The sequence below is a fragment of the Mesoplodon mirus genome, assembly GCF_964341445.2.
Source record: "Mesoplodon mirus genome assembly, chromosome: 5".
In the NCBI taxonomy this organism is placed as follows: Eukaryota; Metazoa; Chordata; class Mammalia; order Artiodactyla; family Ziphiidae; genus Mesoplodon; species Mesoplodon mirus.
The window spans coordinates 74,057,735-74,188,206 of NC_138980.1; the positions used below are offsets into that span (position 1 = coordinate 74,057,735).

The following is a 130,472-nucleotide window of genomic DNA, read 5'->3' on the forward strand; positions in this document are numbered from 1 at the left end:
CAAAAGTATGTTGATAGAAGCTACCTGGTTTTTTTATTTAATGGAAAATATTTCATCTTTTGCTATTCAGATGACTATTAATTTTTAATTCATGACAAATAACACTCAGAAAATATTCTTTTATTCTTTGCAAAAGTATGAGTTTACTAAAGCTAGATGTTGAATTTTATCAAATAATGGTCAGTGTTAGGTGTCTATCAGAATTTTTCCCCTTTGGCTTTATTATGGTGATGATTTGTAAACAGTTATCTTCTGAAATATTCTAGCATTCTTGGGATAAAGACACCTTGGTTATTATGTATGTTTATTTTAATAGATGACTGGAATTGATTTGTTCTTAATTTATGAATTCCTGGATGTGTCCTCTGAGATTGGTCTGCTGTTTTTTTCTCATGGTACCTTTGTTGATATCATGCTAGTTTGGCTAATAATGGTGATTTTAGTTTTTCAAAGCTAATTAGGATGACTGAATATTGTCAGTCAGTGGACAAGAAGCAGGTGGCTGGAGTGGTGGCTCTGCTGCTTGGCCCTTTCATCCATGGACTGGGTGAGGGTCTGGACCAGACTTTCTCAACCAGCATTCTTTCTGTGAACCACAGAACATAAAAAATGGTAAGTAACCTTTTTTCAATTGTCTCAAGGATAGTAGTAACTAGTATCATATTAGATATACAGAAATTGATTATATATACAGTGGATAGTGTATTAGTTTTCTATTGCTGCTGTAACAAGCACAAACTCAGCAGCTTAAAACAAGTATTATTCGCTTATGTAATTCTGAAGGCTAAAAGTCTGAAAATCAGTATAAAAGTCAAGGTGTCAGCAGGGCTGGTTCCTTTTGGAGGCTCTGAGGGACGAGTCTGTTTCTTTGCCTTTTTCAGCTTCTAGTGGTTGCCAAGTGGTTCTCGGCTCCTGGTGATTGTGCCACATGACTGACAGACTGACTCTGAAAGTCTAATTCAAAAGTGCATCACTTGGTAGCATTCTGTGTGGAATGCTTGTGAAAGGCTTCAAGTTGTCAGCTGGCAATTCCAGGGAAAGGGTATGATTAGGCTCTTATTAGAAACAACATCTGGAATGAAAATGAGGCCTGCTTTTCCAGGTCTGCTTGGATCCCACAGGGAGCCAGTCTTGACACTGAGCGAGCTCCGCTTCCCTTCCACACCAGAGTTGCATACTTGGAGAGCAATGGGGATTCATGGTAAGGCCAAACTGATAAATAGCACAGACAGATGGGAAAGTTACAGACTCCTTCATGAATGCAGGTCAGGTCCCAAGTGAAGAGAGGCCTTGCTCTTGGGCAGAGCTTTCCAAACGTGGATGTGCACAGTGGGGAACTTCCTGCCTCTAGAAAGAGCCCAGGTTTGGATGACTACCTAGTAGGGATATGTGGGGAGGGAAGACAGTGGGTATTGAATTAGATAATTAAGGTTCTTTTCAAACCCTGAAGCCCCCATTCGACTACTTCAAATTTTAGTTGGGGAAACTGAGGCCCTGAGAGGGAGAGGTCACTTGCCCAGATTTATAAAGTTAAGATAAGAGCAGAGCCAAATATTAATATTCAGTCATTTCTGTCATCTTCAGATATTAATACTGATAACGCAGTTTTTTAAACCATATCCAAAGAAATAAATTTACAGGTAACACTTAACACTGACTTTTTAAATGCCCAAGCCATAAAGTATCCAGGCAGGGAACTGCTTCTCACCAATGCTTTGAGAAGTGAAAGGTGAGTAAGAAGCTTCAGATCCCATAGACTCCTTCATCAGTGCTAGGAAGGGAAGCAGGGAAGCTGAGTCCAACTGTGCTGCTGTTGAGCCCCACAGGCCTGTCAGAGGCTGCCTGGAGGGGGATGAAGTTCAGGGAATCAGTCCAAATTCCATGTGAAACAATTTTAATGATTTTCAAACCTCTCAGACATTAAAAACCCTAGACACAAGGCTCATTTGAAAGAACATATTTTCATATTGACTCAATACCAGAAATAAGCAGTTGGCTGAGGACCCATGTTTCTAAGGCATATACATCTTGAATGTTTTTAATGAACATTAGATCCTAGGGAACTAATATTGCATTTCACGATCTCTGAGCACTGATCAATGTTCTTCTTAATCCTGTAGAATTTCTCCACATATTCAGAACGCCCTAAGAGCTCCACAAAATCTTCATCATGAGTGATCACCAGAAGCTGGAAGTTACGCTGCTGTGAGCGACTTTTTATTATCCTGAAACAATATATTTATAACATTTTATTACTAAAGAACATACATAACCCTTTCTTTTATTTGAAAAAAGCACTGAGAACCTTGCCAGACACATAAATGTATGCTGTGTGTGATGACCAGGTTTTTCCTGTGCTGTGTGAGTATCAGGGAGGACCTCTGATAGCCCTGCAGGAAGTGGCGGTGGGGAGGGTGGTGGTGGTGGATCCAGGCCTTCAGCCCAGCCAGGTAGCAGTCCCATCTCCTCTCCAGACAGTGGGGATGCATGACTCTTCACTCAGGTCTGGCTTAGAGACTGGTGAGAATACATGATCTAGTTTATTCTTAAAGCAGGTGGAAATGTTTAATTGAGTTTTCCTTAATATCTGTGCTGCTCCACTTTAGGGGTCTGATTCTTCCTTTGCCTGGGGTTTTCTTGACCTGATACTAGTTTTCTCTGGAAGAAAATTACATTAAAAAAAAAAAAAAAAGACAAGACAGACTACAGGCAAGGGGAATAACACTGTGAGCCCCACTGCCTTCTTAGGAGCTGGGTCTACTTAGAATTCTGCCACCACCAGTCACTGGATGCATCACTGGTATGACACACAGGGGGCCTGAGTGGGTGTACCGAGAACATTTTTGCTCGTTATCTATGTGCTGAGGTAATTAGTTACACATCTGGGACTGGAAAGACTTTTTCTTTTACCTAACCACTTATTTATCCCTTGCCTGGAGCTGGATGCACTTAGGTTTCAAAAGCACCAGCCCTTACTTGTTGGTCACACGGGACTACTGAGAGATGGCTGGAGAAAGGTGGCTCTGTGGCTGCTCAAGTCTCCTTCTGGCTCCATCCCGGTTATCACACAGGAAATGTTTTCTCTGCTAGGAGGAGTCTGTCTGGAGCAAGAAGTACCCAAAATAGCTTCTCTACCTCGCGGAAAGTGCCTTTCCTCTGCCAGCACAGCCCATAAGCAAGGGCTGCCTATCCCTAGAGCGTGCACCCACCACAGGTGAACTATGGTAAAAAGTGTATGCAGTTTTACCCTCTGGATTCTACTTCACCACTAATACACTTTTTGAGTAAGCACTGTCATTCCTCATAGATGCTGACACATGTGAGAAGCTGGGGAAATAGTCTAAAACCCACTGTCACTACCGTTACCACCTAGAAAGGCTTTAGCAGGGAATGCTAACTCCTGTACAGGACATGTGGGCCCCTCTGGTGGGTTTACAGGAAAACCAAACAAAGCCAGGAGACCCTCACCATGGGTTTCCCTATGAACACTCTTAGGGAGATGCAGGATGTGTCTGGGGTGGCTGTTCACCATGTAGTTCTTTTTTTAAGCATCTGAAGAATTACGATCCAGGTAAAGCCTAAGGTCTGGCAAAACCAGTTTCCTCAAGGAAGACACATCTGCAGAGGATTTTCATCATAGAATTCTCTTAACCTTACTTTAAAAACTATCATAACTTGGCCCCAAATTTGAGATACTTACTCAACCAGAGCATGTGCAAGAGATTCAATGTTTTCTCGGTCAAGATTTGTCGTTGGCTCATCCAAAGCAAGGATGCCACAGTTTAAGCAGAATGTTTCAGCCAGGGCTAGGCGAATGATGAGTGAGGCTAATACCTGGAACAAAAGCACCAGAGCTTAGCTGCACTGCACATTTTTCTCATTCACCTTAGAAAAGCAGGCAGACCTGGCATAATGTCTTTAGAAGGGAAAGGTGGGGCAATGTCACAGGATCACTGACCTTAGGTAAATCACTGCTCTTTTGTTTGGGAGAGCCTGGCACTGTGACCAAACGCTCATGCCATTCCAGAAGGTGAACTATCATTTGCATTATCTCATCCTGTCATTTGCAATGAAATACAATGCTAAAAGCAGTGCTGACCCTGCACAAACACCTCCCATCAGCTACAACAAAACTTCAAATTACAGACTTGAATCAGAAATGCATTAACATTTATCTGTAACTAGTAATTTTAATAATGCTATAAGATTAACAACCTTAAAAATTCATGACCTGGCTATTTTCCTGATAATGAGATTTGTTAGAAAACTTAGACATAACACATTTTCCAGACACCTTTTCTCTCAGAGACATCTTTAAATCTCTATGTTCTGTGAGATCTATGGCTCCCAAAGAGGCACCACTGCTCTAACCCACACTTAACTGTTTATGTGTATGATTCTGAGGGGGAGAGGGAAAGGAAGGGAGGGGAAAAAGTACCAGGAGTACAGAAGTATGGTTTTATTTAAGCTTGACTGTAGGAAATCCAAGCAACCCAAACTATGAGGCACTTTTGTGGTTAATAGAAGCCTAATACTAAACTAGGCCACCGCTGAAGCCATTTGAGGGTACAAGGGACAAAGAATTAAGAGTGAAGAACTAGTTTAGGAAGTATACACTACTTTCTGTGTGAGCTGTAATGCGCCCCCCTCCACCACCCACCCCGATCTGTGAGTGAAGGAGCATCAGTGAGTGAGTTAGTGATTTCAGAGCAGTTTACAGCTTTGCTCTGACGCTGGCCCTCTGCGGATGGGCACTTCTCTCCTGCTGCCACCTGCACCATGACCGGCTCAGAGTGGGGTATGACTGGAGCTCCTGGCCCACCTCTACCAAACCATTTGTCTATTCTGTCACCCAACACCAGGGAAGCAATTACTGCTAATTAATTTTTATAATTTGGAGTAGCTATAAGAAATCTGCTTTTGTTCAGAAAGTATGTTTAATCCAAACGGACATGTTTCAAACTATTTTCTCATTCATAATTACCACAAAAAATCATCAATGCAAGTAGGGGATACTGACTGTAGATCACAAATTTGTCATTTTTGCAGACTATGATTAAGATAATAATCTGCAGATGCCTTATTAATTGGTATCAGCTGTCCGGGTTGATGACAAAATGCATACATGCATAGAGTGTCTTTAAGCAAAAATTGCAAACCTTTTATGCAAGTAACTCTGATAATGTGAGCATCCGTTTCTGGAACTATAAAATTTTGTTAAGAAAATCAGGGGTCCAGAGATGTTATCAAGTATAATGTTCTGCTTCTAATCTGAAAGGAGGAAGCTCAAAAACCTTTTGAACATCTTTTACAAGCCAGTGCAGTGAAAGAACCCAGCCTCGTACCCCAAGGATGCAGGTCCCACTTTCCCAACTCTTTGAAACTTTATTTCTCTGTGCTCTGTATATCCAACCCAGGCTATCCTCCCAGAGCTTCCCATAGAGCTAGATGGTCTGGCCCAGCACTGAGTCCCTGTGTGTGTGGTGGTGGGGACAGAGGCACCTGTGGGTATCAAAGCCTTTGACCCTGGCAGACCCTTCTTTTAGATGGTCCTCAGGCCCAAAGGCTAGGCTGGGAGTGGTGGTGAGGACTCAGTCCTATGATGAGGCTACCTTCTCAATTAGACTCTTACTTACTGTAATGCCTCATCTGGCTCAATCTAGGATCTGGTTTGCTAATACTGTATGTCACTGATTCTAAAACATACCCTTCCCCCACCCTTTGACTTCTCTGAGGATGCATCTTACAATTACAATTGAATTTTTTCTTTCTTGGTGTCACATAAAATAGTGGTGTGTCTATAACTGATAACCCAGTAACCTTATTCTCATAAGGAGTGCTGTGGAACAATGAATGGTCCTCAACTTCTTGGTTTACATTTAGGCTATCCTGAGAGACTGTTTCAGGCCCCTCTTCTAAAAGCCTACTTTACATAATGTTGCAGGAAATGCTGGTTAGGATTGAGAGAGTGTAATGAGAGTGACTGAGCCTGATTCACTTTACATGGCAGCAAGGACTGCTATAAGGAGCTTCCTACCGTTCAAGGGCAACTTTGGGTGCTTCCACTGCACTGACAATGATTCCTCTTTGTCAATTCTCTGTGTACAGGTGGTTCCCTAGGCTCTTGAGATACCTGCCTTTTGTCCGGCACTGCATCGTCCTCGCATATCCAAGGGCGTGTCTCCCTTTAGCATCACCACTCGGTAGTTGTAATTCCGCCTTTTATCAGAAGCTGATACATTTTCATCGGCATCAGATCGAATTTCTATGTATTCAATATCTGACACAGAAAGAAGAAGATTTTAGGGGAACCTACACTCTGCAGCCTTTTGTCACTTGCAAACCTTATCAAAGTGAGTTACAAGCAACGTGTGAGGCTGACATTACCAGAGGAAAACACTGGCTGGTTTGGAAACTCTTTCTCTGGTGATAAAGATTCCTGGCCAGAAGCAACCAGATACCCCAACCCTCAGTCTCAGAGGTGCCTTTTTCTTAGTTCCCCTATTAAGAGTTTCCTCCTAATGGTTTTCTTCTTATCACATTTTTGGCTTATCCCTATCTGCACTTCGACAGAACCTATTACATCATCAACTAAATATAATGTGCACCATGGCCAAACCTGTAAGTCCTGTCAGGCTTTGGAATAGAAAACTTTGCATTTTTTTCTTGCTAAGAATTCTAAGATAAGAATTCTTAGAAAATCGGAAAGAGATGTTCAGAGAGAGGCCCAGAGGTAATACTGGCATGATGAGCAGTCTTATGAGGCAAGAGTTGGATATAGGGCTTTAGAAAGAGCATTCATGATACACCATGTTAATTACCTTGTCCACGATAGGTACTTCGCCAAAGGTCACGAATAATTTTGTTGATTTCTTCCATTTTCATACTGTGAAATTTCATTATTGCTCTGGAAAAAGCCATTGATACTTTAAAGATAACATTATAACAATAAATTTAACAGTATATATTTAAAAATATGCAATGTATTAATAATGTATATAATAAGTAATATCATGAGATAAAATCCCCAATATTCTCAATGATAAAAGTAGAATATAGTAAGAGCTAGAAAAAATAAACAGAACCAAAACCTTGCTATTGGCTAGTATGGCAAACTCTCAGGCATATATAATTCTAGCACTCTGGAGTCCTTATCCTTCTCTATTTTCACTCTCTATGATATGACAAACACTCCCTTAAATGCTCAAATACTGTGAAAACTTCTGAAACAATTTTTTAGGAGACATTTCTTAGGCTTAATGGAAGGACTGTTTCTACTGATACCAACTGGTTATAGGAAGCCCTGCTGAACAGATGACAGTGAGTTAAAGAGGGGACAGGAGGTGTACAGGGTCCCTTAGTCTATGGGAAAATAGGTGAATCTCTGGAATTGCTGCCCTTTTTCTCTTCTATTATTATTAAGGTTGACCAAAGCCAACCTCTTAAGCTGCTTTTATTTCTCAGATCTGTAAGCTTTTTACCAACCAGAAGTGTTGGTTCAGAGAGGGTGATAAAGAGGCTTAAGCTGAGCTGAGCCTCAAAACTTTTATTTTCCCTTCCTAGTTGAAGATTCAGAAACCCTAACTCCAAATATGTGCATTAACTTTCTTTGACCATGGCACCCCTCTGCCCCCACAACACTCTTAAAATACTAGTAGTTTCGAAACACTAAAAAGAAGAAAAGAAATGTCTGTAAAAACAAAAGTAGCCTGTCAAAATCTAACACTGTTCTTACTAGAGTCACCTTTCGTCAAAAAGCCCTTAGGTTATTTGGAATTGGGTTTATGAATTAATAAATGTTGCACCAGTCACAAAAAGGCAAACATCACTGCCATTACCATACAAAGGATGTGAGGTGGACATACTTCCATTTACAAGTCTCTTAACTGATATATACAAAAAAAGAAACTGAATGTAATGCTACTGCCTCTGCAGAATCATTTCATGACCTTCCGGTTTACCAGCAAAAGAGAAAGAAATGACTCAACATAAATACATTTTAAATATCAGATGAAGGATTGTGAAGTAATAAAAACCAGAAAAAACCATATTCTGCTTGTTGATGAGAATGCAACAAGTCTCCATTTTCTATTTTATGCATCTATCTCAGTCTCAGATTTTATACTTCTGTCAAAAAGACAGACACAACTTCTAAGTATTTGTTTAAAAAAAACAAACCTCAGAGAATGTTCTTGAGACCAATCATGTAATGCTTAGCTTTATACATTACGATCTTGATTTTTCAAATGACTTTTCAAAAATGTCATCTTTCCATTCAAGTTAAAAATCTTCCATAATCAACATAAATAAGCACTCTCAATGTGGAGAACAAGCTCCAGGTGGGGCACAGATGTCCCAGGTGCACACACATAGCCTACACCACAGCTCCCTGGTACAACAGAGGTGGTATGTCCTCGCCCATGGGTAGGTCTGCTGAGAGACAACAATGCAGGAAAAAGCTCTAGTCCTTAGAGGGATCCAGACTCACCAACGATCATGGCAGACAGAGTGGATGCCCACTACTTTTGGCTGGACCATTCACTTATCTTTGTATCTTATCTCTCTGCTAATATGGAGCTTACAACCCCACTGTGCAATGATTACAGTAACTGCATTAATCTACTTGAAGGAATAACAATGATAAGTGGCTACTAGTGATGAGCATTTACCTTATGTAAGGTACAATTATGCTAAATAATCATATTTTATCTCATTTAATCCTTACTACAATACTGAGAGTTAGATTTGGTTATCTCCATTTTACCATTAAGAAAACTGAGATTCTCTAACAGTGAATTTTCTAAAAAAGAAATAAATCAATCCTGTTTACAATAGCATCAAAAACAATAAAGTACTTAGGAATAAATTTAACTAAGGAGGTGAAAGATCTCTACTATGAAAACTACAAGACCCTGATGAAAGAAAATGAAGGCAGAAATAAACAGAAAGGCGGGAATTCCCTGGCACTCCAGTGGTTAGGACTCTGTGCTTTCACTGCTGAGGGCATGGGTTCGATCCCTGGTCAGGGAACTAAGATCCCACAAGACACACAGCAGGGCCAAAAAATAAAAAAAAAATTAAAAAAGGAAATGTATCTCATGTTCATGGATTATAAGAATTAATATTGTTAAAATGTCAATACTACCCAAAGCCATCGATAGATACAATGCAATCCATATCAAGATTCCAAGGCATTTTTTACAGAAATAGAAAAAAAAAAACTCCTAAAACTCATATGGAACCATGAAAGACCCCAAATAGCCAAACAAACACTGAGAAAGAACAACAAAGCAGGAGGTATCACACTTCCTGATTCCAAGCTATACCATAAAGCTATAGTAATTAAAACAGTACGGTACTCCCACACACCTATGGACAATCTATGACAAAGGAGGCAAGAACATACAATGGAGAAAAGACAGTCTCTTCAATAAGTGGTGCTGGGAAAACTGGACAGCTACATGTGAAAGAATGAAATTAGAACATTCTCTAACACCATATACAAAAATAAGCTCAAAATGGATCAAAGGCCTAAATGCAAGACCAGATACTATAAAACTTCTAGAGGAAAAACACAGGCAGAACACTCTCTGAAATAAATCACAGGGCTTCCCTGGTGGCGCAGTTGTTAAGAATCCGCCTGCCAGTGCAGGGGACGTGGGTTCAATCCCTGATCCAGGAAGATCCTACATGCCACAGAGCAACTCCTGTGCACCACAACTACTGAGCCTGTGCTCTAGAGCCCACGTGCCACAACTACTGAACCTGCATGCCACAACTACTGAAGCCCATGCACCTACAGCCCATGCTGCGCAACAAGAGAAGCCACCGCAATGAAGAGTAGCCCCCGCTCACCGCAACTAGAGAAAGCCCGCATGCAGCAATGAAGACCCAACGTAGCCAAAATTAAAATAAATTAAAAAAAATAAAACAAAACACCAAACTCATAGAAAAAGAGACTGATCTGTGATTACCAGAGGTGGGGGCATGGGGAGATGGGGAAATTGGATGAAGGTGGTCAAAAGGTACAAACTTCCACTTATAAGATAAATATGTACTAGGAATGTAATGTACAACATGATGACTGTACTTAACACTGCTGTATGACATGTAAGAAAGTTGTGAAGAAAGTAGATCCTAAGAGTTCTCATCACAAGGAAAAAAATTGTTTTTCCTTTCTTTTTATTTTTTCTATAGATGATGGATTTTAACTAAACCTACTATAGTAATCATTTCATAATATGTGTATATCAAACCATCACTCTGTATACCTTAAACTTATACTGTGATGTATGTTAATTATTTCTCAGTAAAATAAAACAAGGAGGGGGGAGAAAACTGAGATTTAATCAAGTTAGTAATGTGCTCAAGATCAGAGAAAAATAGGATATTAACAGCCCTTGAATATAATTAAAATTAAAAAGGCAGTCAAAATGCCATCTTTAAAGTCATCAGGCTCAGACGGTTTTATAAGTGAATGTTATCAATTCTTCAAGGTGCAGCTAGCTCCCAAGTATATAAAGTATTACACAGCAAGGAGAAACATAAGTAAAAAGAGAGAAAAAAAAAGTATAGGCCTATTTTGCTTATGAATATAGATAAAAACATTCTAAATAAAATCAAATTTAGGACTGAAGGTGTTAAAAACAATGTATCATGACCAAATAGTGTTTATCCCAAGAAACCAAGAACAGTACAACAGGAAAAAAAAATAATTTACTGCATTAAGAGATTAAAAGAAAAAAATTATCTCAATAGGTGTCAAAAAGTATGTTATAATACTGAGTTTTGATAAAACTCCTCAATAAGAGAAAAACAGAAAATTTTCTTAATTAGACAAAATGACTATTAGATAGCCACATCAAGCATCAAAATTTAATGTTAAAATATACAAAAGTGTTCCTCCTAAAGCTAAGAACAAAAGATACCTCTTATTATTGCTACTCTAAAATAATGTCCTGGAGATGCCTAACAATTGAGCAAGACAATAAAAAGAAATGAAGACTAAATGAGGGGAACAAAAACAGCAACTTGTCATTGTTTCTGCAGATGATATAACTGTACACTCAGAAAACCTAAGAAATCAACTGAAAAACTATTAAGACTAATAAGGTGGTCAGAAATAAAATAAACATACATTACCTAGTAGCAAAATCCAATAGGAAACATAATAGAAAATAGGATCCTATTCATGGTGGCAGTAAAAACTATGAAATACCAAGGAATAAATCTAACAAAAAGGTACAGGCTCTAGATGAAAAGCTATAAAACTTTACAATAGGACAACAAACAAACAAACAACACCCTGAATAAATATGAGAGACATACTATAGCGGTCCAAAATGGGAGATTCAATATTGAAAAGGTGTCCATTTCCCCCCAAGTAATCCATAAATTAAATGCAATCCAAACAAAACTCCCAACAAGATTAAATAATATTTTTAAATGAAACCCACAAGGTGACTCTAAAGTTCATATTTGAGAGATAATGCAAATGAATAAAATCATAGTACTGGGACAGGAATAAAAACTAAATAAATACACACAGAACTTTAGTGTTTATAACTGACATTTCAAATCAATGGGACAGGTTTTAATAGTGTTGGAAAGAGGAAAAAATTAAAATTATATCACTATCCTTTATCAAACTTCAAATAAAATTCATATAAATTAAAAGATTAAAAATAAATGAGACTATTAAAAGAAAACATTTTTGTAACCGTAGGATTGGGAAGGCCCTTGTAATTGAGAAGTCATAAATAAAAAGACTAAAGATCTGTCTACCTAAAAATTAAGTCACAAATAACATCATAAAGTTAATGGACAAATAACAAACTGGGAATAACTCCTTGATATGTATGTGAAAAGGATTAATATCTAGAATCTATTTTTAAAAATGATACAAATCACTTAGGAAAAGACAACCTAATAGAAAAATTGGCAAAGAGATGTGAATAGGCAATTCTTGGAGAAGAAATACAAACAGCCAACATATGAAAAGACATTTAAATTTAAGCTCACTATTAAACAGGGAAATATAAATTAAAGTGAGAGCATTTTTGGTGTAACAGACTGTGAAAAATTAAAAAGGTTGATAGTATGAAAAGCAGACAAAGAAATGGGTACTTTCATACATTACTGGTAGAAACATAAACTTTGTGCTTTTGGAAGGCAATGTGGCACTAACAAGTAAAAAATATACATACCCTCTGACCCAGTAATTCTATTTCTAGGAAGCTATCTTTCTGATATATCTGCACAAGTGTGCAAAGACATACATTGTAGCATTATCTGTAGTAGCAAGCATTTAAAGGCTTCCTAATATGTCTATCAGTGGTTAAATAAAGTAGGTAATATCCATTTTATAGAATATTATGCAGCCATTAAAGATAATGAGTTATTTACATATATGAACATGATTTTCATCACATGGTAAAGTGGAAAAAAAACAACAAAAAACACCTACAGTGTGATACTATTCACACAAAAGATTTGTGTGTACATTCATGCAAAAGCACTGTGAAGGAAATGAAAATATGTCACCAATGTAATACTACTTAAGTGCTGATAAATGTTAGGCATTGTCAAGGAAATGAACTGAAGTCCCAGCTTGAACCATGTTCTGTGATTTGAAGAATAATGGAGTGGAGGAAGCATAAATATCTGTAATACAAGGCTGAATGGGTTAAGTGGCACAAAATATTATGGCATACAAAGGAAGGAAAAAGTTACATGTTTGGGAAGGGCTCTATCAAGGTAACATTCAAAGAACGAGAAACAGCATAGTAAAATGCAAGGTGTCTTAAAGAAACAAAATTATTCAGTTTGGTTAGAATATAGTGAGTAGTGAGAGATGAAATGGGAAAGGCCAGGTGTGGAAGTCTTTCCTAAAATTAGAAGAGAATAGCTACCACCAGCTTTAAAAAAATTAACCTGGTAGAAGTTTAACAGGGGTGGGAGGGATAATGAGATGGGGGAAGTTACCACAGTAATACAGGTAAGAGTTAAGGAGGGCTTGACTTAGGCATGGGCTGTGGAAGAAAAGCAGCTCTGAAACAGAACTGTGCAGGAACCCTGTGGGAGCTGACTGCTGACTGAACTATACAGACCCAAAGATTAACCTAACACACTTTTTAGCACTTGGACTTTACAAGTAACTAACATTTAAGAATGACCTTGAAGGTCCATGACCTCTAGTAAACTATCATTCTGCTGAGGCAAAGATATAAATTTCATGGGCTGGAAACTATTGTGGGTAAGTGGTCATCTGGCTGGTTGCATCAGCACCACCATGTGTCTGGAGTGTGCATGTCATTCAGTTAAATGCATATAGTACTAACTCATATTAAGTGTATGTTTTGTGAAAACTGATTCCCAAAATAAAATGAAAAGGTCTAAGATCTAAGAAAATAGTGATTTATAAATCAATCTTATATTTAAATATTCTTAAGAATCTGAAAGATTTCCTTGAAAATTTCAGTAACAATCTGTTGCATTTTATGAGGACAAATGATGGTTTTAGTGGTATTTATAATTTTGGTGATCCATGAAAGTCTTAGGATGTGATCCTCACAAATGACAAAGGCCTAATATATTTACTGTTTTAAGGGAGGCACAATGAGGCCAAAAGACAGAAAGACAAATACCAGTGAAACTATTCTATATGATACTATAATGGTAGTCACATGTCATTAGATATTTGTCTAAACCCACAGAACGTACAACACCATGAGTGAACTCTAATGTGAACTACAGATTTTGGTGAGTATGATGTGTGAATGTAGGTTCTTCAAATGTACCACTCTGGTAAGGGATGTTGATAGTGGGGTAGGCTATGGTTGGGGTGGGGGGAGGCAGAGATATATGGGAAATCTCTGTACTTTCTGCTCAATTTTGCTGTGAATCTAACACTGCTCCAAAAAATAGTCTATTTAAAAAGGAGAGAAAGGGGTATGCGCTAGTGTAGTATGTAGAGCTGTTTTCATCCATGCCCCTCCTTCCTTCTTCACACAGACACCTCCTTTGAATGCCAAGCTAACTATACTGTCCTTCAGCACCTCTTTGCACTATGGCTTCTGCCCCAGCAATTTCTAGATGATTTTCCTTTGTGTTCTAAGCTAACTGCCTCCACACTTGGACCTGTAATGAAAAGCTTCTGCAAGCCTCGGAGTAATCTACTTTCTAAGTACACATGGGTTCTAGCTTGATGTCACAAATGAAGCACATTAGGCATCCCCAGGACAGTAGTTCAGGGTTTTTGCTGCTGCCCTGCTCTGAGGCCACTTTTAAAATCATCTCAGGACTTAGTCATTAGCAGAGAATTGAATGCCTGAAATAGAGTCATTAGACCAAATGTCATTAGGTCATTAGTCATTAGGTAGACCAAAATCTCACCTGCCAGGAAAAGACCCTTCCAGCTCTTACATCTTTCGTATTTTAGCCATCTCCAGGACTCAAACTACTGAGGAAGCTTAGTTACCATTTTGCAAAATTTGAACTGGATTTCCTCATGTCTCAAGCTATTTCAGTAAATAAAATAATAATTAAAAGGGCCAAATACATGTGTGCCTTCCTAATAAAAAAATTCGTTCAGAAGTAGGATAAAAACAAATTCATGAAGATTACCTAAGCTGGACAAAAGCAGTAGAAAAGATTATACTTACAAAAGACATTTGCCAACAGTATTATCCTCATCTTTGTATATAAAATTGTTCCAAACTATGAGATACACAGGTTGCCAAAAAATTGGCTAAGATCAATTTTGATTGAATACTCTTCTCTACTGTAGTTACCACTGTGAGAATTTCCTGTCTTCCTACATTTAGGTCAGTGGAAGCCCTCTAATATAAAGGAAGTGATATGATGAGTATCACATTCTACTATCACGTTCCAAACTAATAGTGGTTTTTATTACTTAGCACAATTTAAAATCCCTAACTTGCCAAACTTAAGTTGCACATTTAAAAGAAAAATGCCCTCTTTTTCTGGATAAAACCTTTAAGACTATTAAACGAATTTCCTGAAACACTTAAAACTGTTGAATTGCTGTACTTCCTTTAGCCAAACTCTCAAATATCAGCTTTTAAAATTCAGGCAATGGGCCACCCACTATTAACACAGTGCTTGATAAATATTTGGTTAAGAAAACCTGCGAGTGTGAAATGCCACCAGCTATCATTTGGTTTTGTAATCTACTTATTTGATGCTACAGGGGCTGCTGATGTGAAACTGTACCGTATCCAAGACAAGAATGAGAATGGTGGCCATGAGGTGAGTCCTGGTTAAAGCCCTCACCCCCAAGCTCTCCTTGAGTGTAAGAAGCCAGGCTCTGAAAAGACTCAAAGAGAGTTGGCTGCCTTGGATGCAAAACTTACATGTTTCCACTGAGTCTCAGAAGAAATATGACTTAATGTGCAACATTCCACATTTGGGGGAAAATGACAGTGGAACACTTTGGGGATAGGGTAGAACAGTGTACTTTCATATATTCAAAAATCACTTCATTTTAATTGATGTCTTCTTTTAAGGGAGTGGATAAGGGATAATAAATTCTAAATAATGGATGTTTTCCCCCTTCTTATCTAGTGTGTCTCTGACCATTGGCAATGCTTACAATCAGTGATTGTTTTAGATGATTACTAATAACAGATGGTAATCAGCTTTTCTTGAAAATGCACTGCTAATTTCCTGTGTTACCTTAAATAGACAGATGAAGGCAACAATTACAATGACTACGTGCTTCTAAGAGGTGAAACAATATGGGAAATTTTGGACCTTACTTTCTTCTAGGTGAGAAGGCTCACAGTATAAACCTTAAGAAGATTTGCAAGCATAAGCCCATAAACACTCAGTTTTGGAGAAATCGGTACCACTTCTTTTCTTCTCAGTTAGAAGAACCCATCTGATAACCAGATAACAGAACTCAGTAAACAGCCTGACTTTGTTCCTTAGGCAAGCCTAAATTGCTGGAAAGCACCACTGTACCTCCCCACCCCCACAAGCTCCTGGCTGGCCCCATCAAGCTCCCTCACATGCCCTCACTCTGCTCAGTGTGATGCCTCCATGATTAAGGCACTTTTCTCTACTGAAATGCCCTTCCTTCATTATTCATGGCCCAGGTCAAGTATAGGCTATGCAGCACCTACCATGGTCTCCCCTATTGAACAGTTACCACTTTGCAGGAGGGACAGGGTATGATATTTCTGTCTTCCCAGAGTCTGCCAAGAGAAGACAGAACAGGGGTTTTTGAATGAACAGGTGCCTTATTGAGGGAATTCCTCTTGTTCCTGCTGCCAATGGCTCTCAGGGTCTGTAGGGATAGCAGGAGGGCTCCTAGGTATAGTTTTCTATTTAGTTAACACATGAAACCCCAGGTCTGCAGGTCAGTGTACTAAGAGGAAGAGCTACCTTGTAGCAGAATATGTGCACATAAAATTTAAGACAAAACCAACCTACATAATACCTAACTTGGCCCCTCTGTCCCCTCTAGTTAGCACTCCATTTTTCTGCTCCTCTTCACAGCAGAATTTTTTAAAGAATTATCTATACTCACTGTCTCCATTTCTTACCACCCATTCTCTCCTCATCCAACTCTAAGGCTTCAGTTCCAACCATGCCACTGAGACTGCTCCCCAAAGTGATGAACACCCTCCATTTTATCAATTTCAAGGGTCACTTCTTAGTCCTTCATCTCATTTGACCTCTCAATAGCATTAGACTCCGGAAATACTTTCTGTACTTGGTTTTCAAGCTACCACTCCTTTAGAATTTTTCTTCTACTTCATCAGCTACTTTTTCACTGTATTTGTAAACATCGTGAGTTTTGGGACCCTTCCCATTTCTATCCACAGTTATTCCATATGTAATCTCATTCCATGGCTTTAAATACTACAGATATGATGATAATTCCTAAATTTATACATTTCCCCTGAACTCTAGACTCCAGATTATACATCCAACTGCCTGCTTGACATCTCTACTTAGAAGTCTACAGGCACCTCAAACTTAAAGTGTCCGAAACAGAACTCTAGATTTTCCCCTCCCCAATCTTGCCCATTTTAGGGAATGGGAAGTTGCTTTCCCAACATCCTACTGCTCAAGAAAACACATGTAGGATCAATCCTTCTTTCTTTTGCTTTTCCTCCCCTACATTCAATTCAGAAGCAAGGCCTGTCAACTCTATCTCCAAAACAAAAATGGAGTCCATCTACTTTTCTCCATTTCCACTGCTACCATCCTACACCAGTCCACCACTCTCTCCTGGGTGCCCCTATAATCCATTCTCCACATGGCAACAAGTGTGATTTCTTCAAACTATGAATCAGATTACGTTACCTCCCTGCTTCAAACCATCCAGTGACTTCCTATCACACTTAGAATAAAATCAAACTGTTAACCAAGGCTGCAAGGCATGGCATACTCTGGGAACCATCTTCCTCTGACCTTATTCCCCTGCTCACTATATTCCAGCCACGCTTGCCTTCTTCCTATTCCTTGAACACCTCACGTTTGTACTGGTCTTAGGGCCTCTACATCAGCTACTCTCTCCATCTGGAATGCGTGCATCTCAGCTTTGTGCATATCTTGCTTCCTCTCATCAATCAGGTCCTAGCTTAAATGTCACATTCTCAGAAAGATTCTGCCTTAGAAAAGGCCTAAAGTAGCCCCTCAGTTATTCCCATCACCATAGTTAATTTTCATTGTTTATGGATTTATTTCTTAATTTTCTGTTTCTTCATCCCTGTATACTTAGTATACAGTATCTAGAACAGTAGCAAACATGTAAGCACTCAAATCTTAATTGAACAAAATCCTAGTACAAATGACAATATATATTATGCACATACATACATACACACTTTGCTAAGGAGGTATAAAATATATAAAAATAAGTTGACTATTGTGGCTCTAAACCAGGAAGTATGAGTTAATTAACAGTTAGTTAAACTTTCTATATAAATATTGGTATTAGTTTTTTAAAGGTTAAAAAAGGGTGGTGGGGGGGACCATGGTAGCAACACAGCAGAGTGGGAATATAAAGGCCTTAGTTCTGAGATCTAATTTATCTCAACCATTTAGCTGGGTAATCTTGGACAGTCTTCTTAATCTCTCTGATGAATACCTGCCCTTTACAGGTAGATGCCCGATTCAATTAGATTATGGCTAACACATATTAAGTATTGAATTAACATAAGTATCTCCTCTGCAGAGCCCCCACCCTTGAGAAATTTAGTCTTAAAGCATGTTTAAATAGAAACAACAGAAACCTACGTTTTCTTGGTCAAGTTCCTTAGTGCTCTTAAGAAATAGAGAATTTAACAATATACATTAAAGAATGTAACACTGGGACTTCCCCGGTGGCACAGTGGTTAAAACTCTGCGCTCCCAATGCAGGGACCCTGGGTTCGATCCCTGGTCAGGGAACTAGATCCCACATGCATGCCGTAACTAAGAGTCTGCATGCCACAACTAAGGAGCCTGCCTGCCGCAACTAAGACCCAGCACAACCAAATAAATAAATAAAAAATAAAGAATGTAACATGACAAAGAAAGCTGGACTAAATGGCCTGTAAATTTCCCTTTTAATTCTGACTCTATACTGAATGCTATAATGGAATTTAAAAAAAGGTTTCCATTTCATAGATAAGGAAACTGAAGCTCAGGGTATTCAAATAATTTGCTAAAGGTCAACAGTCAGATTCAGATTCAGGTAGTCTCTAGAGGCAATACTTTTAACCATGGATTATGGATTTTTCAGGATTCAAGAAGATGAAATTTATCAACTTTTACACAAACATTTCTTGCTGTTTAAAACTCAGTTCAATTTTTTCATCAAAAACAACTTAAGTGGGCTTCCCTGGTGGTGCAGTGGTTGAGAGTCCGCCTGCCGATGCAGGGGACACGGGTTCATGCCCCAGTCCGGGAAGATCCCACATGCCATGGAGCGGCTGGGCCCGTGAGCCATGGCCGCTGAGCCTGCGCGTCCGGAGCCTGTGCTCCACAACGGGAGAGGCCACAACAGTGAGAGGCCCACATACCGCAAAAAAAAATTAAAAAACAAAACAAAACAAAAAGAAAACAACTTAAGTCATCCTATTCTGTACAGGAGATTTTTACTGATAAAAATTGGTTTTGGGGCCTCCCTGGTGGCGCAGTGGTTGAGAGTCCGCCTGCCGATGCAGGGGATACGGGTTCGTGCCCCAGTCTGGGAGGATCCCATATGCCGCGGAGCGGCTGGGCCCGTGAGCCATGGCCGCTGAGCCTGTGCGTCCGGAGCCTGTGCTCCGCAGGGGGAGAGGCCACAACAGTGAGAGGCCCGCGTACAGCAAAAAAAAAAAAAAAAAAAAAAATTGGTTTTGATTTTTGTCTCTTCAAATAAACTTGCCAGTAAGGACTGGGTTTCCTATTCCTTAGTGCTCAACAAATGTTTGATAAGTTTACCGCACACATAGCATCAGTTGGTAAAGAACTCAAGAAGTAAAAAGGCTTCTAAAGGCATATATGCCTATAGCTGGAAAGACTAAAAGGAATTATGGATTTTTTTTAAAAAAGACAAATGTTATGTATGCATAGTCTACCAGGCAAGGAATTTTTTTGGCTGTGGCACAGCATGTGGGATCTTCATTCCCCAACCAGCGATCGAACCCAAGCCACCTGCAGTGGAAGCGCCAAGTCTTAACCACTGGACCACCAGGGAAGTCCCCGAGGATTCTTTAGTAATGTCTTGCCTATGCTCTTATTTCAAAATATTAAATTTCAACAATTTAAACTGTTGGATCTAAAAATCTAGGAGAGATTTCAATATTTGAAGAGGTTTAAAAAAAAAAAGTTTCCACTTGGTACAGACATACATATCTATGAGCCTTTCTGGACCCAAGGAGCATTGTAATGTTAACTTATTCACTCACAGTGAAAGAGGACAAAAGATGTGTCCCTCCAGAAGTCATTGTAGAAGTCGAACTTAATCCAACAAAAATCTTATTAGTATTTATTTTTGAAAATAATATAATTGGCTCAGTTCCAATGTTCACTTATCTTAAAAGACTATGTACTTTCCAAAATTTGTACATGCCAGAGTTATAGCTAGGTGATTCTGGGGACACCTTTGCTATCATCATTAACTAAAAGAATCCTCATACTGAAAAGGGGGTCTTCCTGTCCTCCTGAGCCTTGTGGTCTGAATGCCACTGCTGAGGCTGGTCTGTTCACTATGCTATTTCCAGAGGAAGCCTTAAAAGAGAAGAGACCCTGTCTGTGTACTTCTCTTAGCACTGAGGAGGATATTTTCCTTTTTAGAAAACAACAGATAAAATCTAAGGTGACTGATAATTGATAATTCTTCTGCTACAAATACCTAGAAATGCTAGACAGATTTATAACAAAAATTGTTTTACATTATAGCTGAGTTTACAAGAAAGAAAGGCAAATCCCTACATGGTAGAAACAAAGATGGAACTAAAAACCAGAACGGTCAATGTGTGATATAATACTGCAGCTGAATTTAGTTATTATTTTCATAACCCAGAGTTTCAGTATTATAACCCAGGACAGAAGATGAGGCATAGGACCCAGTGAGGCAGAAAGAAGTGACTCCCAACATAAAGGCTGAGACTCTTGAACAGCAACCTTCAATAAAAGAGTGGAAAATTAATAATTTGTGAGTTCAAAGTACTGAGCAAATGCCTTACATGGGTTTAAGGTCCTTTGTTATACCACCAGTGTAGTTCAGGAACTCCCAAACTGAAAAATTAACATAAAAACTACACTTAGGCCAGTGTTATCCCAGAGTGCCCAGCAGATACAAAACAAATCTCTGTGTGGAAGGACATCCACACAAAAAGGTCACAGGGCACTTCATAGGAAAAAAAAAAAAAAGCACTACTAAAGATGAGCTTACAATTAAACACTACATGAAACCCAAGAAATACCTCACTAGGGCTAGAATCAGCACACAAAATAGTAGAAAGAGACTTCTAAAAATGTGAAATAAAAAAATGAAAACATGGGGACTTCCCTGGTGGTTAAGAATCCACCTGCCACTGCAAGGGAAATGGTTTCTACCCCTGGTCCGGGAAGATCCCACATGCCGCAGAGCAACTAAGCCTGTGCACCACAACTACTGAGCCTGCACTCTAGAGCCAGCATGCTGTAACTACTGAAGCCCACATGTCTAGAGCCTGTGCTCTGCAACAAGAGAAGCCACTGGCATGAGAAGCCCGCGCACCACAACAAAGAGCAGCCCCCGCTCGCTGCAACTAGAGAAAGCCCTCATGCAGCAACAAAGACCCAACACACCCCCCCCAAAATTAAATAATTAAAAAATATGACAATGTGAAAGAGAATATGAAATATGTATACTTAAAATGAGTAAAGACATACAAGAAGGAATCAAAACACTAAGGAAAAAATACAATATGAAAAAAAGAAAAATTTCTGAAAATGAATAAAATAGAACTTGTAGAATTGAATATACCTTGAAATACTGAAATGAAAAGTAAATTTAAAAAGGACAACTCGGGCTTCCCTTGTGGTGCAGTGGTTGAGAGTCCGCCTGCCGATGCAGGGGACACGGGTTCGTGCCCCGGTCTGGGAAGATCCCACATGCAGTGGAGCAGCTGGGCCCGTAAGCCATGGCCGCTGAGCCTGCGCGTCTGGAGCCTGTGGTCCGCAACGGGAGAGGCCACAACAGTGAGAGGCCCGCATACCGCAAAAAAAAAAAAAAAAAAAAAAAAAAGGACAACTCAATAGGCAGTATAAGCAGCAGCTAAAGAATCTGTGCACTGGAAGGTATTTATGAGGAAGTTACCCAGTGTATTACCAGTATATTCAAGAGGGGTTAAGCAATATGGAAGGAAGAGAATGAGAAGGTTTATTTATGTCTAATGAGAAATGAAGGACAGGATAATAGTAAGAAATGGGGGAAGGATAATCCTTGAAGAGATAATATATGAGAATTTTCTAAAATTAGTGAAAGGTATCAACCCTCAGATCAATAGGCATAATTCCTGAATAGAACTAAAACTAAACCTACATCTAGACACATTCTAAAAAAAAGGCAGAATACTGGAGACAAGGGAAAAATCTTAAAATAACCAGAGAAAAAAGGCAGATTACCTCCAAAGGAATAATTAGAATGATTTCTCAACAGCAACCATGGAGGTCAGGAAAAAATGGAATATTTCCAAAGTACTAAAAGAAAAAAAAACCTTTCAATCTAGAACCTATGCTCAGGTAAACTATCAAGACTGAGAGCAAAGACTTTTCAAAGACTGGAAGAGAATTTACTAATAACAATCCTTCACTGAAAAAAATTATTAAAGGATGTACTTCAAAAAAATAAAAGAGAGAGAGTAACTGAAGCTAAAGAAGGAAGGAGTGGGATTCATAAGAAATTGGTAAACAGGGGCCTCCCTGGTGGCGCAGTGGTTGAGAGTCCGCCTGCCGATGCAGGGGATACGGGTTCGTGCCCCGGTCTGGGAGGATCCCATATGCCGCGGAGCGGCTGGGCCCGTGAGCCATGGCCGCTGGGCCTGCGCATCCGGAGCCTGTGCTCCGCAACGGGAGAGGCCACAACAGTGAGAGGCCCGCATACCGCAAAAAGAAAAAAAAAAAAAAAAAAAAAAAAAAAAGAAATTGGTAAACATATGTGGACTTATCCAAATAAGCACTGACTATGAAACCATAACATTAATTATTACTAATTTGAGATGATATAAAAACAAGGTAAAATGAAAATACCAGACAATAAAAACACAGCAGATAGGAGAAATTAATTAACATTCAAGAAGAAGATAAAGCAAGTCATATTAGAGACATGGTTCTTAAACTCTGATGTGCATCATAATCACCTGGAAGGCCTGTTAAAACACAGCCTGCTGAGCCTTGTCCCTAACATTTCTGAACTAACAGGTCTGGAGTAGAAAGTGAGAATTTTCATTTCTAACAAGTTCCAAGGTGATGCTGGTAATGTTGCTCCAGGACCCCTTTGGGAATCAATACATTTGATTTTTTTAGGTCGAATATGCATGTTAAAAAATTAAAGGTAAATACCCAAATAACTAAAGTATAATATATCATTTACAACCCAAAGAAGGGAAAAAGGAGGAATAAAGAAAAATCATTCAATCAATCCCATAGAAGTCAGGAAAGTAGAAAAAAAAATAGAAATAAATATAACTAAGTAATCAATCACAATGAAATGAACGGACTAAATTCACTAGTTAAAAGACAAAAGATGGGGGCTTCCCTGGTGGCGCAGTGGTTGAGAGTCCGCCTGCCAATGCAGGGGACACGGGTTCGAGCCCCAGCCCGGGAAGATCCCACATACCGCGGAGTGGCTAGGCCCGTGAGCCATGGCCGCTGAGCCTGCGCATCCGGAGCCTGTGCTCCGCAACGGGAGAGGCCACAGCAGTGAGAGGCCTGCGTACCGCAAAAAAAAAAAAAAAAAAAAGACAAAAGAGGGACAGACTGAATAAAAAACAAAATTTTGCTACATGCTGAATATACTGTAAAGTTGTAGCAATTACAACAGTCTTGGTAATGGCACAGAGACAGACAAAGTGACCAATGAAACAATATAAAACCCAGAACCGACCCATGCACACATGGAATTCTGACATGACAGAAGTGACACTGCAGATCATTAGAAAAGGATAGATTTCTCAATAAACAGCCAGGACAACTGGTATCCATAAGAAAAAATGAGATTGGATTCCTACCTCATACTGTACATAAAATTCAATTTAGAATTAAATACTTAAATGTATTTGAATGTGAAAAGCAAAACTTTAAAACTTTTAGCAGAAAATATAGGAATAGGGAAGGATTTCTTAAGACACAAAAGAGCTAACCATAAAAGATTGGTAAATATAACTATCTTACAATCAAATCTGTTTATTAAAAGACACTATAAGAAAGTGAAAAGATAAACAAAAACTTGAGAAGATATTTATAACACATATAACTGAAAAAGAATTAAAATTCAGAAGAGCTAAAAGAACACATGCAAATCAGTAAGACTACCAATAATACATTAAAGATGGGTACAGGGACTTCCCTGGTGGTGCAATGGTTAAGAATCTGCCTGCCAATGCAGGGAACACGGATTTGATCCCTGGTCCGGCTCCCACATGCTGTGGAGCAACTAACCCCGTGCGCCACAACTACTGAGCCTGCACTCTAGAGCCCGCGAGCCACAACTAATGAGCTCGCGCACCACAACTACTGAAGCCCGCACACCCTACAGCCTGCGTGCCACAAGTACTGAAGCCCATGTGCTTAGAGTCCGTGCTCTGAAATAAGAAAAACCACCACAATGAGAAGCCCGCGCACCGCAACGAAGAGTAGCCCCCGCTCTCCACAACTAGAGAAAGCCCGCAGGCAGCAACATAGCCAAAAATAAAACTAAATTTAAAAAAATGGGTACAAAATACAAACATTCCAAAGAAGAAACATGATCAAACAAAAAGAGATGCTCAGCATCATTAGAAATCGGGACTGCAAATGAAGACCACAATGATTTACCATTTAAAACCCATTGGATTGGGGGAGCTTCAAGATGGTGGAAGAGTAAGACGTGGAGATCACCTTCCTCCCCACAAATACATCAGAAATATGTCTACATGTGGAACAACTCCTACAGAACGCTGGGAGAATACCTCAGACCTCCCAAAAGCCAAGAAACTCCCCACGTACCTGGGTAGGGCAAAAAAAAAAAAAAGAAAAAACAGAGACAAAAGAAGAGGGACGGGACCTGCACCAGTGGGAGGGAGCTGTGAAGGAGGAAAGGTTTCCACACACTAGGAAGCCCCTTCGCGGGTGGAGACTGCGGGTGGCAGAGGGGAGAGGCTTCAGAGCCATGGAGGAGAGCGCAGCAACAGGGGTGCAGAGGGCAAAGTGGAGAGATTTCCTCACAGAGGATCGGTGCCAACCAGCACTCACCAGCCCCAAGAGGCTTGTCTGCTCACCTGCCGGGATAGGCAGGGGCTGGGAGCTGAGGCTCGGCTTCAGAGGTCAGATCCCAGGGAGAGGACTGGGGCTGGCGGTGTGAACACAGCCTGAAGGGGGGCTAGTGTGCCACAGCTAGCCGGGAGGGAGTCCGGGAAAAAGTCTGGACCTGCCGAAGAGGCAAGAGACATTTTCTTGCCTCTTTGTTTCCTGGTGAACGAGAAGAGGGGATTAAGAGCTCCGCTTAAAGGAGCTCCAGAGACAGGCGCGAGCCACGGCTACAAGCGCAGACCCCAGAGACGGGCATGAGACACTAAGGCTGCTGCTGCAGCCACCAAGAAGCCTGTGTGCAAGCACAGGTCACTATCCACACCTCCCCTCCCGGAAGCCTGTGCAGCCCGCCACTGCCAAGGTCCTGAGATCAGGGACAACTTCCCCGGGAGAACACACATCGCCTCAGATTGTTGTAACGTCATGCTGGACTCTGCCGCGACAGGCTTGCCCCGCATTCCATACCCCTCCCTCCCCACGGCCTGAGTGAGCCAGAGCCCCCGAATCAGCTGCTCCTTTAACCCTGTCCTGTCTGAGTGAAGAACAGACGCCCTCAGGGGACCTACACGCAGAGGCCGGTCCAAATCCGAAGCTGAACCCCGGGAGCTGTGCGAACAAAGAAGAGAAAGGGAAATTTCTCCCAGCAGCTTCAGGAACAGCAGATTAAATCTCCACAATCAACTTGATGTACCCTGCATCTGTGGAATACCTGAATAGACAATGAATCATCCCAAATTGAGGAGGTGGACTTTGGGAGCACCGATATATATTTTTTTTCCCTTTTTCTCTTTTTGTGAGTGTGTATATGTCTGCTTCTGTGTGTGATTTTGTCTGTATAGCTTTGTTTTTACCATTTGTCCTAGGGTTCTGTCTGTCCTTTTTTTTTTTTTTTTTAAGCACTTGTTATCATTGGTGGATTTGTTTTTTGGTTTGGTTGCTCTCTTCTTTCTTTCTTTTTTTCTCTCTTTTATTCTGAGCCGTGTGGATGACAGGCTCTTGGTGCTCCAGCCAGGCATCAGGGCTGTGCCTCTGAGGTGCAAGAGCCAAGTACAGGACACTGGTCCACAAGAGATCTCCCAGCTCCACATAATATCAAACGGCGAAAATCTCCCAGAGATCTCCATCTCAACGCCAAGACCCAGCTCCACTCAATGACCAGCAAGCTACAGTGCTGGACACCCTATGCCAAACAACTAGCAAGACAGGAACACAACCCCATCCATTAGCAGAGAGGCTGCCTAAAATCATAAAAAGTCAACAGACACCCCAAAACACACCACCAGACATGGACCTGCCCACCAGCAAGACAACATCCAGCCTCATCCACCAGAACACAGGCACTAGTCCCCTCCACCAGGAAGCCTACACAACCCACTGAACCAACCTTAGCCACTGGGGACAGATACCCAAAACAATGGGAACTACGAACCTGCAGCCTGTGAAAAGGAGACCCCAAACACAGTAACTTAAGCAAAATGAGAAGACAGAGAAACACACAGCAGATGAAGGAGCAAGGCAGAAACCCACCAGACCTAACAAATGAATAGGAAATGGGCAGTCTACCTGAAAAAGAACTCAGAGTAATGATAGTAAAGATGATCCAAAATCTTGGTAACAGAATGGAGAAAATACAAGAAACATTTAACAAGGACCTACAAAAACTAAAGAGCAAACAAACAGGGATGAACAACACAATAAATCAAATTTAAAATTCTCTAGAAGGAATCAATAGCAGAATAACTGAGGCAGAAGAACGGATAAGTAACTTGGAAGATAAAATAGTGGAAATAACTACTGCAGAGCAGAATAAAGAAAAAAGAATGAAAAGAATTGAGGACAGTTTCAGAGACCTCTAGGACAACATTAAATGCACCAACATTCGAATTACAGGGGTCCCAGAAGAAGAAGAGCAAAAGAAAGGGACTGAGAAATTATTTGAAGAGATTATAGTTGAAAACTTCCCTAACATGGGAAAGGAAATAGTCAAGTCCAGGAAGTGCACAGTCCCATACAGGATAAATCCAAGGAGAAACACACCAAGACACATATTAATCAAACTATCAAAAATTAAATACAAAGAAAAAATATTAAAAGCAGCAAGGGAAAAACAACTAACACACAAGGGAATCCCCATAAGGTTAAAAGCTGATCTTTCAGCAGAAACTCTGCAAGCCAGAAGGGAGTGGCGGGACATATTTACAGTGATAAAGGAGAAAAACCTACAACCAAGATTACTCTACCCAGCAAGGATCTCATTCAGATTTGACAGAGAAATTAAAACGTTTACAGACAAGTAAAAGCTAAGAGAATTCAGCACCACCAAACCAGCTTTACAACAAACGCTAAAGGAACTTCTCTAGCCAGGAAACATAAGAGAAGGAAAAGACCTACAATAACAAACCCCAAACAATTAAGAAAATGGTAATAGGAACATACATATCGATAATTACCTTAAATGTAAATGGATTAAAGGCTCCAACCAAAAGACATAGACTGGCTGAATGGATACAAAAACAAGACCCGGATATATGCTGTCTACAAGAGACCCACCTTGGACCTAGGGACATATACAGACTGAAAGTGAGGGGATGGAAAAAGATATTCTATGCAAATGGAAATCAAAAGAAAGTTGGAGTAGCAATTCTAATATCAGACAAAATAGACTTTAAAACAAAGACTATTACAAGAGACAAAGAAGGACACTACATAATGATCAAGGGATCAATCCAAGAAGAAGATATAACAATTGTAAATATTTATGCACCCAACATAGGAGCACCTCAAATCAAAAGGGAAACACTAACAGCCATAAAACGGGAAATCCACAGTAAGACAATCATAGTAGGAGATGTTAACACCCCACTTTCACCAATGGACAGATCATCCAAAATGAAAATAAATAAGGAAACACAAGGTTTAAATGATACATTAAACAAGATGGACTTAATTGATATTAATAGGACATTCCATCCAAAAACAACAGAATACACATTCTTCTCAAGTGCTCATGGAACATTCTCCAGGATAGATCATATCTTGGGTCACAAATCAAGCCTTGGTAAATTTAAGAAAATTGAAATCGTATCAAGTATCTTTTCCGACCACAACGCTATGAGACTAGATATCAATTACAAGAAAAAATCTGTAAAAAATACAAACACATGGAGGCTGAACAGTACACTACTTAATAACCAAGAGATCACTGAGGAAATCAAAGAGAAAATCAAAAAATACCTAGAGACAAATGACAATGAACACACGACGACCCAAAACCGATGGGATTGGGGCCTCCCTGGTGGCACAGTGGTTGAGAGTCCGCCTGCCGATGCAGGGGATACGGGTTCGTGCCCCGGTCTGGGAGGATCCCATGTGCCGCGGAGCGGCTGGGCCCGTGAGCCATGGCCGCTGGGCCTGCGCATCCGGAGCCTGTGCTCCGCAACGGGAGAGGCCACGACAGTGAGAGGCCCGCATACCGCAAAAAGAAAAAAAAAAAAACAAAAAAAAACCCGATGGGATGCAGCAAAAGCAGTTCTAAGAGGGAAGTTTAGAGCAGTACAATCCTACCTTAAGAAACAAGAAACATCTCAAATAAACAACCTAACCTTACACCTAAAGCAATTAGAGAAACAAGAACAAAAAACCCCAAAGTTAGCAGAAGGAAAGAAATCATAAAGATCAGATCAGAAATAAATGAAAAAGAAATGAAGGAAACGATAGCAAAGATCAATAAAACTAAAAGCTGGTTCTTTGAGAAGATAAACAAAATTGATAAACCATTAGCCAGACTCATCAAGAAAAAAAGGGAGAAGGCTCAAATCAATAGAATTAGAAATTAAAAAGGAGAAGTAACAACTGACACTGCAGAAAAAGATCATGAGAGATTACTGCAAGCAACACTATGCCAATAAAATGAACAACCTGGGGCTTCCCTGGTGGCGCAGTGGTTGAGAGTCTGCCTGCTGATGCAGGGGATATGGGTTCGTGCTCCGGTCTGGAAAGATCCCACATGCCGCGGAGCGGTTGGGCCCATGAGCCATGGCCGCTGAGCCTGCGCGTCCGGAGCCTGTGCTCCGCAACAGGAGAGGCCACAACAGAGAGAGGCCCATGTACTGCAAAAAAAAAAAAAGGAAAATCTGGAAGAAATGGACAATTTCTTAGAAATGCCCAACCTGCCAAGATGAATCATAGAAAGAAATAGAAAATATGAACACACCAATCACAAGCACTGAAATGGAAACTGTGATTAAAAATCTTCCAACAAACAAAACCCCAGGACCAGATGGCTTCACAGGCCAATTCTATCAAACATTTAGAGAAGAGCTAACACCTATCCTTCTCAAACTCTTCCAAAATATAGCAGAGAACACTACTCCCAAGCTCATTCTACGAGGCCACCATCACCCTGATACCAAAACCAGAGAAGGATGTCACAAAGAAAGAAAACTACAGGCTGCTATCACTGATGAACATAGATGCAAAAATCCTCAACAAAATACTAGCAAACAGAATCCAACAGCACATTAAAAGGATCATACACCATGATCAAGTGGGGTTTATTCCAGGAATGCAAGGATTCTTCAATATATGCAAATCAATCAACGTGATACACCATATTAACCAATTGAAGGAGAAAAACCATATGATCATCTCAATAGATGCAGACAAAGCTTTCGACAAAATTCAACACCCATTTATGATAAAAATCCTGCAGAAAGTAGGCATGGAGGGAACTTTCCTCAACAGAATAAAGGCCAAATATGACAAACCCACAGCCAACGTCGTCCTCAATGGTGAAAAACTGAAAGCATTTCCACTAAGATCAGGAACAAGACAAGGTTGCCCACTCTCACCAGTATTATTCAACATAGTTTTGGAAGTTTTAGCCACAGCAGTCAGAGAAGAATAGGAAATAAAAGGAATCCAAATCGGAAAAGAAGAAGTAAAACTGTCACTGTTTGCAGATGACATGATACTATACATAGAGAATCCTAAAGATGCTACCAGAAAACTACTAGAGCTAATCAATGAATTTGGTAAAGTAGCAGGATACAAAATTAATGCCCAGAAATCTCTGGCATTCCTATAAACTAATGATGAAAAATCTGAAAGTGAAATTAAGAAAACACTCCCATTTACCACTGCAACAAAAAGAATAAATTATCTAGGAATAAACCTACCTAAGGAGACAAAAGACCTGTATGCAGAAAATTATAAGACACTGATGAAAGAAATTAAAGATGATTCAAATAGATGGAGAGATATATACCATGTTCTTGGATTGGAAGAATCAACATTGTGAAAATGACTCTACTACCCAAAGCAATCTACAGATTCAATGCAATCCCTATCAAACTACCACTGGCATTTTTCACAGAACTAGAACAAAAAATTTCACAATCTGCATGGAAACACAAAAGACCCCGAATAGCCAAAGCAATCTTGAGAACGAAAAACGGAGCTGGAGGAATCAGGCTCCCTGACTTCAGACTATACTACAAAGCTACAGTAATCAAGACAGTAGGGTACTGGCACAAAAACAGAAAGATAGATCAATGGAACAGGATAGAAAGCCCAGAGATAAACCCACGCACATATGGTCACCTTATCTTTGATAAAGGAGGCAGGAATGTACAGTGGAGAAAGGACAGCCTCTTCAATAAGTGGTGCTGGGAAAACTGGACAGGGACATGTAAAAGTATGAGATTAGAACACTCCCTAACACCATACACAAAAATAAGCTCAAAATGGATTAAAGACCTAAATGTAATGCCAGAAATTATCAAACTCTTAGAGGAAAACATAGGCAGAACACTCTATGACATAAATCACAGCAAGATCCTTTCTGACCCACCTCCTAGAGAAATGGAAATAAAAACAAAGATAAACAAATGGGACCTATTGAAACTTCAAAGCTTTTGCACAGCAAAGGAAACCATAAACAAGACCAAAAGACAACCCTCAGAATGGGAGAAAATATCTGCAAATGAAGCAACTGACAAACGATTAATCTCCAAAATTTATAAGCAGCTCATGCAGCTCAATAGCAAAAAAACAAACAACCCAATCCAAAAATGGGCAGAAGACTTAAGAGACATTTCTCCTAAGAAGATATACAGACTGCCAACAAACACATGAAAGAATGCTCAACATCATTAATCATTAGAGAAATGCAAATCAAAACTACAATGAGATATCATCTCACACCAGTCAGAAAGGCCATCATCAAAAAATCTAGAAAGAATAAATGCTGGAGAGGGTGTGGAAAAAAGGGAACACTCTTGCACTGCTGGTGGGAATGTGAATTGGTACAGCCACTATGGAGAAGAGTATGGAGGTTCCTTAAAAAACTACAAATAGAGCTACCATATGACCCAGCAATCCCACTACTGGGCATATACCCTGAGAAAACCATAATTCAAAAAGAGTCATGTACCAGTATGTTCACTGCAGCTCTATTTACAAGAGCCCGGAGATGGAAACAACCTAAGTGTCCATCATCCGATGAATGGATAAAGAAGATGTGGCACATATATACAATGGAATATTACTCAGCCATAAAAAGAAACGAAATTGAGGTATTTGTAATGAGGTGGATAGACCCAGAGTCTGTCACACAGAGTGAAGTAAGTCAGAAAGAGAAAGACAAATACCGTATGCTAACACATATATATGGAATTTAAGAAAAAAAATGTCATGAAGAACCTAGGGGTAAAACAGGAATAAAGACACAGACCTACTTGAGAATGGACTTGAGGATATGGGGAGGGGGAAGGGTAAGCTGTGACAAAGCGAGAGAGAGGCATGGACATATATACACTACCAAACGTAAGGTAGATAGCTAGTGGGAAGTAGCCGCATAGCACAGGGAGATCAGCTCAGTGCTTTGTGACCGACTGGAGGGGTGGGATAGGGAGGGTGGAAGGGAGGGAGACGCAAGAGGGCAGGGATATGGGAGCAGATGTATATGTATAACTGATTCACTTTGTTATACAGCAGAAACTAATGCACCATTGTGAAGCAATTATACTCCAATAAAGTTGTTAAAAAAAAAAGATGGAAAGACAACCCTCAGAATAGAAGAAAATATTTGCAAATGAAGCAACTGACAAACGATTAATCTCCAAAATTTACAAGCAGCTCATGCAGCTCAATATCAAAAAAACAAACAACCCAATCCAAAAATGGGCAGAAGACCTAAATAGACATTTCTCCAAAGAAGATATACAGACTGCCAACAAACACATGAAAGAATGCTCAACATCATTAATCATTAGAGAAAAGTGAATCAAAACTACCATGAGATATCATCTCACACCGGTCAGAATGGCCATCCTCAAAAAATCTACGAACAATAAATGCTAGAGAGGGTGTGGACAAAGGGGAACCCTCTTGCACTGTTGGTGGAAATGTAAATTGATACAGCCACTATGGAGAACAGTATGGAGGTTCCTTATAAAGCTAAAAATAGAACTACCATATGACCCAGCAATCCCACTACTGGGCATATACCCTGAGAAAACCATAATTCAAAAAGAGTCATGTACCACAATGTTCATTGCAGCTCTATTTACAATAGCCAGGACATGGAAGCAACCTAAGTGTCCATCAACAGATGAATGGATAAAGAAGATGTGGCACATATATACCATGGAATATTACGCAGCCATAAAAAGAAACAAAATTGAGTTATTTGTAATGAGGTGGATGGACCTAGAGTATGTCATACAGAGTGAAGTAAGTCAGAAAGAGAAAAACAAATACCGTATGCTAACATATATATGGAATCTAAAAAAAAAGAAAAGAAAAAAATGGTCATGAAGAACTTAGGGGCAAGACGGGAGTAAATATACAGACCTACTAGAGAATGGACTTGAGGATACGGGGAGGGGGAAGGGTAAGCTGGGACAAAGTGAGAGAGTGGCATGGACATATATACACTACCAAACGTAAAACAGATAACTTTTGGGAAGCAGCCGCATAGCACAGGGAGATCAGCTCGGTGCTTTGTGACCATGTAGAGGGGTGGGATAGGGAGGGTACAAGGGAGGGAGACGCAAGAGGGAAGAGATATGGGTACATATGTATATGTATAACTGGTTCACTTTGTTATAAAGCAGAAACTAACACACCATTGTAAAGCAATCATACTCCAATAAAGATGTTTAAAAAAATAAAAATAAAAACCCATTAGATTTGCAAAAATTAAGAATCGACAAAATCAATGTCACAGAATGCATCAAAGAGAACCCTTATATTCCGCTAGTGGTATAAATTAGTAAAACCACTTTGGAAAACAACAACATTATTTTGTAAAATTGAGCATACCCTGCAACCCAGCAATTTTACTCGCACATGTGCTCTAGAGAATCTCTTACACCTTTGCTCCAGAAGACATGACTAGAATGTTCCTAGAAGCAAAGGTTATATCAGTAAAGAGCTGGAAACAACCCAAATGTCCATCTACCGGAAAATGGATATATTATGGTATATTTCCACAAAAGAATTCTGTTTATCAGTGAAAATGCATATACCACAGCTATAAGCAACTTAAGTAAAAGCAAAACAAAGTAAAACAAGCAAAAAAGCAAATTCTGGAAGAGTACCCAGAGTATATCATTTTTTTTAAAGCTCAAAAAATGATACATATGATAAAATTATTTTTTAAAAAGCAGAGAGCAGGGCTTCCATGGTGGTGCAGTGGTTGAGAGTCCACCTGCCGATGCAGGGGACACAGGTTCATGCCCCGGTCCGGGAAGATCCCACATGCCACGGAGCGGCTGGGTCCGTGAGCCATGGCCACTGAGCTTGCACATCCGGAGCTTGTGCTCCACAACGGGAGAGGCCACAACAGTGAGAGGCCCGCGTACCAGAAAAAAAAAAAAAAAAAGCAGAGAGCAAAAATCTGTGTCAGTGGTTACAAAGAGTGAGGATGACAAATGGATGAGATAAGGAGGAGCATCTATGTGGATGGCAGTTAGTGATAATGGCAGAGTTCCTGGATTGTATATGGGGGGGTGGGATCATGAGTGCTCCTTAATATTAATATGCTTTATAACTTTACTTCATAATTCAAATAAGCGTGTGTATGTGTACACACATATATACATATATTTTTCCATTCTATTGTAGGTATGAAATAAATTTAAAAAGTTAGGGCTTCCCTGGTGGCACAGTGGTTGAGAGTCCGCCTGCCAATGCAGGGTACACGGGTTCGTGCCCTGGCCCGGGAAGATCCCACATGCCGCGGAGCGGCTGGGCTCGTGAGCCATGGCCGCTGAGCCTGCGCGTCCGAAGCCTGTGCTCCGTAGCAGGAGAGGCCACAACAGTGAGAGGCCCGCATATCGCAAAAAAAAAAAAAAAAAATTAAAAAGTTAAAAAGGGTGAAAGTAAGACTAAATTATGCTAGTTGATATTGATTGCAATGGGAACCAAATCCCCAGTCCAATACTTACTGGTCAAGGGTCTTATAATAAATGTCCAGATCCTTGTTCACAAGCTCTGTTGTTCTCATAACAATCATCATTTCCCTATACTTTTCCTCGGCATCCCGAAATTGAGGTTCTCGAAGTTCTTTCTTAAAATGAATAATTTCTTCCTCATAACCTTTCTGTCGCCCTATTGCCAAACTGTGATTTCTTTTTATATTATCTATTTTTTCTTCCAACTTCTGATGTTCACTAGGAGAGAAAATGACAAATGAGGACCATTTGTAGATTTTAGCAGCCTAAAGTGGAAAAGACAGATTTCTTCAGATAGATAAATACCATTTATCATTCTCCTTAGCAATCAGCATATGAAAACAGTCTCTCCTTGCTTTTTCTTTAAGGTTTTAGTACTAAAGAAAACTTTCTTCTTTCCAAATCTCTGAAGCATCTAGGTTTTTAAACAGCTGATTTCTGTGTGCTCAATAAAGTACTCTTGTAACATGTGAACACTGAAAAAGTTCCTGACGTTTACACACTAACCTAAGAAAAGTACTCTTGGTGATTAATATTACAAATTCACAAACTTCTCATTGTGAACTAAGAATGCACAGTTACCAACTCTGAGAAGTTACTGAGCAACAGGTATCATCAGTTGGTTCACAGTATGTCAGACAAAATTTTATCTCAAGTCCGCCTGCCGATGCAGGGGATACGGGTTCGTGCCCCGGTCTGGGAGGATCCCATATGCCGCGGAGCGGCTGGGCCCGTGAGCCATGGCCGCTGAGCCTGCGCATCCGGAGCCTGTGCTCCGCAACGGGAGAGGCCACAACAGTGAGAGGCCCGTGTACGGAAAAAAAAAAAAAAAAAAATTTTATCTCAAACAATTTATGCAGTAGTATTACTAAAAGTTTGTATTTCTCTATTAAAACAAAATTTATCTTGTATAAGTATAAAAAAGCATCAATAAAGAGGGGATATATGTATATGTATAGCTGATTCACTTTGCTGTACAGTAGAAACTAACACAACATTGTAAAGCAACTATACTCCAATAAAAATTAAAAAAAAAAAAAGAAAAGTAAAACATGGAGAGGAGTTCCAAAAAACAAAGCATCAATACTGACAGAAACGTAAAATACTTAAACTTTTCTGATAACTTGGTAGATAATACAGATTTTAACGTATGCTTTAAAAATCTTCATTTATTTAACAATTACTTATTAGGCATCCTCTTATTTGCTAGGCACTTCTCTCAAGATTATGAACATCCTTATAGAACTGGCCTGATTATCTGTTTTGCTGACATTTCTGTTGTGTCCTGAAGAAAGGTTTGAAAAAGAGAAGTTACGCTTAGTAGTCTGAATGAATGTAAAAAGCACTGTTACGTACTAATTACAGAAGGAATTATAAAAATATCTGCTTTTGATCTTTAGTAGCAAGGAATAAACTGTTTCATTTAAAAGCTTGTTCTATAAGCTTCACGTTTTTTTTTTCAACGTGGCAGCAAGAACACCAGCATTACAGTGTTAAAGAGCTGAGGCTTGGAAGCCAGGATATCTGGTCACATTCCTGGCTTTCATTCTTATTTCCTATGATCTTTTTTTCTGGGTCTCAGTGTCCTAATGCATAAAAAACAAACAGGCTGAAAGATGAAGAGCTCTTCTAGTTGTTAAGTCTGATTTCCTTGATATATGAAAGAGATTTAAAATAGCTAAACCAAGAGAACTTACAGTAACATAGGAGTAACTATTTGTTAGGTTTTAATAACTAAATTAAATTTCAATTTATTATATCCTTTAGAGAAACTTAAGCATTCTTTGATTCAGATTTGTTTGTGAAATCACAAGAAAAATGAAAAATCTACAAGGAATGGCTGAATGAATGAGTATATCCAACCAGCTGAGGTGGTTCCAAAAAATCTATTTGGCTAGTACAACCTTTTATACCAGTCTAGTGCCTTAGCATCAACCAGGTTCTTACAGAATTCCTAAGGCAACTCTAAGGCAGAGAAAGCAAGAATAAAATCTTTTCTGCTGTAGCAGGAAGACAGCAACTACAGTAAGTACCAATAAAACCAGATGAAAGAAGAATTCTACTAATCGCAAAAATGATGCTCTGCTTTGCGCATAATTACACCTGGGACCATGTAGAATGGGTCACCAATGTCAAAGTGCTTTGGCAATAACTCCATTAAGAGTTAAGCATTAAGCTCTGACCCAGGCAGGGTCCAGAGGCCATATATTCTTTAGGCCATAATCTTGTGAAACAGGCTCATGAAAATCTGGGAACTTGGTATTTTTAATACTAGCCATCACTGCATAGTCATAGTGTGACTATAAATTCTATATTACTACTTCAGCTTGTAAAGCCATGAAATATATTTGTAAAAAAAGTGCCCATCTTCCTTTAAGCCTGAAAGGACACTTTGGCTATAGGCTTACATTCTTTTTAAAAAACACGTATTGAATATTTTTCACATTTCAATAATAAAGACCTTTATTTAAACTAAAGATTATTTTTTAAAACACACTTTTTCATTTGTAAAACCTGCATTTGACCCATTTCCTTCAAATGTTGTTTTCTTTCTTCTTCAACTTCTTTTAGTTCTTCATTCCTTTTTCTTAAAGTAAGGTTATCCTGTAGCCACCTTTCTTGTATCTAAATGTAAATATTAAATTCGTTAATAAAAATAATCAAGTTACCAACATGTGATTCATAGTAGGCAACTGGTGACAGGTAGTGCTAATTCTGCCTTAGAATCATGTGTATCTCAGCAGAGGAAGAAGAAGCCAGTGTAAAGGAATCTCCAGGCCTGGAGGAATCTGGATGGCCCATATACACACAAAACAGACACTAAAATGATGAGATAAAATGATATAACTGGATTTTTAATATTTTATACCTATGCCCCACTGGATCATCTTGCATAAGAACCTCACAATGGAGCCTAGTGATCTAAAAGATAACAAGAGAGCATGACTACTACCAAAGTCTCCCCCACTTTTTTTCCCAGTTGTATTTGTCTACTAACATTTGCCAAGACCATTATATACTGTTAAGTATGTCAGATAAGATTTTTACCTTCAAGCTGACAGACAATCATACAAGGCGCTAAGAAGTTTCACAAAAACAGTAAGTCTATATACTTGATGACACTTTTCTAGCCACTGAATTGCACTGAAAAATTTAAATTTAGCTGTTCTTGCTGAGTAGTTTTGTCCTTAAAAAGCAGCCACTAAATCATTTGGCGGCGGCAGCAGCACCAACACAATTATTTCAGTACTTTTCCTGGTGATTAAAATGGACTATGTTGTCAAGAGACAAACAGGAAACAATTTATAAGTTGACTCTTTGGAACTCAGGAAAAAAATTTTTCCTGCAGAAAATGGTGGTTTGGTCCATAGAAGCCTGGACAGAAAAAAATCATCCTAAGTTTGGAGTCAGGCCTTCTCAAAGATCCTTCTACAGCAACCCTTGTAGTTGAGATAAACTCAGTGATGTGGGAAGGAGGAGGCAGGGGCAGATCTTTGGTAACACTTTGTTGCCAACAGTACTGACACAGGAGTCACCAGGGAAAAAGGATTTGGGAGGTGGGAGAGAAGAAGGGAAGCCAAGGACTTCTCTCATATGTTTAATGTTCACATCCAACGCTGCCCATCTATGAATCACTCTTTTGAGGGGTTTTTTTGTTTGTTTTTTTTAACTGTCATTAAGGTTCCTTTCAGTTTTCCTGAACTAATAATATAAATATATATGTATCTATTAAAGGCATCATTATAAGCAGTTAGAGATGACTAAAATGATATGGTTGTAAATGTCCTTTTGTTGCCAAGGCAACCTAATGTGCCACCGCAGCTGCTATGACTCTCCAAGATTCTCCCATGGGGAACTGTGCTTATACATTTTCCTTATTAGGAACAAAAGAATGTGGCACTGTTCGCTTTCATCTAATATTATATAACAATGGAATTTGCTTTCATGAATACCTGAAAGGACTCTTTAAAGGGCTATCACATTTTTAGGTGAGACTGATTTTTTGCATGAAATAATGTTCCTGGTCTGTTATCCTGCATGGTCACCAGAGAGCTAGGGATTTCCTTCTTTTAGGTCAGCTTCTAACTGCTCCTTCATTCTGAGAGAGAGTATATGGCACAGTAGTTAAAGAGCAGAGGCTTTGACGTTAGATATACCTAGGCTCAAATCTCAGCATCACAACTTTCAAATAGGATGACTTTGGACAAATTAGTTTAAATTCTCTGAGCCTTCTAAAGATTAAAATAGTTAGTACTAAGTACAGTGCCTGGCTCAATAATTGCTAGTGAAATACCTTTTGGGTAAAATCTGTCCTTATACTTTAAGCAGTAAAAATTCCAGTTACAGTATTCAAAATAGAAAACAGGAGAGAAAGAAGAGATAAAGTATCAGAGAAAACCAGATGCAGCTATACTACACCAAAACTGTTTTCCTATTATACTAGCAATTTGACAATGTAGGGTCAAGTTCTACCTCTGTTACTCACTACTTTTGTGACCTTGGGCAATTCAGGTCACCTCCAGTTCCCTTCATCTGAAAAATGAGGGAGGAAGATTATTAAACTTCCAAATTTTAAAATTCTGTGGAGTAAATTTAATAGGGCTTAAGTGTGTAAATAAGCCATTAGGCTCCTCAACTCTTAGATAGTAACCCCAATCACTCAGCTCAGAGAGCAGTTAATGCATGCAGCTGGCCACTTAAAGGAACCATAAAAGTTAGCTGTTTTCTAGTTACCTGCGAGAGAATAATATGCTGAATAAACCCCATTCCAAAGTCCACCAAAAGTCTGGTTGGGAAAAATGCCATTTATAGAGGATTTCCTGAAAGCCATGCAGTGCTCTGACTCAGTGATTGATAGTTAAGGGGATACATCAGAACCTCTGAGGAACTTTAACAAAATATACATGCGTATGCGTATGCCCATGCCCCAGAGGTTCCCATTTATTGGTCTGGAATGGAGAAAGAGATGTGTATTTTCAATAACCCAGGTGATTTTTTTTTTAAGTTTGAGATGTAATTCATATACCATAAAATTCACCAATTTAAAGTGTACAATTTAGTGGTTTCAGTATATTCACAAGGTTCTCATTCTAGCACATTTTATCACCCCAAACAGAAACTCCATACCCATTAGCAGTCACTCTCTATTCCCTTTTCTTTCCTTCCCTGCAACCCCCAGTAACACTCCTCTGCTTTCTGTCTCTATGGATTTGCCTATTCTGTATATTTCATATAAATGGAATCATACAATATGGTCTTTTGTGATTGACTTCATTTAGCATAATGTTTTCAAGGTCTGTCCATGTTGCAGCATCTATCAATATTTCATTCCTTTTAATGGCTGAGTAATATTCCATGATGGTTAATTTTATGTGTCAACTTGACACCACAGGGTGCCAAGACATTTGGTCAAACATTATTCTGAGTGTCTTTGACAGTGTTTCTGGATGAGATTAACATTTACATTGGTAGACTGAATAAGTAAAGCAGACTGCCCTTCCTAATGTGGGTGGGCCTCATCCAGTCAACTAAAGATGTGAACAGAACAAACAAGGCTGAATAAGGGGTAACTCATCCTGCCTGACTGTATGAGGTGGGACATGGTTTTTTCCTGCCTTCATATTTAAACTGAAACCTCAGCTCTTCTTGGATCTAGAGCCTATTAGCTTTCCCAGTTCTCAGGCTTCAGACTCAAACTGGAACTACACCATCAAGCTCTCCTGAGCCTCCAGCTTGCCAACCACAGATCTTGGGACATCTCATCCTCCACAATCACTTGAGTTAATTCCTTATAATAAATTTCTTTATCTATATCTATATCTTTATCTGTATCTATACTTATTGATCTCTTACTGGCTTTGATTCTCTGGAGATCCCTGACAAGTACATATGAATATACCAAATTTTATCCATCATCTGTTCATCAGTTGATAACCATTTGGGCTGTTTTCCATATTTTGACTGTCATGAATAATGCTGCTATAAACATTCTTGTACAAGTTTTTATGTAAACATATATTTTACATTTTCTTGGTTATTATACACTTAGGAGTGGGAAAAACCCAGGTGATCTTGATGGGTGCCTATAGCTAACTTTTGCTCTCCAAACACTCTTAACATTTATTTTAGGCTCCAATCATACCACCTTCTTCTACACTCATCAAGGGATGATAAAGGTGCTGAAACACACTGCAAAAACAAACAAACAAAACCAACCATGAAGTTTGCTGAAGACCTGCTTTTTATTAATCTATACAGTGTCTTCCTTTCCATGAATGCCTATGGAGACATTTTTCTCTGGTCTCAGTCCAGAGAACTGGTTTGTTTTTAGCTTTGAGACGATGTGAAACTTAATTAATTACGACTTTCTCTCTTCATGTGACTAAAATCTTTAGCAAGCATATCAGATTTCATGGCCTACATTTTATATACTTACTACTCTCCTGGTTTCATTTCCTTCTTCTTGTCCTTATTTCTACATTGTCTCATTTTCTCATCAATTTAAAATGTTATTTAGCATTGCTCTATGTATATAACTTAGTAAACAATTTCTAGAACACGGTAGGTTATAAAAGTAAACTAATATAGTCAGATCCACTACATTTAGACCTTCAACTTGAAAAGGGTCACAGACCGGTGTATCTTAATTATCTCTCTATATTTGTATGGACATTACTGATTTATAGATTGTGATTTTAAATAGAAAACCCACATATAAGCTAGTGATAACTAAGTATTTTGTTATATACGCATCATAAATTTATATAGCACTTATTAGATGGCAGAGATTTGATTTACCTTTGACTGATATTCATATATTTGACATTCCTGGCACTATGGCCAGAGATTCTTCAGAAAATGGGTATGGCTAATCTTCAAAGAGATTTTAACCATTATTTATAACCAAGTGATTAAAGCTTTCAAATAGCAAATTTTATTCAAAACAGCAGGAACAGAGAAGTGGTGTAGTTTTTAAAGGCAATAACTATCATGCTTATATAAGGCATGCTGAAAATTATTTTCTTAATGTGATCTTAATTATACTGTGGAAATTAATTTCCTTAATCAAGAAAGTAAATGATAAAGGAATCAACTGAAAAACAACTTAGTATATATATATTTTACTTACAGACAACTTTTAAGAATGATACCTAGGGCTTCCCTGGTGGCACAGTGGTTGAGAGTCCACCTGCCGATGCAAGGGACGCGGGTTTGTGCCCCGGTCCGGGAAGATCCTACATGCCACAGAGCGGCTGGGCCTGTGAGCCATGGCCGCTGAGCCTGCGCGTCTGGAGCCTGTGCTCCACAACGGGAGAGACCACAACAGTGAGAGGCCCGCATACCGCAAAAAAAAAAAAAAAAAAAAAAAAGAATCATACCTAAAAGTGAGAATGAGAATTGGCAGAAGGGGAAGGAGACTTTAATTTTATGCTTTTATGTTTAAACTTTTACCAGGTAAGTCTTTTACTGAAAATAAAAATTTAAAAAGGAAGAAGAAAAGACAATGTTATTAGAATTGCTTTTCTCAGGGAACCCTCCTACACTGTTGGTGGGAATGTAAGTTGGTACAGCCACTGTGGAAAACAGTATGGAGGCTCCTCAGAAAACTAAAAACAGAATTACCATATGATCCAGCAACCTCACTCCTAGGCATATATCCAGACAAAATTATAATTCAAAAAGATATGTGCACCCCTACATTCATATCAGCACTATTCACAATAGCCAAGACATGGAAACAACCTAAATGTCCATCAACAGATGAATAAAGATGTGTTACATATATACAAGGGAACTCAGCCATAAAAAAAAACAGAATAATGCCATTTGCAGCAACATGGATGCAACTAGAGATTATCATACTATGTAAGTCAGAAAGATAAATAACCATAGGATATCATTTATATGTGGAATCTAAAATGTGACACAAATGAACCTATCTATGAAACAGAATCAGGGACAGAGAAAACAGACTATGGTGGCCAAAGGGGAGGAGGGTGGGAGAGGGTTGGACTGGGAGTTTGGGATTAGCATGCACAAACTGGTATATATAGAATGGATAAACAACAAGGTCCTACTGTATAGCACACGGAAATATAATCAATATCCTGTGATAAACCATAATGGAAAAGAATATGAAAAAGAATATATATATGTAACTGAGTCACTTTGCTGTACAGCAGTACTTGACACAACACTGTAATTCAACTATACTTTAATAAAAAATAAATTAAAAAAAGAATACAATCAGGTAAAAATGTTATGATGAAAAGAATCACAACAGCTTGAGTTATACCAAATGCACCTTTTTTTATTATTTCATTTTACAAATGAAAATATGTCTGTTTTTATACTGCCAAAGGAAAATTTTGTCTCTCAGTAACATAAAAAAGAAACATACTTTTTATATAAACATATACACATAAAAAAAAGAATTGCTTTTCTCTACTGTTTGCATTTCTACTCAATGCAAGTATTGAAAATAAACGTAAAAAATAAAAAAGAGAGAAAAGAGTGTTACAGGTATAAGTGCCACCATAAATCATTAGCAAAAAAAGGACCTACCTTCTGTGTATCAATATCTTGTCTCATGATTCCCATTTCCTTATTAATCTTTTCTTTGTGTTTCTCGCATTCACTTAGTTGAGCTATTACTTTATTAAGTTCAGTTTCTTTTTGCTACAAAAATGAAAATTTCTTAAGCACAAGAAATAAAAATATAAATAAATCATTTTAAATTATATCCAATTAAATAGTTTTAAATTACCTTCTTATAGTCATCTTTTCCATCTTGAATATAATTCTCAATGTCTTTCACATAACCATGAATATTTTTAACCTTCTCTTTGATATCATTTATCTGTGGAAAAATATTTATTAAAAATACACTAGTTCGGACTAGGGCATTTAAGAAGATTTATTTCCAAGGAATATCTTTTATTAAGATAACAAAAACTTAATAGGAGAGTACAGTGAAACACTGGCTTGGAAGTTAGAAGCCCTGGGTTCCAGTTTCCATCACCAACAGATTTTATCTGAAATCAAATTTTATGATCTCCCTATGATCTCCCTTTATTACCTGTGGGATTAGATTAAAAGGTCTCAATTCTCAACTTCTATTTTAGATCAAGAAGCAAAATAATTTACATTTAATCATTCTAAAAATTTTTGAATGTTAAGATTACATCACAAATATGAAAATACTATTTCATCATGTTTTTAATTTCATGTGAAATACTAGTGTCCAACATGGTGCTCTGAATAATAATTTTAACATATATTTTTGATAAGTAAATATATACATGAAATCTTACTTTATCCTGTGCTATTTTGTTGCTTGTATTTTTTTTGTTGATTAATTCTTCTTTCTCCTGCTGGAACTTTTCCAGTGTTGTTTCCAAAGGGCTTACCTGCTCTTTAGCATCCTAAGGATATAAAAATTATAAGGTCTTATATAACATTCCATTATCTTATTTCAGGTGTCAGACTTCATAATAAAATCACTTTCTATGTACCTGGCTTTAAAAGTCAATTCATTTGCTTCTTCCAACAACCCTATGAGGAAGGTACCATTATTTTCCTGCTATATTTCAGATGAGCAGAGATGATTTGTCCAGGGTCCCAAAAGCCAGTAAATGAAGGAGCCAGGATTCAAATCTCATCCAGCTCCAGAGTCTTTCTCTCATCCAGCTCCAGAGTCTTTCTTTTAACCACTACGCTATACTGCGTCAGCCCCTGACTTGATTCTTAATCTATACCACATACTCCCAATTATATGAGCATGTGGCTTCAGGTATAAATTTTCATGAGTTTGTAGGGGCCCATATCAGCTCTGTGTGACTGAAAAATAGGAAAGCTTTTTCAGTCCAGGTCTTTCTTTTATAGATGGAAATATGATCATAAAAGAACTTTTTTTTTCAATTATTCTTCCATTTTCTGTTACAACTGATGAATCATAATACACAGAGCACTAAGTATGATTCCAAACACAAAACCATGTGATCAAGTTTGTAAACCAAAAATTGAGTCAACAAGCCATACCGTGCCTTCAGCACAGACAGCCAAATTATAAAGTTTATCTGCTTTTAGCTGCATGGGTAGTGGGATTTCTCATGACTTCTGCTTTTTAAAGTATTCACTCTCATTCTAAAATGGTATGCTATACACAAAACCAACAGTTTTATTCCAGAATACATCATCTTAATAATAAAAAGCTTTTGTATGCACGTACTGCCAATACATTTAAAAAGGCCCAAATTTTAACAAAAGATTAGACAAGTTCATCAGACAAGAGATCATAAATTATTTTGGCTGAAAAAAAATCTTTAAAAAAAATATGGGGCTTCCCTGGGGGCACAGTGGTTGAGAGTCAGCTTGCCGATGCAGGGGACACAGGTTCGTGCCCCAGTCTGGGAAGATCCCACATGCCACGGAGCAGCTGGGCCTGTGAGCCATGGCCGCTGAGCCTGCACGTGCGAAGCCTGTGCTCCGCAACGGGAGAGGCCCGTGTACCGCAAAAAAAAAAAAAAAAAAAAGGCTCAACATTCTGCTTGCAGGTTTCTACAGTGAGTGAGTGAGTGAGTGAGTGAGTGAGTGAGTGAGTGAGTGAGTGAGTGAGTGTGTGTGTGTGTGTATAGCTTTTTTTAAGGGAATGGAGTATGGTCTAGTCCACTTTTCCATGGTTGTGTAGGAACTACAATGTTCTTTCCTAGCAAAACAAGAAGTGCAAGGTCTGCATTTCCACCAACTCGATGCAAAGCCCCAAGAGCTTCCTGCAAAGTAAAGCCAGCACAGAGGATCCAATCAATGTCTGCAGCAGGAAAAATTAATGGTGCAAGAAAGGAGGGACTTGATGATGGATGGCCAGTACGTGGTTCAAATTCTAGAAGTGGCCCTGCAGCTTCAGAACAGACATTTTCTCTGGTCTCAGGCCTGTGTGCCCTGACCCAGATCTTTAACCAATATGAAACTGGATGACAAGGACTCAGTTTGCTCAGAAGTCCGATTGAGTGCATCCTCCTTACCTGCTAAAAGTCTGGGTATAATTTCTACACCAAAGGTGCAATGTAGTTGATGAGAAGTTTCAGTTGAGGCTAGAGGGACAGAACTGCTCTCATTTATTGACTCCTTAGACTTGGGGACACCTTCCTTATCAGTGCTAACAGGCCATCACCTAGACCCCTGAAGTTAATATTTTCTACATCTTCTACTCTAGTGTCATGCTGAAGTGTCTGTTAATTCTTCCATCTTCACTGATACAGATATGGCCTGATGAAAGACGACCTGTTCACTCTGGGTAGCTGGAAGATGCTCAGTTTGGGTCCATCTTTCAGAAAGGTCCTTAATACCTGTTTGGCCCTCAGTTACTGTCTTTGATTGACAGAAAACCTTCAGATGTGTTTTCTGAAGCTGGTTTACTACTAATGACCAAAAGATCATGAAGTTCCTTCAAGGCTGCTGTTACAGATGAGCAAGATTCCTCTGCTGACTCTACAGAGGGCTGACAACACCCACAGAGGCTTAAGAGAAGGGGCAATTCCCATATTTCTTACTTGTTCCAGACATTTCCACATTACTTTCTGGAAGCTGTAAATCCTGAGTGGAAATGGAATTTTAAAGGAAGGGTTACATTTTGATGTTTCTACTTCCAACAAGGGATTATCCAAGGTGAGATAAGATGCACTGACGTTCCTGACATTGGTATTCTGACTGCCTGCTGAATTAATAAGCACAGCAACTAGGGGCTGTTCAACTATATCTACTTCCATAAGTGTTTCTGAATTTGAGCAGCCAAAGCATCCTGAAGGTACAATATTTTTCTCTGTACCCGAAAGGTCCACAGTCTGCTGTAGCCTGTCTCGATCATAAAGGAACTTTTGATCTTAAGCTTAGTTTGCTGAGGCTAAGTAGATATTTTATGGTAATGAAAGCATACTAGTACATTGACGTTGGTGTGCCCACACTTATTTTGGAAGGAAAGGGGTTTTCAAATAACAAACTATTTTACTAATCAGAAGTCCACATCATTTGGCCTTATAACATCTCTACAGAATAAGTATATGATAACCACTGTTCAAAACCATGATCCTCAAGCACTTTAAGATCCGGAAATATCTAATGAATCCATAAAAGTAGAAACAATTATTTAGTGTTATTTCAATGTAGGAATATTTTATATTAGGAAGTGGTTTGGTGTGGTGGGAAGTCAAATGTCTTACACATCAGAAGACCTACCAGAAAATTAACCCTGCCTCCTACTAACTGTATGAATTTGGGCAAGTCATGGAATATCTGTAAATCTCAATTTCTTTTCCTATAAACAGGAGATTTAGTCACATTTATCAAAATGATACACTGAATACAAAATGAGACACTGAATGGTTTAACGTCAAAGTGCTTTATAAGCAATGAAAAATACAAATGTAAGGTAATACATTTTATACCATACTCTAAGCCTCTGTTATTTTGTAATCCAAAACTACTTAAGAAACATTTACAGTAATTAGTAACAGACTCTAATCAGATTCTAACCAGATTTAATTGGTTGGGTCTTAGATTTGATAAATCTAGATGAGGGATGCCAAATGGGTTCCATTTCATGTGTCAACTCAGTGCCTGCTCAGTGTAGTGGGAAGTATTCCGAGACTACATCTGGAATTAAAAAGAAAAAGTGCTATGCCTGAGAGGCAGTGTCTGTCATGGATATAGGATCTGTAGGTAAGACAAACCTCCCATACAAGTAGGAATCCTTATATGGAGTTAGCCAGCCACCACCAGACCACCTCCAGTAACAGGAAGTTCACTACTTAACCAGGCAGCCAGTTCTTCCTTATTATGGTCAATAAATTTTCTTCCAGAAATTTTTACCTATTAGTACAAGTTCTATATACCATTTTCACTTGATCCTCACAATAACCATAGTTCTGGCCATTGCCCCAATAAAGAGAATTTCACATATTTGAACTGATTTTTAAAACTAATATGTATGAATGTTTTTACCTTTATTTCTCTGTATAAGGACTGAACTTCAGTGGATAATTCCACAGTCTGCTCCTCCAGTTGCTGACGACGTTGTAAATTAGTGGATATCTGAAGTTTCTCTGATTTAAGTTCATTTGTTGTACTTTTTAGGTGCTGAATTTGTTCCTGCTGGTCCTGTATAAGCTTACGATTCAATTCAATCTTACTGGAAACTGCATGAAAACATATTGATTCAGTGATTAATGTAAGGGTATAGAAAATACTATAAGCAGCCTCATTCCAGTTTTATAGGTCTCTGTGGCATTCCCAAAGGCTGAGTTTCTGTGGGTCCCACCTACTGCAATAAAAATGCCACAAGAACCTGTCCAGCTCCCAAACCTGCTTGCTGTCCCCTCCTGAATAGGGCAGATATGACTGAGAAAGAGTACGGCTCATTTGTTCCTCATCATTCAAAATCTGTTCTGCAAAGAGAGGAAACAGAGGAGAAGTGATGCCTTTGAGAAAAGAAACTGCATATACCATGGACTGGAAGAAAGACTGTTCTTTGTGCACATAATAGTTATAAAATTTATGGTAGGGCTCCCCTGGTGGCGCAGTGGTTGAGAGTCCGCCTGCTGATGCAGGGGACACGGGTTTGTGCCCCAGTTCGGGAAGATCCCACATGCCGCGGAGCGGCTGGGCCTGTAAGCCACGGCCGCTGAGCCTGCGCGTCCGGAGCCTGTGGTCCGCAATGGGAGAGGCCACAGCAGTGAGAGGCCCGCGTACCGCAAAAAAAAAAAAAAGTATGGTAAAAAGCATATGTTGGGAATGTTGAAGTCTTTATAAGGACACAGACTCTATTACCTGTATCTACTTTGTGTTGTTTTTCTTGTTTTTCCTGGTTTACTTGTTGAACAGTTCTATCCAAATCTAGTCCTTGGAGTTTAGCTGCTTGTTGTGCAATTTTTCTTTCAACATCCTTAAGTTCCATCTTAAGAATAAATCAAAGTTATTTCCTTTAAGAAACTTATGCCATTAACATTATTCAAAATCTTTAAGAATTAACTGCTTTTAATTACTTTTTAAAATCTAATTTGTAACTGCTCTCAGATATAATTTTAACAAATTTTCAAGGATAAAAATAAAATTAATTTTTATGATGAAATTAATTTAAATGATGTAAACAAAAGGAAGCAGACTAAAAAAGAAATATAAACAAGACTACTTCTTAATTCTCAGAACTTATGGATAATGAAATCTAAACTCAGGAATATAAATAAGCTAAGCAGTTACTCCCTGAGACTACCTGAAATTCAGCATAGGGAACTCTAAACACAATCTGTACCAGAATACTAGCTACTATCTTTAATACTCACATTTCACATTCAAACCAACATGAAACAAGTTTTATTCTGCCTTAAACTGCAGTAAACTTACCTGGAACCTCTCCATAATTGTAACATCTGTCAGACACACTTTAGCACTTTCTTCCTCAGGTATAATTGTACCCAAAAGTGTTTCCTGTTCTTCTATGTCATTCTTTAGCCGCTGTATGTCTCTGTTCACACTCTGCAGTTTGTTTCTTAATTCTGGTATTTCCTTCTCCTTCAAATCAATTATGCTTTGCCTTCACAGAACACACACAATTAAAAATAAGCAATCTAATGTTTTCTCATAATGAGATTGAGGTTATGTATTTTTGGCAAGAATACCACAGAAGTGATGTTGTATCCTTCTTAGGGCAACATATCAGTGGGTACATGATGTCAGTATGTCACTCTTAGTTAAGATGGTGTCAGCCAAATTTACCCATTGTAAAGTTACTATTTTCCTCTATGTAATCAATAAGTATCATAGGAGAAATACATTGAAGAAAATGTAAATATCCTGTTTCTCCTTAAACCTCTGTCCACTGATTTTATAAATAGTACCTACTGACAGATCTTGATACCAGCAATTTTTACCGTATTGTTTGCCGAACTGAAAGATATTTTACAAATTACCTGACCATACTCATCATAAGGGTCAAGACCATGAAAGACAAAGAAAGATTGTCAAAGACAAAGGAAGAACTATGGTAGACTACAAGAGTCTAAGGAGAAATAACAAGTATATGCAATGTGGGAATCCTGAGTTGGATTCTGAAATAGACAAAGGATATTAAATAGAAAGACTGCTAAAATTCAAATATGGTTTGTAGTTTAATTAAAAGGATTATACCAAAGTTAATTTCTTGATTTTGATAACCATATTATGGTTACATAAATTGTGAACATCAGGAGAAGCTGGGTGAAGGGTATATGTGAATTCTCTGTACTATTTTTGTAAATTTTCTGTAGGTCTAAAATTATTTCAAAATAAAAAAGTTTAAAAACTGATGGAAGGACAGAAGAAAGGAAGGAAAGAAAATAGGAAAGGAAACCACTCAGTCAAATGCTACATGGGTTTATGGTACAAAAGCTGTTAAACCCACTTTACTGCTGCTACTCTAGCTAATGAATTACCAACCCTATGGCAGGTACTGGCCCCACACCTATTTTTGTTGATACCTCTGAAACAATAAAACTTGTATGTAATCTTTAAAAAAAAAAAAAGCTAATAAGCTTATTTCAGAAAACGCCCAAATTCTTAAAATCAAATTAGTATAATAAATTAAATTGGTTTCTAATGGGAGCCTTATAATAAACCAGAAACTCAAGGATTAGCACTTAGATACTATTATTACGTAATGATTTTTTTAAAGTCCATACTATGACCAAGAAATGCCAACCTGAATTGATCTGAGTGACAGAGACCTGTAATTTTTTATACCAAAGCAATGAAAAAATTCCCTGAATAAATATGAACATATTCAGATTATGAATAATTCATGCTCACATTACTTCCCAGTGTTATAGACCAGAAGTTGGTCTTAAGTTATGTACCCAGTACCTAGAAAGTGACAAAGCCATGATAGCCTAATGACAGTCAAGCATTCACTTGACTGGGACATTTTTGCAGAGAACTACAGGCATCCATTCAATTTTAACCCCATTTTTACATTTTCACACTCACACAAAAACCCCTTATTGATGTAGTCCAGGTTTTGGTGCCTTCTTTTCTGATGATTACCTAAGACGCTAAAATAAGTATTCTAAGAAACAGTAAAGATATTTCCTGAGAGAATGGTTACTGAGCTCTAGTAGGGTTTTCTCTTTTGTTTTTTAAATTTTTCAGAAACTCAATTTTGTGACAGCATTCTTTTTCCAAGGGAATTTTATGTAAAAGGGACCAACAGATACAGTACTGAAAAAAACCTGTGGGAAAAATATTGAGTTTTTATTTAAATGAGGTGTTATAAAAAATGAACCCAAGTCAGTACTAAGAAACATGATAAACAGGTACATTTTCAGCTGAAATTTCACTCATGATGGTATGGGACAGGCTGGAAGGGACATGCTATCACTTCTGTTGTATTTTATTGGTTACACAGACCAATCCTGGAACATGAGAGAAGACAAATACAAGAGTGTGAATACTAGGAGGCAGGGATCACTGGGGACCATCTTAGAGGCTGGCTACCACACAGCACATCTTCTTGCATCTTCCCTTCCTTCTTTTCCTTAAACTCCTCTTCAGTTTTCCAGGACAACGTACCCTCCGGGTTTTTTTGCTTCCAGAGTTTGTCTCACTTTCGTCCAATTTATTAACATTAAATTAATTTTCCTAAAACACATCTTTCATTAAATCTCAGGATGGCTCCCCATCACCTAATAGAGCTATAACTAGGCCTGAACATAATTGTAGCTCTATCTTCCCTACTTATCTGAATCAATCACTACAAGTAAGTTCTCAAACTCCAGATAATGTTTCTACTGCAGCACAGGTCTTACTCTCCTACTCTTACACCCTCTCCTCTTTCCCCCTCTTAAATAAGTCAAACCACCTTCCCTGTGCTTTACATCCCTCCTCCTACCCTGTTCTCAAAATCCTATTCTCATTCTGTAGTCCACTGGCTTCTCTCTTCCTAATTAATGCATTTGTTTGAACCAATTAAGTACTTTATTAAGCCCAGCTTTCTATGTCTAATTCTGAGAGCTTTTCTCCTTACATAGACCATCAGCTCCATGAAGGTCATGTCTTATTGGTCTCTGTGACCATCTTTGTGCTCTGGGAGACACCAAGGCAATCATCACATACTTTCTGACTTGATTTTATTTATAAATAGAAAATCATCTGAACTTCTTATACAAGCAAGGGAAAAATAAACAATAGAAATCATCTATGATTCATTCTTTCTGGAAGTGAAAAAAACATAAAAATATAGTTTAAAATTTGTCTCTTGAGGGGAGCTTTCCGGTACTTTCTTTGCTGGGTTTAGAAAGTGACACATAGTTATAAAATCTATCAAAATTTCTGCCCTCAAGCCAAGTCTCAGGAATGAAACAAACATACACAAATTAAAGATTATATCTACCCTGTGACTAGTTTAAGAAACAAGCTTATCTTGAAACAAAACAATTCTTTCTTATCATATAAATAACATGAGATGAGCATACTGGCTTAGAATCCTGACTTTAACCTTTATTCATTCAACTCTTGCTTACTGAATACCTACCATATGTTAGACAGTGGAATAGGTACCTCTTACAGTGCTGCTGTACAGGTACAGTAATGGTAAATCCCTATTCTCACCTCATGGGCACTAGTCCCAGCATTTCATCACGCCGCTTTTCTTTTTTCTTTAGCTCTGATTCTGTTGTCTTGAGCTTATCTGGAGCAAGCCTCAGCTTAGACTGCAAATCACTGATGACTTCTTGTAATTCAGCTTCTGTCTGAAAAACTCTCTGACAGACAGGGCAACACGACTGGTCTTCATCTGTTAGCTGAGTAATGAATTGGGAGTAAACTGCCGTAGCTCCAGCCAGCATGGCTATTAAAAAAAAAAAAAATACTCCCAATGAAAAGAATACAAAATATAGTTTTGTCAACATGGTTATATCCTTTTCTGTAAATACATGATTATTCTTCTTGCTTTATAAACACACAATGAAAGAAATCAAAATTCTGATATTTAAATCTTCCCAAGGGCACAATACATTCAGATTTGTAGAAATTATTTTCTGGTAACACACAAGTATAATAAAACGTTTAAAGCTTGTTACATGCCAGAAACTATAATCTCATTTACTGCTCCCTAACACCCTACACGTGGTAGGCAATTATTAATGAATCTGAAGTGCAGAAAGGTTTCGATAAATTGCCCAAAGTCACACAGCAAGTAGGCTGTAGAACCAGAACTGAAATTTAAGCCACCGAGCTCCAGAACCAAGTTTAAAAATCTCCCATCCTTAACAGTTACCTGTGAACGAAAATTCAAAAACATCAAAATGCTTTTTCTAATATAAAGTAGGTAACCTACCTCGTTGTTTTGAGGATTTTTCAATTTCTTCTTTAAGCCTGCCTAAGTCACTTTCAAAATCCTGGCTACCACAAACATCAAACAGTTTGTCTTCATAGCTGGACAACTTCTCTTCCTTCTTTTTTAGCTCATTATTTATATGATTTTTATTTTGCTCAGCTGAAGCCAGTTCCTTGCTAAAATAAGAATAAATATGGATTACAATTTTAAAACATGAGAAATGAAAAGTGCGAGAAGGTAGATCCAAGCCAAACTCTGCCAGAAAATATTACAAAGGTCTGCTGTGACCAAGCACTTTTTTTTTTAGAAGTCACGGCAACAGTCCACTACTGCCTGAATCTACCCCTAGCACATGGACTCACCCTGGTCATATGCCTGCTCCCAGAAAAATGTGTACAGACAAAACCCTGCTTGGTTTTGCGGGGGTTCATGGTCTTAGATCTTGGGTTAAGAGCCTCAGCAAGGAGAATATGCTTGCCAGATCTGGAGGGAAGAGAAAAAAAGGAGAACATTCTCCTAACTCTGTGTGGACCCTTTCACAACTGTACTTCCGTTCTGTCCTGTAGAGACTTTTCCTTTGTTCCCTCCTTGTTGCTGTCATCTACTTAAAACCTGATCATTCACTGCCTCTCATTCATCAAAGACTTTGCTCACTGGTACAATTTATTTCCACTCCAACTCTTTTTTTTTTTTTTTTTTTTTTTTGCGTTACGCGGGCCTCTCACTGTTGTGGCCTCTCCTGTTGCGGAGCACAGGCTCCGGACGCGCAGGCTCAGCGGCCATGGCTCACGGGCCCAGCCGCTCCACGACATGTGGGATCTTCCCAGACCGGGGCACGAACCCGTGTCCCCTGCATCGGCAGGCGGACTCTCAACCACTGCGCCACCAGGGAAGCCCTCCACTCCCACTCTTAAATATAATCCTAGCCAGCCTCCATGCCCACACACAGATCAGGGGTTTTCAATTTACAGGTTTTGATGCATTAGGCAAGTCATATAATCAATTCAATGTATTGTATTCAAATTAAGCATAATATGTAGAATATATTGGAGTAGATTGTGTGTGGTTAGGATAGGTACTATTTTAAGAAATTTGTTTCAGATAAATGTGTGTGAGTGCACATGTGCCTCATCTTGATACTTCCCATTGTGAGTGACAGTAAAAATTTGGAAAAAAATAACATGTAGATGATGTTCTCACCATCCTAGCCATTGAGCATTGCTCATTAAGATCACTATCTCAGCAGCACCAAACACGGTTGAACCCCTCCTTGAAAGACTATTTTCTCAAGGCAACCCAGACATCACTCCTGTCTTGTTTTCACCCTGGCTCCTGGGGCACTGACTTCGCTTGCTCCTCTTCCTTTGCTTGCCAACAGTTTAAATGTTGGTGTTTTCCAGGAGTCTGACTACAATTTTTTCTCTTCTCTTTGAATAACTCTTTCAAGTTGACATGACCTGACTCCAATTATCGCTTACAAAGCAACAACTTCCAATCTTCTGAACTTCAAACTCCAGTATTCTATTCCCTAACAGACATTTCCACAAGAAACACAAATTTAACACGGTCAAATTCACTATCTTCCTCAAAAATATGTGTGGAATTTTTGACCCTATTATCTAAGTACCACTCAAGATGATATTTGAAAAAATTGGTCACTTTTTTAAACTGTGGGAAAAACATAAAATTGAACATCTTAAGCATTTTTAACTGTACAGCACAGTAGTGTTAACTATATGCACATTGTTGTGCAACAGATCTCTAAAACTTTTTCATCTTGCAAAACTAAAACTCTATACCCACTGAAAAACTACCCCCCCACCCCCATCCCCTGGCTACTCTGAACCTCCATTCTACATACTTGCTAAGAGTTCGACATCTTTGGATACTTCACATAAGTGGAACCAAGCAGTATTCATCTTTTTGTGCCTAGCTTACTTCACTTTAATATCCTCAAGCATAATATCTTCATCAAGTCATAGCATATAAGAGGATTTCCTTCTTTTTCAAAGATAAATAATATTCCATTATACATACACCAGTTTTTCTTTATCCATTCATCCATCATTTAGGTTGCTTCCACCTCTTGGCTATTGTGAATAATGCTGCAGTGAACATGGATTAGCAAATATCTCTTTTGAGATCATGTTTTCAATTCGTTTGAATATATACTCAGAAGTGGAATTGCTGGATCATCTGGTTATTCTTTTCCTAATTTTCTGAAGAACCTCCACAGGTTTTCTACAGTAACTGCACCATTTTACACTACCACTAATAGTGCACAGGGTTCCAATTTCTCAACATCCTCACCAACACTTGTTATTTTGTTTTTTTTCAACTTTTTATTTTATCTTTTAATTGAAGTATAGTTGATTTACAATGTTGTGTCAGTTTCAGATATAAAGCAAAGTGATTCAGTTATATTATTCTTTTTCAGATTCTTTTCCATTATAGCTTATTATAACACACTACTATATTTTCTGGTTTTTTTGATAATGGTCATCCTAAGTGGTGTGAAGTGATATCACTGTGGTTTTGATTTGCATTTCCTTGATGATTAGCATCATCTTGAGCATCTTTTCATATGCTTGTTGACCATTTGTATATATTCTTTGGAGAAATGTCTATTCAAGTCCTCTGCCTGTTTGTTTTCTTTTTAATATTTATTTATTTGGTTGTGCTGGGTCTTAGTTGCAGTAGGCGGGCTCCCTGGCTGTGGCATGAGAACTCTTAGTTGTGGGATCTAGTTCCCTGAGCAGGGATCAAACCCGGGCCCCCTGCGTTGGGAGCTCAGAGTCCCAACCACTGCACCACCAGGGAAGTCCCTCTGCCCACTTTTTTAATCCGGGTATTTGTTTTTTTATTATTGAGTTGTATGAGTTCTTTACATATTCTGGATACTAACCCTTATCAGATATATAATTTGCAAATGTTTTCTCCCATTCTGTTGATTGCCTTTTCCCTGTTGATCGTTCCCTTTGCAGTGCAGCAGTTTTTAAGTATGTCACAGTCCCATTTGTCTATTTTTGCTTCTGCTGCCTGTGCTTTTGGTGTCATATCCAAGAAATCATTGCCAAATTCAATACAATGAAACTTTTCCTCTATGCTATCTTCTAGGAGTTTTATAGTTTCAGGTCTCACTTTTTATAAAGGAATATTTTAATCCTCTCACTTAGTTCTGCAAACTTTCAAGGAACAAGAAGCTCAACTCACTATCTGTTACCGTTTTACTTAATTTGTAAAATATAGGAAAATCAAAGTCAATTAATAAGACATACCACTTCGTGACAATAAATGATTTCAAAACAATTAAAAGTGAAAGCATGAAATAAGAGACTTCTATTACATCTTCAAATGTTGTAACTACTTACTTCAATTTGGCAAGTCTGTCCCTGGTCTGATTAATTTCTTTTGATTTACTATGAAGCCAGTCTTCAAGCTGTTTTTTGTTGGGAAAATATCCTAACAATGAAGTTAATTCATCACTGTGCCTAGATTTTATTTTTCTGATTTGTTCATCTTTGTCAGCCTATAGGGAAAAAAAATTGTTTAAAAATAAAGCTCAATATCTCCACATTATATAAAGAACAAAAATAAATTTTAGATTGATTACAGTTCTAGGCTGTAAAAATAAAACTATAAAAATGCAAGAAGAAAATATAAAATTTCTTCTTTTTTTAAAAATTTTGGCCACACCGCACGGCTTGAGGAATATCTCAGCACCCCAACCAGAGACTGAACCAGGGCCATGGCAGTGAAAGCACCAAATTCTAACCACTAGGCCACCAAAGAACTCCTGAAAATTTCTTAAACTCTTAAAGTGAGGATGGACTTTCTAAGCCATTAGAGAAAAGAATAACAAGTCTGATGATATAAAAATTAAAACTTCTGTATGGTATATGATAAAAATTAATAGCAATGTACATGTGTGTGTTTGTGTGTATACACTTCTGTATTATTATTGTTTTGTAATTAGAAAACAGTTTTTAAGCTTGAAAATCTATTTTATATTAAGTTCACTTAACCCCTAAAGTAAAAAGCCAATATCAACTAAATACTTCACAATGTAACGATTATGAATGTAAGATAAGCTATTTTAAATACCAGAAAGTATAATGAGAACAAAAAGAAAGGTCATACTTTGTCTTTGGTCAGCATCTCCATCTGGGTACGTGTTGCTGTATGATGATTTAACTGCTCCATCTCCTGGTCCAATTTACGCAGGGTCCTGTCTAGATCTGCTTTCTCATTTTGAAGGCTTATTACTTCTGTTTTTAGAGTTTCTACATTGCTGTTTTTCTCAGCTTTGCTTAGCTCACGTTCCTTAATAAGTCAAATAAATGAACAGGTTTATATGTGTTATGTTAAAATAATGACAAAGTGTATTAGAAATCAGCTACTCCTCAGGATGGTCAAAATATTACTGTTTGATTTTATCCAACAACAGAAAAAGCAGAAGGAATAAAATTTTTAAGAAAGATCTTATAAAGTTACCTTACTATTTTATAACAGTAGAGACTTAGTAAATAAATCTAGAAGAGTCAAACAGGAGGGAAAAATGAAAATTAGTGCAAAATTAAGAAAAATATGCCTAAGTATACAGTTTAGTGACTCTTCAATCAATAACTAAGCATTTATCAAGTACCCATGTAACTCACTACATTGCCTGGCATATAGAAACTAAAAATAGTGTGATATGATGCCTGAACAGTATCTCCCCATCACAACAGGACAATATTGTGCTAAACTGACAAAAATGTATGCTAGATGTTAAGTTTGGGAGTAAATAGAAATGTTTAAATTATCAAGATGGGACCTGAAAGTGGCATTTGCTAAGCTTTAGGATGCTTATTTTGGTAATGGAGGTGTGAAGGAAGGGAAGAGATTAGAAGCAAAGAAGAAATTTTGGAAATTCATGAAAAGAAGAGGTGGGCTAAGAAAGTTTCTACCACAGAAAAAGTGATAACACAGCAATGATCATATAAAATCTGTAGTGTGTGGAACCTAGAGGGAAAATACTTTTTTTTAAACTTAGGTAAGTGGTTCTCAATCAAGGTACTCATAAGAATCACCCAGTTCTGTTTTGAGCACATTTCTATGCCCCACTCTTAGAGGTTTTTATTTGGAATGTTTAAGGTCTAAGCATAAGTTTTTTTTTAAGCTTCCTTAGATGATTCTAATTTTCAATCCACCAGGTTCCAGGAGCAGAATTGGGTCATTAAGATATTCAGATAAATTCATTTTACGTGAGATTGATAAACAAGGTTGACATTTTTATTAAAATGCCATAATCTCAGGATTAGCAAAAGATAAAATACTTCTAAATATCTTACACCTTAAAATTATTAGATTGCTCAAATAGTATCTTACAGCTTTTGTGAGCTCCTGGTCCAGTTCAAGAATCCTGTCTGAAGATCCTTCCAACTGCTGTAATTCATACTTCACATTTTTCAGCTCATTCTGCTTCTTAGTTAGGATTTCTGATTTTAGCTCAATTATTCTTCCCAGTCCAGTTTTCTTATCCCTTATCTCATCTATCTGTTTTTGTTTCAGAGTCTCTTTTTCTGCAAAGTCATTCTAAATACATAATGAGAAGCATGAGCATTAACAATTTTTTCACTAAAAACTTCATTAAGAAAAAGTTTCTTTGATGCAAAAGTAACACATGCACTCTGAGGAAAATATAGAAAAGCATAAAAAAAATAATGATCATAACCCAGAGATAATCATTATTAACTTTGAGCAAACTTTTTCTTTACAATTAACTTTAAAAAGAAATTTTACTTAAAATCAAATAAAAAACATAGGTCTATATCTTCTTTGTACTTTTATACTCATAAACTTTAAAAAATTTGCTTCCATAAGGTTTTATTCTACCTCAGAGCAAATTTTATCCTAACACTAATCCAAAAATATGACAAAATAAGGTCAATCCAAAAATTAAAACAATTCAACTAGACAATCTGATACAAACAAAAGAAAATAACAGTATTTACCATCAGTTGCCTGGCAGTTTCTGCTTCCTTTTCTTGCCTCTCACTCACAAGTTTGTGAAAATTTTTTATCTGTCTCTCACTGAATGGTCCATGCTCAAAGCCATCCAATTCTAGTTGTGTTGCCAAAGACTGAATTAATGAATCTCTAGCTCGCATATGTTCTTGATGACGATCTGCCTGTAGCTGTAGACGACCTGTGAAAAACACAATCATAGTAATTCTTTTATCAGCTGATTTTTTAAAAAATAAAAGAGCAAGATCTCTTACATCCTTTGCTCAGTTTCCCCCAATGGTAACTATTGTATTGAGATGTAGTAAGAAATACATATCTGGTTTTTGTCCTCGGCTCCTGGTACAGAGCTCCAAAAATGCTTAGAATTTCTCAGTGATAGGGGTGAGAGGAGTATCTTTCGTTATTCATTATAAGTCCCTTTCAACTGTACCTGAGTTTATTCTAATGAGGTGACTTCTGGAAAATGGGACCTGGTCGTCAGAGGAATCAGCTCTGTGATTAGAGAGTAGGAAGTTTCAGTACCCACCCCTCCCATTTCTGGGGAGGGGCTGAAGCCTGAGTTCAATCACCAATGGCCAATGACTTAATTAATCATGTCTACATGATTACTTCCATAAAAACCCTAAGCAATGGCATTCAAAGAGCTTCCAGGTTGGTGAATACTACATGGAGGTGCTGGGTAAGTCGCGCATGTGGAGAAGGCATGAAAGCTCGATGTCCCTCCCCCATACCTTACCTTATGCATCTCTTTCATCTGGGTGTTCCTGAGCTATATCCTTAATAAACTGGTAATAGTAAGTGCTTCCCTGAGTTCTAGGAGCTGTTATAGAAAATTACTGAACCTGAGAAAAGGGTTGTGGGAACCCCTGATTTATAGCCAGTGGTCAGAAGTACAGGTGCCAGACAACCTGGGACTTGGGATTGGAAGCTGGAGTGGAGAGGGAGACAGTCTCATGGGACTGAGCCCTTAATCTGTGGGGTCTATGCTAACTCCGGACAGGGAGTGCCAGAACTGAGTTAAATTACAGGACACTTAGTTGGTGTTCACTGAGAACTGGAGAATTGCTTGGTGTGGAAAAACCCACACACCTGGCATCAGAACTGTTGTTGAGTAGAAAAACAGTGTTTTCTTTTAGTAATTTGCAAAATTATAGTATATCACAACCAGGATACTGACACTGATACAATCCATCAATCTTATTCTTATTTCCCCAGTTTTACTCATATCTGTGTGTGTATTAAGTTCTACATAATTTTTTTTTTTTCTTTTTTGGCTGTGTTCCGTGGCATGTGGGATCTTAGTTCCCCGACCAGGGATGGAACCTGCGCCCCCTGCAGTGGAGGCTCGGATTCTTAACCACTGGACCTCCAGGGAAGTCCCAGTTCTACATAATTTTATCAACTGTGTTGGTTCTTATATCCACCATGACAGCAAAGATACTGAACAGTTCCAATACCATAAGAACCCCTCTTGTTTTTTTTAAAACCATAACCACATTAACCTTCCTCCTGCTCCTCCCCCTACTGGGGAACCCTGGCCATCACTAATCTGTTCTACATTTCTAAAATTTTGGCATTTCAAAATGTCATATAAAGTGGAAACATACTATATATAATCTTTTTTTTTTTTTTTTTTTTTTTTTTTTTTTTGCATTACGTGGGCTTCTCACTGCTGTGGCCTCTCCCGTTGCGGAGCACAGGCTCTGGACGCGCAGGCCCAACAGCCATGGCTCACGGGCCCAGCCGCTCCGCGGCATGTGGGATCTTCCCAGACCGGGGCACGAACCCGTGTCCCCTGCATCGGCAGGCGGACTCTCAACCACTGCGCCACCAGGGAAGCCCCTATATAATCTTTTGAGACTTTTTTCACTCAGCATAATTCCCTGGAGATTTGTCATTCATGCAGAAAATGTTTAATATTATAATAGGAAAAAAGACCAAGTAAACACTGTCTCTTACCCTGTTCAACAAGTAATTCTGATTTTTCTTGATTGAGAAGCCTAGATTCTTTACTTAATTTTTCCAGTTCACGCTGACATTCTACCAGTCTCCTTTCTTTCTCCCTAACTGTTCTCTGGTGATTGTGATATAAATCATTTAGCTGCTCATCAGACCCTTGAAAAACCTGTGTAGAACCAAAATAAAGAGCTTTAATGTATAACAAGGTATCAGTCTGAGGTACAAAATATGAACCAAAGCTTATTCAATATCCTTCTTTTTAACATAAACATGGAAGTAACACAAACATCAAGATTTGTATTTTTGTTTCAAAATATGACTGTCGAAATGAAATCAAATGAGGTTCATTACAATAATCTCAAAATTCTGAAGTAAAACAAAATTCTACCACCACAAACCTTTTCCATTTTCTGTTCCAGTTCACTATTATCTTTTTCCATTTGCTTCTTTCGGCTATCCAAAGCTTTAATTTCATTGTCGAGTCTCATTATTTTAGAGAGATTTTGTTCAATTTCTTTTAGACGATTCTGAAAATAAACAAACACCCTACATAAACAGAATTCACTATAGTTTATACTGCAAATAACTGAAGATAAATAACATGTCCCAGGACCAGGCACTTAGTAAAAGTGATCTCATTTAATGGTAACACTGCTATAAAGGGAGCACTAAGAAACTGAGGATGAGAGACATTACGTAACTTGTCCAACTCCTTACAGCCAGTAAAGAAAAGCAGGAATTTAACTCCCTTCTAACTCCAAAGCCCATCCCCTGCCCTCAACAGCTCCCACAAAAGTCATTCATTCATTGGGTACTTGGAGCCACATTATGTAAAGTACCACATTTTAAGAACTTAATCCTTGGAACTTCCCTGGTGGCACAGTGGTTAAGAATCCGCCTACCAATGCAGGGGACATGGGTTCGAGTCCTGGTCCGGAAATCCTACATGTCATGGAGCAACTAAGCCCACGTGCCACAACGACTGAGCCTGTGCTCTAGAGCCCATGAGTCACAACTGCTGAGCCCGCGTGCCTGGAGCCTGTGCTTCCCAACAGGAGAGGCCACCACAATGAGAAGTGCGTGCACTGCAACAAAGAGCAGCCCCCACACGCTGCAACTAGAGAAAGCCTATGAGCAGCAATGAAGACCCAACACAGCCAAAAATAAAAAAAATTTAAAAAAACATCACTTAATCCTTAAAAGGCTAACTATTTAATTTATTTAAAAAGAAATTAGAACTACTGAGTGGACTGGAAACTCATGGTGCATCACAAGTGAAATGTGACAAATGATCTCAGTGGCCTGCTTCCAGGGACAGCTGGTTGCCTCATTTCCTAGGAATATGAGTGAACTGGCTCAGAGTCTTCCCTCCTTGGATACTCTTCTGGTGTTTGCCTCTATAATTCCAAGGCTGACCAACTCCTCTTCTAAGACATTTTTAGAACCTAATATTTAAACTAACACATTATTACAGATATCAATTGTAAGCTTTCATAGCTGCACCAAAATGCATCCTCAACTTCAATGTCATTTGATAAATTATACTAATACCATATCTTATGATTTGTATATTAATAGGTAACACGTTATCACCACAGAAACTTTACTTTATTCACCAATGCTTCCTCAGCACATGTAACAAGTGTTCAGTATGTTAGCTGAAAGAGAAATTGGAAAAAAAATTTTTTACCAATAATAACAGTCATAGCTATCACTGATCAAATGTCTGCTATATTGCAGACATTGTACTAGGTGCTGCCATACATTCCCTCTAATCATTATGACACTACAGGCAAACCTCAGAGATATACTGGGTTCAGTTCCAGACCACTGCAATAAAGTGATTATTGCAATAAAGCAAGTCACAGAATTTTTTGGCTTCACAGTGCATATAAAGGTTGTTTACACTATACTGTAGAAGTGTGTAATAGTATTATGTCTTAAGAAAAAAACAGTGTTCATATTTTGATCTCTTCCCATGAATCACGAACGTTCTTAATGGCATCTAGAATGGTTAATTCTTTCCAGGACGTTTTCAATTTACCCAGATCCATCACTGGAATTACTATCTATGGCAGCTATAGCCTTACGAAATGTATTTCTTAAAAAGATTTAAAAGTCAAAATGACTTCTTGATCCATGGGCTGCAAAATGGATGCTGTGTTAGCAGACATGAAAACATGAATCTCATTGTACATCTCCATGAGCACTCTTGGGTGACCAGATGCATGGTCGATGAGCAGTAATATTTTGGGGAAAAAAAAATCCTTTTTTTTTTTTTTGTCTGAGCAGCAGATTTCAACAGTGGGTCTAAAATATTCAATAAACCATGTTGTAAACAGAGATGCTGCCATCCAGGTTGCTCCATTTATAGAGCACAGGCACAGTAGATTTAGCATAATTCTTAAGGGCCCTGAAGATTTTTGGAATGGTCAATGAGCACTGGCTTCCACTTAAAGTCACATGCCGCATTAGTCCCTAACAGTCAGCCTGTCCTTTGAAGCTTTGAAGCCAGGCATTGACTTCTCCTCTCTAGCTATGGAAGTCCTAGATGGCATCTTCTTCCAGTATAAGGCTGTTTTACCTACGTTGAAAATCTATTGTACATTGAAGCCACCTTCATTAATGATCTTAGCTAGATCTTCTTTATAACTTGCTGTAGCTTCATCAGCACTTGCTGCTTCACCTTGCACTTTGAAGTTTTGGAGACAGCTTCTTTCCTTAAACCTCAAAAACCTCTGCTACTTTCAAGTATTTCTTCTGCAGCTTCCTTACCTCTCTCAGCCTTCACAGAATTGAAGAGAGTTAGGACCTTGCTCTGGATTAGGCTTTTACTTAAGGGAATGTTGTGGCTGGTTTGATCTTCTACCCAGACCACTAAAACCTCCTCCATATCAGCAATAAGGCTGTTTCAACTTTCCTACCATTCATGAGTTCACTGAAGCAGCACTTTTAATTTCCTTCAAGAACTTTTCCTTTGCGTTCACAACCTGGCTAACCATTTGGCACAAAAGGCCCAGCTTCCAGTCTCTCTTCACTTTTGATATGACTTCCTCACTGAGCTCAATCATTTCTAGCTTTTAGTTTAAAGTGAGAGACGTGTGACTCTTCCTTTCACTTGAACATCTAGAGGCCATTATAAGGTTATTAACTGGTCTAATTTCAATATTGTTGTACCTCAAGGAGTAGGAAGGCCTGAGGAAAGGGAGAAAGATGGGGGAATGGCTGTTTGGTAGAGCAGTCAGAACACATACAACTTTTATCTATTAAATTTGCCATCTTATATGCGTGTGGTTTGTGGCACCCCAAAACAATTACAATAGTAACACCGAAAATCACTGATTACAGAATAGCATAATATAACGATGAAAAAGGTTGAAATATTGCAAGAATTACCAAAATGTGACACAGAGACACAAAGTGAGCAAATGGTGTTGGTGGTATAGTGGTGAGCATAGCTGCCTTCCAAAGTGGCACCAACACACTTGTTTGATTGACACAGGGTTGCCACAAACCTCCAATTTGTAAAAAAAAAAAAAAGAAAAAAAAAAGAAAAAAAAATGTAGTATATACAAAGCACAGGAAAGCAAAGTATGCCTGTACATGCTAAGTAGGAGACTCAGAGGACTTGTATAAAGCCACATACTTAAAAATGGGAGATGAGACTGGGAGGCAGGATGGTATAACAATTAAGACTACAGGCTCTGGAAGCTGGAATGATTGGACATCTCTATGTAAAGAAGTAAACCTCCATAGAGCTGATTCACTTTGCCGTACAGCAGAAACTAACACAACATTGTAAAGCAACTATACTCCAATAAAAATTAACTAAAAAAAAAAGGAAGTAAATCTCAACCTTACCTCATACCATATTCAAAGTTAACCTGAAATAGAGCATATACTTAAATATAACAACTCAGACTAGAAAACTTCAAGAAGAAAATCTTTGTGGCCTTGGGTCGGGCAAAGATTTCCTAGATAGAAAACAAAAAGCAAAAACTATAAGAGAAAATTTTGATATGCTGGACTTCATCAAAATTAAAAACTCCTGCCCTTTGAAAGCAGTTAAGAAGAAAAAAAATTTGCAAAACACATACCCAATTAGGGCTTATATCCAGAATAATTAAAGAACTCTCACAGCTTCAATAGTAAGACCAAAAACAAAAAACACACACACACAAAACCTATTGAAAACAGGCAAAAGATATGCATAGACACTTTACCAAAAAAGATATTCAAACGGCAAATAAACACATAAAAAGATGCTCAACGTTGATTAACATTAGGAAAATGCAAATTAAAACCATAATGAAAAAAAAAAGCTGCTCAGAGATTCTATCACACATCTATTTTAATGGCTAAAATAAAAAGCTGATAATACTAAGTTCTGACAAGGATGAAGCGCAACTGCACTCTTGTACATTGTTGTGGGACTACCAAATGTGCCACTTTGAAAAATAGTTTGGCAGCTCTTAAGGTAAAACATACACTTAACACACAACCTAACAATCCCACTCCTAGAGAGTTACCCAAGAGAGATGAAAACATATCTCCAAACAAAGACCTGTACACAGAAGTTTATAGCAGTTTTATTTGTAATAGCTAAAAGCTGATAACAACCTGAAGTCCATCAACAAAGGAATGGATGAACAAACTGTAATATATCCTTACAATGGAATACCCTCAGCAATAAAAAGGAATGAACTACTCGTACATGCAACCACATAGATAAATTTAAAAGCATTATGCTAAGAAGTCAGACACAAAAGGCTATATAATGTATGATTCCACTGATGTGGCATTCGTTGGAAAAGGCAAAACTATACTGACAGAAAACAAATCAGGGATTACCAAGGGCTGGAAATGGAGGTAGGGGACCGACTACAAATAGACTTGAGAGAACTATTTGGGGTGGAAATGTTCTATATCTTGACTGTACTGATAGTAATGCTACTGTATGCATTTGCCCAAACTCATCAAATCATATACTTTCAAAAGCGTGGATTTTACTAAATGTAAATTATATTTCAATAAATCTGATTAAAGAAAAAAGAAGTATCAGTTTAGGAATCAGAGAAGCCTGGAATCAAATCCTGGCTTTACCCCTTACTTCCAATGTGAATACCTGTGCCTCACTTTTCTCATCTATGCAACTTCATGGGGTTACTGTGGGGCTCACATAATACATTTTAACACACTTTGATCAGCAACTGGGCATACAGTAGGCCCTCAATGAACAGGACCATTCACGACACCTCTGAAAAAAATTCTGTGTTCACAAAATATCTTTGAGCAATCTAACAAAGAGAACTGGATTAATTCTTAAGAGCAATGAATATTAACACCTCTGTTATGGTACCCTACTTCTCAGAAACTACTCGGTTTCTATGAATGTTTTCACTGTATTGTGGCAGCATTAACATTATCTTGGGGCTTCCCTGATGGCGCAGTGGTTAAGAATCCACCTGCCAATGCAGGGGACACGGGTTCAATCCCTGGTCCGGGAAGATCCCACATGCCGTGGAGCAACTAAGCCCATGCGCCACAACTACTGAGCCTGCGCTCTAGAGCCCACGAGCCACAACTACTTAGCCCGCATGCCACAACTACTGAAGCCCGCGCGCCTAGAGCCCATGCTCCGCAATAAGAGAAGCCACCGTAATGAGAAGCCCGCGTGCCACAATGAAGAGTAGCCCCTGCTCGCTGCAACTAGAGAAAGCCTGTGTGCAGCAACGAAGACCCAAAGCAGCCAAAAATAAATAAATAAAATAAATTAAAAAAATTATCTTGGCTTAGATCTTTTGTGACATCTCTAGCTGATTCATTCCTTAAATCCAGCCAGTAACTAGATGCTGGGGATTCCTTCTTTGACCTCTGTGTTTTGGCTCGAACCCCAGAGCACAAAACACAGGCTCTATCCCCAGAGCACACAACCTAGTAAAAGAAGCTAAAACAAATAGAAAGACAACAAAAAATATAGCAGCAGTGTTCAAAGCTTAGGTGTGTGAAATAAGACAAAAGAATCAGGCACTTGGGCTATAAGGTGCACAAGGATCATGAACTTATGTGTGGAAGAATAAATAAGAGGGCCAGAGGGTGCTTTTGAACTTGAAAACAAATTTCTCAAGCCATTTCCACTGAGGGCAAGGAAAACAGGCCTAAGTGGGCCAAGGTCAGGATAGGATGTGGTGGTATGGGAATAAAGTAGTTTATGAGAGAGTTCCTGAAAATGTAGGAAATCTGTAAAAATGGGAAAGCATGAATTATAGTGCAGTACTGAAATGGAGCTGTCTTCTGGATGGCTGCTGGGAAGATGATCTGATTCAAGCTTTATGCTGAGTTCTATGAAGGGAAGAATCCTTTTAACTCAGAGCTAAAAAAAAAAGGACTTTGGAAATCATCCACTTAATAAATATTTACTGAACCACCTGCTAAGTGTCAGGCACCAGGCTAGGCTCTAAAGATACAGAGAATAAGATTAAACCCTTGGACTAGCCAAAATTAAATACAAATAAATAAATAAACAAACACCTCAACGTTTGCTACAGCCTTGTTTAGAATCCAGGCACTGCTCAATAAATACCAGGTATTATCACTTAGCTCTACCCTGACATTATTTCCTATACAAATGCTCCATTTCAACTATGAGGATTTCCTTGATACTGTTCAAAGACAGTCTGCATTTTGCTGTCACCATATCTGTAATTACCAATCTACTTAAAGTCAACAAAATGATACCCCAAATTCAGTCCTATGAAATCCTCTCTGGCCACCTCAGACTTTCTCTTCTTTCCTCCTCAAAGCTCTCACAGCTCTTGCCTTTTTCTGCCTTATATGTGCTTGTCATCTTTCCAACCAGGCTGCTCCTGAAGAAAATAAAACGTGTTCCAATATCTTAGTAACTACCACAGTACCTACACACAGTTATTAGAACAACTACTTCTAAAATATAACATACTTTTTCTCACTCTTATGTCTATTGCACTAAATTCTAAACCCATTAGGCTCTTCATAATCTGACTGCAAATCCTAGCTCCCACTCCTTTTACCTTGATTTACTTAACCCAGGCTCTTCCTCACAGTCCTGTTTTAATAAGCTTGTATTTGTGAATATGTACATATATACACGTGCATGTTTGTATACACACATGTAGTGTATTTTTGCAAGAAAACCCACCTGATCATAAGATATATGTGGGAGGTCAGACATGAGGAGTAGGAAGAGCATCTCTTACTTTTCAACTAATATTCTTCCATAATTTTTTCATTGTGAGCACATATTAGTTTTAAAAGAAAAAAATACAAAATAAAACCAAACATACAGGGACTTCCCTGGTGGCAGAGTGGATAAGACTCTGAGCTCCCAATGCAGGGGGACCGGGTTCGATCCCTGGTCGGGGAACTAGATCCCACATGCATGCCGCAACTAAGAGTTCACATGCCACAACTAAGGAGCCCTGGAGCTGCAACTAAGGAGCCCACATGCTGCAACTAAGGAGCTGGCAAGCCACAATTAAGGAGCCCGCCCGCTGCAGCTAAGACCTGGCGCAACCAAATAAATAAACAAATAAATAAATTTTTAAAAAAGATTACAAAAAACAAAACAAACATATATAAAATAGCTTCTAGTCTGTCAATTTGATTTTTCCCCATCTTTATGGCCCAGATCAGCTTCTCCCTTGAAGGTCTTGTGATAGCTTTCCATTCCAGGCTATCACTTTTTTTTTTTTTTTTTTTACAATTCAGGTCTTTTATTTTCTTTACATCTATCATGCCATGAATTCATAGGAAATGGGTTCCAACAGTTCAGGCTCTTTTCCATTGGTTCTCACAAAGTGTGCTTCTCTGGGTGGAGAAGGCTGGCACTTCAGCTAAATCTAAGTACCTTTCTGCTTGGCTTCCTTCTTTTTCTGATCATTTTCCTTCAGACTGTTTCAGGAAGCTATCTTGGCTCTTAGAGTGCTTAATATGCTTGACATGCACACTAATTCTCTTGGCAAGAATCTTGCCCTTAACTTGCTTATTTACAACAATGCCAACAGCATGCTGGGTAGCACTGTAGACTCTTCCAGTTTTGCCATGGTAACATTTGTGGGGCATTCCTTTTTGAACAGTGCCCATTCCCTTGATATCTACAATATCACTTTTGTAGATTTGCATGTATGTGGCCAAAGGAACACCTCCATGTTTCCTAAAAGGCCTAGAGAACATATAGCAGGTGCCCCTCCTCTTTCCCTTTGTGTTGGTCATTTTGGTGAATTACTGGAAGATGGAGGTTCCATCCCAAAGGCCAGGCCATCACTTTAAAAATCACTTTATTGAGACGGAACTCACCTACCATACAATTCACCCATTTAAAGTGTACAGTTCAACATATTTTAGTATATTCAGAGTTTACAACCATCCTCCATGACATTTTCACTTCCAAAAAAGAAACTCTGTGCCCTTAAGCAGTCACTATTTATTCCTCTCTACCTACTACCCTAGGCGACTGCTAATCTATTTTCTGTCTCTTTAGATTTGCCTGTTCTGGACATTTCAAATAAATGGAACAGCATTATACAATTATGTAGTCTTTTATGATTGGCTTCTTTCAATTAACATGTTTTCAAGGTTCTTGCCTACTGTAGCTTGTATCAGAACTTCATTCTTTTTTAAAGCTGAATAATATTCCATGTATGGATATGCTGCATTTTATTGATCAGTTAATGGATATTTGAATTGTTTCCATTTTTGGCTATTATGAATAATGCTGTTATGAACTTTCCTATACAAGTTTTTGTACAGATGTACATTTTAATTGCTCTTGGGTATAAGATACTTAGGAGTAAAATGGCCAGGTCATGTGGTAACTCTACGTTTAACATGTTCTTTTAATTTATTTATTATTTTAATTTATTGTTGGCTGCATTTGGTCTTTGCTGCTGCATGTGGGCTTTCTCTAGTTGCGGTGAGCAGGGGTTACTCTTCGTTGCATCATGCAGCCTTCTCATTGCAGTGGCTTCTCTTGCTGTGGAGCACACGCTCCAGGTGCACAGGCTTCAGTAGCTGTAGCACATGGGCTCAGTAGTTGTGGCACACGGGCTTAGCTGCGCCACCATGTGGGATCTTCCCGGACCAGGGCTCAAACCCATGTCCCCTGCATTGGCAGGTGGATTCTTAACCACTGCACCACCAGAGAAGTCCCTATGCTTAACATTTTGAGGAACTGCTGAACTGTTTTCCAAAGTGGCTGCTCCATTTAACATTCCCACCATCATGTATGAAGGTTCCAATTTCTCCACATCCTTTTCAATAATTATGACCTATCTTTTTGACTTTTAGCCATTCTAGTGGGTGTGAAGTAACAGCTCATTGTGATTCTGATTTGCATTTTCCTGATGAATAATGATGTCAAGCATCTTTTCATGTGCTTATTGGACACATACATATCTTCCCTGGAGAAATATCTATTCAGAGCCTTTGTCCATTTTCAAATTGTGTTACTTTTTTTTATTGGGTTCTTCATATAACCCAGATAGACGTTCCTTATCACATATGACTTGCAAATATTTTCTCCCATTCTATGGGTTGTGTTTTTGCTTTCTTTTTTTTTTTTTTTTTTTTTTTTTTGCAGTACGCGGGCCTCTCACTGTTGTGGCCTCTCCCGTTGCGGAGCACAGGCTCCGGACGCGCAGGCTCAGCAGCCATGGCTCACGGGCCCAGCCGCTCCACGGCATGTGGGATCTTCCCGGACCGGGGCATGAACCCGTGTCCCCTGCACCGGCAGGCGGACTCTCAACCACTGCGCCACCAGGGAAGCCCCTGTTTTTGCTTTCTTGATGGTATAGTTTGTAGAACAAAAGGTTTTTCTTTTGATGAAGTCCAATTTATCCATTTTTTCTTTTCTTTTCTCACTTGTGCCACAGTCACCATCTTTTAGCTCTTAAAGAACCTATGTTCTAAACCAGTCCCCAACCTTTTTGGCACCAGGGACCGGTTTTGTGGAAAACAATTTTTCCACAGACTGGGGCAGGGCTGGGGGAGTGATGGTTCAGGCAGTAATGCGAGCAATGGGGAGCAGCAAATGAAGCTTGCTCGCTTGTCCTCTACTCACCTCCTGCTGTGCAGCCTGGTTCCTAAAAGGCCACAGACCAGTACCGGTCTATGGCCCAGGGGTTGGGAACCTCTGTTCTAAACTATATCATTTACATAGCTCTTCACTTTACTTCTTTGTAATCCTAACTATCTTTTAAAATATAGTCCTTATTTCTCCAACTAGACTATAAGATCATTAAAAGCAAGGTCTAAGTCTTTGGCTTCCTTATCCTCAAGAGCACCTAGCACAGTGCTATGCACAAAACAATAAATATTCACTAAAAGATGCATTCATGGGCTTCCCTGGTGGTGCAGTGGTTGAGAGTCCGCCTGCCAATGCAGAGGACACGGGTTCGTGCCCCGGTCCAGGAAGATCTCACATGCCACGGAGCGGCTAGGCCCGTGAGCCATGGCCGCTGAGCCTGTGCGTCCGGAGCCTGTGCTCCGCAACAGGAGAGGCCGCAACAGTGAAAGGCCCGTATACCACACACACAAAAAAAGATGCATTCATGTCAATGGGCACTGGGACAGAAAGTAAAAGTTTTTCCATATTACAATTCCAAGATCTACACCAGCATTTATAGGTGAGTTTTAAAAAACTAAAGCAATCATTAAAAAAATTTTTTTTTAAATCTCCCACTATCTGCAACTTTAAAAAGCCATTTTTAAGAATGCTCTTATTTAGACTAGGAATACCTTAAGGGGCAAGGACACTACTGTAGTTCTCCTTGTACCTACAGCCCCAAGCATAGTATACCCTGGAGCACAGGAAACACTTAATAAATGCTTGTGAAATGAATAAATGGGATTTCTTTAAGATCTTGCTTATAAACCACAGAATTTAGAAAGCTAACTCATTTGCAAATATATCAACACATTTTTCACCAATTTCAAATTTTGTGCAATGTCAAGAACATCCTGAAAATTATAAAAATTCCCTAGAAAGACCTGTCAATTAAAAAAAAAAGTCTCCTTAAGAATACAGAACGGTAAGGTTGAGCCATTACATTGATATTTAAGAATTAGTGATCTACATTACTAATTTAATATGATGCTACAAATTTGTTCACCCTCAAACCCAAGCTCTTCGGGCAACTTAAATACAGACGTAAGACATGAACCATAACATTATATAGTCTCTGATAATTTTTTCAAGAAATATACACACCATTCAAATGCACAGAAAAATAATGCTTTTCGGGTGAGAGATACCACAGTAAATGGTGACCTTCTCCTCAGCATACAACAAACCAAATTACCTTCAATGGATCAAGTTCATTCTCATAGGATTTGACAATTTCCTTTGACGATGTTAACTGGGCTTCCTTACTAGTAATCTGATCGCGAATCTCACAAGCTTTTTCCTTATTTTGCTTCAGATATTTTAGTTCTGTTTGACATTCTTTTACTTTCTGACCTTGAGTCTGACGTACCTGCCGAAGTGTTTCCAAGGCTTTAATGTACCTTTGAAGATATTAAATAAAAATCAAATTTCTGGCCAAGCAAATTATAGTATATTCAAACAATGGACTATAATGCAGTCATTAAGATTACATTTACAAAGAGTTTTTAATAACTCAGAAAATCCTTATGACATAATAGTAAGTACAAATGTTACATATATACTGTCAACCAGGTAAATAAAGATGCAAAGAAAGAAAACTGAAAGGAAATATGCTGACTGGTTGCCACTGGATAAGAGGTAATAACTGCTGACTTTCTTGCTTTACAATTTCTTTCTGTTTAAAAAAAAGAGGCATCCAAATTGCAACTCTGGCTCAATAACTTAATGGACTACAAAATCTAATTAAAGGTTACAAACCTTGTTGCGGAAAAAATCTCATCAAATTTTTGCTTCAAAGCCTTTCCTTCACTTAAAGGCCAATTAGAGTCTTCTTGATGACAGAAAATGACATTATTTAGCACAGATTTGGAAACCCCAAGAGAACTTATCATCTCTCGGTCAATTTCTGCACACTTGGAGCTGAGACTGACCTTTTCACCATGCCTATAGAAAATGAAAATCAAGAACTTATGTAAAATATTCTGTTACTTAGTCAATCTTTCATGCTGTACTTGCAAAAAAAAAAAAAAATAGAGGCCCCTCATCCACTCCCTGTGGATAGCTTTCTCATATTAAAAGGTATAACTCTTGGGCTTCCCTGGTGGCGCAGTGGTTGAGAGGTCGCCTGCCGATGCAGGGGACACGGGTTTGTGCCCCGGTCCAGGAAGATCCCACATGCTGCAGAGTGGCTGGGCCCGTGAGCCATGGCCGCTGAGCCTGCACGTCTGGAGCCTGTGCTCCACAATGGGAGAGGCCACAACAGTGAGAGGCCCACGTACCGCAAAAAAACAAAAAACAAAAAACACATGATGATACATAACAGACAGGCAAAGGTACTTGAAAACATCTGAAGACTGTACAGTTTATTATTTATTTATTTATTTATTTAAAGTCACCAATTTATTCTGTAAGGTCAGTAAAACCTCACTGCTGAAAAATAGGTATATATTTAAATAGGAGGAAAAGAAAGATCAATTAACCTTACCACAATTATTCAGAATAAAATCTTAGGAAAGTAGCAATATATTTGGACTTTTCTCATGAAATAAATTTTTGATAGTACAAAAAATGAGTTGTATATACATGAAATGTACATTACTAAAACTTTAAAAATATTTGCCTTATATGTAATATTTTATTATTTTTATTTTATGGTAAATAAGTTCTCAAAGTATAAATTATATTCATTTAGAAGAAAGATAATTTTTGCCAATTACTTTTGTATTGTTTTCTTTTTGACTGTACAGCTTAGATAAGGGATTGTTCAGTAAAATACACACAGTAAAAGGAGTATAAAGGCAAACCTTAGTGATGCCCATCCAAGCAAATCCAAGGAAGATTCTTAATCAACAGACCTAAGTTCTACGGTCACACTGACAAAGCAATCAAATAGAGAGAACTGCCTCAGGGTCTTTTAAATAAGTTCCCTACTTCATTATACCCAGGGCCAGAAGCATCCCTGCCCTTGGATTCCAAGAGATCTCTCAGCATCTTTCATCAGAAGGATAAATTGACCATTTTCTTTCATATCGTCTGTCCAGTATCTGTTAACAACTAGATTAGGCGAGTGGATGCAGTATCTGTCTTTACTGTCATTTTATATGTATTCTGAAAATAGTACACTGAATGTACTAAGAATGTTTTGTAGGGGGACAGAATGGACAAAGATAGACCAGGAGATTAAGACATTAGACCAGGGAAAGATGATGGTACCTTGAACAAGAACGGTTCTCATAGAGATGGAGAGAAACAGACTGAAGAGCCAGTTAGGCGAAATCCATAGGACTTGGTAATGAACTGAATATAGATGGCAAGGAAGCTGTCAAGACAGACTTAGGTTCGTGTCACTGGATGGATGGGGGTGTCATTCACTGAGATAAGGAGGTCTATTTTGTATAGCAATAGCATTATCCTAATTAACACAGAGGTTATTTGTGACCTTAGTTGGAGCTCTTTCAGTACAAGAATGGGGCTAGGGTAGGAGTCAGGAGGAAGTCAAGAAATGGAGACAGTGAGTATCAACAACTCTTTTGAAAAAATTGCCTGTAAAGGGGAAGATGGAGACAGACTGTAACTGGAGTGAAATGAAATCTGAGGTTGTGGGAGAGACCTGAGTATGTTTAAAAGCCAGTAGCTAGTACAGTGTATCTAGCACGTAACAGGTGTGACACATTATTGGTTAAATAAAGAAATTATTTAATTAGTTTAACAAATGAATAAATGAAAGGGAGGGATAAGATAATAAGTAATTTGCTCAACAAGGATAAAGCCATGAATTCAGGGCAGCCTACCTAATTCCAATATACATACCCATTACAATATGATACCTGCCCTTAACAGAATGACAACAGTTGAAAGGGACCTGTCTGCTTATCTCATCCTTCCCTATAGACATGATTACTAGCACTTTTCATTCATTCAATCTATATATGAGTGATTATGCACCTTCAATTCAGCAACTGTCCATAAATTACTCAAAGGAGTGGAGCATTACCACTAAGTCTTTAATGGGATCATTCTGTTTAACTGATAAATCGTATCAAATAAAAAATTAGATGTTGATAGTGGACAAGGCTGCGCAGGTGTAGAGTCAAGGTGGACCTCTACTTTCTGCTCAGTTGTGCTGAGAAACTAAAACAGCTCTAAAGGTAAAGTTCGTTAAAAAATTAATAAGCTCCCCTAAAATAAACTTAAAGTAGTAGGAAAAAACATAGTTTTATAGACCTAAAGACAAAAAAATGAACAGATAATTCAAATATATAATAAACACCTACTTTGTTCTAGTAATGACTCCTTCCAGGGTTTTAAATTCTGTCTTTTTGCTTTTCTGAGTACAAACCATAGATCTCTGCACAGCTACAAGTTCTCCATTGACATCACGAAACTGCAGACGAATCTGTGCTCTAACATCTGTTTCTTGAGCAACCTTTGAAGGTAAAGAGAGAAAAATTATGCTACCTTAGTAAGTATCAGAACATTAGTTCTGAAAGAAAATATATAGGCAATCTTAATCATCAAAAATGAAAAAATAAAAGAAAAACAACCAAAATAAATGAGATTACATATCATTCAAAATACAGAAAGACACTGAATAGCCAAAGCAATCTTGAGAAAGAAAAACAGAGCTGGAGGAATCAGGCTCCCTGACTTCAGACTACGCTATAAAGCTACAGAAATCAAAGCAGTATGGTACTGGCGCAAAGACAGACTTACAGATCAACAGAACAGGATAGAAAGACCAAAAATAAACCCACACACCTATGGTCAATTAATCTACAAAAAAGAAGGCAAGAATATACAGTGGAAAAAAGTCTCTTTAATAAGTGGTGCTGTGAAAACTGGTGAGCCACATCTAAAAGAATGAGATTAGAACATTCTCTAACACCATACACAAAAATAAACTCAAAATGGATCAAAGACCTAAATGTAAGACTGGACACTATAAAACTCTTAGAGAAAAACATAGGCAGAACACTCTCTGACATAAATCACAGCAATATCTTTTTGCATCCGCCTCCTAGAGTAATGAAAATAAAAACAAAAATAAACAAATGGGACCTAATAAAACTTCAAACTTTTGCACAGCAAAGGAAACCATAAACAAAGGAAAAGACAACCCACAGAATTGGAGAAAATATTTGCAAATGATGTGACTGACAAGGGATTAATCTCCGAAATATACAAACAGCTCAACAGCTCAATATCAACAAACAACCCAATCAAAAAATGGGCAGAGGGCTTCCCTGGTGGCACAGTGGTTGAGAATCTGCCTGCCAATGCAGGGGACACCGGTTCGAGCCCTGGTCTGGGAGGATCCCACATGCCGCGGAGCAACTAGTCCCGTGAGCCACAACTACTGAGCCTGCGCATCTGGAGCCTGTGCTCCACAACAAGAGGCGGTGATAGTGAGAGGCCCGCTCACCGCGATGAAGAGTGGCCCCCACTTGCCACAACTAGAGAAAGCCCTTGCACAGAAATGAAGACCCAACACAGCAATAATTAATTAATTAATTAATTAATTAACTCCTATCCCCAACATCTTCTTAAAAAAAAAAAAAAAGGGCAGAAAATCTAACTAGACACTTCTCCAAAGAAGACACACAGAGGAGTGATCAAGATGGTGGAGTAATAGGACATGAAGCTCCCCTTCTCCCATAAATACATCAAAAATACATCTACACGTGGAATGATTCTCACAGAATATCTACTGGCAGAAGACCTCAGACTGTTGAAACGGCAAGAAAATCTCCAGTAAGCAGGTAGGAAAAAAGAAAAAAAAAGCGAGAAAGGAATTGGGATGGGACCTGCGCCCCTGGGAGGGAGCTGTGAAAGAGGAAAGGTTCCTGGACCCTGGGAACTCCCTCACCAGTGGGGAGATTGGCTAGGACAGAAGGGGAGTTTCTGAGCCTCATAAGTGAATGCAGCACTGGGTTTGTGGCAGCCAGAGCAGAGGGAGAACTACACAGATGGTCAGTGCTGCCACCCTGCACTCCCTAGCCTGAGACACTCTTCCACCAGTGTGGGCAGGGGCTGGGTGATGGAACTCTGGATTCGGAGATCAGAACCAGAGAGAGGACTAGGGTTGGCTGTGTGGAAACAGCCTGCAGGGGGACTGGAATCCAGTGTGAGCGCAACTGAGGGTGTACTCAGAGGAAGCCTGGGCTGCCTTAGAGGCCCGTCGCCATTGTTTTGGGGGTGCATGAGAGGAGGGGCAGGACCCAGATTGTAGCCTTTTTCCCTCTGCGTGTGGTCTCAGAGGGCACGACACTGCCTGCACGGGCTCCAGGAGTGGTCTCCTGGCCCCCGCTGCCTCCCTCCCAGAACTCAGGAGTGGTTGCAACCCACTGCCACCACCCGTCCAGATGCCAGGAGTGGTCGCAAGCCCCCACTGCCTCCACTCCAGACCCCAGGAGGGGTTGCGAGCCTCGCTGCCTCCCTCCAGGACCCCAGGAGTGGTCCTGAGGCCCTGCCACTGCCTGCCTGGACTCCAGGAGTGGTCACAAGCCACCTCAATTCCCATGATATGCTCTTAGGGTGCCCCTGAGCCGCCACCACAAACCTGAGGACCAGGCACGAGCTGCCGCATCTGCACACCTGCTATCAAGGAAATAACAACAAGCATATGCTGAGGAAAGAGGCGATAGGCATCCATACTAAAAAGAGCCCTTGCACCAAATATATTAAACTCACACAATCTACAGAGGAACACCCCCACGTATAAATAGCCCTCCACAACCACAGTATATAATTGTTTCTCCTAAACTCACAAAGTAAGAGAAGTATAAATAAAATGAAGAAGCACAGCAACCACTCCCAAAGACCAAGAGAATTCCCCTGAAAGAACAATGAAACACACCTCTTCTAATAGACACCAGTTTCAAAAAGGAGATAATGAAAATACTAAAAGAATTAAGAAAGACTATTGATGAAAATGTAGAATACTGTAAAAAGGAACAAGAAGCTATAAAGAAGAACCAAGAAAAATTAGAAAACTCATTTGCAGAGACAAAAGCTGAGCTAAAAGCAATGAATAGCAGAATGAACAATGCAGAAGAACAAATAACTGACCTGGAAGATAGAATAACAGAAACCACCCAATCAGGACAGCAGACAGAAAGCCAGATCAAAAAAAAAAAAAAAAGAAAGCAACATAAGAGACCTATGGGATAATATAAAGCATTCCAATCTACACATAACAGGGATCCCAGAAGGAGAAAGAGAAAAGTGGATCAAAAATGTATTTGAAGAAATTATGGCTGAAAACTTCCCAAACCTAAAGAAGGAAACAGATATGCAGGTTCAGGAAGCACAGAGGGTTCCAAACAAGATAAACCCAAACAGACCTACATCAAGACATATCATAATAAAAATGGCAAAATTTAAAGACAAAGAGAGGATTTTAAAGGCAGCAAAAGAAAAACAAAGAGTTAATTACAAGTGGACTCCACAAGGCTATCAGCAGATTTCTCTACAGAAACATTGCAGGCCAAAAGGGAGTGGCAAGACATATTCAAAGTCCTGAAAGGGAAAAACGTGCAACCTAGGATACTCTACCCAGCAAGATTATCATTTAGAACAGAAGGAGGGCTTCCCTGGTGGCGCAGTGGTTAATAATCCGCCTGCCAATGCAGGGGACATGGGTTTGAGCTCCGGTCTGGGAAGATCCCACATGCAGCGGATCAACCAAGCCCATGTGCCACAACTACTGAGCCTGCACTCTAGACCTCAAAAGCCACAACTACTGAAGCCCGTGCACCTAGAGCCCGTGCTCCACAACAAGAAGCCACCACAACGAGAAGCCTGTACACTGCAATGAAGAGCAGCCCTCCATCACCACAACTAGAGAAAGCCCATGCTCAGCAATGAAGACCCAACACAGCCAAAAATAAAAATAAATAAAATAAATAAATTTAAAAAGAATAGAGAGGTAAAGAATTTCTCAGAAAAGCAAAAACTAAAGAATACAGCAATACTAAACCTACCCTAAAGGAAATATTGAAAGGTCTTCTCTAAATAAAAAAGAAGAATCTACAGGAAAGAGAAAATCACAATTGGAAAGTAAATCACTTAAATAAGCCAGTACACAGATTAAAAAAAAAATCAAAAAAAATCAAAATATTTCTGTGAAAGTGATGATAACCACAATGAAGAGCAAAAGAATGATCATGAAGATGTAAAAGAGGACACCAAAATCATAATATGAAGAGAAGAATAAGAAAATATAGATTTTTTTTTCCTACTATGTGTTTGAGATTATATGACTACCAGTCTAAGGGAAATATTGGGTTGGCCAAAAGGTTCATTCGTTTTTTTCTGTAAGATGGCTCTAGTAGCACTTAGCTCTCTTTAACTTCATTCAAAACAATTTTGTTAGATTGTATGTGACAGTTGCCATATCAGCGTGCATTTAAAAAAAGACTTCTCAAAATTGGTGAATCTTTGTGTAGCCATTTAATATTGAAGATGGAAGAAAAAAAGCAACACTTTCAGTATACTGTGCTTTATTATTTCAAGAAAGGTAAAAACGCAACCAAAACGCAAAAAGAGATTTGTGCAGCGTATGGAGAAGGTGCTGTGACTGACTGAACGTGTCAAAAGTGGTTTGCGAAGTTTTGTGCTGGAGATTTCTTGCTGGACGATGCTCCACGGTCAGGCAGGCCAAGTTGATAGTGATCAAATCAAAAAATTAATTGAGAACAATCAACATTATACCATGCAGGAGACAGCCGACATACTCAAAATATCCAAATCAAGCACTGAAAATCATCTGCACCAGCTTGGTTATGTGAATTGCTTTGATGTTTGGGTTCCACATAAGTTAAGTGAAAAAAAACCTTCTTGACTGTATTTCTGCATGCGATTCTCTACTTAAACTTAATGAAAACATTCTATTTTTAAAACAAATAGTGACGGGCAATGAAAAGTGGATACTGTACAATAGTGTGGAACAGAAGAGATCGTGGGGCAAGTGAAATGAACCACCACCAACCACACCAAAGGCCAGTCTTCATCCAAAGAAGGTGATGTTGTGAATATTGTAGGACTGAAAGGGAGTCCTCTATTATGAGCTCCTCCCAGAAAACCAAATAATTAATTCCAACAAGTACTGCTCCCAATTAGACCAACGGAAAGCACTCAATGAAAAGCGTCCAGAATTAGTCAACAGAAAACATATGATCTTCCATCAGGATAACACAAGACCACATGTTTCTTTGATGACCAGGCAAAAACTGTTACAGCTTGGCTGGGAAGTTCTGATTCATCCGCTGTATTCACCAGACATTGCACCTTCAGATTTTCGTTTATTTTGGTCTTTACAAAATTCTCTTAATGGAAAAAATTTCAATTCCCTGGAAGACTGTAAAAGGCACCTGGAACAGTTCTTTGCTCAAAAAGATAAAAAGTTGGACTTTCCTGGTGGCGCAGTGGTTGAGAGTCCGCCTGCTGATGCAGGGGACACGGGTTTGTGCCCCGGTCCGGGAAGATCCCACATGCCGCAGAGTGGCTAGGCCTGTGAGCCATGGCCGCTGAGCCTGCGCATCCAGAGCCTGTGCTCCACAGCGGGGGAGGCCACAGCAATGAGAAGCCCGCGTACCACAAAAAAAAAAAAAAAAAAAAAAGATAAAAAGTTTTGGTAAGATGGAATTATGAAGTTGCCTGAAAAATGGCACTAGGTAGTGGAACAAAAGGGTGACTACATTGTTCAATAACGTTCTTGTGAAACTGAAAAATGTGTCTTTTATTTTCACTTAAAAACCGAAGGCATTTTTTGGCCAACCCAACCGATATAGGAAGGGGTTAACATACTTGAAAAAGAAGGTAAGCACAAATCAAAAACATATAATGGATTCACAAAAATGAAAAAGAAGAGAACATAAGTATAATACAAAAGAAAACCATCAAACTACAAAAGAAGAAACAGAAAGGGACAAAGAAGAAATACAAAATCAACAGGAAAACAAGGTTTAAAATGGCAATAAATACATACCTATCAATAATGACTTTAAATGTCAATGGACTAAATGCTCCAATCAAACAACACAGAGTGGCAGACTGGATAAAAAAACAAAAGCCTACAATACGCTGCCTATAACAGACCCACCCTACCACAAAGGACACACACAGATTGAAAGTGAGGGGATAGAAAAAGACATTTCCTGTTAACGGAAATGACAAGAAACCAGGGGTTGCAATACTTATATCAGACAAAATAACTTTAAAACAAAAGCCATAAAGAAAGATAAAGAAGGACACTATATAATGATAAAAGGAAGAATACATGAAGAGTATTTTACACTCGTCAACATACACGCACCTAATACAGGAGCATGCAAATACAGAAAATTACTACTACGAGACACAAAGGAAGAGACTGACAGGACTACAATAATAGTAAGACTTTAACACCCCACTCAAATCAATAGACAGATCTCGCAGGCAGAGAATCAATAAGGCAACAGAAATCCTAAATAATACAGTAAAACAGTTAGACGTAACTGATATTTGGACATTACATCCAAAAAAAATCCAGAATATACATTCTTTTCAAGCGCACATGGAACATTCTCTAGGATTGACCACATACTCTGGCACAAAACAAGCCTCAACAAATTTAAGAGTATAGAAATTATCTCAAGCATCTTTTCTGACCACAACAGCATGGAACTAGAAATTAACCACAGAAAAAGAAAGAGAAAAAAACAATTACATGGAGACTAAACAACATGCTACTAAAAAACCAATGTGTCAACAATGAAATCAAAGAGGAAACTAAAAAATACCTTGAGACAAAAGACAATGAAAACACAACCATACAAAAACTATGGGATGCAGCAAAAGCAGTTCTTAGAGGGAAGTTCATAGCAATACATTCCTTCCTCAAAAAAAACAAGAAAAATCTCAAATAAACAACATAAACCTACCACTTAAAAAAATAAGAAAAAGAACAAACAAAACCTTAAGTTGAAAGGAGGAAGGAAATAATAAAGATCAGAGAGAAAATAAATAAAATAGAGATCTAAAACACAATAGAAAAAAAATCAAGAAAACCAAGAGCTGGTTCTTTGAACGGATAAATAAGATTGACAAACCTCTGGCCAGGCTCACCAAGAAGAAAAGAGAGAGAACCCAAATAAACAAAGTAAGAAATGAAAAAGGAAACATAACAGCTGATACCACAGAAATTCAAAAAAACACAGGGAGTACTATGAACAATTATATGCCAACAAATTCAACAACCTAGAAGAAATGGACGAGTTTCTAGAAACACAGTCTACCAAAATTGAATCCAGAAGCAATAGATCATTTGAACAGACCGATCACTAGAAGTGAAATAGAATGTGTAATTTAAAAACTCCCTACAAACAAAAGTCCAGGACCAGATGGCTTCACAAGAGAATTCCACCAAACATACAAAGAACTTATACCTATCCTTCTTTAACTCTTCCAAAAAATGGAAGAGAAGGGAACACTCCCAAAGACATTCTATAAAGTGACCATCACCCTGATACCAAAACCAAAGACAACACCAAAAAAGAAAATTACAGGCCAATATCTTTGGTGAATAGAGATACAAAAATTCTCAACAAAATATTAGCAAACCAAATCCAACAACACATAAAAAGATCATACACCACGATCAAGTGGGATATATCCCAAGTTCCCAAGGTTGGTTCAACATACACAAATCAATCAATGTGATACACCACATAAACAAAAGAAAAGACAAAAAACACATGTCATCTCAATAGATGCAGAAAAAGCATTTGACAAAATTCAACATCCATTCATGACAAAAAGTCTTACCAAAGTAGGTACACAGGGAACATAATAAAAACTATTTATGACAAACCCACAGCCAATATAATACTCAACGGTGAAAAGCTGAAAGTCTTCATACTAAAATCTGGAACAAGACAAGGATGCCCAGATGACTTCCCTGGTGGTCCAGTGGCTAAGACTCTGCACTCCCTATGTAGGGGGCCCAGGTTCAATCCCTGGTCAGGGAACAAGATCCCACATGCCACAACTAAGAGTTCGCATGCTGCAACTAAAGATCCTACATGCCGCAACAAAGATCCCGAGTGCCACAACTAAGACCCGGTGCAGCCAAATAAAAAATAAATAAATAACAAGGATGCCCATTCTCATCTCTTTTATTCAACGTTGTATTGGAAGTCCTAACCACAGCAATCAGACAAGAAAAAGAAATAAAAGGCATCCAAATGGGAAGAGGTAAAATTGTCATTATATGCAGATGATAATATATATAGAAAACCTTAAAGACTCCACACAAAACCTGCTAGAACTGATAAATTCAGCCAGGTAGCAGGATACAAGATTAACATACAGAAATCAGTTGCATTTCTTTACATCAACAATGAAATATCAAAAAGGTAATGTAAAAAAACAATACCTTTTAAAATTGTAACCCCAGGACTTCCCTGGTGGCGCAGCGGTTAAGAATCCACCTGCCAACGCAGGGGACACGGGTTCGATCCCTGGTCCGGGAAGATCCCACATGCCGCAGAGCAACTAAGCCCATGCGCCACAACTACTAAGCCTGTGCTCTAGAACCCGCGAGCCACAACTACTGAGCCCATATGCTGCAACTACTGAAACCCGTGTACCTATGGCTCCTGCTCTGCAAACAAGAGAAGCCACCACAATGAGAAGCCCACACACTGCAACAAAGAGTAGGCCCCTCTCGCCACAACTAGAGAAAGCTGGAACGCAGCAACGAAGACCCAATGCAGCCAAAAATGAATGAATAAATAAATTTTTAAAATAATAATAAAATAAAATAAAATAAAATCGGAACCCCCAAAATAAAATACTTAGGAATAAACCTCACCAAGGAGGTGAAAGACTTATACATTGAGAACTATAAAACATTAATTGTAGGAAACTGAAGATTATTCAAAGAAATGAAAGATATCCCAGGCTCTTGAATTGGAAGATTACTGTTAAAACGGCCACACTACCCAAAGCAATCTACAGATTTAATGCAGTCCCTATCAAATTACCCATGATATTTTTCACAGAACTAGAAAAAATAATCCTAAAATTCATATGGAACCATAAAAGACCCAGAATTGCCAAAGCAATACTGAAGAAAAAGAACAAAGTAGGAGGCATAACCCTTCCAGATATCAGACAATACTACAAAGCTACAGTAAGCAAAACAGCATGGTATTTGCACCAAAACAGATATATGCATCAATGGAACAGAATAGAGAGCTCAAAAATAAACCCACACACCTACGGTCAATTAATCTTCGACAAAGGAGACAAGAATATACAATGGGAAAAAGACAGTCTCTTCAGCAAGTGGTGGGAAAGCTGGACAGCCATATGTAAATCAATGAAGTTAGAACACACCCTCTCACCATACACAAAAATAAACTCAAAACGGCTTAATGACTTAACATAAGACATGACACCATAAAACTCCTAGAAGAGAACACAGGCAAAACATTCTCTGACATAAACTGTAACAATGTTTTCTTAGGTCAATCTCCCAAGGTAATAGAAATAAAAACAAAAATAAACAAACGGGACCTAATCAAACTTACAAGCTTTTGCACAGCAAAGGAAACCATAAACAAAACGAAAAGACAACCTACAGAATGGGAGAAAATATTTGCAAACAATGCAACTGACAAGGGTTTAATTTCCAAAATATACAAATGGCTCATGCATCTCAACAACAGAAAAAAACAACCCAATCCAAAAATGAGCAGAAGACCTAAATAGACATTTCTTCAAAGAAGAAATACAGATGGTCAAGAGGCACATGAAAAGATGCTCAACACTGCTAATTATCAGAGAAATGCAAATCAAAACTACAATGAGGTACCACCTCACACCAGTCAAAATGGCCATCACTAAAAAGTCTACAAATAACAAATGCTGGAGAGGATGTGGAGAAAAGGGAATCCTCCTACACTGTTGGTGGAAATGTAAGTTAGTGCAGCCACTGTGGAAAACAGTATGGAGGTTCCTCAGAAAACTAAAAATAGAATTACCATATGATCCAGCAATCCCACTCCTGGGCATATATACAGACAAAATTATAATTCAAAATGATACACATATCCCAATGTTCACAGCAGCAATATCCACAATAGCCAAGACATAAAAACAACTTAAATGTCCATCGACAGATGAATGGATAAAGAAGATGTAGTACATATATACCATGGAATACTACTCTGCCATAAAAAAGAATGAAATAATGCCATTTGCAGCAATATGGATGCAACTAGAGATTATCATACTAAGTGAAGTAAGTCAGAAAGAGAAAGACAAATACCATATGATATCACTTATATTTGGAATCTAAAATATGATACAGGGACCTCCCTGTTGGCGCAGTGGTTAAGAATCCGCCTGCCAATGCAGGGGACACTGGTTCGACCCCTGGTGCAGGAAGAACCCACATGCTACAGAGCACCTAAGCCCGTGTGCCACAACTACTGAGCCTGCGCTCTAGAGCCTGTGAGCCACACTACTGAGCCTGCATGACACACCTTCTGAAGCCCATGCACCTAGAGCCCATGCTCCACAACAAGAGAAGTCACTGCAATGAGAAGCCCATGCACCACAACAAAGAGTAACCCCCGCACGCTGCAACTAGAGAAAGCCTGCGCACAGCAACTAAGATCCAACACAGCCAAAAATAAAAAATTAAATTTTAAAAAGTAATAATAATAATAAATAAAATATGATACAAATGAACCTATCTATGAAATAGAAACAGAATCATGGACATGAGAACAGACTGGTGGTTGCCAAGGGGGAGGGGGTTGGAGGAGGGATGGAGTGGGAGGTTGGGGTTTGCAGATGTAAGCTTTAATATATAGAATGGATAAACAACAAGGCCCTACTGCATAGCACAGAGAACTACATACAGTATCCTATGATAAACCATAATGGAAAAGAATATTAAAAAAAGAATGTGTATATATATATATATGTATGTATGTATAACTGAATCACCTTGTTGTACAGCAGTTAACACAACATTGTAAATCAACTATACTTCAATGAAAAAAAAAAGACATACAGATGGCCATCAGGCACATGAAAAGATGCCCATCATCACTAATTATTAGAGAAATGAAAATCAAAACTACAATGAGGTATCATCTCACACTGGTCAGAATGGTCATCATCAAAAAGTCTAGAAACAATAAATGCTGGAGAGGGTGTGGAGAAAAGGAAACCCTCCTACACTGTTGATGGGAATGTAAATTGGTACAGCCACTATGAAGAACAGTATGGAGCTTCCTTAAAAAACTAAAAATAGAGCCACCATATGATCCAACAATCCCACTCTTGGGCATATATCTGGAGAAAACCATGATTCGAAAGGATACATGCACCCCAAAATTCACTGCAGCACTATTTACAATATCCAAGACATGGAAGTAACGTAAATGTCCATCCACAGATGAATGGATAAAGAAGATGTGGTAATATATATATACAGTGGAATATTAGCCATAAAAAAGAACAAAATAATGCCATTTGCAGCAACATGAATGGACCTAGAGATTATCATACTAAGTTAAGTAAGTCAGACAGAGAAAGAAAAATATCATATGATATCACTTATATATGAATGTAAAAAATCTTATGAATGTAAAAAATCTTATTTACAAAACAGAAACAGACTCACAGACTTCAAAAACAAACTCATAGTTACCAATGGGGAAAGGTGGTGGTGGGGAGGGACAAATTATGAGGTTGGGATTAACAGATACACAGTACTATATATAAAATAGATAATCAGCAAAGACCTACTGTACATCACAGGGAACTCTACTCAGTAATCTGTAATAACCTACATGGGAAAAAAATCTGAAAAAAATAGACATATGTATATGTATAAATGAATCACCTTGCTGTACACCTGAAACTAACACAACACTGTAAATCAACTATATTCCAATATAAAGTAAAAAAAATTTTTTTAAGTAAATTTAAAAAACACACAAGGAGGAAAAGAATACTGTTTGATTTACTAGAACTGTATTATCTACCTCCATTATTCAGCATCATTAGGAGATCAGCTATGTGGATTTTTCAAATAAATGAATTTTATCCTTTTACGTACCAAGTGTTTTTTAAAACATTTTCAAAAAACAATCACAAGCTTACAGAAAAGTAGAAACACAGTATACACCATGACTTTTCACCCAAACCACTTGAGAATAAGCTGCTGATCTGATATCCCAACACTGATATTTCCTATAAAACATGGGCATTTTCAACCATAAAAATCAGGAAACTGAGAGTGATATGTTACTACCATGTGGTCCTCAGATCCCATTCGATTTTGCCAATTCTTCCAATATGTCCTTTACAACAATAGGATCCAGTTCAGAACTACACATAGTATTATTACACATTGTTCAGAATTACACATTGTTTTTTTTTTTTTTTTTTTTGGTTTTTTTTTTTTTTTAATTTATTTTATTTTTTTGCTTTATAACAAATTTAATCAGTTATACATATACATATGTTTCCATATCCCCTCCCTTTTGCGTCTCCCTCCCACCCTCCCTATCCCACCCCTCCAGGCAGTCACAAAGTACCGAGCTGATCTCCCTGTGCTATGCGGCTGCTTCCCACTAGCTATCTACCTCACGTTTGGTAGTGTATATATGTCCATGCCGCTCTTTCACTTTGTCACAGCTTACCCTTCCCCCTCCCCATATCCTCAAGTCCATTCTCTAGTAGGTCTGTGTCTTTATTCCTGTCTTACCCCTATGTTCTTCATGACATTTTTTTTTCTTAAATTCCATATATATGTGTTAGCATACAGTATTTGTCTTTCTCTTTCTGACTTACTTCACTCTGTATGAGAGACTCTAGGTCTATCCACCTCATTACAAATAGCTCAATTTCATTTCTTTTTATGGCTGAGTAATATTCCATTGTATATATGTGCCACATCTTCTTTATCCATTCATCCGATGATGGACACTTAGGTTGTTTCCATCTCCGGGCTATTGTAAATAGGGCTGCTATGAACATTTTGGTACATGTCTCTTTTTGAATTATGGTTTTCTCAGGGTATATGCCCAGTAGTGGGATTGCTGGGTCATATGGTAGTTCTATTTGTAATTTTTTAAGGAACCTCCATACCGTTCTCCATAGGGGCTGTACCAATTCACATTCCCACCAGCAGTGCAAGAGTGTTCCCTTTTTTCCACACCCTCTCCAGCATTTATTGTTTCTAGATTTTTTGATGATGGCCATTCTGACTGGTGTGAGATGATATCTCATTGTAGTTTTGATTTGCATTTCTCTAATGAGTAAAGATGTTGAGCATCCTTTCATGTGTTTGTTGGCAGTCTGTATATCTTCTGTGGAGAAATGTCTATTTAGGTCTTCTGCCCATTTTTGGATTGGGTTGTTTGTTTTTTTGTTATTGAGTTGCATGAGCTGCTTATAAATTTTGGAGATTAATCCTTTGTCAGTTGCTTCATTTGCAAATATTTTCTCCCATTCTGAGGGTTGTCTTTTGGTCTTGTTTATGGTTTCCTTTGCTGTGCAAAAGCTTTGAAGTTTCATTAGGTCCCATGTGTTTATTTTTGTCTTTATTTCCATTTCTCTAGGAGGTGGGTCAAAAAGGATCTTGCTGTGATTTATGTCATAGAGTGTTCTGCCTATGTTTTCCTCTAAGAGTTTGATAGTGTCTGGCCTTACATTTAGGTCTTTAATCCATTTTGAGCTTATTTTTGTGTATGGTGTTACGGAGTGATCTAATCTCATACTTTTACATGTCCCTATCCAGTTTTCCCAGCACCACTTATTGAAGAGACTGTCCTTTCTCCACTGTACATTCCTGCCTCCTTTATCAAAGATAAGGTGACCATATGTCCGTGCGTTTAACTCTGGGCTTTCTATCCTGTTCCATTGATCTATCTTTCTGTTTTTGTGCCAGTACCATACTGTCTTGATTACTGTAGCTTTGTAGTATAGTCTGAAGTCAGGGAGCCTGATTCCTCCAGCTCCATTTTTCGTTCTCAAGATTGCTTTGGCTATTCGGGGTCTTTTGTGTTTCCATACAAAGTGTGAAATTTTTTGTTCTAGTTCTGTGAAAAATGCCAGTGGTAGTTTGATAGGGATTGCATTGAACCTGTAGATTGCTTTGGGTAGTAGAGTCATTTTCACAATGTTGATTCTTCCAATCCAAGAACATGGTACATCTCTCCATCTATTTGTATCATCTTTAATTTCTTTCATCAGTGTCTTATAATTTTCTGCATACAGGTCTTTTGTCTCCTTAGGTAGGTTTATTCCTAGATATTTTATTCTTTTTGTTGCAATGGTAAATGGGAGTGTTTCCTTGATTTCACTTTCAGATTTTTCATCATCAGCATATAGGAATGCCAGAGATTTCTGTGCATTAATTTTGTATCCTGCAACTTGACCAAATTCATTGATTAACTCTAGTAGTTTTCTGGTAGCATCTTTAGGATTCTCTATGTATAGTATCATGTCATCTGCAAACAGTGACAGCTTTACTTCTTCTTTTCCAATTTGGATTCCTTTTATTTCCTTTTCTTCTCTGATTGCTGTGGCTAAAACTTCCAAAACTAGGTTGAATAAGAGTGGTGAAAGTGGGCAACCTTGTCTAGTTCCTGATCTTAGTGGAAATGGTTTCAGTTTTTCACCATTGAGGACGATGCTGGCTGTGGGTTTGTCATATATGGCCTTTATTATGTTGAGGAAAGTTCCCTCTATGCCTACTTTCTGCAGGGTTTTTATCATAAATGGGTGTTGAATTTTGTCGAAAGCTTTCTCTGCATCTATTGAGATGATCATATGGTTTTTCTCCTTCAGTTTGTTAATATGGTGTATCACGTTGATTGATTTGCGTATATTGAAGAATCCTTGCATTCCTGGAATAAACCCCACTTGATCATGGTGTATGATCCTTTTAATGTGCTGTTGGATTCTGTTTGCTAGTATTTTGTTGAGGATTTTTGCATCTATGTTCATCAGTGATATTGGCCTGTAGTTTTCTTTCTTTGTGACATCCTTGCCTGGTTTTGGTATCAAGGTGATGGTGGCCTCGTAGAATGAGTTTGGGAGTGTTCCTCCCTCTGCTATATTTTGGAAGAGTTTCAGAAGGATAGGTGTTAGCTCTTCTCTAAATGCTTGATAGAATTCGCCTGTGAAGCCATCTGGTCCTGGGCTTTTGTTTGTTGGAAGATTTTTTATCACAGTTTCAATTTCAGTGCTTGTGATTGGTCTGTTCATATTTTCTATTTCTTCCTGATTCAGTCTTGGCAGGTTGTGCATTTCTAAGAATTTGTCCATTTCTTCCAGGTTGTCCATTTTATTGGCATAGAGTTGCTTATAGTAATCTCTCATGATCTTTTGTATTTCTGTAGTGTCAGTTGTTACTTCTCCTTTTTCATTTCTAATTCTATTGATTTGAGTCTTCTCCCTTTTTTTCTTGATGAGTCTGGCTAATGGTTTATCAATTTTGTTTATCTTCTCAAAGAACCAGCTTTTAGTTTTATTGATCTTTGCTATCATTTCCTTCATTTCTTTTTCATTTATTTCTGATCTGATTTTTATGATTTCTTTCCTTCTGCTAACTTTGGGATGTTTTTGTTCTTCTTTCTCTAATTGCTTTAGGTGCAAGGTTAGGTTGTTTATTCGAGATGTTTCCTGTTTCTTAAGGTGGGATTGTATTGCTATAAACTTCCCTCTTAGAACTGCTTTTGCTGCATCCCATAGGTTTTGGGTCGTCGTGTCTCCATTGTCATTTGTTTCTAGGTATTTTTTAATTTCCTCTTTGATTTCTTCAGTGACCACTTCGTTATTAAGTAGTGTATTGTTTAGCCTCCATGTGTTTGTATTTTTTACAGCTCTTTTCCTGTAATTGATATCTAGTCTCATAGCATTGTGGTCGGAAAAGATACTTGATACAATTTCAATTTTCTTAAATTTACCAAGGCTTGATTTGTGACCCAAGATATGATCTATCCTGGAGAATGTTCCATGAGCACTTGAGAAAAATGTGTATTCTGTTGTTTTTGGATGGAATGTCCTATAAATGTCAATTAAGTCCATCTTGTTTAATGTATCATTTAAAGCTTGTGTTTCCTTATTTATTTTCATTTTGGATGATCTGTCCATTGGTGAAAGTGGGGTGTTAAAGTCCCCTACTATGATTGTGTTACTGTCGATTTCTCCTTTTATGGCTGTTAGTATTTGCCTTATGTATTGAGGTGCTCCTATGTTAGGTGCATAAATATTTACAATTGTTATATCTTCTTCTTGGATCGATCCCTTGATCATTAGGTAGTGTCCTTCTTTGTCTCTTCTAGTAGTCCTTATTTTAAAGTCTATTTTGTCTGATATGAGAATTGCTACTCCAGCTTTCTTTTGGTTTCCATTTGCATGGAATATCTTTTTCCATCCCCTTACTTTCAGTCTGTATGTGTCTCTAGGCCTGAAGTGGGTCTCTTGTAGACAGCATATAGATGGGTCTTGTTTTTGTATCCATTCAGCCACTCTGTGTCTTTTGGTGGGAGCATTTAGTCCATTTACATTTAAGGTAATTATCGATATGTATGTTCCTATTCCCATTTTCTTAATTGTTTTGGGTTCATTATTGTAGGTCTTTTACTTCTGTTGTGTTTCTTGCCTAGAGAAGTTCCTTTAGCATTTGTTGTAAAGCTGGTTTGGTGGTGCTGAACTCTCTCAGCTTTTGCTTGTCTGTAAATGTTTTAATTTCTCCATCAAATCTGAATGAGATCCTTGCTGGGTAGAGTAATCTTGGTTGCAGGTTTTTCTCCTTCATCACTTTAAGTATGTCCTGCCACTCCCTTCTGGCTTGTAGAGTTTCTGCTGAGAGATCAGCTGTTATCCTGATGGGGATTCCCTTGTGTGTTATTTGTTGTTTTTGCCTTGCTGCTTTTAATAGGATTTCTTTGTGTTTAATTTTTGACAGTTTGATTAATATGTGTCTTGGCGTATTTCTCCTTGGATTTATTCTGTATGGGACTCTCTGTGCCTCCTGGACTTGATTAACTATTTCCTTTCCCATATTAGGGAAGTTTTCAACTATAATCTCTTCAAATATTTTCTCAGTCCCTTTCTTTTTCTCTTCTTCTTCTGGAACCCCTATAATTCGAATGTTGGTGCGTTTAATGTTGTCCCAGAGGTCTCTGAGACTGTCCTCTGTTCTTTTCATTCTTTTTTCTTTATTTTGCTCTGCAGCAGTTATTTCCACTATTTTATCTTCCACCTCACTTATCCGTTCTTCTGCCTCAGTTATTCTGCTATTGATCCCATCTAGAGTATTTTTTATTTCATGTATTGTGTTTTTAATCGATGTTTGATTCATCTTTAGTTCTTCTAGGTCCTTGTTAACTGTTTCTTGCATTTTGTCTATTCTATTTCCAAGATTTTGGATCTGGGAAATAGAATCTTGGATCATCTTTACCATCATTATTCTGAATTCTTTTTCAGGTAGACTGCCTATTACCTCTTCATTTGTTAGGTCTGGTGGGTTTTTATCTTGCTCCTTCTCCTGCTGTGTGTTTTTCTGTCTTCTCATTTTGCTTAAGTTACTGTGTTTGGGGTCTCCTTTTTGCAGGCTGCAGGTTCGTAGTTCCTGTTGTTTTTGGTGTCTGTCCCCAGTGGCTAAGGTTGGTTTAGTGGGTTGTGTAGGCTTCCTGGTGGAGGGGACTAGTGCCTGTGTTCTGGTGGATGAGGCTGGATCTTGTCTTTCTGGTGGGCAGGTCCACGTCTGGTGGTGTGTTTTGGGGTGTCTGTGGACTTTTTATGATTTTAGGCCACCTCTCTGCTAATGGGTGGCGTTGTGTTCCTGTCTTGCTAGTTGTTTGGCTCAGGGTGTCCAGCAGTGTAGCCTGCTGGTCGTTGAGTGAAGCTGGGTGCTGGTGTTGAGATGGAGATCTCTGGAAGATTTTCGCCGTTTGATATTATGTGGAGCTGGGAGGTCTCTTGTGGACCAGTGTCCTGAAGTTGGCTCTCCCACCTCAGAGGCACAGCACTGACTCCGGGCTCCTCAATTTGGGATGATGTGTTGTCTATTCATGTATTCCGCAGATGCAGGGTACATCAAGTTGATTGTGGAGCTTTAATCCGCTGCTTCTGAGGCTGCTGGGAGAGGTTTCCCTTTCTCTTCTTTGTTCTCACAGCTCCTGGGTCTCAGCTTTGGATTTGGCCCCGCCTCTGCGTGTAGGTCGCCGGAGGGCATCTGTTCTTCGCTCAGATAGGACAGGGTTAAAGGAGAAGCCTCTTCGGGGACTCTGGCTCACTCAGGCCGGGAGGGAGGGAGGGGCACGGAGTGCGGGGCAAGCCTGCAGCGGCAGAGGTCGGCGTGACGTTGCACCCGCCCGAGGCGCGCCGTGCGTTCTCCCAGGGAAGCCGCCCCTGGATCCCGGGACCCCGGCAGTGGCGGGCTGCACAGGCTCCCGGAAGGGCGGTGTGGGCAGTGACCTGCGCTCGCACACAGGCTTCTTGGCGGCGGCAGCAGCAGCCCCAGTGTCCCACGCCTGTCACTGGGCTCCGCGCTTTCAGTCGCGACTCGCGCCCGTCCGTGGAGCCCCTTTAAGCAGCGCTCTTAATCTCCTCTCCTCGCGCACCAGGAAACCAAGAGGGAAGAAAAAGTCTCTTGCCTCTTCAGCTGCTCCAGAGTTTTCCCGGACTCCCTCCCGGCTAGCTGTGGCACATTAGCCCCCTTCAGGCTGAGTTCTCGCCGCTAGCCCCAGTCCTCTCCCTGCGCTCTGACCGAAGCCCGAGTCTCAGCTTCCAGCGCTGCGCGCCCCGGCGGGCGAGCAGACAAGCCTTTCGGGCTGGTGAGTGCCGCTCGGCACCGATCCTCTGTGTGGGGATCTCTCCGCTTTGCCCTACCCAGGTATGTGGGGAGTTTCTTGCCTTTTGGGAGGTCTGGGGTCTTCTGCCAGCGTTCAGTAGGTGTTCTGTAGGAGTTGTTCCACGTGTAGCTGTATTTCTGGTGTATCCGTGGGGAGGAAGGTGATCTCCGCGTCTTACTCTTCCGCCATCTTACCCGGAAGTAGAATTACACATTGTTGTCATGTCTCTTTAGTTTCTTTCAGTCTGGAACACTTCCTCAGATTTTCTCTTTCATGACTGGTAATTTTAAAAATTACCAAATGTTATTTTATAGAAGGTCTTCCAAAATTTGGATTTGCCTAATATTTCTTCAGGACTAGAATCAGACTATGCATCTTTGCAGCAATATTACAGAAGTGATGATATGTTCCTTACATTGCATCTTATCGGATGGGCACGATTTCAATTTATTTCATTACTGAGGATGTTACCTTCAATCTCCTGGTAAAGGTGGTATCTACCAGGAGATATTCCTGGCAGAATATTATTTTTTCTACTTTGCTGTTAATAAATATTTGGGAAAGAGATACACTGAGACTGTGTAAATGTCTCATAACCTCATCAAGCTTTTCCTCCATTAGTTTTAACATCTCTATTAATGTTTCTTAAATGAATGAATGATTACAGTGATAGTTATCAAAGAGTAATTTCCTAATTCCATTATTCCTCCTACAATTATTAGTTAAGATTAAACTATAAGGAAGGGCTTTGTCCTTCACACCCGCCCCAACCACCACCTTGTTTTTCATTTTTTAAATATCACTATGGACTCATGAATTCCTCTCTTAGGCTCCAATTCCCAACCAGGTTTTTGTGGATGCCCTCCTCTCTCAGCCTCATCTACTGGTTTTTGTGGGGTTTTAAAAATAAATTTATTTATCTATTTTTGGCTGCTGCATTGGGTCTTTGTTGCTGCGCGCAAGCTTTCTCTAGTTGTGGCGAGTGGGGGCTACTCTTTGTTGTGGTGCACGGGCTTCTCATTGCGGTATCTTCTTTTGTTGCAGAGCACAGGCTCTAGGCGTGTGGGCTTCAGTAGCTGTGGCACGCGGGCTCACCAGTTGTGGCTCACGGGCTTAGTTGCTCTGCAGCATATGGGATCTTCCTGGACCAGGGCTCGAACCGGTGTCCTCTGCATTGGCAGGCGGATTCTTAACCGCTGCGCCACCAGGGAAGTCCCTCATCTACTGGCTTTTGGACCTCCATCATGGTGTATTATCTTTATATATTGCTGACTTTGATTTGCTAATATTTTCTTATTGATTTTTGCATGCATGAGAGTTACCCATCTGTAGTTTTCTTGTAATGTCTTTGGTTTTTGGTAACACAGTAATACTACCTTCATAAAATGAGTTGGGACATAGTTCCTTTGCCTCTCTTTTCTGAAAAAGTTTATGTAGACTTACTTCACTCTGTATGACAGACTCTATGTCAGAAAGAGAAAGACAAATACCGTATGCTAACACATATATATGGAATATAAGGAAAAAAATTCCATGAAGAACCTAGGGGTAAGACAGGAATAAAGACACAGACCTACTAGAGAATGGACTTGGGGATATGGGGAGGGGGAAGGGTAAGCTGTGACAAAGTGAGAGAGTGGCATGGACATATATACACTACCAAACGTAAAATAGATAGCTAGTGGGAAGCAGCCGCATAGCACAGGGAGATCAGCTAGGTGGTCTGTGACCACCTAAAGGGGTGGGATAGGGAGGGTGGGAGGGAGGGAGACGCAAGAGGGAAGAGATATGGGAACATATGTATATGTATAACTGATTCACTTTGTTATAAAGCAGAAACTAACACACCATTGTAAAGCAATTATACTCCAATAAAGATGTAAAAAAAAAATTTTTTTTAAGTTTATGTAGAACTGACTCTATTTCCTCCTAAAATGTTTTGTACAACTCACCAGTAAAATCATCACAATCTTAAGTTCTTGTTAAGTTTTTAACTACAAATCAATTTCTTTAGTAGGCATATTTCTTCTTGAGTAAACTTTGGTAGCTTATGTTCTTAAAAGAATTTGTCCATTTCATCTAAGTTACTGAATTTATTGGCATAAACCTGCTAGCAGTATTCCCTTATTACCTACATAATGTCTGTAGGATCCGCAGTGATGTTGCCTCTTTCATTCCTAATATTGGTAATTTATGGCATTTTTATCACTTTGCTTAGAGGCTTATTCATTTTATTGATTCTTTTTTTCTTTAAAAAGAACCATCTTCTGGTTTCACTGGTTTTCTCTGTCTCTGTATTCTATATCACTGATTTTTGCTCTTATCTTTAATTTCTCTCCTTTACTTATTTTGAATTTAATTAGCTCTTCTTTTTCAGGTTTCTTAAGATAGAAGCTCAGGTAATTAATTCTAGACATTTTTTCTTTTCTAATATAAACATTTTATTATATAAATTTCTAAGCATTAGTTAGCTACATTCCACAAATTTTTTGTATGATATGCTTTTATTTAAAGTATTTTTGAGTTTCCTTCGTGATCCCTTTTTTGATCCATGGGTTATTTAGAAATGTACTGCCTGGGCTTCCCTGGTGGTGCAGTGGTTGAGAGTCCGCATGCCGATGCAGGGGACATGGGTTCGTGCCCCAGTCTGGGAGGATCCCACATGCCGCGGAGCGGCTGGGCCCGTGAGCCACGGCCACTGGGCCTGCACGTCCGGAGCCTGTGCTCCGCAACGGGAGAGGCCACAACAGTGAGAGGCCCGCGTACTGCAAAAAAAAAAAAAGAAATGTACTGCCTAATTTTCAAATATCTGGGGATTTTCTGTTATTGATTTCTAGTTTAATTCTGTTGTGGTCAGAGAACACATTCTGTATGACTTCAATGCTTTAAAATTTGTTTTCACTTGATTTATGGTTCAGAATAGTTGTGAATGTTTTACAGTGGCTGAAAATAATGTGTATTCTGCTGTTCACTAGTAGAATGTCCTATAAACATCCATTAGGCTAATTTGATTAATAGTATTAAAGTTTTCCACGTCCTTCTGATATTTTGTCTACTCTTTCTGTTTCTTTACCAAGAGGGAGTATTGAGATCTCCAACTATAATTGCAGATTTGTCTATTTCTCCTTTAGTTCCATAGATTTTTTTGCCTCTTCCATATCAAAGCTCTACATTTAGAGTTGTTATATCCTTTTGGTGAATTGACTCCTTTATCATCATAAAATGTGACTTCTTACGTCAATATTACTAGTTCTGAAGTATACTGTCTGATATTAATATAGCCAATTCAGTTTTCTTTTTATTAGCTGGCATATTCTAGAATGCTAACTAAAGGATTTTCCATCCTTTTACTTTTAACCTATCTGTATTATTATATTTAAAAACAGTTATTCCCTCTAAAAAATAATACAAATGAATGTATATGCAAAACAGACTCACAGATACAGAAAAGCAAATTTGTGGTTACCAAAGCGGAGGGGAAAGGGACAAATTAGAGGTATAGGATTAACAGATACAAACTCCTACATATAAAATAGATAAGCAACAAGAATACACTGTATAGCACAAGGAACTTTACCCATTTTCTTGTAAAAACCTATAATGGTGTATAATCTGCAAAAATACTGAATCACTATGCTGTACATCTGAAATTAATACAATATTGTAAATCAACTATACTTCAATCAAAAACAAAACCCCCCACTGGTATTCCTTTTGCTTTATTTAGGTCTTTTTGTTATATCTTCTATTCCATTCATTAAACTTAATGTTTTCCTTTCCATCTGTCTGCATATTTATAAGATTTGTAATTTGTTTTAAGATCATCTGCTAATTCTGTCATCTCTTGCATTTTCTATTTATTTCTATGATTTCATTTTCTCCTGGTTATGGGTTCCTTGCATGCTTGGTAACTTCTGATTGTGAATTTTACATTGTTGAATGAATAATTTTGTTTTACTCCTTTAATGGTTCAGGCATGAATTTGGTTCAGGCATGCAGCTAAATTTCTTGAGGCTTGATCCTTTTTTTTTTCTTGGATGCATCATGCAGCATGCGGAACCTCCCGTCCCAAGGATCGAACCAGGGTCCCCTGCAGTGCAAGCACGGAGTCTTTTAACCACTGGACCTCTGGGGAAGTCCAATATTTAATGGTGGATATTGTTTCTTTATTTGGCCGAGCTGCGCAGCTTGCAGTATCTTAGTTTCCTGATCAGGGATTGGTACTGAACCCGTGCCCTCAGCAGTGAAAGCGCGGAGTCCTAACCAATGAATTACCAGGGAATTCCTTAGAGGCTTAGTCCTTTTGAACGTTTGTTTTTAAGGTTTGTAAGGGGGCATCTACAGCAACCTTTACTCTAGGACTAATTTCGTAACACTTCCCCTCAGCCTCAAGAACCTCCTTTAACATTTCTTATGGTACAGATCTGCTGGTAACTAATACCTCTACCTTTTTTTTTTCCCAATCAGAAAATGTTCTCCATTTCATCTTCAATTCTTGAAGGATATTTGTTGTATATAGAATTTTAGATTGATTTTTATTCCCCAGCATTTTAAAGCTGTTGTCTCACTATCTCATGGCTTGGAAGTTTTTGATGAGAAGTCAGAAATCATTGTTTTTCCCCTCTGCATAATGTGTTACTTTTTCCTCAGTCTGCTTTTAAGAATTCACTTCTGGTTTTCATCAGGTTTAGTGTAAAATGCAATATAAGTGCGTTTATGCCACTTGTTATGTGTTGAGTTTCTTGGGTCTTTTTCATAATTTTATTTCTCTGTTGGGATCTTTTCCCACATTATGGCCAATTTCCTTTAAATTCCTTAACTTATGTGTCATAGCTTTTAAAATCCTTGTCTGCTAATTCCAAAATTTGTCATCTCTGATATGTTTCTATTCACTTTTTCCTCTCAGTTATGGATTACATTTGTTTCTTCATATATACACTAATTTTTTATTATATCCTGGACATTGTAGATGCTACAATGTGAGTTTGGATTGTGCTGACTTCCTTTAAAAAGTGTTGAGTTTTGTTCTAGAAGGCAGTTAATTTATTGGCTACTCAGCTTGATTCTGTCAAAGCTTGTTTTAGGATTTGTTAGGATGGCCTGAGGCCTCAACAGAATACTAAGGAGTTCCACAAGCTCCTGCTACTCTGGCATATCGTGACTCAAATGTCTCCCAGCATTGTGTAAACTCTAGAACCTTCCTTCAGTTCACAATCCCACTCCTCTACTCCAATAGTTGTTCGCTGCTAGTCCTCACTGAATCTCGTTCTGGAACACATGCAGCTTAGTATTTGGCCAAAGGCTCATGGGTTCCTTGTACAGATTCCTGGTGCCCCATCTCTGCACAAAAACCCCACCCCTATACCCTGCCTCACAATTCACAACCACCTCAGCAAACCCAAACTTCTTTCTTTGTTTCATCTGCCTAGTGACTACGGTTCTCTGTTGGGTTCTAACTCTATGCACTGAAGTTTGCAAAATATCCCTACATAGAAAACTAGAATAAATGTGTAGTCACCGCATATATTTCTCTTTTCTCAAAAATCACAGCCCTGCACCATCTGTTGCCCAATGCCTGAAAAGAGTGGATTCAAATATTTTTTCTAGTTTTATAGTTGTTCATCTTGGGAGCACAAGTATGATACTCACTACTCTACTGCAACCAAAATCACAAGCCCTGGATTCAGCCTTTTTTTAAAATCATAAATAACTTTTGTTGGACTTTTCATGACTTTTGGGCATAAATTTAACTTTTATATTAATTCATCAAATTGTTTAACAAATATTTATTAGGTACTTTGTAGCTTTCATTTGTTGTTTTGGTTCAAAAATGAGTTTTTTTAAAAATAAATTTAATTAATTTATTTTTGGCTGCATTGGGTCTTCGTTGCTGTGCACTGGCTTTCTCTAGTTGCGGTGAGTGGGGGCTACTCTTCGTCATGGTGCGTAGGCTTCTCATTGCAGTGGCTTCTCTTGTTACAGAGCATAGGCTCTAGGAGCACAGGCTTCAGTAGCTGTGGCACGCGGGCTCAGTAGTCGTGGCTCGCGGGCTCTAGAGCACAGGCTCAGTAGTTGTGGCACACGGGCTTAGTTGCTCCGCAGCATGTGGGATCTTCCCGGACCAGGGCTCGAACCGGTGTTCCCTGTATTGGCAGGCAGATTCTTAACAACTGGGCCACCAGGGAAGCCCCAAAATGACAGTTTTTCCCTTTGAAGCATGGAAGACAGAGAAGTTAAACAAAGAGTAGAGAAAGGAATGTTAAACATCATCATAAGAGAAGTACAGGTTGCTTTGGGAGCACAAAGTAGAGGCATCTAACCTATTTAGGAGAGTTCTGGGAAGGTTTTCTAAAGGAAGTGAATATTTAAACTGAGACCCCACAGAGATAAGCAAGAGTTCGCAGATGAAAAGATCTGAGTCACTGAATGGCTAAAGTAATTTCAGAATGTTTGGTGCAGAAAGTAGGGAAAAGGAAAGTAAAGACAGAAACTGGTTTCAGTAATTAAAAGCTTTCTGAAACATGTTAAGGGTTTTGGACTTAAAGCAATGGAAAATCACTAAAACGTTTAATCCAGGGGAAAAGCATGCAAAAGATATGCATTTTTAGAAGAAGCATTTTGTCTTTAGGGTAAACAGACTGGACTGAGGCAAGATAGGAAGCTGAGAGTAATCCAGGAGAAATTCAGGATATAGACATCTCAGTTAGGAGGTAGCCAGAGACTGATATTCAGCTTTTCGAGCCCAGGGACTTGATCCTATCATTTTGTTAGGGGAACCACTGACTGAAACCGCCAACCCTGGTCAGGCCCCATAGTAACCACTTGCGTGAGTTATCTTACAACAGGAGGTCCTGGTAAGGAATGCATAACTAAACAAGCTACCACCAATTGGAAGAACTCGGGAAAGGTCAAAAGGAGAGAGGAGACACCAGTCCATATGTCCTACCAACCTCCCAGAATCCTTCTCACTGGACTGCATCTTGGCTGAGCAATGTATGAGCCACCAGGAAGGACAGAGTCAGAATGATTGGCCAGAGACAACCCAGAAACTAACGCCATTACCAAAAAACCCGAGACTGCGAGCCACGTGGCTGAGCAGTTCTCCTGGGTTTCCTTACCCTACTGCTCTCCGCCCAGATGCCCCTTGCCAATAAAGTCTCTTGCTTTGTCAGCACATGTGTCTCCTCAGACAATTCATTTCCCTTCCTCTCAGGCCCTGGAAGGGGTCCCCCTTCTTGCAACAATTTCATCCCAAGGAAAGTAGCTGCTGAGGTCTTAGTCCACAGTAGTTAAACAAAGGATTTTTCCATCTATGTACCAGAAAATGAGTTAATTTGTTTACAACGTGCCTGACTAGCAGGCCAAACACACATATTTGTTCTCCTGGCATCTACCTTTCTGTTAAGTATCAAAATAGTAAATGTAATTCAGAGAAGGGGTATCTTGTAGCATTTCAAGCACAATATTGTTGTTGATGCTCTTACTGAGGAAGAGTCACTTCAAAAAGAGTAATTTAGATTGAGCTGATTTATTAGGGCAGAGAAACATATATTATACTTTAGAACAATTTCTATCCAAAATAAATAAAATAAAATAAAATAAGTCCTTCTCTTTCCAAACAATCTAGTTGTAGAACCATTAGATGGGGCAGAAGAAGGTAAACGTCCATGCTGGCTGGAGGTGGGGGGACATGGTAGCTCAACATAAAGCATGCTAACTGAGCTTGAGTAGGCGGAGAAGGGTATCCATATGGGGAGATAGCTTGGCACAGAGTTTCAAAAGTCCAAGGGTGTCAGTTCAAGCAGGATAAAAAGGGCATCTCTGAGTAGGGATGACCAAGCTCAGGAGGAGGAGGCCGATGTCCATACTGGGAGAAGGCATGATGTGGAGATTCAGAGCCTGACAACACTGAGGAAGGAATCCATGTGACGGGGGAAGCCTGCCAGGGTAATTCAGATCCCAGATTAGAGAGGGCATCCCTACAAGAGGCCACCTGGTAAAGAATATTAGGGATTGAGAAAGGTAAGTAAGCTGTCCATGGGTGGGAAATGGGAGGTGACCTTGCATGGGAAGTCAGAGCATAAGCAAAATGGGAAAACGTCCATTTGAGAGAGCCAGCATGAGGAGTTACAGCCCAAGCAGGGTAAAGAGAGCTTGCACATGGGGGTAGAGTTGGTCCAGTATGGAGTGTTAGAGTTCTAGGGAAGTGATAGGAGATTCATTACATACGGGGGATTGATCAAATAAGTAAATGTATTAAGAATACAGTCAATTCCTTGCTTCTCACTTCCTTCATTTTATTTACCAGGCAAATGCCCAACCTTGATTAAATCCAACTTTCCAGCTTACTCAGTGCTTGCCATTGAGCAGCTGAACAAAACTGAAAAAACAGAACCATAATGACTGATCTCCCTATAAATTTTCACCCACAAACCTCAAGTGACCCCCTGACACTGTCACGTAACCCTTTAACACTTCCCTAATCAATTTACTCTGAGATAAAAACTACTTTACACTTTTACTAGCCTCAATTAACCCCTTCTCCCACCCTCAGCCAATGATTTCACTTCTTTTTTCCACTTAGGATACAGAAACAATCAAAAGAGAATTGATTCATTCTCTCAGTACTAAATTTACCATATATACTCTGCCTGCCATCCTTTTACAATGGATAAACAGCGTGCACTCCTGTTAACTCCTTCAGCTGAGCACTCCTGTTAACTCCTTCAGCTGAGCAATGGATCCTATCTCTTCTTGCCTACTCAAGGATTTTGCTCAGTGATTATCTTCGCCCTTGCATCAATTTCCCCCTCTATCCAGAGTCATTTCTATCAGTTTACAAATGCTCTAGTATCTCCCACTTTTAGGAACACAACATATGGGAGCAAAATGGGATAAAGGAACAGCTGAAAAAATAAGGATTCAGACAATTTACAGTATCAGCCAAAAGCAAAACAAAACTGTTAAGATGCAGACAACAGAGAAATGAGCTTCTGAGGGTTCAGGTCAACTGAGGAGATGCAAATTAGATCAGAGGAAGAATGGAAGGACTGATGTAGCCGAAAGTTTGAAAGAAGTAAAGGAGAAAAGTGGGAAGTTAAGCAAATGGAGCAACATGGAAATCAAAGTTCCTAAGAAGATAGAAACAAATGAACATAGGTAAGAAAAATTATTGAGGAGAACCAGAAAAATTCAGGCATTTGTTTAAGACAAGGTAAACAATATTAGGTTCAGGGTCAAATTAAAACAGGGAAAAGGAAAGACAAGAGAAGCTGAAGATATAAGAGGGTGAGAGGAATTGAAATAATGAGAAGAACATAGCATATAGGGAAAACTGAGGGGATGTGGGCAATTCAGATAAGGGGAATGGCTCCATCCACAGTAGGAGGTGTGAGTGACTCAGGAGAGAAGAGTTGATGAGCAAGTGTGGGTGGGAGCTCAGAACTGGGAAATGAGAGCAGCCGAAAAGTGAGTAGTAAGTGAAGAGAGCTAAACCACCATGGCCAGAAGAACCACAGAGAGGACATAAGTGGACAGCTGAGAAAAACAGCTCTAGAAATATGAAAGTATTTGGGAAGGGGTGAGTGATAGATGAGATTGGCAGAGATACTAGAGCATCAATCAACATGGAAACATCCAGAAAATACATACATACATACGTATGTGAAAAAACAAGAACAATAGCCAACACTCTCCTTGATCCTGCAAACTTTTTCAGCTATTGCCCTATCTCTCTTTCCACTTATAGCAAAATTCACAAGACAATTCTATGTGTTTCACTTCCTTACCTCCTGTTTTCTCAGATTACTAAAACTGGTTTTGTCAAGATCACCAATGGCCTTCCCATAGTCAAACCTGCTTCTTACTTGAGCTATCGACATTTCTTTTTTTAATTTTTATTGGAGTATAGTTGATTTACAATGTTTGTTAGTTTCTGCTATACAGCAAAGTGTATCAGCTATATGTATACACATATCCCCTTTTTTTTGGATTTCCTTCACATTTAGGTCACCACAGAGCACTGAGTAGATTTCCCTGTGCTATACAGTAGGTTCTCATTAATTATCTATTCTGAACTATCGACATATTTGACACAGTTGATGACTCCTCCTTCTTGTAACACTTTCTTCTTTTGTCTTCTAAGACACTATTCTCTGTTTTCCTTACTTCACTAGTTGTTCTTTTAGCATCTTTTGCCGGCTCCTCCTCCTCTTTCTTATTTCTAAATGCTAATGTGCTCTAGGCTTAGGTCTTGGATCTCTTCTCTATATTCACTTCCTATGTGATCCCATCAGGCTTTAAGACTAACTACATACATTTATAACTGTATGCATCAATGATTCCTAATTTTCTTTCTTTAACTCAAACCTCTCCCCTGGTCATACTTCTACTTACCCACTGGACACCTCCTTTGGATATCTAACAAACATCCCCAATTTACATGGGTTTTTTTTTTCCTTTTTCTTTTTGACTGTGCCGTGCAGCTTGTGGGATCTTAGTTCCCCAACCAGGGACTGAACCTGGGCCCCTGACAGTGAAAGCACCGAGTCCTAACCAATGGACCGCCAGGGAATTCCCATCCCAATTTACATGTTTAAACTAGAGCCACCCAAACCTCCTTTTCCAGTGTTTCCTCATTACACTATTTTTCTACTTGCTCAAGTCAAAAAACTTGGGAGTTCTGCTTTATGCTTCTATCTTTCTCATACATCACTACCCAAATCATTAGCTAAACTGCTGGTTCTACCTTTAAAATACAGCCCAAATCCAAGCATTTCTCATACTTTCTACCATTACCACTTAATCTAACCACCAATATTTCTCACCTGGATTACCACAAAATCCCCTTTGCTAGTCTTCACACTTCTACCCTTGCCACCTACAGATGGTCTTCTCTCAGCAGCTAGACCGATCACTTAAAAATACAGATCATGCCCTCTTCTTGCTTAAAATCTTCCAATAGATTCCTATTTAAATTAGAACCCAAGGTCCTACCAGATCTAGACCCTTCAACTACTCTAACTTAATTTTCTACCAGTCTTCCCCTACCATTTTGCTCCTTCTTGTGATTCCTTGAACACACCAAACATGCTCCTATCTCAAGGACTTTGCACTTAGTATTAACACTGACTGGAATATTCTCCCCTCACATTTTAAGTGACTCACTCCCTGTTGAATGAATGAATAAATATTTAAAGATAATTTGTTGCTATGTAAAAAAGAGAACTTCAAGAATGAGGCAGGAGTTTCTCTCTAAATAAATCCACTTCTTACTATCAAAGAAAAAAAAAAAGAATGAAGCAGGAGGGACTTTCCCAGGGGTCCAGTGGTTAAGACTCTGTGCTTCCACTGCAGGGGGGGATGGGTTTGATCCCTGGTTGGGCAGCTAAGATCCCACATGCCACGTGGCACAGCCAAAAAAAAAAAGAATGAGGCAGGAAAAACAAGTTTGGAGACTACCAGAATAATTCACAGGGAAAAGTGTGGTGGCTTGGACCAGGAAAGGAGCAGAGATGGAATGAAGGGACATATTCTGGACATATTTTAGAAGAGTAGGTAAGAACTGCTTATGAATTAGAAACAGGATGAGATAAAGGAATCACTCAAAGGATGGCACACAGGTTTTTGCATGAGCAAACATGTGGATGATGATATCATTTATTAAACTGGAGAGTACTAAGGTAGTAACAGGTTTGAGAACGTGAAAGGGATGGGGGAACGGAACCAAGAGTTATATTTTGAATATGTTAAATTTGAGATGCCCATTAAATAATCAAACAGCTGGACATATATATCTAGAGTGTAGGAAAGAAGTTAGGGCTATATATATAAATTTGGGATTCCTCAGCATAGAACTGTTAGCGGAACCATTGACCGACACTGCCCGCCCTGGCCAGGCCCTATAGTAACCACGTGCATGAGTTATCTTACAACAGGAGGTCCTGGTAAGGAAGGCGGAACTAACAAGCTACCACCAACTGGAAGAATTCGGGAAAGGTCAAAAGGAGAGAGGAGACACCAGTCCATATGTCCTACCAACCTCCCACAATCCTTCTCGCTGGAATCCATCCTGGCTGAGCGATGTGTGCACCACCAGGAAGGACCCTGAGTTAGAATGACTGCCCAGAGACAACGAGGAAACTAACCCGATTACCATAAAACCCAAGACTGAGAGCCACGTGGCTGAGCAGTTCTCCTGGGTTCCCTTACCCTACTGCTCTCCGCCCAGGTGCCCCTTGCCAATAAAGTCTCTTGCTTTGTCAGCACATGTGTCTCCTCAGACAATTCACTTCCAAGTGTTAGACAAGAGCAACATAACCAATACTTAAAGCTATGAGAGTGAATGAGATCACCCAAGAAGAGCCAGGCAAAAGTAGACTCATCAAAGGAGACTAAAGTATGGCCAGGGAAAAAGGAGGTATGAGATTATGGTGTCATGAAAGCCAAGAGAGCAATGTTTTTTAAAAAGGGGGAAACCAACTCTATCAAATCTGCAAAGAAATTATTGAGAATTAGAAAATAACTGTTTTATCTGGCAGTATGGAGATTACTGGTGACCTTACAAGAGCAGTTTTAGTGAGGGGAAAAAAGGAGAAAAATCTAAACAGAGTAGGCTGAGGAGGAAAGGGGAAGCAATAAAGCGAAAACAATCAGTACACACAACTCTTGTGAATTTTGCTATAAACTGGAACTAAGTAGTAGCCAGAGGTTGATCTGCAAGTAAAGGGAGATTTTGTCTGTTTGTAGACTGGAGCTACCAGACCATGTTTATATGCTGATATAAATGATCCCCTAAAGAGGGAGAAACTGCTAATGCAGGAGCAAGGACAACTGAAAAGCAAAATGCTTGACTTGGCAAAAGGGACTGATTTGATCCAGCCTCTGAGAGGACTTAATTGACTTTAAGATAAAACAATAAACAATTTAAAGGTCTCCTCTTATAATTATTATTTTTAGGCAATGAAATAGCTTTATATCATATATTAACCAAAAAAAGAGACATGTATGATGACCAATAGCTCCTGTTATTTATGTGTTAATACCACATCAAAGGTTACAACCTACTTAGATAAAACTAAACAACTAGCTACCTGGCTACAAGTCTCCCCAAAGTGCCAGGTCCAGAATGGGTTTCAGGCTTATTCTCCTGAAAAGAAATGAGATCTATTAATGTCAGGTTGTCCAACTAACTGAGTGCGTTACACCCACATCAAATCACACTGGGCTAATAGAAGCAGATATCAAAAATATATATGACCACGCCAAATGGCTCCATTCCTTTGGACAGGGTAACCCAAGCACTGACTCTATCTGGACCAGGATCAAAATTGTTACCAAACATAACCTGGTTCCTACTCCTTAGGCCACTGGTTACAATAGTTCTTTTATTGGTTTTTGGCCCCTGCCTTTTTAATCTGCTTGTTAAGTTTGTCTCTTCCAGATTACAATAGTTTCACATCAAGATAATGGTGATGCAGAGATTCTGGCCATTCCTCGGAACAGATCCTGCTGGAATAACAACAGAAGTCACCCTAGGCCCCTTAATGAGACAGGGCAAGAGCTCCGTGAACCCAACTAGGTAGGGTCTGTGAGCCACATGCCAGCCTGAAGAAGCTACAGAAGACAGACCTTTGCCCTACATCCTCCCAATAAAGATTTCTTGGGGCTTATGTCTCGCATGGGGGATTTGAGGCAGGAGATAGATGGGCCCCAGGCTGAGCAGCTGGAGTTTGTCCCCTGTGGACAGATACTCCAAGATGAATAGCAAGGAGCAAGGAGCTGAGCTCTGCCCAGATAAAAGATAAAGAGACCACATGTTCCTCATTCTCAAGGTCAAGGAGACCTTCCCGACTACAGTTGCGCAAAAAGGCTCCTCGGGGGCCAAAAAGAGAGGGGGCATCACCCCACAGTAGGTGATGTCAACCTACCCACAGGCCTCTTTGCTAGAATCCATCTTGGCTAAGAGACGCATGTGCACACAGGGGAGGACCCTGAGTTAAACCAAATACAGGCTCAGGGCCAGAAAAAGCAAGATGACTGGCCAGAGTAAACCCAGAAGAAAGGTCCCATATAAGTGACTGAAACTACCACGAGGGCGCAACTCTCTCTCTCTGAGCCCGCCGGTGTGAGTCTATTCACATGTACTCTTTTTCCTCCTAATAAACACTTTACTTGTTTCACTACTTTCCATGTCTTTGTGGAAATTCATTTCTACAAAGCCAATGGACCAGGGCCTTGTCACTGCCCACTGGCCCTGGTGGTCTAATGGCTAGTACTTGGTGCTTTCACTGCCACGACCTGACTTCAATCCCTGGCCAGGGAACAGAAATCCTCTTCAAGCCACTGCAGGCCAAGGCCACCTGAGATCACTTTCATAATCACAGAGTTATCTTTAGTCACATAAATGTGGAAACAACTTAAAAGACTATCAACAGTGGGTCAGCTAAATAAATTAGAGAATATAAACTCAATGAAATACTATTTAGTAATTAAAAATAATGAAACAAAGGTGTATATATATTTTAACATATCCGCAGTATATCACTAAATAAATATTTGATGTGTATTGATACAATGGAAAAATAAAATTCTATTGATGCATTAAAATATTTACATGAGTGTATTTATATACACACACAGATATGTTTTTATAAACACAGAAAAAAGCCTGGAGGAAACACACAACAAACTCTTGGCAGGCGGGGTAATGAGAGAGGCACCTGACCCCACTATAGTATACAAGAAAAACCTATTCAGGGAGAGGGATAAATTAGGAGTTTGGGATTAACAGATACATACTACTATATATAAAATAGATCAGCAACAGGGATTTACTATATAGCAGGGGGAACAATATTCAATATCTTGTAATAACCTATAATGGAATAATCTGGAACAAAATATGTATATAACTGAATCACTTTGCCGTATACCTGAAACTAACATAATATTGTAAATCGACTATACTTCAATAAAAAAAAAGAAAGAAAGAAAAACCTACAGGCCAAAATGCATATAGAAAAGCCTATGTCCTATACACACACTAAGTTTAAACACCATAATTCACAGGATTTCCCTGGTGGCGCAGTGGTTAAGAATCCGCCTGCTAATGCAGGGGACACGGGTTTGAGCCTTGGTCTGGGAAGATCCCACATGCCACGGAGCAACTAAACTCAGGCACCACAACTACTGAGCCTGTGCTTTAGAGCCCGAGAGCCACAACTACTGAAGCCTGAGAGCCTAGAACCTGTGCTCCACAACAAGAGAAGCCACCGCAGTGAGAAGCCGGCACATCGCAACGAAGAGGAGCCCCCGCTCGCTGCAACTAGAGAAAGCCCGTGTGCAGCAACGAAGACCCAACACAGCCAAAAATAAATAAATAAATAAATTTGTTTAAAAAAAAAAGATACCATTCAAACATTCATACACCAAGACTTTCATTATGGTACATTTTAATGAAAAACTGAAAGCAATCTAAATGTAAGAAAATGATGCAATTATTAAAAATGTTCATAAAAGGTTACATGTTTTAAGTAGGAAATACTTCAGACATACAAAAAAGTAAAAAGATTAAAACACCAATGTATCAAACATCCAGATTAATATAGTTTTTTAAATAACATGGGACTTTATTATAATGTTAGGTGGAAAAACACCTCAGAATACAAAATTAGAGTATGACTTCAGCTATATAAGACTGTATGTAAAGGAGAAGAAATACATGAAAATGTCAACAATCGCTATCACTGGGCGCTAAGACTGTATGTGGGTGACTTTCATACCTCTTCATACTTTTCCATTGCCAAATTTTCTACAATGAGCTATCATCACTTCCATAATTATAAAAATTTTATTTTAGGGACTTCCCTGGTGGTCCAGTGGTAGAGAATCTGCCTTTCAATGCAGAGGACCCAGGTTCGATCCCTGGTCGGGGAACTAAAATCCCACATGCTGTGGGGCAGCAAAACCCAGGCACCTCAACTAGAGAGCCTGAATGCCACAAACTACAGAGCCCACGCACCACAACTAGAGAGAAAACCCGCATGCCACAACTACAGAGAAGCCCGCGCACCACAACTAAGACCTGACGCAGCCAAAAATATAAAAACATTTTTTTTTTACTTTAAAAGTACAAAGTTTTACTAGCACCATTACCTTGGGATCATGAACGAATGTATTTCCTTTGGTTCCAGGCGGAAAATCTCCAGTACAAATATATTTTAGACATTCAATGATGGTCTAAAGAAATAGAAAATTATATTATTTAGTTATTAGAGAACTGCAGGATTTAATCATAAAATGTTAACTCATTATAAAATATTATTACCATAGAGACTATAAAAGATACGATCAGATAAAATTTGACATTATAAAACCTGTTATATAAATATGATTAAGTGTTAAAGAATAATTGCTGTAAGTTCATAGAAAAGCTACATACTTAACGAGGTATACTGAAATAAAATAAAGAATTATTATTTGAGGGAAAATTTCTCTATTTCTAATTAAAACCCTTTAAACTAAGTCAAGTTTTTAATAACAATGGCTAAAGTAAAACATGGTCACCATAGTTGACAACACTATATTGTACAAATGAAATTTAATGAGTGTAACTTAAATGTTCTCACCAAAAAAAGATAAATACACGTTAATTAACTAGATAGGGGGAATCCTTTTACAATATACATCTGTGTCAAATCACCATGATGTATACTTTAAATAGCCTACAATTTATATGTCATTATACTCCAATAAAGCTAAAATTTTTTTAAAAGTCGAAACTAAACAAATGGCTAGTATCTACAAAGACCTTACTATGTGCCAGGTATTGTACTAACCACTTTCACATACATTAAGCTTTTAATTCTCACATCAATCCTAGGCTGTAGAAACTATTTTTTTTAATAAATTAATTTATTTATTTATTCTTGGCTGTGTTGGGTCTTTGCTGTGCACGGGCGGGGTGAGCGGGAGCTACCCTTCGGGGCCGTGCACAGGCTTCTCATTGCAGTGGCTTCTCTTGTTGTGGAGCACCGGCTCTAGGCGCGCGGGCTTCAGTAGCTGTGGCTTGCGCGGGCTCCAGAGCGCAGGCTCAGTAGTTGTGGCGCATGGGCTTAGTTGCTCCACAGCATGTGGGATCCTCCCGTACAGGGCTCAAACCCGTGTCCCCTGCCATGGCAGGCAGATTCTTAACCACTGTGCCACCAGGGAAGTCCCACGTAGAAACTATTTTTTAACCTCCATTTTACAGAGGAGAAAACTAAGGCATGGAGCATTTAGGTCACTTTTGCCCAGTCACACAGCTAATAAATGGTGAAGGAAAAAATTTGTATTAAAGCAGCTAGGGCTCATAAACACTAAACATACTAGTCTCTCTACCAGTAGAGCACTGAATACAATGCTAGATACATAAAAAGCATTCAATAAATAATATTTCTACATAAACAAAGCAGACAAGAGTCTGGCATTCAACTCTCAACACTAAACCTTATGTCTTTTTCTATACTTTTCACTTCATTTACTCCTCTCCCTGTTACAACGATACCACCTTGCTTTTTCTCAAAGCACCCTTTCAGGCCAGAAAGCCTCTTGGCTGTACTTTTTTCATAATTGCATACCATTCCAGGTCCAACTCAAATTTCTAAATATTTCCAGTACTGGAGCACAGTATATAAGCTGCGCTCTGATCTTTTTTTTTTTCTTTTCTTTTTTTTTGCGGTACGTGGGCCTCTCCGTGCTGTGGCTTCTCCAGTTGCGGAACACAGGCTCCGGACGCGCAGGCTCAGCGGCCATGGCTCACGGGCCTAGCCGCTCTGAGGCATGTGGGATCTTCCCGGACCGGGACACGAACCCGTGTCCCCTGCATCAGCAGGCGGACTCTCAACCACTGCGCCACCCGGGAAGCCCATGCGCTCTGATCTTTTATTCTGACTAGGTAAGAGTATCCTAACAACAAAATACTGTCCCAATTTAACCAAGCCCCAACGCATGTTTCATTTTAAAATTATGTCATTTACTTATCATTTATTATCTTAGTCGGGATAGACAGTCTTCTTAAAGTCATATATTTATCATATTTTATAACTTTTAAAGAAATCCTGTACAGGGACGACTACCAGGAAGTGAATGCTATGCCATGTGAGTAAGTAACGATAAAACATCTATGTAGACAAAAAGGCTTCCTGTGGGACTGTGAGCTCGCTGAGCCCGGACGGAGGTAGCTCCCGGTCTCTTAGGATTCTGATGGAAACCTTGTCCACCGGACATGACTGAACACAGGAGTCTGTTCGGTTCCTGAGGTCGCAGTGGCCTGAAGGCCACACCAAGCCACGCCCCTGGGCCGGGAAGTCAGCCGGAGACCCAGGTACACCCTGGGGCCCCAGGAGCTGAGTCATAAGGACTCCTCTCATCCTAATCAAGAGTTCCGAACTCTGCAGATATTTTACTGCAGATTTCTAACACGTGGCGACCCGTAAACTGAAGGCGGCTATTTAGGACTTACCGTTTTCCCCGCCCCATTGGGTCCAACCAAAATTGTGAGGGGACTGAAGAATGTGATAATTTGTTTATCTTTATCCTCTATTCCAAAACTCCGCACGCCCAGAATGCTCATCTTTTCGATCCGGGACATATTTGCAAATGTTTCTTTTCTCAACAGCAGGGGTCTAGAGCCCAGGGCTCACCAAGGTTTAGCAGTGAGGCCCGAGCAGAGCAAGAGCGGGTCTTAAGGACTCGCGCGTCCCAGGGTCGGGGCTCCAGGTGAGAACGAAAGCTCGGGCTGGAACTGTTCCTCCCACACCGGCTTTGTTCCCTGCTGGAAGGCGAGAGTGGGGGTGGGGGCCAGCCCGGGGCTGCCCGCGGGAGACGCAGAACACAATCCGGAGAACGCCGCGACCGTGGGCTCTCACACACTCCCGCCTCCGCGGCGCCGCGGGTCACGTGGGACGCTACGGCCTGCGCGCTTTTACGCCGCAGGCCCGGGGCACGCCGGGAAGTCAGAGGCCCGCTGTGCGCGCGCAGCTCTGGGTTCCGGGAACCTTACCGCGCAAGAAGGTTGAGTGCAAGGTCATCTAGAAAGCGGATTCCGGCTCCTTGCTGGCGGCGGGGGCGGGGCGGGACGGCACTGAGAGGCACTAACTCTAAGAGAAGACAAAGACTTGTGATGGACAGCGATTCTCAAAGTGTGATCTCGGGACTCCTGGAGCGGAGGGGGGTGCGGTGTTCGCTCCTGTCAAAACTTTTTCTAACAATACTAAGACGTTATTTGCCTTTGCGCTCTCAGCCGCTCCCTAATGTACTGAGTTTTCTAGTAATTACGTGATGTGCGGGACACATCGCAATGATGGCTAATGGAATGTGTGCTTGTATATTGTCCTTTTTAAAAAATTTCAAATTTAGTTTCTACTTGAGTAAATATTAGTAGTTATAACTCACTTAAAAGCCCTTTGGAATCCTCAGAGAGTGGTTTAATACCAAAAGTTTGTGAACTGCCGTTGTAGACCAAAAGCCAAAAAGCTATTATAAGACTATAAAATGTTATGAAAATATGTGAAGGAAATCCACTGCGCTAAGTACCACCCCAAGATAGGAACAGACACCTTTAAGAGATTCTGTTACGCAAGATGAATAATAAGAGATCTGTACACCATCGTGCCTATATTTAACAATAACGTATTGTATACTTAAAAATTTGCCAAGATGGTAGACCTTGTGTTAACTGTTCTTATCACAAAAAATAAATTAATAAATAAATTCATTAATTAAATAGAAAATAAAAATAAGGTGAGAAGAAACTTTTGGAGGTGACAGATATACCAATGGCATTGAATATGTCTCCTGCTTAATATGAAGTAGCCAAAATTACCTCTTATGCAGCTGGATTAAAAAAAAAAGGTTTAACTTGAGTCTTTAGCACCTTTAGAATAAGCTTCCAGTTTACAGGAAGTATTAAGCTAATAATATCACAAGGATGGAAAAGGCAAATCTGGAAGGTGGAATGTGCTACAAAACATTGGCCCAGACTTTTAGATTACTGTTACTAGAACAAGAACTTTTGTAGATTCTAAAAGGATGGTTGAGAATTAAGAGATTTGAGTTTCATGTTACCTAGATGCAGCGCATGATCCTGGATTGGATCCTGCTTTGGACATAGAGATGTGAAGGGAATTTCGGGTATATGTGGGGAAATTTGAATGTAGACTGGAGATTAAATGCTAAAAAAACCCCATTGTTTTCATTATGTTAGATGTGATGATATTTTGCTATATGAAAAAGATCCTTTTTTGAGATGCATATGGAAGTGTTAACGATAGAGTGTCATGCTTTCTATAATTTACTTTTAAAATACTTGAGAAAAACTGAGTTGAAGGAAAAAATGGACATTACAAGGTGCCAGATTCCATTACAAAAATTTTCAACTTTGTAACAGTAGGAAACTATAAAACTAAGATAACAACTCTAGGAGGGGCGGGTGGAAAGATTTGCAATAAAAATGATTAATCTTTAAAATAAAAAGAACTAAAAAGGCGAATCAGTCAAGTTCCCAGTTCCCAGTAAACTACTACTGAAAAATGTTTAGTTTCACTTATAATTAATGAAATGGAAAATAAAATACCATGAAATACTATCTTATATCTATTAGTGAATCTCTTTATCCTTATAATACTTTCTGACATAAATTGTCTTTTTCTGATATTTACATTGGTACATCAGCTTTCTTTTGATTAGTATTTGTGTAGTATGTCTTTCTATCCCTTGATTTTTAAACCTCTTAATGTCATTTTGCATGAAGTGAACTGTTATTCCTGATAAATTTGGACGTATTTCTCATATCTTTTTTTGTGCCTTTTCCCTCTTTTTCTCCTTTCCAGGTTTCTGGATTGATTGATTTTCATTATTCTCTTGTTTTATTCTACTGGTTTTGAAGTTGCACATTCTATTTTGATTCTTTTAGTCATTATTCTTGAATTTTTCACGTGCCTATTTTGAAATCTGAAGTTAATACCTTTAGTATCCTTTTAAACAGTACAAGAACCATAAAATGCACCGAATCTGATCACTCCTTGCATCTTAATCTTCCACATTATCATTGTTTAGTATTTTTGTTCCATGTTGTCTTGAAATCCTCTGAGTTATTTTTAAAAACCAACATTATTTATTTATGTTTACCAACATATTTATCAAGCTTTTTTACTACTACTGCTTCTTGTATCACACCTTCCTTTGTCGTTCATTTCACTCATTACATTAGCAGAACTATTAAACCCTAGTGCTAAAGAATCTTGAGGGAAAAATCTATCCCACAGTGCTGATATCAGGATTAAACAAAGTTATTTTTGTGAAAGTGCTTTATAAATGGTAAAACACTGTAAAAATATGAGATTTATTTTTTGTGCATTGAATATTTTTAGAGGGTTAATCTGGTAAAATGTAACAAAGCTATTAAAATGATCACACAAGTTCCTCAGCATAAGGAAATTTTTTTTTCTTTTTTTTTTTTGTGGTACGCGGGCCTCTCACTGTTGTGGCCTCTCCCGTTGCGGAGCACAGGTTCCGGACGCACAGGCTCAGCGGCCATGGCTCACGGGCCCAGCCGCTCTGCGGCACGTGGGATCCTCCCGGACCAGGGCACGAACCCGTGTCCCCTGCATCGGCAGGTGGACTCTCAACCACTGCACCACCAGGGAAGCCCAGAAATATTTTTTAAATTATACAGAGAGCTTTTTAGTAGCATTGTTTTTAATTGTGGAATACTAGCAACAACCCAAATGGTGAAGTAAACATCAATTTCATCTAATAGCAGGTAACCATTTAAATAATAAGTAGCTACATGAAAGAGAAGTATTAATAACAAAAAAGATAAACAAAATTGCACATATTGATTACAACTCTGTAAAGTTGTCTTAGTAAAGATTGGAAGAGGTCAACAAAAACCTAATACAGTAGTTGCTATGCCGAGGGGAAGAAGTTCTGTGTTTATTTTCCTATGATGTTATTTATCAATTAAAAACTTATTTAAAAGATATACTTGGAGATTGAAAGGATGGAGGTTAGAATAAGGTCAAGAAAAAGAGACGCTATCATTTTACATTTAGTCACTGCAAAAAAAATTGTGCATCATGCCCTGTTAATTGATTAGAATCAGTTCATAGAAAAGTCATTTGACCTTAATGACTACACAGTTAGTAAAAAAACACAGGTATCAGTTTTTAAAAACATGTTGCCAATTTGGAAGCCGCTAATAGAGACAAAGGTTTTAGGGCAAAAGGATGAATGTTGCCTACTAATATAACTTTTCAACACCAAAGTCCTTTTTCTAAACTATACAATTACTAGTAATTCTTAAAAATTCTCAATACTGTTTGCTAATTTCTTTCTATTCTCCTAAAATAATGTGGGTTTTTTAAAATACCATGGTAGTTCACATTGGTTTGTTCTCTATAGATGAGCTGACAGCTTTGCTCTATCTTTTTTCCAGGAGTCCTGCCAAAGTTGTTTCTATTATCAGGCTCCTGGCCCCAGGGAATAGACTCCTTCAGTTTCCACAGTATTCACATTAATGTGTTCAACTAATACAACCAAGTTCCTGCTTATTCATTCAGTTATTTATTCAATAAACATTAATTGAGTGTGTACAATAGGCTGGTCATTGAGGATAAAGAGATCAATTAAATAAAACCCTTATTCTCAAGGAGCTCACAGTCTAGTGAAGTAAAAAGGTCCCAGGTGCATGACACTTATGGGATACAAAGTCTTTTTACATAATAATAATATAAACAATCATTAACTTTTTTCAATTTGCAAGGTTATTTTTAATAAACTTTTATTTCATTTAGCTTTAGATTTGCAGAAATGTTGAAAGAATATTATAGAGATCTCCTGTGTACCCTGTACCCAGTTTCCTCTGTTGTTCGTATCACTATGGTACATTTGTCACAACTGGGTAACCAACATTGGCACATTACTAGACTCCACAGTTTTTAGGGGGTTTTCTTAGTTTTTACCTACTTAGTTTTAGGGGGTTTTCTCTCTGGGATGTCATCCAGCATACCACATTGCATTTAGTCATCATGTCATCTTAGATTCCTCTGGGCTGTGACAGTTTCTCAGACTTTACTTGTTTTTGATGATCTTGACAGTTTTAAAGAGTACATTTCAGGTATTTTGTCCTTCAATTTGGGTATGTGTAATATTTTTCTCATGGTTAGACAGAGGTTATCAGTTTTGAGGAGGAAGACCGCAGAGACAAAATGCCATTCTCATTACATCATGTTAAGGGAACATGCTACTAACATGAGTTATCACTGTTGATGTTGACCTTGATCACCTGGCTGAGACTTGTCAGGTTTCTCCATTGCAAAGTTACTCCTCTCATAATCCCCCTTCCAGACTGCACACTTTAAAATGAATTGTATTGTATTCCACACTTACCTTAAGTGTATTCCACACTTATAGAGAATTATGCTTCATTTCCTTGAGACTAGAATATCTACAAAAATTACTTGGAATTCTGCATAGGAGATTAAAATTATTAAGTTTTGTTTGCAGGTTAACATTAATAAACACTTTTTTTTTTTTTTTTGCAGTACGCGGGCCTCTCACTGTTGCAGCCTCTCCCGTTGCGGAGCGCAGGCTCAGCGGCCATGGCTCACGGGCCCAGCCGCTCCGCGGCATGCGGGATCTTCCCGGACCAGGGCACGAACCCGTGTCTCCTGCATCAGCAGGTGGACTCTCAACCACTGCGCCACCAGGGAAGCCCTCAAATACATTATTTTATGGTCCCTGCTCAGAGAGTTTGCAATCAGGTTGGGGAGATCAGACTAATAGAGGAATAGTTATTGACTTATGAAAACATTGTAAGAAATGTAATTTTGTACACTCATGTTCACAACGGCATTATTCACAATAGCCAAAAGATGGAAGCAACCCAAATGTCCATTGAAAAATGAACGGATAAACAAAATGTGGTATATGCATAAAATGGAAGATTATTCCACCTTAAAAGGGAAGGGGAGTTCCCCGGTGGCCTAGTGGTTAGGATTCCGGGCTTTCACTGCCGTGGCCCAGGTTCAATCCTTGGTTGGGGAATTGAGATCCCCCATAAGCCTTGCGGTGAGGCCAAAAAAAAAAAAAAAAGGAAGAAAACTCTGCCACATGCTACAAGATGGATGAACGTTGAGGACACTATCCTATGTGAAATAAGCCAGTCAGTAAATGACAAATACTAGATGATTCTACTTATCTGAGTTACCTAGAATAATCAAATTCATGGAGACAGAAAGTAGAACTGAGGTTGCCAGGGGCTGGGAGGGAGGGGGAAAACGGAGAGTTGTTGTTTAATGGGGACAGAGTTTCAGCTTTGCAAGATAAAAAGCGTTCTGGAGATGGATTGTACAACATTATGAACATACTCAACACTACTGAACTGTATACTTAAAAATGGTTAAGATGGGGCTTCCCTGGTGGCGCAGTGGTTGAGAATCTGCCTGCTAATGCAGAGGACACGGGTTCAAGCCCTGGTCTGGGAAGATCCCACATGCCGCGGAGCAACTAGGCCCGTGAGCCACAACTACTGAGCCTGCGTGTCTGGAACCTGTGCTCCGCAACAAGAGAGGCCGCGATAGTGAGAGGCCTGTGCACCGCGATGAAGAGTGGCCCCCACTTGCCACAACTAGAGAAAGCCCTCGCACAGAAACGAAGACCCAACACAGCCAAAAATAAAAATTAATTAATTAATTTAAAAAAAATACAGATTCCCAGCCCCACTGTAGACTTTTAAAAAAATGGTTAAGATGTTATGTTTTATGTTACATGTATTTTACCACAATTAAAACATTTTTGAAGATACATAATTTTGAATAGGAGGATTTTTAAATAACTTGCCCTCCAATAGGGACCCACAGTTATACTGTAGATCAGAGACTGCAAAAGAGCACCCTGTATGGTTCTTAAAACTATGAATTGCCAACATTTAAAAATCAGGAGATGATACATAATAATCAGGATTTCTGGCTTCTTTGAAAAATTGGATGATTTGGCAGCATAAGTCCAAGGGTGTCACATGGCAACAGTCAGCTGGAGCTGACCAGTACTTGCCACCTGGAGACACGTCACTCTGCTGCAGTTTTCTGCAGCCCCACCATCTGTGCTGTTGTCACACCTTGCCCATCTCACTCATTTTCATAGCCAGCATGACTCCCTAAAAATAGTGATTGGTTGGTGAGTTTTCTCCTGCTTAGTGAACACTAGTACAGTGGTGTCTCAATCCTCCACCACCTAGTTTCCCTGTGCAACCCTATAACAGAGAGAAGTTTAAAACTCAGAACCTCATGTATTTAAGGTACTAAAATAACAAGTCACTTGGCAGTTCCTCTGAAACCTTCATCTAAGCCCACACTTCCTCAGTGTAGCCCAAAGGAGCTGAGGAGAACCAGAACAAACTCTCTCTATGAAATCTTCTGGGGAGAGAAGGCTCTGCCAGAACTCAGCTTTGGTTTTGAAAGCACCATTTTAAGAGCACCTTGATCCAGTCTATTGTGATTCCTACCTCACTCCTGCAGCAAGCCACGGTCACTCCTGCAGTCTCAAGGAAAAGGGCTTTCAAGCGTTCAAACCAGGCATGTCTAATGAAGAGTCCAAAACTTTAGCACAAACAAAACCAGACATGGTACAGGAAGGCTGCCACTAAAGTCCCATACTACTTTTATCCCACCTGTGCAGAGCTGTGACTACCCCCATGTAAAAGGCTTGATGGGACTTCCCTGGTGGTCCAGTGGTAAAGAATCTGCCTTACAATTCAGGGGACGTGAGTTCAATCCCTGGTCAGGGAACTAAGATCCCACATGCCACGGGGCAACTAAGCCTGCGTGACACAACTACTGAGCCCGCGTGCCTCACCTAGAGCCCATGCACCATAACTACAGAGCCCACGTGCCCTGGAGCCTGTGTGCCACAACTAGAGAAGAGAAAACCTACACAACACAACTAGAGAGAAGTCCGCGCCACAAGGAAAGATCTCGCATGCCTCAACAAAGATCCTGCATGCCGCAACTAAGACCCAACGCAGCCTAAAATAAATAAATAATAAATAAATCTTTAAAAAATAAAATAAAAGTCTTGTCTACCTCCTAGATGCCTCTATTTCACATACAGAACTACATCCAGCTTTGGAAAAGGATTCTAGGTAACAATTCATATTTGGTACAATCTGTGTTAGATACTCAAGGTAGTCCTAAAGCCAGGCTTTCAGGCCACCAACACAGAACCACTTTGGGATGCTCACTGAAACTCTCCATTATAAGCAATGGCTTACACTTCCATTATGTGTGCTAAGGCCAGGGAAGAAGGAAGTGTGTAGTCTAGAAGGGGGCCTCATTTGCTCCCTTCTGGGGTTATAGGTCAGAGCCTAAGGTGCACAAAGGCTGATTCCCCTGATCACACCTATTCATACATGGCCCACCCAGGGTGTGAAAGGACACTCTCACCCTTGTGGGATGTGAAGGAGAGGCCATGCCCATATGTTATGTGGCTGTGACGGATGATTTTTGGTTGCCTTCCTAGCATCTAGGTCCCTCTTACTACTACCTAGGGCCCCAACTTTCTCAGGTATGAAGTTTGGGTGGGATGAAGCCCATCTCCAGCTCCAGGGAGAGCCAATTAGTATATCTCATACCCCTGGCCACAGTTCAAGGGTGAACATGGGATCAAGGGTGAACAAGGCTAAATTCTTGGACTTTTAATTGAGCGATCAGAAAAACACAATTTGCTTTCTCCTGAGGCTCATGAACAGGGTATATATAGATTCAGGAGGTTGGACATCATCTTGGGTCCACAGTGACCCAAGAATGGGTCACTGCCTGAGAATGAAGACAATGGTCACTGAGATAAGCAACATAAAGGAACCTCCACCCTGGATCATTTGGTTGTATGAGCTAACAAATCCCCCATTTGGCAACCAGTTTGGGTTAGGTTTTTGATCACTGGCAACAGAAAGGATCCTAATTGAGACCCCAGTGAACACAACTTGACCCAGCTAAGTTTTGATGGTCTCTGCTCTAATCACCAGTATTTTCAATTCCTTTTAAGACAGATCAACCTGGCTACAACTGCATTAGAGTTTACTTGACGTGAAAAGAAATTCTCGATATTTACATATTTTAGCATAAAATTCTATTTAGTGGCTTACATTATACTTCTTTTTACACAAATCTTTTAAAAGGAAATTCAATCTTCTGATTTTAAGAAATGCAAATGTGGGGCAATGATGTATCCACCTAAGGATTTTCTTTTGTAATGGAAAATGTTTTTAAAGGTGAAAAATAGGGATTTTTTTTATTATCAAAAGATAAAAGTAAAATTATTTTTTAAGGTACAGGCATTGGAAACAGTTTCACTATATGCCATTATTAAGCATTCTCTATCTGATTGTTAGAAATTATTCATTTCCTCAAAGAGAGAATAAATTGGTTGGGGATGAAATCTCATACTATGCACATTCTTTGCCAAGGCAAACGCTCAACATTTCAGAGCCATGAGAATGCTTCTGCATTTGAGTTTGCTGGCTCTTGGAGCTGTCTACGTTTGTGTCATTGCTGTAGAAAGTCCCATGAATAGACTGGTGGCAGAGACCTTGCTACTGCTCTCCACTCATCGAACTCAGCTGATAGGTGACGGGGTAATTTTCTTTTTGATTCCTACAGTCTTTAAAATATATAGGTAATCATTTGTGGTGGCTAATTTTTAAAGATCTGTCATTAATCATGAAATTATGAGAGTGTTAGTACTATATAACTGATAACCATATTACTAGCAAGAATTTTACTAAAAGTTATGAGTGCTAGAGTGCTTTAAACATGAATATATTTTCTTTCCTTTTCAGAACTTGATGATTCCTACTCCCGAACATACAAATGTAAGTTAAATCAAGATTTGATAAATGATTGAGTGAATAAGTAAATTTCATATTTTAAGCTATAAAGCATTAGTTATCGCTGGAATGATTTAATTTTCTCCATTTTGTTTTTGTGTGTGTGGATGCAAATGTATGTACTTATAAATATTAGGAATAACTTTACAAGTAGAATTCATTAAACAAGTGGATCAGGCCCTTTGGTGATGTCAGTTCTCCATCTCAAAGAGCCTCATGTAAGGCATTCTTTTTTTTTTTTTTTTTAGGTATTTAATGTCTTTTTCTTCACTATATGCTTTTTAAATTTTATTTATTTTTTTAATTGAAGTATAGGTGATTTACAATGTTGTGTTAGTTTCAGGTATACAGCAAAGTGATTCAGTTTTATATATATATATATATATATATATATATATATATATATATATATATATACACACACATATGTCTGTTCTTTTATATATATATTATTTTTCAGATTCTTTTCCCATATAGATTATTACAAAATATTGAGTAGAGTTCCCTGTGCTATACAGTAGGTCCTTGTTGTTTATCTAGTTTATATATAGTAGTGTGTATATGCTACTCTCAAATTACTAATTTATCCCCCCCCACCTTTCCCCTTTGGTAACCATAAGTTTGTTTTCTATGTCTGTGAGTCTGTTTCTGCTTTGGAAATTAGTTCCTTTGTATCATTTTTTAAGATTCCACATATAAGTGATATCATATGGTATTTGTCTTTCTCTTTCTGACTTCCCTTAGTATGATAATTCTAGGTACATCCATGTTGCTGCAAATGGCATTATTTCATTCTTTTTTATGGCTGAGTAGTATTCCACTGTATATATGTACCACATCTTCTTTATCCATTCATTTGTTGATGGACATTTTGGTTACTTCCATGTCTTGGCTATTGTAAATAGTGCTTCTTTCTGGAAGAATTCCATACTGGGTGAGAGGGGCCTCCTAGTCTCCATTCAACTCTATCTATGGCTTTCCTCTCACTCTCATGTCTTTCTGAAAGTTTAGCAAGTTAGGTTTATATTTTTAAAATCATGGTCAGTAGACATTAAAATATACAATGAATGCCCTATATTAATATATGTGTCATTTCCACATATTTAAATTATTATGACCATATAATGGAATTGTATACATTTGGAGTATGTCATGGTTGTATTAAAATGTAAAATATATGATTTCATTAGTCTAAATAGAATAAAATTACCAGCTAGAACTACAAAAGGAAACTCATGGGAGCTCAATCAGTATTGTAGTTGCATTATACTTCCTAAACATTTTAATTTCGGTTAAGGAGTTAATTTATATCATTTGTAAAACTCCTCAGTAGTTATATAAACTTTATCTACTTTTGGAAATTATATCTCAGTGTGAAGTGGTTTGCCACTTGGAAAAGGAACAAGTAAAATATTCTTTGGAGAAGAGAACTCATGTAAACAACACAACTAACTTCTGGAACTAAATTTTTATACCTTGTTTTGATTATTTATAGTTTTTAAATCTTCCTCATTTAGCACCAACTATGCATTAAAGAAGTCTTTCAGGGAATAGACACATTGAAGAATCAAACTGCACAAGGGGATGCCGTGGAAAAACTATTCCAAAACTTGTTTTTAATAAAAGAATACATAATAGACCTCCAAAGAGTAAGTTAAAAACATTTAGTGGAAACTTAAGTAAATTTGTCTGGCTCTGCCTATGTTTACAAGAATTGACAGTTTCCTGCAATACTTACTGTCTACTCTTTTCACAGAAGAAGTGTGGAGGAGAAAGATGGAGAGTAAAACAATTCCTAGACTACCTGGAAACTTTTCTTAATGTGATAAACACCGAGTGGACAACGGAAAGTTGAGACCAACCTGTCTCACTGTAGCGAAAGATTCTGGAGGAGGAGAAGGATGTTTTACTGCAACAAGGATGAGGGCCAACCAAGGGTGGGGCCTTAATATTCAGTGTAATGAAACTTCAGAGGCAAAGTAAATATTTCAGGCATACTGCTACCTCACACAGGCAGAAAGTATAAAAACAAAATATTTGAGCTGTATTTCAGATATCAGAATCATTGAAGTATTTTCCATCAGTTTGCTCTAAGCAAAATAGATATATACTTTTATCTATCTTATTTAACATAACATTCTGTAAAATGTCTGTTAACTTAATATTATTTATGAAATAATTGAGAACTTGGAAAATTAATATTTATTTCACCTTAGGCTATGTTCCAATAAAACAAAAATAGACAACTCTGGTTCAATTTGTTGCTGGCCTTTGTCTGACTTCTGCAGTGAGCACAGTCTGTGTGAGAACATGCCAAGTTTGGAGAGCATTCCCATCTTCCAGGTGGCAGAAGTCGCAGGTTGCTAGGCATACCATGGGTGGATGAGATCTAGCAGGACTTAGTGGGGAAGTGGGTAGCAGGGACATGGGCAGGGGCTGGAGCCTGGTTTCCTCTCCACGGTATACCCAGAGCCTAGGTTGGTGCAGGTAAAATGGGAGGTGATGAATGAATGATTATAAGGGCCTTCCAGAACTGGCCAGAGAATTAAAATGAGTTTCACGGCTTCCCCTGGGGAGGAAGGCAGTGTAGGAATCTGTATCTAGGTCTCTTCCCAGCCTATGAGAAGAATGTGGCAGGCCAATCCCACTGCCAGTTTGGGGAAGAAACGCTCCTTGTGGAGCCCAGAGCACTGTGACCTGGGGGTTCTTCACCTCACCTGACATTGTGGCATAACAATAGTCAGAGAAGCACTGGTAGGCAGTTATATTGGGGAGGCTAGGTTCTAGAGGTGCCCATCATCTGTATTCCCAGGGGCAGAGCAGCATTAGGCAGAATAACACTCCAATCTGCCTGTTTATGACTATCAGTACCATAATTGGAAGTTCCTCTGCTTGAGGAAATTTCTTAAGGATTCAGAAAATATGTTCTTTAAGATATATTTTAAAACTGAGACCTGGAGGAGAGGCCCAGTAACAATATTCAGCTATGCCATTAATTCCTTCCTTCGCTTACTGATCACAGGCCCTACTGCATGCTGGGAGAGAGTTGTGGCCATGTGCTACAGGGCCTTACAGATGGTGCCATTACCCTGGGCATTATCTGCATAGATTGCACATGTTGCACTTGACTGCTTGTGTGAAGCAACTGCTCCTACTGTTTCTGGGTGTGGGAGAGGGGCCAGGGCAGTCAGACACAGATTCCCAGGTGGGAGAATGCAAGTCCTTTTGTGCAAGAAGACATATTTCCCTTCCAGCACAAACACAGGTATGGTAGTCAGCACTCTGCTGTGGCTTAGGCTCCCAACTTGTGCACCCACCAAGCCCCAATAGCTGGGGCTGAGATGATGAAGAGGTGTCAGCACAGTACTACGCTGACTGTTCTCGAAACTGACAGGAAACAGGAAACTCAATTTGAGAAGAGACTGAATGTCAATTTAATTCAATTCAGCAAATATTTATTGAGCTCCCATATGTTCCAGGACTGTTCTAGGGACTAAGATTCATCAGTGAATAAAAAAGACAAAATTCCCTGCCCTTGTAAACTTATATTCTCTCTCAAAAAAGGTCATTTTCTAGCCAAGATATGGAAGCAACTTAAGTGTCCATCAACAGATGAATGGATAAAGAAGATGTGGTGTATATATTGATATATATGTACAATGGAATACTACTCAGCCATAAAAAAGAATGAAATTTTGCCATTTGTAACATGGATGGACCTGGAGGGTATTAGGCTTAGTGAAATAAGTCAGACAGAGAAAGACAAATACTGTATGTTATCACTTATATGTGGAATCTAAAAAGTTAAACAAACAAGTGAATATAACAAAAAAGAAACAGACTCACAGATATAGAGAACAAACAGTGGGGAGGGGAAGGGGGGCAATATGGGGGTAGGGGATTAAGAGGCACAAACTACTATGTATAAAATAAATAAGCTACAAGGATATATTGTACAGCACAGGGAAAACAGTCAATATTTTATAATTACTATAAATGGAGGATAATCTATTATACTACATATAGAATTTTGAAAAATTTGGAATCACTATGTTGTACACCTGAAATTAATACTGTAAATCAACTATACCCCCATTAAAATAAAAATAAAATTAATTTGGCAGGAAAAAAAAAAGTTATTTTCCCACTTTTTTTATCAAGGTCCAATATAGTTATTGTGGATTTAAGGCTGGAATATCCTAAAGTCCCACTAATGAACTCTTACCAATCTACCATCTCAGAGAAGCTGAACGCAAACAGGGCTGTATGAAACTAACCAAAATGGGACTTCTTAGACCCACCAACGATTTTTAAGGCAGAAACAATGATTCTTCAGCTGATTCTACTTTCCCTGTAAAAGCAATGCCAACCAGATGGCCCCTGGACAGAAAGAGTGGGATTCTTACAAGTTATATCAACTGCTCCCTCACCTAGCCTGACTACTGTGGGGCTCCAGAACCTAGGGCATCAAAGGAGAGGGATTTGGAAGGCTCCAGGTTACAGGAAAACTTTCATGAGTCTTGCTTTTCCTCTCAAAGCTTATCCCAATAAAAGAGCATCTATTTGCGCTCTGTCTTAGTGATGTCGCTGTTATTGCCCAGTGGGAGGAGCCAGAGTGAAACATTAGGCTGGGTTTTGGAGGGCCACAGAGGAACCTTTCCAGAGAATACCTCAACACAATGCATCTAAAACCAAAGTCCCTCTTTGTAATCCATCCTCATCCCCTCAAACCTGCTGCTGCTGGTCCTCCTTGTCCTTCTTTCTCCTCTTCCATTGAGGTTCCCTATTTGGCTAATATAACCATGACTACCTTCCCATCACCTTTCTGGAAGACTCCCTGACTTTTACCCTCTGTGCCCTTCCATCCACCATTCAGCCTCGGAAATGTCTCTCCAATTCCCCCTCTCCATCCCCGCTGCCTCAGTTGAGGCCCTTGCCTCTCACCTAGACTCAAGCCATCACCAGCTCCCTACTTTAGGCTCTCCTCATGACTGTCAAGTCAGGGCTTTTGATAAAATACACTCACGGCCATTATGTCACTTCTGGGCATAAAAACCTCTGGCTCTCAGGTCCATCTCCTTCACTGGTCATACCTTTGTCCCCTCCAAGCCCTGCCATTCAGAAATACAGGCATCTCTCACTAAACATTGCTGGCAAGAAAATGCTAACCAGGAGCCTCATTCTTATTATTTAAATGGGAAAAGTTTTCATGCATTACATCTCAATCCAAAATCCTCAACCAATTTTCCAAGCATAAAACACAAAACACAGTAAAATTCCTGTGTATAAGCAACAAGCTAACATGTTAGGTTGTAAAATATTTTAAAATTTATTTCTGTATTTATTTATTTAATCAATTGTGGTAAAATAAGGATGTAAAATATTTAAAACTGTACTTCCTGATCACTAAACCATTAATATGGCCTCTTTATCCATATAACATGCTACATGTCCCTTTAGTTGACATTCAGAGCCTTTCCAATTGTCTTCTGTGAACTTTGATATGCTACCAATATATTTGGAGTAAACCTAAAGGCTTTCTCTGTTGAGCTCCCTCCCTCATCACTTTGTTTAAAAATGCATTGAGTTTGGGGGACATATATCTAATATTTTCCCTATGTAAGTATTGGTAGAAAAGGATTGTATTGAAGGGCATATATGTTCTTTTTTTTTTCTATTAGTTCTTTATTACAGATCTTTAAATTTTATTTATTTATTTATTTATTTTTGGCTGTGTCAGGTCTTAGTTGCAGCACATGGGATCTTTCCTTGTGTTGCACGGGCTTCTCTCTAGTTTTGGCATGCAAGCTCCAGAGCATGTGGACTCTGTAGCTGCGGCCCGCAGGCTCTCTAGTTGTGGTGTGTGAGCTCAGTAGTTGCCCCATGGCACGTGGGATCTTAGTTCCCCGACCAGGGATCAAACCTGAGTCCCCTGCATTAGAAGGCAGATTCTTAACCACTGGACCACCAGGGAAGTCCTGAAAGGCCTATATGTTCTTTGAAGAAATGTTCTACGTGGAAAACTGGGGAGAAGTTCTGTAGGGTATGCTAGCTCTTATTCTTCCCAGAATACCCAGGAGTTTTTACACCTCTGTGCTTTTGCCCACACTGTCTCAGTACATCTGTCTTTTCCCACGTGGGGAACATGCAATTGCCCTTTGGATGTTTTCATCCATCCCTCTATCTTGGCTCTCATAGTCTGGCTCCAATACTACCTCCTCTTTGATTCTCTCCCTGGCTATTACTCCCAGCAGTATTAGGTGTCCTGCATTACTTTGGACATTCCTCTATCAGAGCTCTTGTTTTTATATTGTAGTATTTTCAGATCCACCTTATACAACTCTGAATATGTATCAGTCAGAATCATCTAGATGATGTTATAGTAATAAATCACCTCTGAATCCCAGCAGAAGGACACAACAAAAGTCTCTTTCTTAATCACACTATGGGTGTGGTCTGCGCAGCCCTGCAGAGCAGCTGTCCTCCAAGTGTTGGCTCAGTGTTCCAGGATGCTTCCATCCTATGGTACTGCCATATCAGCAACTGCTGTTGCCATTCCCTTGGAGAATCACACCTCAGTTCTTAAAAACTTCCACTTAAATCACATTGGTTAGATCAAGTCACAGTGCCATGAGTAACTTCGAGGGGTGGGGGGAAATACAATTCTCTCATGTGCTCAGAAAGAGAGGAGAATCAGACATATTAAAGGGTAACACTAATCTCTAATACAATAGACCCTCAACAGATGTTTGCAATGTTCCAATGTTTTGTCAAGGGAGGGAACCAAACTACCGTCTACTGACCGTTTACTGTGGTTAGGACTTCCTTAGACATTTTATATCACTATCTCAATTAATTCTCATCACAAGCCAATGTGAGATAAAATTATTCTTTTTTTATGATATGGAATCAAAGGCTCGGAGAGTTTAAATTATTGGCCAAGGTTACACAGCTAATAAGTGATACAGCTGGGATTCAAACCCTGGTATGTCTCATTCCAACCCTCCCATAATTTCTTTTTTTTTTTTCTCCCTTAATTTCTGAGGAAGTCATATTCTCTTGGCCTTAAGAAATCAGTGAAGTAGAAAATAAGGCTGACCAACTTATTTACTCCTTTAAAAGCCCTGTCTCTAAGTTCAGTCTCATTCTGAGGTACCAGGCATTAGGGCTTCAACATACAAATTTTGGAGAATACAATTCAGTCCATAATACACATTAAAAAGAAACATTTTCCTCTAGCATCTGGGATGATACAGAGGCTTACCTCCACAAGGAGCAGACAGATCCCATGTTCCCTCCATTTTAGGGACCCACAGAAGTTAGAAACAGCAGGCTGTACATCTGAAAAACAAAGTGCTGACACACGTGTGGAAAAACCAACTCGGGAGGCCCCAGGGTTTTTCTGATGTAGTGCATCATGGACATTCCCACAAGGTAGCTTCCATGAGGGCCTCTCAGGCAGGTCAGGCGAACCTCATGGCACCCTGGTATGTGCCCAGCCCCAGAGCCAGAAGCTGCTCTCCTCTGTGGGCCCAAGTCCTGGTGAGTATTTCTCACTGAGAAAGTTCCCTATTATAGGTGACCCTAAACAAAGTCCAAGGCAAATGCCAGATGGCTTCCCTTCCTTCTACTCTGCAATCCATTCTCAGTGCTACTTATGAAACAGAGCTGAGCAGCCATTCCTCAGGATACCCAACACCTTCTCCTAGGAAGAAGCCGTAGGAGATACTGAGGATAAAATGAGAACATCTCACGTGCATCTAATCAGAGTTCCAGAAAGAGCAAAGAGAATGGGGAAGAGGAAATATATGAGGAGACAATGGCTGAGAATTTTCCACTGTTGATGAAAACACCAATCCATGGCTTCAGGACATCTAGTGAATCAAGCAGGATAAATTAAAAGAAACCAATACCTAGATACATATAGTAAAAGCCTAAAACACCAAAGGGGGAAAAAAAACACTTAAGAGCAGCCAGAGAGAAAAGATAGATTGCCTACAAAGGATATATAATTAGAGTGAGAGCTAATTTCTCAACAGCAAAAAATTAAAGCCCAGTAACAGCACAATGTTATACTCAAAATGTTAGAAAAAACTGTTAATCTAGAATTCCATGATCAGTGAAAATTTCCTTCAAAAATAAGGATGAACTAAAAATTTTTTTTAAATTGAGTTTATTTTTTAGGGCAGTTTTAGGTACATAGCAAAATTGAACAGAAAGTACAGATTTCCCATATACTCTCTGACCCTACACATGCACAGCCTCCGCTGCTATCCACATTTCCCACCAGAGTGGTACAGTTGTTATGATCTATGAACCTATACTGCTTATCATTACCACCGAAGTTTATATTAGGGTTCACTCTTGGTGTTGTATGTTTTACGAGTTTTGGCAAATGTATAATAACATGCATCTGCCATTATAGTGTCATACAGAATACTTCCACTGTCTTAAAAATCTCCTGGCTCCACCTTTTCATCCCTCCCTCCCTCCTAAGCCCTGGAAATCACTACTATTGTTACTGTTTCCATAGTTTTATGTTTTCCAAATGTCATATGGTTGGAATCATACAGTATGTACCCTTTCCAGGTTGGCTTCTTTCACTTAGTAATATGCATTTAAGGTTCCTCCATGTCTTTTCATAGTTTGATAGTTCATTTCTTTTTAGTGCTGAATAATATTTCATTATCTGGATGTACCACAATTATTTATCCATTCACCTACTGATAAACATCTTGGTTGTTTCTAA

The 130,472-nt window shown here is 39.0% G+C and overlaps 2 protein-coding genes and 2 pseudogenes across 4 annotated transcripts; 1 reads left to right on the forward strand and 3 right to left on the reverse strand.

Annotated features, from left to right (window-relative positions):
• Positions 1-326: 326 nt before the first annotated feature.
• On the reverse strand, positions 327-112,725 carry RAD50 (RAD50 double strand break repair protein). Its single transcript, XM_082623743.1, has 25 exons — positions 112,301-112,725; positions 109,954-110,037; positions 75,199-75,350; positions 72,683-72,868; positions 72,120-72,324; positions 61,182-61,310; positions 60,784-60,949; positions 58,812-59,005; positions 58,186-58,392; positions 56,956-57,138; positions 56,187-56,344; positions 52,816-52,991; positions 52,089-52,326; positions 48,852-49,041; positions 48,279-48,405; positions 47,454-47,647; positions 43,769-43,879; positions 43,222-43,314; positions 43,020-43,133; positions 36,952-37,079; positions 34,449-34,673; positions 6,822-6,907; positions 6,138-6,280; positions 3,701-3,834; positions 327-2,225 (listed from the first exon to the last, which is right to left on the reverse strand). The coding sequence occupies exons 1-25, from the start codon at positions 112,427-112,429 to the stop codon at positions 2,039-2,041; spliced, it is 3,939 nt and encodes a 1,312-aa protein (XP_082479869.1). The 5' UTR covers positions 112,430-112,725; the 3' UTR covers positions 327-2,038.
• On the reverse strand, positions 45,041-47,347 carry LOC309804416 (regulatory solute carrier protein family 1 member 1-like; annotated as a pseudogene). The gene is made up of 2 exons: positions 47,322-47,347; positions 45,041-46,307 (listed from the first exon to the last, which is right to left on the reverse strand). The product of its transcript is annotated as a regulatory solute carrier protein family 1 member 1-like (transcript).
• Positions 67,792-70,588, reverse strand: LOC309805654 (large ribosomal subunit protein eL21-like; annotated as a pseudogene). The gene has a single exon. The product of its transcript is annotated as a large ribosomal subunit protein eL21-like (transcript).
• Positions 112,726-120,850: 8,125 nt separating the features above from the next.
• On the forward strand, positions 120,851-123,749 carry IL5 (interleukin 5). The gene is made up of 4 exons (XM_082620718.1): positions 120,851-121,471; positions 121,676-121,708; positions 123,241-123,372; positions 123,480-123,749. Exons 1-4 carry the CDS (start codon positions 121,328-121,330, stop codon positions 123,576-123,578), a joined length of 408 nt encoding a protein of 135 aa, XP_082476844.1. The 5' UTR covers positions 120,851-121,327; the 3' UTR covers positions 123,579-123,749.
• Positions 123,750-130,472: the final 6,723 nt, after the last annotated feature.

Coding starts and splice junctions, on each gene's coding strand:
- RAD50 (XM_082623743.1), bottom strand. CDS start 112,429: ATGTCCCGGATCGAAAAGATGAGCATTCTGGGCGTGCGGAGTTTTGGA. Junction 57,139..58,185: donor ACCAGGAGCTCACAAAAGCT/GTAAGATACTAT, acceptor TGACTTATTAAG/GAACGTGAGCTAAGCAAAGC. Junction 52,327..52,815: donor AAAATCCTCAAAACAACGAG/GTAGGTTACCTA, acceptor TTTTTTTAATAG/CCATGCTGGCTGGAGCTACG.
- IL5 (XM_082620718.1), top strand. CDS start 121,328: ATGAGAATGCTTCTGCATTTGAGTTTGCTGGCTCTTGGAGCTGTCTAC. Junction 121,472..121,675: donor CTCAGCTGATAGGTGACGGG/GTAATTTTCTTT, acceptor TTTCCTTTTCAG/AACTTGATGATTCCTACTCC. Junction 123,373..123,479: donor ACATAATAGACCTCCAAAGA/GTAAGTTAAAAA, acceptor CTCTTTTCACAG/AAGAAGTGTGGAGGAGAAAG.